Source organism: Amphibalanus amphitrite, unplaced genomic scaffold (assembly GCF_019059575.1).
Source record: "Amphibalanus amphitrite isolate SeventyFive unplaced genomic scaffold, NRLGWU_Aamphi_draft 001532F_arrow, whole genome shotgun sequence".
In the NCBI taxonomy this organism is placed as follows: domain Eukaryota; kingdom Metazoa; phylum Arthropoda; class Thecostraca; order Balanomorpha; family Balanidae; genus Amphibalanus; species Amphibalanus amphitrite.
Window position 1 is genome coordinate 1,102 of NW_024883025.1, and position 144,179 is coordinate 145,280.

Consider the following 144,179-nt stretch of genomic DNA (forward strand, 5'->3'; position numbering starts at 1 on the left):
GGATGGAAAATGACAAAATGGAGCGACAAAATCGGCCTTGTGAGCCACTGGCGGATCCAGGGGAGGTCCAATGGTAATCTCCCTCCCCTTCAGCGCCAGAAATCGTCGGAAATTTGCGTTTTTTTCGAGAACAAGGGAAAACTAAATAACTTATATTAGGAAAAGTTTGTTTTAATGTGCACAGCAGTGCGTAGGTAAGTAATCGAAATACGATGAGTTTTCGGACTTTGGAGAAACTTTTTGGAAGTGTGCCTCCCCAGCGTCAAAGACCGCCTGTCTGGATCCGCCAGTGGGTGGGCCATTAGCTATGCACCGTTCTACGAGACCTTGCCATGACTGTGCTCTGGCTGGACTATTCAATGCCTGAACAGAGTGATAATCTGGATCGTTCTCTGCCTGCGTTACCAGTCCATCTGATGAACGCCACCGCGCTAGAGGAGCTGCGGAACAAGCCGGACGAAGCGGGTCCCATCTGGCTGGGAATGGAGAGCACGGCTGCCGACCGGGCGACATCTATCGTCAGATTAAAGAGTTCTACTTCGGAGACCAAGAGCCAGGACTCACCAGCATCCACCAGTTCAACAAGGTGAGCAATGGGTGTCACAATCATATGTAGACCTCTGTGCGCCAGTGTACCAAGGTTTATGGTGTAGTCAGTAGTGTATGATCAGGTACCCAGAGTTCTGACAGCAGCTGACCTGATCTCTAAGTGGAAGATCTCTCCTCTGACGGCAGCCCACCCTCAGGTGGAGGGGGACCGCTACTTCGTGACGGGAGTGGACGCGGCCGTGAAGGCCCACACCGAGGTCGGCCTGGCGCCCGTTTATAAATACGTCATCGAGCAGCCTCCCAGCATCGCTACGCCAGCGATCGTGGCGGGAAAGATGGGCAACAAGGAGCTGCACACCTGACCTGGGGTAAGGGAGATAACCGGCAGTCACAGTCGCACTTGGTGCAGCGCAGAACGTCGTAAAACATGAGCACTGTCATAAATACGACCTCGTGCGAGTCGTGTTTATGAGACTAAGGTGGATGAAGCAGGAGGGTGATACGTTATGAAGATAGACGGTTTGTACCTTAACTCAAACACCAACAAGTCATCTATCACACATCACCATGCAATGGCAGATTTCATCATACGGGGACAGTCAGTTAAAGGGAAGCCGGCTCTTTTGGCCACGCATCATAAAATCATAAAAGTGTAGTTCTGAGTATCGTTTCCTTTAGATGTTTTATCGGACCATAGCCAACGTCATAATCTTATTGTTGGAAATACTGTACCGAACGGAACCACATGGGCATTGGGCAATTATGACATTTATGGCATGCTCAGTTTGGTCATAAAGATGGGGTTTATAAAGGTCAGCGTGCCTCACATCTACTTGGGTTGTGTGATGCGATGCGATGTCTATTCTATAGAAGTTTGTTTGTGATGGTCATTTGATCCATAAAACCACGGCCAGCTCGGTCATTTCGAGGTCAGGTAAAAACAATCGCATTTGAATGTGGTTATTTGGTACGTTTAAGAAGTTCGCTTAGACTACGACCGTTTCCACGATAATGTTATCGATGCTCTTATTTCATCTCAAAGTATTTAAACTCCCATAAATGCGAGTAGCGGCTCACAGTGACTCACTCCATGATCATCATTTCCAGGCACTTGTCACTTGACGACATCCGCTTCCTGTTCACTGGGGAGACGTTCCCCGTGGACCCGGTGGACCGCAGTTCGGGCGAGCGCTCACAACATCTGGGCCAACTTCGCGAAGACGGCCGGCCCACCACCGACCTGATCCCGATGCCCGAGTGGGAGCCCTACAGCGCCGCGCGCGACAACCACATGCGGCTCTCTCTGCGGCCGGCCCCGGCGCGCGCGCCTTCAGCGAGAGGATGCAGTTCTGGCACGGCCTGGCGCTCGAGGAGGGATGGAGGACGACTGGTACCCGCCGCGTGCGGCCTGCCCGGGCCGAGCGTGACGAGCTGTGAACACTGAATGGCATCGGGCGGATCTAGGTGGCGTTAGTTGCTGAGGCCAATCTGGGCAGCGCCGCTGACGGGATCCGTCCTAGCCACTCCACGAGCTGAATAATCCAGGCGGCGCCACTGCTCTCGAGGAGGACCGCAGAGCGAACGATGCAACTGTTCCTGCAACGCTAATGCTGGTCATGAGGCACCAACAACCAACTGTGCATTCTGCACAGTCTGACTGCGTGAGGTAATCCGATTAGCAGCATGCTAATCTGCAGCTGACTGGTGGTGTTGCGCTAAAGAAAGTGGTGGTGGTCCGTTCTAGCGGGTAGCGGTGCGCTATGAGCGGTTAGCATGAGCGAGGTGTGAAAAGCGCGGCGTTATTAGATGCATACTGGGGTGAAATCCCAGATGTTGGATGTCCATTTGTACCACCTGTAAATATTAGTCTAATATTCACTCGATGCAAAAATAAATGAATAAATAATAAGTAAATAAATATTCGCCGAGTTTAAAAGAACGTACTACATGAACGTCTAACAACCTTGTCGAGTCAGGGAAGTACACTCGCCAAACGACAATCCACAAAGTAAGGCATCGTTTATTGCCATAAAAACCTGCATGCCTCGTCAAATAGCACTGTTGTTTCACTCCGGGGTATATAGTGTTGTTTCACTCCGGGGTGTTCCACTGAGCACAGACGTCAGAACAACTTACACTCAACAACGGGGAATCATCAGATGAACAACAGGGACAGTTAATCGCAACCACAAAAACGGACAACAATGGGCAAACGGGACCGGCACGCAACAGACAACAGCGTTCAGACTCGGCACGTAACAGCGAACAAAAGTAAAGATGGGCGGCCGCCATTGACAGTGCTGAGCAATAACGTGACGGCCACTGCTAACTCGATGATCATTGACCAGTGTCTCTAACCACCAAGCGTTTACGCCTTTTAACAGTCGGAAGCACGCGAGCAACAAACGGACTCTGCGAAAACACCGCCAGTGGTGTATTAACCCGCGCGGGGCTGGGGGGTAAATTTTACCCCCCCTCGCGAATTTTTGCGATATCTCAAAAACGGCGGCGCGCAGCGCCGCCAAACTTTCAGTACCTTTTCTTACATCAATTTGACACCTTCCCTGAAAATTTGAGCGAAATCCGTCGGAAAATTTTTGAGATATTGACGTTTTAGTGACGTCATGTTCGCCATTTTCGCCTCAAAAACGGCAAAAGTTCAAACGCCGCTAACATCTTCATTTTAAAGGAATCAAGACGTAACAAAAAAGGTTATACGTTATTTTACATTGTCTATCAAATGGCTATCTCGGTTTTTTGAAAATTTTGGATTTTGGCCTAAATTTTTTTCAAAAACTGATTTTTTTGGGAAAATCATTATAAAATCCAAAATTTTGAGTCTATCGAAAAAACCGGAATATATGTCAGAGAAGTGGTCTATGTGCACCTACATACCAAGTTTTAGAAGAAGAATCGGTTCAAAAATGTGGGAGTTATTCAAAATTTTATGACGTCACGACACACAAAATTTTTGAAAAAAATGACTTTTTTGGAAGTTCTAGACCTCGTACGGAAACAAAAATAGCACCATTCGATTCGTCGTGAAAAACTGCATCAGATAGACACCTTTTTAGGCCTTAACAACCAACTTCAAAATTTGACCTCACTTGACCTGACCTTGACCTGACCTCGACCTGAAATTCATCCAGAGGTGGTCCATATCACTTATTGAGTGTGCCTATTGAATTCTATGAGTAAAATGACCCATAAAACATGTGTCGCACATGCCCTTTTCTATATTTTGTTTTTTGGTGACCTGACCTGACCTGACCTGACCTTGACCTTGACCTCTGAATGATATTGTATGCAACTAATATTGTCTTGGTTGCCTAAGAACACGTTTTGGGCGATCAGTCTCAGTCCATGACTCCATTCTTCGGCAACTACGGTGCAAGGCCGATACTGTAGAAACTTGCAATTTGTACCCTTGACCTGACCTTGACCTTGACCTCAAACTTTAAATTAAGTACATGTTTTTAGTAGTTCGTGATGAGAGCTTTCGATTGGCGTTTGAATTTTCCAAATCGGACCATTAGTTCGGGAGATAACAGGGGGGGGGGGTAAAATTTACCCCCCCCCCCCCCAGCCCCGCGCGTTCGGCTGGAGACCCCAGCCCCGCGCGGGTTAATACCCATTTATCATACGAATACGGAGCAATATAACTATTTTATTGCTCGTCGGCTGAGGTCAGAAATTACAGCAATAAAGTCAATATAAAAACGTCAGATGTAAACAGCGTCGCTAAGTCAACAAGTCAGTCACGTAGCGGATATTACCTCATGCAGCGTACAATCAATAACTGAAGAAACAGATCGTTTCACCAGGCAGGAAGACGAATGCATAATCTTCAACTATGACTTTTACGTAAGAATGCAGCATACTGCGGCCTGCGGGTCTCGGAGTCAGAAAATGATGGTGGTGTAGCTAGAGCATATACTATAGCATACGTTTGCAGGCACGCCATACGCTTCAGAATGTAGCGGAAACATCAACCCATTGGATGGGTATCATGTCCACATTAGTGGCCTGTGAGTAAACAATATTTCGAAAATGTAATACCTAATAATAAGATAATGAATAATAATAAAGGCAATGTAACAGAGTTACAGAGTGTATGGTTCACTTTCCCCGTGGGTTACCTACCATTAGGCATGACGGGAGCGTAGCAATGGCAGTTAAGTTCTTACAATGGGAAAATGACCTGCCATCCACATTAGGCAATGGCATAACTGCTTATGATCGCATGTGCATTAAAAATGGACATAATCAAGTTACATAGTTGACTTAAAGCCACTGAATAGTCAGATGATGCGAGACCCTTCGGTAGGTTGTAATACTCTGGACATCACAGTTGTTTTACCCTGGTCATACAGCTATTGCTATGGGGTACTATTGAGCAGACTCCAAGCACGTAACATTGCTTTATCATAACCTGCGTCTGGCTGAGGTACACACCTTACGTACCAGGCTATAAAACAGATTATGGGGGGGGGGGAAATGATGAAAAAAGCTCGATGAGCTGGCCAGTCCCCAAGAACCCCAAAAAGTGTCGAATGCATTTTGTGCAATGGTCAGTAATTAACCATGTCAAATCGTTCATGCAGTATTTAAAGAGCTACCAAAGCTGTACAACAACCCCATCGCATGACTCCTTTCACATCTCATGTGTTCCATGTGCTTTGTTTTCAACACTAACAAACTAGGGTAAAGCAATAAACCAAAGGAACTATCTAAATCTTCATCTACATGATTCCAAAATCACCAACTCTATCAGCATCGATCGCAGAAGGAACCTAATAACATATCTACGCTATCGCCCCGCCGGACGGCGCGGCCGGGCCGTCAGTGTCCCCGGCTGCGCTCGTCGGGCTCCACGTGGGCCACCTTGCGGTAGGTGCGGTCAAGCGTGGCGTCCACCAGGACGTCGATGGGCCGCACGATCAGCGGTATCACCGCCAGGCCGGCGGCCGTGGTGAGCCGCTTGCGGGCGGCCAGCGGCAGCCGCGAGCCGCGCCCCAGAGCCCAGAAGGTGGCCGCGCACACCCGGTTGATGGTGAAGCCGGGCACGATGACGGAGGCCAGCGCCTGCCAGAGCAGCGTGTCCACCGACACGTGCAGCACGTGTGTGCGCCGGTCCGCCTCCGACGCCAGAGGACGCTGCCGGAGCGGGCGGCGGGCGACTGTTAGGTGGCACTGGTAGCAGCCAACATAGCAATCTAGGACATCTCAACACCGCACACCGCGCACAAAGCACCACAGAATTGACTGAGAGATCCAAATACCGTATTTATAAAAAGGTAGGATGAAAACCATTCACAATATCTTGGCGGTGTAAATTGTGACAAGCAAACACACAATTCCAAACATCACTTACCTTGGCTGCTTTAATTCCTTTATCAAAGGTGTCTGCCAAGACATAGGCACTGGACAATCCATAGGATGCTCTCACCCAGAATGGTGATACCCACACTCTGAATGCTTCGCCAACTTCATTGGCATAGCCTGCAGATGAACATTGAACATGTGCCATATTAGGAACATCCGTCGCATTGAGTAACAGTAAACACCACTCTAAACATTGATTTCTATAACTAAGAGGTATATATATTCAGGAAGGAGTAGCGGAATTATATGCGTGCTGAAAAAGCTTTACGTTACGTTAAATGACTGTTTTGGCCATCAGCCACAACCACCTGTACGTACCTATAGGGGACAGGCATTCTATAAACTATTTTCAAACGCTTATTTCGACCCGATCCCGAATATCCAATTAGATCCGGGACAGTACCCGAGTCTCGAGCCCCAAACCCACTACAACTGCATAAATAATTTACTTTTATTAAGACACGTGGAATCAGCTCTTGGCACGCATGAGCCATCATGAATTAAACATCAATTCAACTTGGCATGGTATCGGGGACATCAAAAAGGAAAAATAAGGAGGACGCAAAACAAAGACAATATCCCCTAAGGAGCGAAACCTAGTAGCTCAAGGTCTCCTTCACCGCGAATTTTAATAAAACTGCCAGCAGGACCTATCTAACTGGTCATCAGCGGACTGGCTGGAGCTGTGCCCCTCGAGACCAGAGCCTGCCGATTGGAAATTGCACCTGCTTAATAGGCAATAATTAATGTTACATCATGGAGTCAGTCATCCTTTAAAAAAAATATCAGAAATGAATTGGCATGATTTCGTTTAGATTTCATGACAATGTGACTTTTTAACGATTCCTTGGCTACATGACCCTTATACTAGGAGAAGGAAGTCGCCAGCAATGGCAAAACGGGCTATTCCAGTCCGATGAGTATCTCCGCTACAACCATGCGGGCCGAATCCTGGGTCTATACTTGCCTGATCAGTTAGACGACCCGCAGACATGCCTGGAGCTCTCACAGGCTGTCTTGGCCAGCTCTCAGCCGTCACCACTGCCGAGAGTAATGCTAGCAAAGGGCGGGCGGCGGACGCCGCGCAGGACGTCACGCTGCTGACCGCGGTAGCGCCAGAGGAGATAGCGGAGGACGCCTGTGGGAAGGTGGTGGCGCACGCTGCCAACTGCCGTCTACGGATGTAGGAATACAGCGCAGCCAGGGCGGTATGCGCAACACACAGGACGAGGAATAATACGCCGACAGAATATTAGTGACCATGTCCGCACAAAAATATAACTACATTGATAGCCCGGGCCAGGCCCCCGGCATCACTATATGGACATTAAGCTTGTAATCCATTTTCTAATTAACTATAAAGGGTGCTTTTCCTGGGATTGGGAACATTGGCTCATAGACCGATGAGCCACGGAACACGAATATATCCACACCAGTAAAACGCCTTTTGGGGGGATCAACGGAGCGAGCGAGAGGGTGGGCCTTGCACGTGCGAAGTTGCGAGGGGCTACCTCCAACTAACTTGTGCACTGCTGACTGCATCCTACTAACCGGTTTCTAGCGATGTGCCAAATTTGAGCGTAATCGGCCCAGCCGTTCTCAAAATCTGGAAGCGGCACCCTGCACGTGCGCACGTGCAAGAATGGCTCCCAACTGACTTTTGCACGGAACCCTACTAACCGGTAACTAGCCCCGTACCAAATTTCAGCGCAATCGGTCCAGCCGTTCTCGAGATCTGGAATCGACCCCTGCACGTGCGCACGTGCAGCAGCACCCCAACTGTGGCACATGGATACGTATTGCCTAGTGGGTGCCTACCTACATGCCAAGTTTCAGCGCAATCGGCCCAGTAGTTACCGAGATATTGCAATTGTCACAAAACTGACACCTCTTCGTTTTGCACGTGGCACGTGCATAAAGGGTCACCCACATGCATTGGAAATAGTCCAATACTTGGTAGAAGGAATGAAGCTACCCTACAAAAAGTACCGCATCTAAATCGGTCAAGTGGTCGCTGAGATACAAGCCTCGCAAAAGCGTCCGCGCGGCCGGCCGCTCATAGTTACTCAGAAATTCCGTTACGAGTAATCTACGAGAAACATAAGAAAGACTACGCTCGCTTCGCTCGCTCCGTAACAAATAAATCCAGATCTACGAGAAAAACCATATTGTATGAAATTGATTAGCATTGTATAGGCAAGCTTGTACTTTGGATCAGACTTGAGTTTTTTACACAAGTCAAATGTGTATGTTTATTTTATTATCTAATATTCTAGCGTTATTATTTTTCAACCTTCCCTGCAATATGCATTGTCTCTTAAAAACATTCAATACGGAGCGAGCGAAGCGAGCGTAGTCTTTCCTTAGCCGCGTTCCCACTACGACCGTTCAACATCGTAAAGTAAAATAACGGGAGAAAACTGGCAAGATCGGCAAAACCACAGCATGCATTTTTACGATCTCTGCCGGTGGTGGTGGGAACCGGGTATTTGACACGTGTTTTCGGGTGGAGGCATTTGTAAGGTTTTGAAAGTTTGCTCCCCATGTTGGTCGGTTGGTGAGGTCGCCAAAAAGTTGAACAGTGTTGAACTTTTTGAACGTTCTTAAAGGTTTGTGCAGATGTTAAATGACACTAATAAGCATTTTTAGGCAGTGCATAGAACAGGAAGCCCTTTTTGGGAAGTTTCTTGATATTCAAAGTGAGAAGACAAGCAGCAAGGCATGAAAGGTGGTGCATTTTTTTGCGGATAAAAGCTACATAGCTCTAATTATATACATAGATGTAGTCGAGCGCTAAGTGGCGATGAATAACGTAACTTTTCGGCAGGTTTAACGTAGGTCTAGTGCAATTTATTCATTTACCTACCATCAGCGCGCTCTTCTGAAACTAAAGGCCTCTTCTGAAACTTCCGACAATCATGGCCACCGGCGTCGTCGCTCATTTATGATCTCAAGCGGCCGGCGACTCCTCGTTCAACACACACAGCTTCCGCCGTCGGATCTTCACCGAGGGCCTCATCCGAGGCTCAAACAATCACAGTGTCTGCTGGATTAACCCTCGCACCGACGGGGGGGGGGGGCGGATATCCGCCCCCCTGAGGTTTTTCGCGAATAGCGGGAAAACCGCGTCGCGTAGCGCCGCGAAATTTGGTATGACTATAACCTCATCAATTTTACACATGGTGTGCAAGTTTGAACCTCCTTACTTTTAAGGTCAGGTCACCAGGTCACTTTGAATGACCCAACCTCAAGTCACTTTTTTGCAACTTTGTCACCGTGCCAGAGCTATAGTAGATGTCGGAGGCCTTTGAAAGTCGCAGGATATTATTAGGTCATTAGTAGCTACAATTTGTATATCTCGGAATTTTGATATCGGTGACCTAAGGTCAGGTCAATTTCGCGACCTCCCCATTATAAGTCAATGGGGGAAAAATCAACTCCCTGTTTTTACCACTAAAACGGGTCGGAATGGCCCCATATACCATACATGACTTCATATACGATCAACCTTCACTACCTTGAGGTCTGTTTTGCTGTTGGGCAGCTGTGAGGTCATGTGACGTCATCAAAGGTCACCAAAGGTTTTTGGCCAATGACTCCGTACAGGAACAAGATACAGACGCGTGGATGGTCTCATTGTGTTCAGCTCGTCAAGACGCATCGAATGATATACATGATGACCTCGAGGTCACGTGACCTGAGGTCAACCTTTGACCTTGACCTTTCGAGGTCAACATATATATCATTCGATGCGGATTGACGAGAGGATCACGATGATGTCCTTAGTTTGTTCCTATCTTGACTAATTCGAAAGTTATTCGAGAAAAACTCTCTCCATATCTAGCGCCGCCATTTTGACTTTTTCGACCCCTGTGACGTCATCTTTGATCTGACCTGAAAATGACCTTAGTAAAAATTGTAGATCTTGGCCGTGCGTATCCGATGCCGTTTACCGCTTGTCGCTATCTTGCTTCGTTCTCGAGATCTCAGGGGGGGGGGGCGGTTCCGCCCCCCCCCCCCCGTCGGTGCGAAGTTGGCGCAGACCCCCGTCGGTGCGCGGGTTAAGGCCATGTGGACCGCGCCATGTGATTGGGACGACCACATGCGAAACATGTGATTGTTATTGGGCTGTCTGGACTCTGGTCCTTGTTATATGCACATGGTATTATTACGAGCGAGCGAGCGCAGCGAGCGAAGCGAAGTCTTTTCAATATAACGGGAAAATCTCAGTATGAGCGGCCCGGCCCGGCCCGGCCTGTAACGCTTTTGAGAGGCTTATATCTCAGCAACCGCTGGACCGAATGGCCTGCGGTCTTTTTTGTTGGGTAGCCCCATCCCTTCTACCCCGTAATTGACTACTTTTGATACATCTCAGTGACCGCCGTGGCACGTGCCACGTGAAAAGTCAAGGGTGTTTAAGCAGTTTTGCAAACGTAATGATTTTGAGAGGCCCATATCTCAGCAGCGGCTTGAGCGATTGTCTTGCGGTCATTTTTATAGGGTAGCTGCATCCCTTCTACCAAAGGTCGGATACTCTTCATCTATGTGAGTGACCCCCACTGCACGTGCAAAATACAACAATAAGAGGTGCCAAATTTGTTGCCATTTCAGTAACTCGTTAATTACTGGGGCGATTTCGCTGAAACTTGGCATACAGGTAGGCACCTACCAGGCAATGCATTCCCATGTGTTGCGGTTAGGGTGCTACTGCACGTGCGCACGTGCAGGGGGCGTTTCCAGATCTCGAGAACGGCTGGGCCGATTGCGCTCAAATTTGGTACACGGTTGGGGACCGTTTAGTAGGGTGCCGTGCAAAAGTCATTTTGGACCCCGTTTGCACGTGCGCACGTGCAGAGTGCCGCTTCCAGATCTCAGGAACGGCTGGGCCGATTGCGTTCAAATTTGGTACACCGCTAGCGACCGGTTAGAAGGGTGCTTTGCACAAGCCCGTTGGAAGTACCCTCTCGCCCTTCTGCACGTGCAGGGCTCACTCTCTCGCTCGCTCGTTCTTCGCCCAAAAGGCGTTTTACTGGTAATTGTATTTATACAATTCTAGCATCGCCTGACGGGATGGTGTAGTCACATGACGATGGTGACATGAGGTGACACTGCTGTAAGCTGAATGCCGGCTTCGTATACTTGTAGGTACTCGTATACCTAAATCGCTGAACCTGTGTTGGCAAATTCAGCTGCATTGCAGCCTGCTTCAAATTGCTAAATGTTTTATCGAGGATTGCGATAATAAACTAGCTGTTAAGAAATCATCGAAACTTGCAATTTATCGGTTACAGCTTCCATTCACAGCAAAACCACAATGAGTTATATCAACTGCACACATTTTCTCTTCAAAAGTCAATAGATTGTCGTTATCACAGCTGGGAATGCTTTTCGCTGGCATTGTTGAAATATTTTTCAATGCTCGCGTACCTAATAAAACACGCAAATAAATTTAAAAGGTTTTCTAATTTTATCATTAATTCAGTTGCATGGGATCTTTTAACACGTCAAATACTTATATTCTGATTTTTTTACAATAGCTTACTGTGCCGATCCCTCCTTCATCATCGCTCCTCTCAACTGGCTTTGTCCAAGCCGTTTGCCGTTGTCTCACGATGTTTCCCCATCTTGCCCCGTATACCAGATCTAGGGAAGTGTTCAACTTTTTTAGAAAAGTCTCTAGATCAACGATCTCGTCCGTTTCCTCCCGTTGTTGCAATTTACGATGTTGAACGGTCGTAGTGGGAACGCGGCTAAGGAAAGACTACGCTCGCTTCGCTCGCTCCGTATTGAATGTTTTTAAGAGACAATGCATATTGCAGGGAAGGTTGAAAAATAATAACGCTAGAATATTAGATAATAAAATAAACATACACATTTGACTTGTGTAAAAAACTCAAGTCTGATCCAAAGTACAAGCTTGCCTATACAATGCTAATCAATTTCATACAATATGGTTTTTCTCGTAGATCTGGATTTATTTGTCACGGAGCGAGCGAAGCGAGCGTAGTCTTTCTTATGTCATGCGGTAATTTTTGTAGGGTAGCTTCATTCCTTCTACCAAGTATTGGACTATTGCCGATGCATGTGGGTGACCCCTTATGCACGTGCCACGTGCAAAACGAAGAGGTGTCACTTTTGCAATTGTTGCAATATCTCGGTAACTACTTGGCCGATTGCGCTGAAAGTTGGCATGTAGGTAGGCACCCACTATGCAATGCATATCCATGTGCCAGAGTTGAGGTGCTGCTGCACGTGCGCACGTGCAGGGGTCGATTCCAGATCTCGAGAACGGCTGGACCGATGCACAGTGGGGATTTTTCCGATCTAGCGCCTATTAATTCAAAAAATATTTTTTGGATTTTTGTTTATTTTTTGTGTCAGTAGGGCTAAGAAATGTCTGAATTTTTCATATATGGCATTGTTTTATCTGTATGTCCACAGCAAAACTAGGAAAAATGCGCCCAAAGTTCACACTCATGCGTGATTACTCAATGGGCTCAGCAAGGCCCGAAAGTATAGCTCAATTTCATTGTCCTGTCCTGTTGGTTTTAATCTTGCGAGGTCTTAAAGTTGCATATCGTCTGAAAGGCACTTTTATTAGGAATGGAATGGCAAACAGAAAGTATGCCACAACCTTACTAAGGTCACAAAAATGCCCTTTACAAAAAACCCTTACAGACACCATATTTAAGGAATGGTATTCTAAATAAATGTAGGAAATCAACAATGTTCTCCACACTTTTCCACTCCGAAATATATCCTATCGAATTCGCCACTTTCTTCTGCACAAGACAACGCCTAGTTTGGCTGCCGAAACTTGCCTGAACACGGAATATTCACATTAGAGTATCTTAACACCCCACTCGAGGAGCGCTAGGGCAAACAGCACGATATAGGTATGTTCCGGACATAGGCGAATAATTTTACTTCGTGATTTATATGATGCATATTTTCTGAGACACATTCATTAGGAATAGGATGACAAGCGTAAATTATACATACCGTAACCTTATTAACCATCGCACTTGTGGGGAGGGGGAGGGGGAAGGGGTCGGATAAAACCCCATGGTTTTCCGCAAATTACTCGCGCAAAAAGCGGCCGATCGCGCCGAAACTTTCGGTACCCTCGAGATCATCAATTTTACATCTAACCTAAAAATTTCATGACTCTGACCCAACTGACCTTTGACCTGTGGCATATTTCTCGAGACCATGTTTGGCCGGAATCGCGATTCGGCGTATGCCAGCTCACATTATCCGCGGTTTCCAGTCTTTTTGTGGTTTTAAACGTTCAAATATGTGAAATGATGTTGGTGCCATGCATAATGGTGGGAGTCAAGGTCACGTGAAGGTCAAGTCAAGGTCATTGACCTTTTGATGACCTTGGTTCACTTTTTCGAGTTTTACTTGTTTCTAGGGTAGTTTTTGGTGCTGATTTCGATTTTAGCAGCCATTTGAATATTTACGAAGTAGTTCTAGTGCCTTCGTTCCATGTTACGAAGCTATCAGTAGTAGGTGACACTTCTATGGATGGCCGGCAGGACGCCTACTAATTGATCTAACGTGACCTGACCCGACCTGGCCTAAATGCATAAAGACATCGTCTGTGATCAAAACTAACATGAAATTCGTGATCAGCACCCCAAAATACCCCGTAACACCCTAACTTTGCGAAGTTTCAAGAGGTCTCGATTTCCCAACTTTAGTTGGGTCATTAAACTGACTTGGAAAGTCAGCTTATGACCTTGGACTTTGAAATTAGATATATTCGGCCTAATTTCGTCATAGGCAGCACGCTTGACTTTTCCGCGAAGCTCTAGCTTGATCAGGGGCCAAACGGCTGAGCGGGGGGTCCAATTGAACCCCCTATACTATGTTGATTATACACATTTACAGGTAAAATTCTCACCAGGACACACCAGCCAACATCTGTGCACAATCTCGCTACAATTCTACCTATGGTTTGCCCTCTACGAATAAATAGGTGCTAGATCGGAAAAATCCCCACTGTGCGATGGCGCTCAAATTTGGTACATGGTTAGGGACCGGTTAGTAGGGTGCCGTGCAAAAGTCAGTTGGGACCCATTTTGCACGTGCGCACGTGCAGGGTGCCGCCTCCAGATCTCGAGAACGGCTGGGCCGATTGTGCTCAAATTTGGCACATCGCTAGAGACCGGTTAGTAGGGTGCCGTGCACAACTCAGTTGGAGGTACCCCCTCGCAATTTCGCACGTGCAAGGCTCACCCTCTCGCTCGCTCCGTTAGTCGCCCCAAAAGGCGTTATACTGGTGGTAATGCTCGCTTTAGTATTCATCCACAGGAGAAAGTCATTATCTTAATTGTGATATATCCCATAAAGAGTGATTCTCGTTCAAGCTATAAACAAGGTATCTTGGTAAAATCTTAATTGAGATAGGAACAGCGAGATAATAATGTTCTCAAAGCATGAAAAGCGTCTGCCGTTCTCGTAGAAAATGCGCTAATTAGGGCCGTCTTTGTAAGTGCACCGCAGGAGTCACTTAGAATCCACCTTTGCACACATATACGCACGGGTGGAACTTTGTGCGGAGCTCAAGCTGGTAGGGCCCGGGCGCAGCAAATCCGCCGCCGCCCATAGCGGTGACCTTGACCTCCGCGGTGTAGTGCCCTCCCATCCCGTATTGTTGATGGGGAGGGGAAGTGTAGTGCCCTCCCGTCCCGCTGAACTTGGTCCGCCTATTCTGGTTGTGTGACGTCAGCCGCGACCCGATGTTGACCGGCCACAGGGCGGCTGGCGCGGAAAGTGCCGAATACACGCGTCCTGCCGTGGTCTGGCTCTCCAAGTACTGGAAGCGGATCATGGCCAGACGGACGTCCCGACCCTGCTGCAGAAAACGTTTGGCGACAAGCGACCGGAGACCGCAGCTGCGCAGCTAAGTACCGCCCGAAAGGGTAGTATGCCAGTACTTGACTACTCTGTACTGATTCAGCAACTCGTCCGTGCGGCATGGCCCGAGTTTTTCGACGAGTCGGGAATGGTGAAGAAGATTTGCGTCCCATCCCATCAGGCTGCCCTTTACCGGCATTTCCTGGTGGGTTTGTCATCAGAGGAGAGAGTTTTGCTGTCACGACAGTGTGCTAAATCGTTCGAAACAGCGGTCGACGAGCTGAAGAGAGAGGAGTCTATCTCTTCTCTGACCGATGACGAATGCTGTCGTTCGCGTGGTGTGCACTGGGCAGAGAACTTGACGGTTCAGGGTGCCTAAGGCGGTGATTTGACCTCGTCTCGGTGTGACCTGGGCCCCGGCGCGCCACCTGCCTGAGGCGAGCGCCGCGGCTCGGCCTCCCGTTTGCCGCGCGGTGGCCGGTCGCTTAGCTCAGAGAAAGTGGACTATCTTCGAATTAGAGGTGTTCAGTTTTATCATTGGTTTAACAAAGTTTTTTTTTCAAATATTTGGCTGATTCTGAGTTCACGTGGGTCTGTGACTGTAAAAGTGCTCTTCAAATATTGCGTAATCAGGATGACACAAATTCGCGTTTGGCGCGATGGAGGATTTTCGTGAGTCAGTTCCGCTATATATCAGCACACAGACGAGCGGAACACATGCAGCATGCGATATGTGAAGCCTGTTTCTGAGCGTGCCGTGTAATGTGTGATTTGAAGTAATCTTGTTTTGCTTGGCCGATGCATGTTGCGAGCCAACTTGTTTCGTTGATAAGGAGGGGAAGTGTAGTGTCCTCCCATCCCGTATTGTTGATGGGGAGGGGAAGTGTAGTGCCCTCCCGTCCCGCTGAACTTGGTCCGCCTCAGCCGCGACCCGATGTTAACCGGCCACAGGGCGGCTGGCGCGGAGAGTGCCGAATACACGCGTCTCCGCGGTGATTGCGTTTGGTGCGGTCCGCCCCAACGTGCGGCGAAGGAGTGGGAACTAAGAGCCACGACACGCGGTCTGTGGCGGCTCCAAAGCCAAGCCGGCGTCGAATTTGGAGAGCTCGGGCCCTCCCAGCTCGGCACAAAATTCCGCCTATGCATATAACTACCTACATAGGTACCTATAGCCAGAGGTGGGCATCGCTACCGAAATTTGGAAACCGCTACCGCTACCTTCCGCAACCAGAGGTACCCAAAGCGCAATCGCAACTCCGAAACTATTTTTCAGATCTTGAAACCGCAACTCGCAACTCCGCAACTCCGCAACTCCGCTACCCATCTCTATTAGGTACCTATGTTTTATCAGTTTTCGTCCTGAAGTGCAGTGCTATGTCTGATAGGAGTGATAGGACATAGCATTGCATCCTTTTGAAGGTCACCAGAGGTCATCAAAGTGAAAATGTTCCCAATTTTCCCGAATTTTGATGAATTTCAGCTTCAGACGCTCTAACTCGTGAAAACGGCTTTTATCGGCCATAACTTCTAACATAATTTAGCTAGGTCAATAATCTAATCCCCATAGCATTTCTCCACCAAGGCGCGTCGTTTCGATGCCATCAATGATATACAAGATGACCTCGAAAGGTCAAATTTAAAATTTGACTTCAGTTCAAGGTCACGACCTGACCCAAATAGGTCATGTTGCATATCAATTGATTAGTCTTGACGAGATAAACACAATGAACTTGTCCTGGAACCTGTATCTCGCTTCAATCCCGTATCTCGGTGGTGGCCCCGGTAGCGGTTGCGCTTTAGAATTTTTCGCTTCCGCAACTCGCAACTCCGCAACTTTTTGGGGCTCGGTAGCCGATCCGTAACTCCGCTCTCATGAGGGTAGTCCGCTAGTTGCGGAGTTGCGGAGTTGCGGACCTAAGTTGCGCAATGCCCAGCTCTGCCTATAGCATACGTTATGCGTTTCTTACAGGTATCTTCGTGCGCACCACCAAGCCCGCTAATTTAAACAATGGTCAATCGATTGCGTTTAAGGTTATATGCTGCTATCAGCCAGTTAGACAAGTGAGCTATGAGACAGCTGGGGTCAAAGTTTGCACATGCACACTGCAGGTCCCAGTTCCAGGGTCCGATATTGTGCTCGGATCCCTGGATGGGCTGGAATACCCAGGCTTGTTTTGTAATGTGACATTTTAGCTGTGCTTCCACTACCAGGATCAGGGACTCAGGAGTATAAGTATGGACTGGGCTAGTCAAGATGGACAAAAATAGCTGACAATTTCATTTCCTTGGTGATATTTTAGGTGATTTTGTGTAAAAGCCATTATGTCAGCTAGGTCTAAATAAAACATCCATGAATATCAATTATTGACCATGACAACTGCTTTTGATCACACTTTCAAGGAGGCACCAACATGACTTAGCAGATGGCCAATCCTCATTTTTGCTTATGATGTTATCTCAAAACTTTGGAACAATAATGTTCCTCAGATTGTCACGGCCCAAAGTCAAGCTAAGGGTGGGGCAATAGAGCTGGGGTCGGGTTGGGCATTACAAGCCCAGCCCAGCCTCTTTTTGGTTCTACTAGATCACCACATGGTTAAGAGATACAAAGTTATCACAGCAAAACAGTATTTATCACCTTGCACTCACCTAATAGTCTAATTGGTGTGTCCCTGTACAAATCAACTTCTGGTGCACTTTCTTTTGGTGCTGATTCTTTGTCTTGGGCATCCACCATGGTTCTGGATTCTGAAACAGCATGAAAATACCCCATCAAAACATGTGTAAATGTTACTATAAGTCAAATATTTCAAGCCTAGGTATTGACATCATTTGCAGCACATTCGCAGAATATAAAATGGCCGTTCACTTCATATTGTGACTTCTCACTTCCATGGTACAAAGTCTGAACACAAATAAAACAAAGATACTGGCTACACACAGCAAATATGACACTAAATCATCAAGAAAATGAAATGTCTTGAGTCAAATCCCTCTTTGCACCCTGGGCTTGGAAAAAAATCACAAAAGAAAAAGAACCAATCTTCATTTCAGGGTCACCGCCCACCGGTCATGGGAAAAAATAACCATTTTCCAGATAATTTAAGAGTTATTTGACGCAGAAAGCTCTAGGGTCGACCTAGCAATAGGGCTAAAAATGGAAAAATTCAACACATTACCCGCCTGATAATCCAAATCCCAAACAAATAACAAATTGAAATCCCAAAGCTTTTGCAGCGAAACTCGCAAGCGCTGAAATTGAAACTCCTGCGCCATTTCTGTCAGAGGCACTAATCAATGTCCGTGAAGTTAGCGTCAGCAACAGCAACGAATACAGCGTCGGATTCAGAATCGCTTCAAAAACTGCCATCAGGTCAATTGGGGGACGGGGAACACGAATATGACATTTATTTTGCCCTAGCTCCCTTCCTTCAACCCTTAATCGTCCCTTAAAGGACGGGGCGCGTCAAAAGTACCCCAAGGCTTCGTCTGATCGCCAAAATAATGGTCGCAATCGATTCCTCGGGTCAATATCTAACCTCAGTCGAAGGTTCCAGACATGTGGCTCCTATCCCTCATCCCTTAATCGTCCCTTAAAGGACGGGGCGCGTCAAAAGTGCCCCAAGGCTTCGTCTGATCGCCAAAATAATGGTCGCAATCGATTCCTCGGGTCAATATCTAACCTCTATCTAACCTCTCTATCTAACTATATCAATATCCATAGGTGTAGCAACGTATCTCTTTGGTGAAGGATACCTTTCACCAAAGTTTCAGATTGGTGAAGGATCCTTCACCAATCTTGGACAATGCAAGGGAGGGTCTTCACCTCACGTGCATAAAGTTGCATTATATTCACATTCAGATTCGCGTGCACATTCGCGGACCCCTCAGATTTGGCTCAAAATTGCACAGCTTATAGATTTTGAGCTCCTGATTGCGAAAATCATGTTTTTATTTCACGTCGTCAAGTGGTTCTCAAATTATTCACATTTGTATTACTGCTAACATATTCTGGACCGTAACCCTTATTGGAAAAACCGGACCCCTCCAAATTTTTCAAAAACTCCTGAGTTGATGTAAACATAAGCGCTGATCCCAAAAAACTAATTTGTACTTAACGCCGTCGCACAGTTTTCTCAGGATGAGCATCTTAAGTTCAAGGTCGTTCAAGGTCATGTACCTTTTCTCACCTTTTGGCGCTATTTAACACGTGACAGCTTTATATTTATGATGGACATTCGCACTACCTCCTACAAAAACAATATACTGAAATCCAAGGGGCGTTGCTGTACCAAAATGTAAAAAAAGCGTCAAAACCTCTTTCATACAGCTAACAGTTAAATACAAGGGATATTCGAATTTGCAACACATAAAGCAAATTTGTCGGACATGGTCGGACCCCTCCGATATCGTTCAAAATCTCAGGAATGATGCTCCTTGACGTCCTGAACATGAAAATGGTACTCCCTTTGAACGCCGTCAAGAACTTTTCCAGATATACGCATCCATGCACATTCAAATTACATAGGTGTTGCATACGGACGTTCGGCGGACCCCTCCGATTTCGTTCAAAATCTCAGGAATGATGCTCCTTGACCTCCTGAACATGAAAATCGTACTCCCTTTGAACGCCGTCAAGAACTTTTCCAGATATACGCATCTATGCACATTCAAATTGCATAGGTGTTGCATACGGACGTTCGGCGGACCCCTCCGATTTTGTTCAAAATCTCAGGAATGATGCTCCTTGACCTCCTGAACATGAAAATGGCACTCCCTTTGAACGCCGTCAAGAACTTTTCCAGATATACGCATCCATGCACATTCAAATTGCATAGGTGTTGCATATGCACGTTCGGCGGACCCCTCCGATTCCGTTCAAAATCTCAGGAATGATGCTCCTTGACCTCCTGAACATGAAAATAGTACTCCCTTTGAACGCCGTCAAGAACTTTTCCAGATATACGCATCCATGCACATTCAAATTGCATAGGTGATGCATATGCACGTTCGGCGGACCCCTCCGATTTCGTTCAAAATCTCAGGAATGATGCTCCTTGATCTCCTGAACATGAAAATGGTACTCCCTTTGAACGCCGTCAAGAACTTTTCGTGATATACGCATCCATGCACATTCAAATTGCATAGGTGATGCATATGCACGTTCAGCGGACCCCTCCGATTTCGTTCAAAATCTCAGGAATGATGCTCCTTGATCTCCTGAACATGAAAATGGTACTCCCTTTGAACGCAGTCAAGAACTTTTCCAGATATACGCATCCATGCACATTCAAATTGCATATGTGATGCATATGCACGTTCGGCGGACCCCTCCGATTTCGTTCAAAATCTCAGGAATGATGCTCCTTGATCTCCTGAACATGAAAATGGTACTCCCTTTGAACGCCGTCAAGAACTTTTCCAGATATGCGCATCAATGCACATTCAAATTGCATAGGTGTTGTATATGCACGTTCGGCGGACCCCTCCGATTTCGTTCAAAATCTCAGGAATGATGCTCCTTGACCTCCTGAACATTAAAATGGTACTCCCTTTGAACGCAGTCAAGAACTTTTCCAGATATACGCATCTATGCACATTCAAATTGCATAGGTGTTGCATATGCACGTTCGGCGGACCCCTCCGATTTCGTTCAAAATCTCAGGAATGATGCTCCTTGACCTCCTGAACATGAAAATGGTACTCCCTTTGAACGCCGTCAAGAACTTTTCCAGATATACGCATCTATGCACATTCAAATTGCATAGGTGTTGCATATGCACGTTCGGTGGACCCCTCCGATTTCGTTCAAAATCTCAGGAATGATGCTCCTTGACCTCCTGAACATGAAAATGGTACTCCCTTTCAACGCCGTCAAGAACTTTTCCAGATATACGCATTCATGCACATTCAAATTGCTTAGGTGTTGCATATGCACGTTCGGCGGACCCCTCCGATTTCGTTCAAAATCTCAGGAATGATGCTCCTTGACCTCCTGAACATGAAAATAGTACTCCCTTTGAACGCCGTCAAGAACTTTTCGTGATATACGCATCCATGCACATTCAAATTGCATAGGTGATGCATATGCACGTTCGGCGGACACCTCCGATTTCGTTCAAAATCTCAGGAATGATGCTCCTTGATCTCCTGAACATGAAAATGGTACTCCCTTTGAAAGCCGTCCAAGAACTTTTCCAGATATGCGCATCAATGCACATTCAAATTGCATAGGTGTTGCATATGCACGTTCGGTGGACCCCTCCGATTTCGTTCAAAATCTCAGGAATGATGCTCCTTGACCTCCTGAACATGAAAATGGTACTCTCTTTGAACGCCGTCAAGAACTTTTCCAGATATACGCATCCATGCACATTCAAATTACATAGGTGTTGCATACGGACGTTCGGCGGACCCCTCCGATTTCGTTTAAAATCTCAGGAATGATGCTCCTTGACCTCCTGAACATGAAAATGGTACTCCCTTTGAACGCCGTCAAGTACTTTTCCAGATATACGCATCCATGCACATTCAAATTACATAGGTGTTGCATACGGACGTTCGGCGGACCCCTCCAATTTTGTTCAAAATCTCAGGAATTATGCTCCTTGACCTCCTGAACATGAAAATGGCACTCCCTTTGAACGCCGTCAAGAACTTTTCCAGATATACGCATCCATGCACATTCAAATTGCATAGGTGTTGCATATGCACGTTCGGCGGACCCCTCCGATTCCGTTCAAAATCTCAGGAATGATGCTCCTTGACCTCCTGAACATGAAAATAGTACTCCCTTTGAACGCCGTCAAGAACTTTTCCAGATATACGCATCCATGCACATTCAAATTGCATAGGTGATGCATATGCACGTTCGGCGGACCCCTCCGATTTCGTTCAAAATCTCAGGAATGATGCTCCTTGATCTCCTGAACATGAAAATGGTACTCCCTTTGAACGCCGTCAAGAACTTTTCCAGATATACGCATCGATGCACATTCAAATTGCATAGGTGATGCATATGCACGTTCGGCGGACCCCTCTGATTTCGTTCAAAATCTCAGGAATGATGCTCCTTGATCTCCTGAACATGAAAATGGTACTCCCTTTGAACGCCGTCAAGAACTTTTCCAGATATGCGCATCAATGCACATTCAAATTGCATAGGTGTTGCATATGCACGTTCGGCGGACCCCTCCGATTTCGTTCAAAATCTCAGGAATGATGCTCCTTGACCTCCTGAACATGAAAATGGTACTCCCTTTGAACGCCGTCAAGAACTTTTCCAGATATACGCATCCATGCACATTCAAATTGGCATAGGTGTTGCATATGCACGTTCGGCGGACCCCTCCGATTTCGTTCAAAATCTCAGGAATGATGCTCCTTGACCTCCTGAACATGAAAATGGTACTCCCTTTGAACGCCGTCAAGAACTTTTCCAGATATACGCATCTATGCACATTCAAATTGCATAGGTTTTGCATATGCACGTTCGGTGGACCCCTCCGATTTCGTTCAAAATCTCAGGAATGATGCTCCTTGACCTCCTGAACATGAAAATGGTACTCCCTTTGAACGCCGTCAAGAACTTTTCCAGATATACGCATCCATGCACATTCAAATTGCATATGTGATGCATATGCACGTTCGGCGGACCCCTCCGATTTCGTTCAAAATCTCAGGAATGATGCTCCTTGATCTCCTGAACATGAAAATGGTACTCCCTTTGAACGCCGTCAAGAACTTTTCCAGATATGCGCATCAATGCACATTCAAATTGCATAGGTGTTGCATATGCACGTTCGGCGGACCCCTCCGATTTCGTTCAAAATCTCAGGAATGATGCTCCTTGACCTCCTGAACATGAAAATGGTACTCCCTTTGAACGCCGTCAAGAACTTTTCCAGATATACGCATCCATGCACATTCAAATTGCATAGGTGATGCATATGCACGTTCGGCGGACCCCTCCGATTTCGTTCAAAATCTCAGGAATGATGCTCCTTGACCTCCTGAACATGAAAATGGTACTTCCTTTGAACGCCGTCAAGAACTTTTCCAGATATGCGCATCAATGCACATTCAAATTGCATAGGTGTTGCATATGCACGTTCGGCGGACCCCTCCGATTTCGTTCAAAATCTCAGGAATGATGCTCCTTGACCTCCTGAACATGAAAATGGTACTCCCTTTCAACGCCGTCAAGAACTTTTCCAGATATACGCATTCATGCACATTCAAATTGCAATTTGAATGTGCTTGGATGCGTATACCTAGAAAAGTTCTTGACGGCGTTCAAAGGGAGTACTATTTTCATGTTCAGGAGGTCAAGGAGCATCATTCCTGAGATTTTGAACGAAATCGGAGGGGTCCGCCGAACGTGCATATGCATCACCTATGCAATTTGAATGTGCATGGATGCGTATATCTGGAAAAGTTCTTGACGGCGTTCAAAGGGAGTACCATTTTCATGTTTAGGAGGTCAAGGAGCATGATTCCTGAGATTTTGAACGAAATCGGAGGGGTCCGCCGAACGTGCATATGCAACACCTATGCAATTTGAATGTGCATTGATGCGCATATCTGGAAAAGTTCTTGACGGCGTTCAAAGGGAGTATCATTTTCATGTTCAGGAGATCAAGGAGCATCATTCCTGAGATTTTGAACGAAATCGGAGGGGTCCGCCGAACGTGCATATGCATCACCTATGCAATTTGAATGTGCATGGATGCGCATATCTGGAAAAGTTCTTGACGGCGTTCAAAGGGAGTACTATTCTCATGTTCAGGAGGTCAAGGAGCATCATTCCTGAGATTTTGAACGAAATCGGAGGGGTCCGCCGAACGTGCATATGCAACACCTATGCAATTTGAATGTGCATGGATGCGTATATCTGGAAAAGTTCTTGACGGCGTTCAAAGGGAGTGCCATTTTCGTGTTCAGGAGGTCAAGGAGCATCATTCCTGAGATTTTGAACGGAATCGGAGGGGTCCGCCGAACGTGCATATGCAACACCTATGCCAATTTGAATGTGCATGGATGCGTATATCTGGAAAAGTTATTGACGGCGTTCAAAGGGAGTACCATTTTCATGTTCAGGAGGTCAAGGAGCATCATTCCTGAGATTTTGAACGAAATCGGAGGGGTCCGCCGAACGTGCATATGCATCACCTATGCAATTTGAATGTGCATGGAGAAAAGTTCTTGACGGCGTTCAAAGGGAGTACTATTTTCATGTTCAGGAGGTCAAGGAGCATCATTCCTGAGATTTTGAACGAAATCGGAGGGGTCCGCCGAACGTGCATATGCAACACCTATGCAATTTGAATGTGCGTGGATGCGTATATCTGGAAAAGTTCTTGACGGCGTTCAAAGGGAGTGCCATTTTCATGTTCAGGAGGTCAAGGAGCATCATTCCTGAGATTTTGAACGGAATCGGAGGGGTCCGCCGAACGTCCATATGCAACACCTATGTAATTTGAATGTGCATGGATGCGTATATCTGGAAAAGTTCTTGACGGCGTTCAAAGGAAGTACCATTTTCATGTTCAGGAGGTCAAGGAGCTTCATTCCTGAGATTTTGAACGATATCGGAGGGGTCCGACCATGTCCGACAAATTTGCTTTATGTGTGGCAAATTCGAATATCCCTTGTATTTAACTGTTAGCTGTATGAAAGAGGTTTTGACGCTTTTTTACATTTTGGTACAGCAACGCCCCTTGGATTTCAGTATATTGTCTTTGTAGGAGGAAGTGCGAATGTCCATCATAAATATAAAGCTGTCACGTGTCAAATAGCGTCAAAAGGTGAGAAAAGGTACATGACCTTGAACGACCTTGAACTTTAGATGCTCATCCTGAGAAAACTATTGGACGGCGTTAAGTACAAATTAGTTTTTTGAGATCAGCGCTTTTGTTTACATCAACTCAGGAGTTTTTGAAAAATTTGGAGGGGTCCGATTTTTCCAATAAGGGTTACGGTCCAGAATATGTTAGCAGTAATACAAATGTGAATATTTTGAGAACCACTTGACGGCGTGAAATAAAAACATGATTTTCGCAATCAGGAGCTCAAAATCTATAAGCTGTGAAATTTTGAGCCAAATCTGAGGGGTCCGCGAATGTGCACGCGAATCTGAATGTGAATATAATGCAACTTTATGCACGTCTTCACCTGAGTAAAGTAATCTTGCTTCACCTACCTATGCTTAGAACTACTGGATTCGACGGTTGATCAAATGTCTGTTTTTTAACCCGCGCCCGGCTGGGGGTCCTGGATTTCCACGCCCTGCTGGGGGGGGGGGGGGTGTTTGAACACCCCCCTTCTAACTCGGCTCCTGGACCACGTAGCGATACGCGGAAGGCGGCGTTCGAAAGAGCGCCAAAAATAATGAGGACATCACTTCGGTCGCTTTTTTGGTCAGGTAAAAGGTCAGGTCACCAGAGGTCATTGAAGGCAAAATTTCGCCGATTTCCAGGTCGAATGTCGACAATTTCCAAGAAGCCACTGCCAACGCATAGCTCGGGAACCAATAGAGCTACAGCGCCACGGAAAAGCGTATTCGATAGCCCTATTAACGCCCTTTCTGAGTAATTCTCTCAGATTTGACCTAACGTCAACGGTTTTGCCTGCAGGGGGCAAAAACTGCCAAAATAGACGATTTTTCGGGAACAGTTTTTCTGCAATAACTTTTGACTCAAGCCTTGCACGAGCATTCTTTTACCGACATCGTGTTCCTCTTGTCAAGACGCATCGAATGAACTATAATTTGACATTGAAAGTTCAACTTAAAAATTTGACCTCTGGTCAAGGTCATGATTTGACCGGACATTGTCATGTTGCATATTAGTGGATCTGTATCGTCGAGCTGAACATATATATAAGGCGTTTTCATCGCTCTAGCATGCCTCTTTCAAAAGTTAGTCGCAAAAAACTGTTAGATACCATTCGTGACCTGAGATGACCTTAGGGGCATAAACAGGGGTCACGGGTGCCGTTTTCATGTTCAGTGTGTCAAAGTTACTTGTAATTTAGTGTTTGAGAGTGTTTAGAATGACTTTTGTCCGAAAAAGACGGTTTTGAATTTTCTCCCATTGACTTATAATACCTAGAGAGGTCGCAAAATTGACCCGACCTTAGGTCACCGATATGAAAATTCCGAATTTTGTACATACTGTTGCAATTATCAATTGCTGAAAGCTTCAAAGCGATCCGTCACTTGGTGTAGCTGTGTAGCTATGGCATACATTGAAACATTTTATGATGTGTTTATGAGGTGAGGTCACATGTAGCGACCTGGTGACCTGACCTTGAAGGACCCTGGTCTGAAATTTTCACAAAATGTATAAAATTGATAGATGATAAGGTGCCGCCGTTTTTCAGATATCCACGAAAAACCGCAGGGGGTGTTCAAAAACCTCCCCCCCCCCCTCCCAGCAGGGCGCGGGTTAACACACTTTGACCATTTGCCCCAGTAGTCAAAATTCCTTAGCCGAGGCCCTGATTTACCTACATCTTGCTGTCATGGCAAGATGCACAATTCAGTTTTAGGCAGGCATTGAAAATTTGACGTTAATGGGATGACAAGGGCGTAAGATATCTGCGAAAAACAAGGGGTTGGCGAAATTCGCCCCCCCCCCCCCGCTTGCACTGTGCGTGTTGGTTGGCACGGTCCTGTCCCTTTTCATAAGGTTCAGGTGGCATCCTTCACCAATATTTTTGGCGCTCCTACACCCATGAATTGATAACCTAACAAGCGGGATATTGGGAGCGGGCTGTTGTAATTGCTATTGGCCAGTATCGAAATTCGCAATTGTGGGACGCAGTGGTCCAAATTTCGCGAGGACTACGTCCCAAAGGCAGGGGGCTGCAGTCAGTGTGTTAACATACAGTGGCGCGGGAACCGGGGGGGGGGGGGCTAGCGGGGGCTGAGCCCCTCCAACTTTTCGGCTGGGGCCTGGGGGGCTCGTAATGTATTTGAGCCCCCCCCCCCCCCCAGCTGGAGGAATCAAAATCGGAAATCTACCAACATAATTTCATAGATTCATACATAGGTGCGGGAACCGGGGAAGGGGACAGTGGGGGAAACTTGCCCCCACAATTCTACGGCCGTGGGGGCGGCGCCCCACAACAACTTTTCATGAGGCTAGGAACCGTTGGGCAGCTTGTCCTCCCCAAATTAGGGGTTGTGGGTCACAAAGGGAAGAAAGCATGTAAGTGAAAAATCCACCTCTTTCACTGGCTCGGCAACTCATTTGGCAGATTAAAAACCTTTATTCCAGGTTGCCAAAACGGTAGTTTCTTCACTCAGCTGAGACGGAATACCTCACTTTTTTGCAAATATTTTCTCTTTTTTTTCGTTGAAAAGGCCAAGGTCTGAAAAATAAGTGGCCTAAAACCGGTGAGAAAACTAGATTTGGGGGTACCCTAGGTTGATCTCTATTATGGTTCAGCCCCCCCCCCCCCCCAGTCTGGAAGAAGTTCCCGCGCCACTGTTAAAATATGCCCTGGTGGCGACGCGACGGCGGCGACTGAGGCCATCGCCATGTAAATCGTGGCACTAGCGACATCTTGCAACGCAGCCACTACCGTGACGTTCGAAAAAAAAAATCCTCCAGCCGACTCGCCTATACAATTTTCGAACATTATCGAACATGGTGATCTCGAGTGAACTTGGTGGTCTCAAGGGGTCGCGCTCGCGAAGCTCTAGACCAAATTTGCTGGCTGGGCTGGGTCGTATCTGGCTTTACTCTGGCTAGCTCTGGCACTTACTCCGGCCAGTGTTTTTATATACCTTTCTCCGGCCGAAGTACGGGCAAGGTCTGGAGGCTGGAGCTCTACTGGAGCTGACACACGATCCCAGATCTCGCCCGCACCACAGCCGGACTTATTTGGATCAGCCGTACCGTGCCTCAACCGTACTTCAGTCACAGTAAGCTCTGAGCTATACGAGGCAGCCGGACCCGGCCGTATAGCACGCCGTGGCAGGGGGCCGGACTTCAGCCGGACTTGGCGGTCCGAAACTATATTTCTAACGTTTCGAATATGGTGAACTTAAGTGACCACAGTGACTTTGGAAGGTCAACTTTGGAATGGAAGGCACCTTGGCCTTGGATCTGTAGGATAGCTGGCATAGGTCAAAACGCTAAGTCCCAAGTCGACCCATCGACGTCGAAATAAAGGCCTTCGTAAAGAGTATGCCTGCTACCTAGCATTGTCGCTTTGGTTTCTTCAAGCTCTTTATTTACAGGCTAAACGTGAGGTCAGACGTACGACATAACCCCAGCCTTTTGTCTTCGAGGATGGCACAATGATAATGGTTACGCAGTGGTTATCAGTCAGCAGGATTTTCCATTTCCCCTTATACGAGTACGAAGAGCAAGTGACTGCGACATCCTGGTGCGGTGACCTCTCCGCTCGTGGCTGTCCACCTCCCCCTTCCTCCCTCCGTTCAACGCGTGCGACGTGCCGAGCCGACGTGCCGTCCCGGATGACCCTTCAGCTGCTCGAGCCGGACCTCTTGAACGGCTGGCCGCTCGGGCTGCGGGCGACGCGGACAGAGGCGACTGGCTGGCCCTGCAGCTGACTGAGACTCTGTAGCTGAGTCCTTTGGAGCGATATTCGGAATAATGCTGACTAGTGTATGAGATACTGAAAAACTAACAGCACGAGTACCTATCGTGGTACTAACACTAACGATAGAGGAGGGAAGGAAGGCCTCCAGGCTCCAATCAGGCCAAAAGACTGTCGTTTACTCTCTGGCCCGAGTCATAGTAATTAGTTGGCCTTCCTATCTGTAACCATAATAAACAGGACGGTTCTATTGAAAGTTTTCTAGATTTTCGCGAGGTTTGGGTTACGAAGCTTGTGGCGCAACATTAGGTACGTTTCATTCAGCATCGTGTTTCTTTTGCCGATGCCACGTCAGTCGTAAAATAAACTCTAGGTTTAGATACCTATGTAAATTTAGCTTTCAAGATCACCTTGAAAATTTGACCTATCGAGGCCATTGCCTGACCGGAAAAGGTCACTTTGCATATCAGCTGATCCGTATCGCTGAGCTGAACCCGCCACAGGTTCCATCTCTCTGGTACCTTTTAAATTACTAATGAAGAGCATTTAAACGTAGGTATAGTTGTTCGCGAGCTCAAGTTAAAACGAATGATGCAGTACCTATAACGACCGTCCTTCGTGATCGCAGCTGTAGACGTTAAAAAAGATACTTGAATTGAAAACAATAATGTAAGCCGCTCCATTGAACTCAGATATCCATGCAATGCATCAAAAACACAATGTCTTTGGATTTGTTTATTTTGATAGAGAAAATGTACACATAAGACAGTAAGCATAAGTAACGCCGTGCAGCGCAATGCGAGACCTGTCGCGTGCATCCGAGAGATGTCTCAGCTGAACGCGACGGGGACGGTCGGACTCCAGGACCACTCGGAGGGGCGACAACTCAGCATCCCTCCCCTTCCCTCCCCTACACCGGCAGCCTGGGCAGCTACGAAACGAAGGGAATCGAATGGGAAAAACAGTGACATGAAATAGTAAAAGTTTTGAATGCAGCTTGATCAAAACGTCTAGGGTTGACATTTGTTCTTTGCGCCCGAGCCGTATGACGTAGGTACTTGATTGGAGACTAGAGCCCATGGCGTTAATGTAGGTTTTCGTGGTTCTACATATGGTTCACCTGCATTCGAGGGATGTTTTATTTTAACCTTGGAACGGGACAATAACAGAAATGGGCGCCACAATCGATCTGGCATGTCGATTTAAGTTGATGGGTTCGTGCCAACCTCCTCGGACGTACAAGGGTTGAGAGCATTCCGTCGGAGTATCTCGAGGGAACAGTGCGGGTCGGATGGCTGAGAGGTTTCCATCCACGGGCCTCCGAGGATGGTACTGGCGCAGATCACCGCAAGGACTCCTAAAGGAAAATGTTGGTAAATAGAGAAAGATACGAATCGGCATAAAGTACACCGTCTTGGGAAAAATGCCAGCTTCACTGTTTTCTATTGTCTCGAACAAGTCAGAGGCGATCAGCATGTCGCGAAATGATTTGTGACCTAATCAGTACAAGCCAATCGTCAAAATTCGTACTACATAACATAATATATAGACGTCACAAAAAGAAGTCATTTCCTTCGACACATGTGGGGCGCCTCCATACATTTCACTATACGGGTCCGCGATAGTCCAAAGGACAGCAATAGGGAAGAGATGAGGAGAGACAAGGAGGTGTGGGCCGTCCTGTAGCGGTGAGCACTCGTCGCTCGTTTGGCCGTAGGGCCCGGCCGCCCACTAGATCAGTGTCCCAGGGGCGTCGTGCGGAGCCCTTTCACCCCGACCGCGCGCCATCCCATTAAGTTTATCGGTGGAGCGACAAGCTGCAATAGCGGACGGTTCCATTCGGTGGGTCGTTTGGCGCGTCCTGGCACGGGCCGGGTGCGACGACGGACGGCCGATCGTCCTGCTTCGAGCGACGGTGGTCGTGCGAGGACGTTCGACGGCCCTTCGCAGAGGAATAGCGGTTCGGCGCCACTTCCAGACCGTATTATACCTTATCGGCCGCTGAACGTAGCAGCGCATTACAGAGTGGGACCAAATATTGACAAGTGACTGCATGAAGTTTTATTCCCACGGCAGCCTGGGCTGAACGAAACTGAAAGTCACCTTCCACCGCTAAAATCGTATGTAGTTTGTAATAATTGTGTATGCTGCTATGGTTTGGTTACGTCGTCAGTCTGAACTAGTAATGTCAATTACGGAAAATCGGAATACCGATACCAAACCAAATACCAACCAAAACCACGGGAAAATACCGAAACCAAACCAACTTGGGAAACTGAGGGAAAACCAACTTTTTACCGATTTCTTAGCCTCTTATACATTAGTGAGGGCTTATGATACCAACAAAATACCAAACACATTACGATTGAAATACCAAATACCAAGTTGGTATCGGTTTGGTATCGGTATACCAAAAAGTTGGTATCCGATTGACGTCTCTAGTCTGAACCGTTGCAGCGTTTACGCTGCTCATCATAAGTGCTGAAGGTCATTGGAGCTGACGGGAAACAGCATGCTTCAAGTACCAAAGCTGCCCTTTATGTGGCTGGAGCAACCCAATTAGTGGCTCAGAAGGAGCCTGTCACCGGCCAACTCTCGGGATTTAACTACTGACACCGGGACACTCGGCAGCGCGGCAAACTGGCAGACAGACTGCTACCGAACTGCCACAAACCATAGGGGAGTTTCCTGCTGCAGCTCGGCCGTCAAACGAACTGCTGCAGAGCAATTAACGGCCGAACCGCCGCCACCCGGCTGATAGGCAAACTGCTGCAGTGCAGACGGGTGGTACGATTGAGATGAGTATCCGTATTTCTTATCGCCGGACGCGCAGTGCCGCCTGCGGTCTCACCGTGCACGTGCCACCCGAGCCTCGGTCAGGTCAGGGAGGGACACGCGGATAACAATGGAATGACTTACACAGCTCCACAGAGCGAGACGCACGCAAATCCTGAGGTGTGGGCGAGCCGCTGCCGGCCGGTATCAAAAGGGAGCGCCCTGCGAGCCGAGCTCGAGGGTCCCGGCGGGCCGGACGGACACGCCCGAACACCCTGGCTGGCCGCGGCGCCGGCTGGTATAGGAAAACGTGCACACGGTGGCCCGGGGTGCGGTCGCAGCGGCCAGCTCGCACCCTCGGATGTATGTATGTACACATGCGAGAGTTCTCAGCCAGGGACGCCGCGCTCGGCGGGTTGGGGCCGATACTAACAACAACCTATAACCGCTAGGACCTATCCACCACCGTAAACATATAAAATAACTCGTTCTTCATGCACGCGCGGGATCACCGGAGTGTTGGCTATGGTGTACACCAGGGCAACATGAGGAGACCATTCTCACAGCGGACACCGGCGTGCCGCCACTCAGACTGGCTGGCCAGGAACAACGGGAAAGAAGGCCAACGGCGCCACCACACTACACTATACTCTGGAAACAGTCGTCAAAGAGACACGCTTGAGAAATATAGAATCACAGCTCGAGCCGGTAATCTCAGCGGCGGCATGCCCCCGGGGTGTAGCGTATCGGTCGTCGGGCCCCTGGAAGACGCCCGGTGTCTCGATCGCTTCCCGAACAGCTTAGGGCATATGCAGGGAGCCTCTCTGCCGGCCTCGCCTCCCTCCCTCCCTTACTCCGCCATGGCACCAGGATTCCGTTCCAGCCCGTTCCAGCTCTCACAGAGGGCCTGTAACTCACTCGCAGGTCACTCACAGGATCAGGACCATCATCCCATTCCATAATACCGTAGGACCTGCCACTCACACCCGACCGAGGCAGTGGATGACGGCAGGCGCCCATCGCACTGAACGTTCTGGCCGTATCCACTACTTCGTCCTCATCCTGTCTTCATTGGGCTCCGATCTTACGGCGGCTATACGGTCGCAGACTTTCGATCGGACTCGTCTGCTCCGGCCCTAAGCGGGAACGGTTTGAGCACACAGTGCTCGTACCGCCTCACCAAAATACGGCGACCCTCAGCTTCCGCACGTCCGCCCTCACGCTCTAGGTTCTCTCTTGGCACTGAGGCGTCGCGCCTCGGCCTGGCTCCAGCTGTCGGCTACGTGGTGCCTCTGCCCTCCTACAGTGTCGAGATGCGCATGCAGGTGGCGGCTGGTGCGGTGGTGTCCCCGGAGTCGGCCCCGTCCCGCTCGGAGCCCGCAGACTGGGAGATGGTGGCCAGCGGCGCGGCCGGAGACGGAGGCGCGTTCAGCTGCACCCGCTGCTGGCCGGTGGGCGTGTTCTTCTCCAGGTGACCGATCTGGATCTCCCGCAGCTCCTCCTCGTGGCCGTTCTCCACGTTGTGGTACAAGTTCTGAAAGGAAGAGATGACATTCAGTATCTGTGGCTGATGCTGCTGGAGACTAGGCAGGGAGGGAGACGAGAGCAAGAGACACAAAGAAAGAGAGATATAAGAAAAGAGCAGAGCAGAGAAGAAAAGAGGAACGAAGAAAATGAAGAAGAAAAGAGGGGAGGAGAGGATACGAAAAAAAAGAAAGGGAAGTAATTGCCAGTGAGTTGAAGTTATGCTCGTCTGGATAATACAAGTGGTTCGCTTGAGATAAAACAAAAGAAAATATAGCCTGTGATGTCTCAATGGACGGACTAAGCGGGATACTAAGCTCTAAAAGTTCCTTACGGGAGGACCGGCCAACGAAATTAGCGGCTAGACGAATGGACAGACCCCTGTTAGCTGACCAAGCAAATCAATAAACGGAGGACGGGCGAATCCTGAAATGCTGACTGAAGCAAAACAGAACTTCCGAGACTTGAACGCTGGGAAAGCAGGAAGATGCTCCGAAAATCATTACAGGACAGAAAATCGGACATCACGAGACAGCGCAGACAAAGTAGTAAATTTTACACACCATCTGGAGACAATAAATTAGCGGGACGTATGACAATAAATAAGCGGGACGCACATAGCGATGCTTTGAGCTGATGTTCAAAGCCTCGCCCGTGTTTTGGCTGTACGGTGACTGGAGCTTGGGTGTCATCTCACCTGTTTGGCGTCTTTCTTGGCTCGCCGGTTGCGCTGTGGCCGGCAGCAGGAGGGCAGCAGGTGGTGGCTGGGCGAGGGCGACCGAGACCGGTCAGCGCTGGCGCCGGCCGGCCGCTGAGGCTGTCCGTTGAACGGCACGTCCGTGACGAACTTGCGGTCCTGCCGAAGAAGTGCGCGATGGTCAAACAGCGCCGCCACTTCTCATACGGCTCAGTGGCGCCACATGTTGCAGAAGCTGCATTTAGTTAATTCTCTTAGTCACCGGCAGGTCTGTTATTTGGAGGATTTTGAAACTGAGGTTCCTTAATTAAACAGCGTTCTCAATGGTTCTAACTCTCTACTTATAATTCTCTTACGAAAATAATCCATGCATGAAACTGCCACCAATGAATATTTTACGAATTAAAACTGCAGTTCGGGTTCACCTTCGCGAGGGCGGGCACCGGCACCTGTCACTGGCAGGGCTCGTTTCAAAGTGGTCAGACACTTTGACTCAGGATTGATTTAATTCAGCTATTTAATTGAGCCAGCCGGTTTAATTGAGCCAACGTGCTGTCCTGTTCACTTCTCTTCCTGTCTGCCTTAATATCACTTCCTTGGAAATGTTCGTGGCACGGACACGATTCCCTGTTCGGATTTCTGCGAAAAGGCCGGTCTCTGATCTCTGGATTGTCCCGTCCTCCCCTGTCCCTGCTGCAGCTCGGTGTCCAGCGAGCCGCACTGCCGGCCTCCGGTCACCGGTCCCGCATTGTGTCGGCTGCCGGTGCCGACGCGGCACGGCCCCGATAGGACCGGCCGGCTCGGTGGCACGCACGGGCCGCTCTCCAGCGGCGCCAGCTGCTACCCGGGGCCTTGGCTGCCGAAATTTAATAAGCCGTCGCGGCGGCAGCTGCGAGTCCGACCGCCGCGCGCCGGGTCGGCCCGGCCCACTCCAGAGAAAACTGTGAGTTGCGAGCCTCGAGCAGGCGCGCCAGCCTCTGCATCGATCGCTCTGTGGCTGCCCCGCAGCACTCGGCGACCCTGGCTCACAGACTACAGGAGCGGCCCACGACCCCAACGCGCAAACAGACACCTTGAGAGAGACGAGACCCTGGCTAACAGACAGACCACGGGAGTGGTTCGAAACCCTGACTCACGTCCGAGCCGAGACCCCGGCTCACCGACAGACCCCGAGAGTGGTCTGAGATCCTGGCTCATAGACAGCTACTAGGGGCGGCCCGCGACCCCAGGTCACAGACAGATGCTATAAGGAGCGGGACGGAACCCTGGCTAACAGACGGACAGGCCGGGTGATCGTGGCTCACCGACGTCGGAGCGTTCCGCAAACCTGGCTTACCGATATACACTCCAACAGCCCATGTATTTGTAATACGAGCATGGGCATGCTTACGAGCTAATTCTTAATGTTTTAATGTTAATTAGCTTAACTAACGTTTAACATCCCTCGCCCCGTTGGGAGAGGGAGGCAATATGGCCCCCTGTGTTTTTCTTAAATAGCAAGAAAACGGCGGCGCGCAGCGACACCAAATTTTCAGCACCCTTTAAGACATCAATTTGACACCTTCATACACAATTTCAAGTCATAGATCACCCTAAGTCAGGAGTTATTGAGGTCAAACTGAGGTCATGTTCGAGCAAAAATGAGTAAAAAACATGAAATCTTGAAACGCTCACAAAAGCTACAGTTAACAAGCAATTTCAAAGTTCTTTATGTGGTCGTGTAGAAAAGGGACGGCGCTACGCAGCTGCTATCTCAGATTTTCAAAGTTTTGTGATTTTGGCCCAAAAAAAAATGATTTTCAAAATAAAATAGTGAAAATATCCCAATTTTTTTTGGGGGGGGGGAATTTCGAAAAACGGAATACATATGGTATTCCTTCACCTATTCTATCTACATACCAAATTCTATATCGATATACCTCCTTTTTAACCAAGTTATAGCAAAAAAGCTGTTCAAAATTAATGACGTCAAATTTTTGAACTCAATTCTTAGCAATTCTGACCACGTAGCACAAAAAAAAAGATCACCATTACACTCCACATAACGAGCAAAACGATATTCATTTTATGCAAAAATATTAGGTTTGAAATTTGACCTAATTTGACCCAGGCACGTATCCAGGATTTCGCTCAGGGGGGGGGGGCAAGATTACTTTACTACGGGGGGGCGACAGCTGAGAAGGGCCCGGAGGTCAGCTAAAAGGGGCCCCACAGCGACTGCCTATCCTGGTGTGAAAAAAAATCAAGAATGCCGAAAAACAGTAAATTTACGATAGAATTCGACCTGTTGTAAATGAAAATGCATTGTCTTGCGTTTTTTTTTTTTTACCTTGATAAAATGTTTGCAGTTAACTTCCGTAGAAGTTCGTTTTTGCAGCTCACTTCCGTTGAAGTTCGACGTTCTGAACATTATGAACAGTTAGTTATTAATCGTGACTCGTGCTAATATTACCTCTTTACACCCCACTGACTTTTTCACCGGTTGCGTTTATTCATGACATTGGAAGCAGCATCAGCCTTCAGCAAGCATGATAATGTACAGGGGTGTAATTTTACATCTCCTTGTGGGGGCAGATGCACCCACAATCCTGAAATATGCCCCCACAATGATGAAAATGCACCCACAAGTCTTATGTCACAAGCGCCCTTTCGAGAGCACGGCGCCCTTCGCATGCTCTAACGGCGTCCTCCTGACCGCCTCGCGTTCCTGGATAGTATAGCGTTTTTAATCACTCGGCGCCCTTCTGGGAGAATGGCGCCCTTTTGACAGCACTGCACCCTTCTCATGGTCTAACGGCGCCCTCCTGACCGTCTCGCGCCCTTATGTCTCTGTCCACCGTGCATCCCTCGACTGTTCGGCGCCCTTCTGGCCTCTCAGCGCCCCTGGACCACATAGCGTTTTCAATCACTCGGCGCCTTTCTATGAGAATGGCGCCCCTTTTCATGGTCTCACGGCGCCCTCGTAACCGTCTGGCGCCCCTATGTCCCCGCCAACTTAGCACTACTGACTGTTCGACACCCTTCTGGCCTCTCAGCGCCCCTGGACCACATAGCGTTTTCAATCACTCGGCGCCTTTCTATGAGAATGGCGCCCCTTTTCATGGTCTCACGGCGCCCTCGTAACCGTCTGGCGCCCCTATGTCCCCGCCAACTTAGCACTACTGACTGTTCGACACCCTTCTGGCCTCTCAGCGCCCATGGACCACATAGCGTTTTCAATCACTCGGCGCCCTTCTAGGAGAATTTTATGAGAGACCATGCCCTATTTTATGAGAGACCGTGAGACCTTGCCCTTTGCATGGTCTCACGGCGCCCTCGTAACCGTCTGGCGCCCCTACGTCCCCACCAACTTAGCATTACTGACGGTGCGGCGCCCTTCTGACCTCTCTGCGCCCCTGGGTAATATAGCATTTTTAATCACTTGACGCCCTTCTGGGAGAATGGCGCCCTTGTCATGATCTCTCGGCGCCCTTGTAACCTTCTGGCGCCCCTACGTCCCCTAAGCGTCCTGGCGCCCCTACAGCTGGGCACCCACAATCTTTTTGGGAAAATTACACCCCTGATAATGTACGTACACTTGTGATCGATCCTAATTGACACCTCTATGCCTCCTATCAGTCTCATCTCACATTTTGCCACCAATGGCATTTCCGGTTGAACAAAAGGCACATACATGCTCGGTAAATAACAGCGTCACAGACCAAGCAACAAGCGACCAAGCAACCACACGTTACCAAACCAACAGTCACACCACTTGCCGTGGACGATGCACGGACTCGGACTCACCGGACGGAGTCGCTGGCCCCCGCCCGCGCCGCCTCGCACCTCAGTGCGGCTATCTACGCGAAGCGGCGCCCCCTGACCACCGGCCAGTCCCGCGGGCCACCGCACACTGGTCGGAAACGCCCTCACGAGAGGCCACGGGCGATTCCGGAGTTTCGGATTATTTTTTATATAGATAGATTTGAAATTGATCAAATTATTATACTTAGGCCAAAAAAACTAATCCGGGTGACCAAAAATAGCTGTAATCAGCCCCCGAAGATGGGGTATCCCAGAACTCGGAAACTGACGCGGAGCAAGAGGTTTCTTGAGCCGGATATTCAGAGTCTTATTGCTGATAGACACCAAATTGAAATCCCACATATTATGCATCAAAATGTTCGTTATGAAGTTGCCGACTGGTCAGTGCAAAATTTTTGGTATACTTTTTCCCTAACTAAGATGTACTATAGCTTTTTTATGAAGGCTCTCCTACAGTGATTCTGGAATATAACTGCAAAGTTTAGGTAAGGAAACAACAGGTAGTCCCATCTAGTTCCACTCTGATTTTTTGTGAGATGAAGTAGGATTTAAATTTACACCAGGGCAACATAAAAGCTAACTGCGCATATTTGCGCAAAATTTGCAGGAGCCGCTCTTCCTACCCAACTACAGCCCGCCCCGCCCCAGTTTCGGCTCGGCCGCCGCGCCCGGCTTACGCTGACCTGTGTGGCCTGCACGCATCCATGCGTAGTTGACTGGTCATTAAAAACAGATGCGCTTGAGTTTATGAATTTTGTGAAAAGCGCGTTTTATGTATGCATTTATGTATGTATTGACATCAAAAGCCTTCCACATATTGCGTGGCGATTACGGCTTGCATTTAGAGAGCCTTGCTATTGACAACCATCACTCGGCTGAAGAAAGTGGAAATTGAAACCTTCGTGAATATAAGACGCTGCAAATATAGGACACCTGTCACTGACGCCGGGTTACCTTGGGCCGTCTTTTTACATTAGATCACAATTCCGGTATTTAACCCTGGACGGACCCGCCATTGGTTTTCTACATTGACCGGGGAGGGTCGGTACAACTCCCTTCCCGTTTCGCCTCTAATTGAGCTAGAGCCTCGCGGAAAAAAACAAACTGGTGTGCCGTTATAAGACGCAAAAATTAGGTACTACCCGATTTTAAGGTCTTAGGTCAGCCAGTGACCTCTTAGGTCAGGTAAGTGCCACAAGGCACGGGCTCGGTTTTAGGTTAATTACTTTGCCAAAAATGGTCGCACTGCCGCGATTTTGGCATAATCGTGTTTGTCTAGCTCAGGCGCGTTGAATGCTATACTTGGTGTTCGGGTGAAGTCAACTTAACTCTCGCCGGCACAGGCCATTTTGCGTCCTTCGACGGCACAAGGGGGGGGGGATTGGTACGACCCCCCTCGCGTTTGGCCCCTGATCGAGCTAGAGCCTCGCGAAAAAAAACGAGCGTGTTGCCCGTCACGAGAGGAGGCCGATGATACCCAATTTTAAGGTCCTAGGTCATCGGGTGACCTTCCAGGTCAGGTCAATGACCCGAAAACCGGGAAAATCGGGACCTGTTAGAAAGTCGTAAATTGTGGCTGCTATGTGGTTTTCCGGGGTGCTGATCACGAATATCGTATCAGTTTTGATCACAGATGATGTCTTTAAGCATCTAGACCAGGTCGGGTCAGGTAGGTCAGGTCAACCGGTAGGGGTTGTGACGGGTATTCGTAATACGTGTCAACCGTCTCTGACAGCTTCGTAACATGTTACGAAGGCGCCAAAACTACTTCGTAAATGTTCAAATGGTTGCTAAAAATGCTAAATTAGAATTCAGCTCTAAAAACTAGCCTAGAAACATGTAAAACTCGAAAAAGTGAACCGAGGTCACCCGAGGTCACCAAAGGTCAATGACCTGATCTTGCCTTTAGGTGACCTTGACACCCATCCTAATGTATGGGAGCACCATCAAATCACATGTTTGAACGTTTGAAACCACGAAAAGCTTGCAAACGCGCGGCTAATGCGAGCCGACATACGCCGAATCGCGATTTCGGCCAAACATGGTCACGGAAAAGAGGTCACAGGTCAAAGGTCATTGGGGTCAGGGTCATGAAATTTTGAAGGTAGGTGTAAAATTGATCAATGCGAGGGTACTTAAAGTTTCGTCGCGATCGGCCGCTTTTTACACGAGTTATTCGCGAAAAACCTTAGGGGGGGGGGTTGCATCAACCCCCCTGTGCCGGCGAGGGTTAAGGTGTTAACCTCGGGTCAAGGTCAGGTCGGAGCCCCTCAGGTCACGAAAATGGTTGAAGGAGGTCACATCGCATATCATTCGATTCGGCAGGTCTTCCTGAGTCCAATGGTGGCTTTCCCGACTCTCTAGCTTCATCTGATCAGGAGTTATTGACGAAAAACTTACATGGCCTTAGTGACGTCATAAATGACGTCACGCAAAGTCAACAATGCTAAAGTCAAGCACTGGACCTTGCAAGGAGTGCATGAAACCATTCCCGGTGCCCGAAGAGCAGCTCCCAATTTCCCTTGTTGACTTAAAGTGGTGCTAGATCCTGTATTATACTCAATTATGACGTCATAACTTAACAGATTCACGTCATATATTTAGTGCTTGACATCCAAATGATAGCTTACATATGACAGAGAAGGTATGCAAAGTTTTATGAAGTTTGCTTCACTACTTGTGGAATAACAAGCAAAAAACTTTTGCGGAAAGGCCGCTGGCCTCTCGCTGGAGCGTTTCCGACCAGTGTGCACCGGCGCGCGGCGGTTCGCGGGACGGTCCGGCGGCCCCCATATGGCGGCCCGGCCCACCCACTGCACAGCAGATGCTGGGGGGCCGGGCACGGGTTAGCCCGGATGGGGTAGGGCGGGGGCCACAAATCGCACGTAACGACCCCGCTCACGACACACACAGCCCAAGAGGGGCGAGACAGGCAGACGTGCGGGTGGGGGGGGGGGGGGGGGGGGATTACAACCAGGCACTGAAGGTAAGGCCATTTGCCGTTCACAAACGTTCCGGATGTTTGTTAAGTTTTCGTCACATTCGTCTGCACGTTGCAGAAGCATGCATTAAAAAGCTGCCAATTGCGCTTCAAATGAAGGAAGAAACAAGGTTAAAAAAACATGCGAATTGGAAATGATACCTTCTGTACAGAATGCTTGCTTATAATAAATAGTAGTTTAGCTTAGTTTAGTTATGTATTGTTGGAGCTCATTTTCTTTGGAGAACTGTAAACCGGAGCATCCCCACGAGGTCAGTCGACAGGGGCCCATCATCGGCTGTTGCCTGTTCCTCGGGCCCGATGGCCTGAGCAAGGCCTTCTCAGCGGGCCCTTCCGTTTCTGGGGCCCGGCCAGGAAAAGCTGTTCCTGAGACTGAGCCGGAAGCGAATATCTGGGCCCGCTTTCTTGATACATTGTCGAGGCCGAGGACCCATTACTCAAGCTCAAAAGCCTGGTCCAAGGCCTTCTAAGCGGGCCCTTCCGCTTTCGGAGACCTCCCGGGCCCCGGATTGTCATTGGCTTGACCCGATCCGCTTTTGGGGCCCGGCCAGGGAGCACCGGCAAGGCCTCATGGGGCCCTTTTTGGACCCGAAAGCCTGGGCAAGACTTTCCCAGCGGGCCCTTCCACTTCTAGGGCCCGGACAGTCCCTGTGACTGGGCCTGGAAGAGGAGTTTTCGGATCCGCTTTTCATAACCTCTCCAGGGCCAATTAGCTCAAAAGCGGGACCTTCGCGCCCGGTAAGGGACCCGTTTGGGGCCCGGCAGGCGGCAGGGCCATAGGGGCCCTTCCTCAAGCCTGAAGGCTCGAACAAATTCTTCTGAACAGGCCCTTCCACTGTTTGGCCCTGCCGGCCCAAAACTGTCCCTGGTTTGGCCCAAAAGCGGGCCCTTCGGGCCCGCTCACGGGCTGCCTAGCGGGCCCTACCGGGCCCGCTTTTGGGGCCCGGCAGGGCCCAGGGGGGGAAGGGCGACCGCCCCCGTCGCCCCCCCCCTTGGATACGTCCCTGATTTGACCTGACTTTTATCAGAAGATAACCTAAGCTGCCTGACCCACATAATTGCATTTGCTATGTAAAATGGACCATAAAACATGCATCACATAAAATTTTCATATTGTGACCCTCAGTGACCTGACCTCTGTGACCTGACCTGGTATCAGTGACCTCAAGTAGCAAAATATGTGTTTGACGAACAATTAATTCCCCATCGATGATTTTCAATGACATGCATTCTACTCGATTTTACAAACATTTCTTGGAATGACTGTAAACGGTGAGAATTCGGCCTTTGACCTGACCTGTGACGTCATCGGTTTGACAGCTCGGTCAATGAAATTGGGTCACAAGGTAGTTTCCCGTAGGCATGGCTTCGTATGTACGCAGCGTTATCTAATATACAGGGTGGGGCGGAAAGATTTGCCGTATGTAAGCATATTTATAGCATTTATCTTCAGTAATATGCATTTTTAGTTCATAAATTTCAACATTTCAACTAAGAAATAATGTAAGATTGCGATTAGCCCTGTGTTCCCTATGTTCATCAATGCTCACATTTTCGTGCGATCAAATGATGACTAAAATGTCATTTAACCCTATTAGTGGCAGGCTCCTGGCTACCCCATATTAGTGGCAGGGGGGGCTGTTTACGACCCCCCCTTGATATCTCGAGATCTAACCGGCCGATTTTCAAAATTCAAACGGCATTCGATTTGGCTCAACGAGATCTACATTTCTAAAAAAAAAATTAAAAATGTCAATAGGGGGGTAGAGGGGGGTAAAAACGGGCAAATTGCAGATACATTTTAGACTGTTTATCACGGCCATGTTTCTGAACCAATCTTAACGCAACTTTTGCCGATCGATAGAGAATGAACCAGGAATTCACATGGATTCTAAAAATATGCATTTTCAAAAATCATAGGCGGATACAGATCATTGAGATTGGGGGTACACAAAAAGTATAGTAAATAAGGTTTTTGTTGGTACTGTTTCTAAAAAGGGTGGCAATGGTCTTGTTATGTTACAATTTTCTTATGAGAGAACGACTAAAATTGTATTGGTCATGCATAGGCGGTGTCAGGGCACCTATGTTGGGAGGTAAAAAATAACCCCCCTTTTTGGACGCCTGGATCCGCCTATTATAGCAAAAACGTTTCAATAGAGGATGCACAATAACTTTGTATATGTTATCACATGATACCTTTCATTCACTGTTCGTAAAACTGGTGCAGCATCGTGATCTTCGCCCAAATGACTCGCTTCACGAATAGGACCCCCAATTCCCAGTGCTCTGGAGCCGCCCCTGGTAAAGTTATGAACTTGAAATTTTCAGGGAATGTGCCCAATTTAGTTTTAGGAAAAGTCAGAAAATTTCAGCATCGTAGCTTCAGCGGTTTCGGAGATATTCCCGAAAAACCTGAGGGGTGGATAAAAACAACCCCCCCCCCCCTGCCACTAATAGGGTTAACGTTGCGAGAGATATTCAACCATTTCCTACAATTGTAAATTAAAAGAATTCGGCTGACAAATGGTGTATTTAGCATAAAAATGGGATAGTTATCATTTTACTTCGATCCAGTACTTATGTACTTACAGTATGATTGCTGGTGTTTCGTGGATGGTTACGTTACGTTATGTGTATCTGACTCTGATCCGTTTCCGAAGCCCCTGAACCATGCATAAAACCATACATAAATATTTTAAATATTTTAGATTCAGCTCACTGCATTCGTTTGGCGTCGCTTCGTATGTTTTTGCTCAACAGCTCAATATTTCATAGAAATCGTTGATGTTTGTTCTTTTCTATCTGGAGCTTTTGTTTGTTTTCTTGCTCGCTGAATGACAATGACATCGTTTGGGAGAAGAGAGGAAAGGAGTAGTAAAAGTTATGACCTTTTGCTTAACATGTAGACCAAACATAGCCTGCGCATATCCGGTGGACCATTCAGAGTGGCGCGAACAGCATCAACTTCCGTGAACACAGGTCTTCCGGCTTTTTCCGTGTTCTATGTCCGAAAGCGTGGTGGGTGGCGGCTATAAATAGACACTGCTCGGGACGGTCATCGATCTGTGCGGGCACCAGTCTCGTCGGCGCCAGTACCGCGGCCGACGCGACGGCATCGACGGCTTAGACCACCGCTCGCGCTGGTCAGGGAAACGGTCCGGTCAGACCAATGCAGGTCGGGTCAGCGGTAGGATCAGACCGGTGGCTAGGTCAGTGGTCTAATAATATCGCTGATTATCAGGCTGGGAACGATCATATAAAACAAGCTCAGGGAAGGACGCCACGGTAATGTAACTGACGGCGTATTATTTTGCAAATTTATGGTATTAGTCTGGAGCTACTTCCCACACTTACGTAAAACAACACGCAGTTAAGGTCAGTGCTCCACCAGCACACTTGTTTGAACGTTTTTACCTCGAATATCATATCAATGATGGTCAGGTTTCAGAAAAGGGTACAGATTCATAAGATTAACGACAACTCCCGTCCGCTTGGAAAACAGAGGACGAAGAGAGTGAACGGCTTTTGATGTTCTTCAGAGCGTGATGGAGGTGGACGCAAAATTATAACCCGCGCCCTGCTGGGGGGGGTGTTTGAACACCCCCCCTTGTGGTTTTTCGCGAATATCTCAAAAACGGCGTCGCGGAGCGCCGCCGTTTTTGGTACACCTTATCATACATCGATTCTACACATGTTGTGAAAATTTCAGACTAAGGTCATTCAAGGTCAGGTCACCAGGTCACTTGAAGTGACCTCACCTCATAAAAAGTTTCAATGTCTGTCATAGCTACACCGAGTAACCGATCGCTTTGAAACTTTCAGCGATTGCTAAGAGCAATAGCATGTACAAAATGTATATCTCAGAATTTTGATATCGATGACCTAAGGTCAGGTCAATTTTGCGACCTCCCCATTATTACGGAGCGAGCGAAGCGAGCGTAGTCTTTCCTTAGATTAACGGAAATTTCTGAGTATGAGCGGCCGGCCGGCCGGCCGGCCGGCCGGCCGGCCGGCCGTGCGGACGCTTTTGCGAGGCTTATATCTCAGCAACCACTTGACCGATTTACATGCGGTAATTTTTGTAGGGTAGCTTCATTCCTTCTACCAAGTATTGGACTATTCCCGATGCATTTGGGTGACCCCTTATGCACGTGCCACGTGCAAAACGAAGAGGTGTCAGTTTTGTAATTGTTGCAATATCTCGGTAACTACTTGGCCGATTGCGCTGAAAGTTGGCATGTAGGTAGGCACCCACTAGGCACTGCATATCCATGTGCCAGAGTTGGGGTGCTGCTGCACGTGCGCACGTGCAGGGGTCGTTTCCAGATCTCGAGAACGGCTGGACCGATGGCGCTCAAATTTGGTACACGGTTAGGGACCAGTTAGTAGGGTGCCGTGCACAAGTCAGTTGGGACCCATTTTGCACGTGCGCACGTGCAGGGTGCCGCTCCCAGATCTCGAGAACGGCTGGGCCGATTGTGCTCAAATTTGGCACATCGCTAGAAACCGGTCAGTAGGGTGCCGTGCACAAGTCAGTTGGAGGTACCCCCTCGAAATTTCGCACGTGCAAGACTCACCCCCTCGCTCGCTCCGTTAGTCGCCCCAAAGGCGCTATACTGGTAAGTCAATGGGAGAAAATTGAAATACGCCTCTTTTGGACGAAAGACATTATAAACACTCCCAAACACCGAATTACAAGTGGTTTAGACACACTGAACATGAAAATGGTGTCCTCGACCCTTGTTTGTGCCCTGAGGTCATCTTAGGTCACGAATGGTATCTAACAGTTTTTCGCTAATAACTTTTGATAGAGGCATGCTGGAGCGATGAAAATGCCTTAGATGTGTTCAGCTCGACGATACGGATCGACTGATATGCAACATGACCCTTTCCGGTCAGGTCATGACCTTGACCTGAGGTCAAATTTTCAAGTTGACCTTTCAAGGTCAAGTTATAGTTCATTCGATGCGCCTTGACGAGAGGAACACGATGCCGGTAAAAGTAAGCTCGTACAAGGCTTGGGTCAAAAGTTATTGCTGAAAAACTGTTTCCGAAAAAATCTGCTATTTTTGCAGTTTTTGCCCCCTGCAGGCAAAACCGTTGACGTTAGGTCAAATCTGAGAGAATTATTCAGAAAGGGCGTTTATAGGGCTATCGAATGCACTTTTCCGCGGCGCTGTAGCTCTATTGGTTCCCGAGTTATGCGTTGGCTTCTTGGAAATTTTCGACATTCGACCTGGAAATCGGCGAAATTTTGCCTTCAATGACCTCTGGTGACCTGACCTTTGACCTGACCAAAAAATTGACCGAAGTGATTTCGTCATTATTTTTTACGCTCTTTCGAACGCCGCCTTCCGCGTATCGCTACGTGGCCCAGGAGCCGAGTTACGAGGGGGGGTGTTCAAACACCCCCCCGCCAGCAGGGCGTGGAAATCCAGGACCCCCAGCCGGGCGCGGGATAATAGTGTTTTTTTCATCATCAATGGATTTCTTATCGAGATTCGGTAAAATGACACTTGAAATGGTTTGGCCACTGCATTAGGTGTATGAGCTCGAAAAGATGAATGATAAAAATGTTCCATGTTTTGTTCTTTGTCACGAAATTCTAATGGAAAATCTTTAAGTTGCAGATAAACTATGTTAAATTAAATCAACGAAACGGACTAGCACATCATATCTCCCACAACTTCAAATTCTGTACGACATCTTATCTCTTATCTCGCCACGTCGAAAGTTTATACCTCGTACATTCCCATCGATCACCGTAACAGGACAACGAAAAAAACGCTGTACGTACACCAATCACAATTAACTTGACACAGCACAGCTGTTGGGGACCGACTCTCACAATGTCTATAGGGAGATAATTGAGCGTAATCACGCGAACACGCTAGCCTGATTGCCATTGGCCGGCAAGTACCGAGAATAGTCGTGGGGCCGTGGTATGGTGGACGGTTGCCATGCCCTGCACGTGTGCAGCGGAGGGGCACTGATCCGGTCAGCGCGCTGACCCCGGGCTGACGGCCGGTCAGTACGTGCTCAGTACGTGCTCAGCGCACCGTCTCCTGAGGTGAGCGGCCGACCTGGAGGGGGGGGGGGGCACCACGCACGCCTCAAGTGCGCCGCGGATAGAGATAGACCGCGGCCGGACATTGACCGGCCGACGGCGCTGCACGCTGCAGCCTCTCTGGTTTGCCGAGAAGGTCGGAGTTCGAACTGACGCCTGACGGGTCCTAGACTCTCAGTTGGGGAGGTCTGGCCGATCTTTGTGGGTTGAGATGATTGAAAAGGCAATAGAGGCAGGCGGCAGCTACCAAAGGCCGAGCGCGGGCGGTAGCCAGTAGCCACCATAGGTCCGGGATGGTGTCCATTAACTATCAGCCACCATAGGTCCGGGATCGAGTCCATTAACTATCAGTCGCCATGGGGGAGGACGGGGTCCATTAACTATCACCCACCATAGGTCCGGGATGGACTCTCTCTGAAGCGGGGCTCGATGCCACAGGTGGTGGGCGGCTAAAGCGCCTATCCCCAGCTCGGCGGGAGCATCATCACAGATTACCGGCGGGCTTCTAAACAACCTGTGGAGCCTGCAACGCAGCACTTCAAAGCCGGCCCAATGACAACATAGGACAAAGTTCAAAGCGTCGATCTATACCGCTCACGCTGCCCTGAGTTTGGTAATGCTCGTTGGAACTGAACGGTTCGTAGGCAGATCACCTCTTAAGAAACTATGGAATTGTTTGGCACAAGAGCGGTATTTTTGGACTAAGTTTTACGACTTTTCTAAGATCTAAGCCCCAGTCAACTGCGCTTCGGTGCAGGGTGACGGTTCGTCCTGTGCTGTGTGCTGAGCCTGAGAAACGCCCGTCTCAGAGATCATCCCACGGAATGCCATACCGAAGCAAATATGAAAGCTCCGCCAGAGGCGCAAGATGGCTTCAATGCAACCGCATGGGGGCTTGATGTCCGTTTTGCTTAGTGTACCGTATATAAGAGCCTCAAGCCTGGCGGGCTGAAAATAGAACCCACACCGTGGAATCCATAACGGTGTTGGTCTTTTGATGAGTTGAAAATAGTTCTGAAAGCACCGTGCTCGGGGGCGATCGATGCGTGCACCCGAACAGTGGGCAAACAGCCGTAAATTGTCATCACGGCGGACGAATCTGACCGCTTCCCGTTGAACCACACATGCGAGCACCTCAGGCAGCAAACAGTGCTTATGATATTCAAAGTGCCCCCAATGGGCGGCCATGTTTAGACCCGTCCAGCCCGCTATCAAACCGAGTGAAGACATGCACGCCATAACTAAATACAGCCGTTCTGCACGTTATCAGCACATGTTCAGCATATGTGAGGCCAGTTGGAAGCGAGTCAGGCTTTAATGACGCACCATTTAACCGTTACAGTGACAGTGCATATGTGCATGCTAGTTTTATGGATATGAGAGTTTCACCATTGCAACACGGCAAAGCACTGTTGTAATACATGGCTAATTTGAAAACGCCAAATTAATTACTGGAAAGTGGAAGCCTAAGGACTAAACTGTTCGCTATGAATATCACGTATATGTAGTTAGCATCGAGTTAACCGTTGCAGCCTCTAACCATTGGGGGTATGTTGCGTCGGTTGGCACTGCAGCGTCAGATTAACTTACCGTGGTCTTCTCGAGGCAGCGTAACAAGTGGTGGTGCTGCATCTCGAAGATGTCGTCCTCCTTGTGCCCCTCGATCTCGAGGCCGGCCTCTTGCGCCGCCAGCCGAGCCTCCGAGGCCTTCTTCTTGTTGGCGAACGCCACGCCAGAAGAAGCCTTGGCCAGCTTGATCCTTGCCAATCGTGCTTTCTGTAACACAAACAACGCCCTTGCATGTGGTGACCTGTCTCCTATGATATACGGTCCTAACATGTGGTCAGATAGCCTGAGGGCACACCCAAACAGTCACCCGAGCTCCCGCAGTTACCGCGGCCAAATGACCTTTCAAAATGGACGTGGCTATGCATAAACTCTTTCCAATGGGCCTGGTGTCAGTGTTGCCTCGGAAATAGCCCAAGTTGTAACCGTGACGTCATAGTTAGATGACATTTATTCCTCCGTCGGGACAAAGAATTGTGATTTCGGGTCAAAGCGGGACACATCAGTACAACACTGCAGTGTAGGAAGACAAACAGGAGTCAGTAGCTGGTTAGATGGCCACTGAAACCTTCTCGACAGGACCACCGGCGTGCTCTTAGCTCTGCACCGGTCCTCCGGCGCCCTCCCGCTCGGGATGGACCTACTTAGCGCCGGTCGGGACTGGTTCAAGTCTACAAGACACACAACATCAAAGCAAACGCTAGGCACGCAGCCGTCTGTTGACGTGATCCTACCGCACCCTACCGATTTGTGAGCCACCGGGCCTCTCTCGTCTCGGGTGGACCCACTATAGTGAGTAGTGACTAGTGATGGACCTGCATAAAAGCGCTTCACGACAAATATTGTCTGTCGTAGTGGACTAAGTCGGACTGCAATTTACAGACCAATGGTCATTTGTACATACGATCATAACACAGTTAAGGGTGGCTTGGCTTCTCCGCATGCATAACTATAGTTATATCGTTAGCTTTTTCAGATAATGGCCTTGCTGACTGAAGCTGAACAATGTTATATTTTTATAGAACATGCTCGTTATTTATCTGGATGACACCGCTTAGACTCTGTCGTTTTATTCCAACATTTTAAATTACTATATTTTGCACTGGCGCTGACCAAACTAATGTGCCACCGATAATGTTGGCTCTACAGCGTAAGAACTCGCGGAGCTCAGCGGGGATCGATTCGTCGGCTCCGGGCGACGGTGTGTATTCTCCTTCTAATCGAATTACACCCGACAAACAAGGTTGATTAATTTTCAGCTGCCTAAGCGGTAGCGGTGGCGATGGCGGTCGTAGTGGAGGCTAAGGTGGCGGCGGTGTGGCAGCGGTTGCGGTGGAGGTGTGGCAGCGATTGCGGTGGCGGTGATGACGGCGGCTGCGGTGCTGATGATGACGGCGGTTGCGGTGCCGGTGGCAGTTGCGGTATGCGGTCTTGAATGGTAAAACCAGCGAAACTATAGCGAGCACAAATGACATTGCAGATATGAAGCTGAGACCACAGATTTACATACCTACCTCACGATATGGGACTGGGGCGCGGATTGCAGTCACAGATATCAGAAATAACAGCAACGTTTGTACATCATGGTACTACTCTCTGGAAGCCAATACAGCCAAGACCAACACGGGTTCAAGTCTACAAGACACAGAACATTAACTCAGGCGGTAAGCAGCACTAACCTTTTGCGCCTTGCGTTTGTCGGCGCGCTGGCTCTGGTGGTAGATCCGGCTGAAGTTGGAGACGATGACGGGCACGGGCAGAGCGATGACGAGCACGCCGCTGAGGGAGCACACGCCGCCCACCAGCTTCCCCATGGCCGTGCTGGGCACCATGTCACCGTACCTGCCGACACAGAGGTGGACTGATGAGAACACTCATCAGATTCCTACGGAGTCCAGTCAGAAGTCAAGACAACATGCAATTTGCAATTCTATTGATGTTGAGAAAATGTGCAAGTCACTTCTGAACAAAACATACCGTTCTTTCGAGAAATTTTATGGACTCGTGAGCAGCTCGACGATAAAAGCTAGCTTATGGGGTCAGCTGTAATGGTACGGGCATTGTTCAACACGGAAGTAGGAGAGACTGTGAGGATAACAGACCTGACACGGCCTCGTCGCCCATTACTACGGACTGCGATTTCGGCCGACATCCGTGACTGTCACAACAACACATAAAGCCAGACACTTCAATAAACCTCGCTGACGTGCATTGTCTCCGAGGAGGAGGGACGGACGACTGTTTACAACCGAGGGCTATTTGGCCTGTCAGCCCCGCGCCAAAACAGCGCGCCATGGATGCGGCCCCGCCCCGAGAAATGTTCGCACAGACGATTACCTATTTTTACATGTTCCGCACACAGCCTGATGTGTTGCGATTGAAAACTTTGTGGTGGTTTTGTAAAGCAGTGCTATGGCAGAATACTGCTAAATGCCCATTGTTGAATCAACTAACTTCAAATGCCAATTCTGATTTTCACCATTGTATCATCATACGAGACGGGCAGTCCGCTTTCTTTTTAGCCACACCAAAAATGTGCGCCAAAAAGCGCACTTTTTAGCACCAAAAATGTGTTTCACCTCAATCACAATTTCCAAGTTGAGCGCTCATTTTTGCATAAAACATTATTATGACTTTTCATGATGTTTCAGACGAGGATACGTTATGTCATTGCATCTCTTTTTAGCATCAATAAGTTTCACAATGAAATAATACAAGTTATATAAATGGCATTTATATGTAACACATGCTCACATCAGCATGATAACAACCGCGTCTGAGTATACCCTATCCAATCTTTTACCCGTATCCTGACGGGCCGTTGGCGTGTGTTTTCGGCTCCTCAGCACTGAAGGTAATCACGATGGTGGGCCACGGCCGATTACTCAAGCGGACCATCCATCTGAACACTCGTTACTGCGGCGCGGCGTGGCGCTACGGCGGCCGCGGCTACGGCCGGCACGGCCGCCCGCCCTGGCGCTCCTCCAAAGCGGCGTGTCATGGGACCGGCGGTTTTATGCGCGCGCGACGGACGCAGTTGGAGTAGCGTGTCCTATACGCCATCAGCAGCGGGATAGGTGTGTGTCGGTGGGACCAAAGCAGTGGTTAGAGCTTGAAGGATGAATAGGCGCCGCAGTCTCGCAGATTTCATTGACAGAATGGAGCACCAGGACCCGCCTCACCAGCGCATGCACGGGTGGAGCACATAATCCACACAAGAGAAACCACGGAACTAACAGCATGTGAAACAAGGGAACCACAGATACGGTGCAATAAAACCCACACTAAAGTTGCAGTGGAGCTGAGCTGCTGGCCGCATGCCGCGCGTCAAGATCCATGTCGATATGTGTTTTGCTGTCTCATGTCCGATGTCTTTGAGCCCCTGTGGTCGCTGCTGATCACCGTTTATGTCAGCCTGATGTGTTGCTGTCCCACCGCGGCGTCCGGTCCCGCTGCGTGCTCAGGTGTATTCTGTCGGCGCGCGACCGGCCCGCCGTCAGCGCCGCTCTCGGTCAGCGCCGCCCGCCACGCTCTCATACACTCAGCCCCGGGCCACGGCAGCCCCACACGAGGATCGAGCTCGACCCCCGCCGTTCCTTTCGCTGTCGACCAATTTACGTCCAGAGTTGACACTTATCGCTCACATTTTGTCAGATTCCTGCCTTCCCCGCGAAAATATTACGCTGCTTCCTGGCTGGCTGGAAAGAAATAACTGGTCTCGTATCGACCTGGCCGCAGGAGAGCGCCAGACGGCGCTACCAATCTAACTAAACCAACTAATGTAACACTGGAGGAGATGAGGTTACGACAGGTCAGGACCAAAACAGGGAGTTACGGGACGTCACCAAATCGCAGTCATTAAAGCCATTAGTGGCCATTGACGTCACAGACGGACATTTAATAGGTCATTGAGTAAAGAACATACGCAAAAGGCCTGTAAGCTAACAAAGGTGTCATAAAATGAAGTTAATGATTGCACAACATGGCGATTTTTTCCAAATCCTTTCAATCCCTGGGTATTTTTGAAGGAAGTTGCACAAAACGCATGAAATTGGCTATACCTACCATTTGCGAAGAAAACTTTAAAAAGAAGTTTGATGATGGTCAGGCTTGGCAATTGGCAAAACTATCGGTAACATAACTGCATCATGCAACTCAAGTGCAAATTGTTGCGAGCGGTTTATTGATGTTTTTGTTTTTAAGTCACGTCTGACCGGTCTCGAAAACAAAGTACATATAATTGCTTTTTCCCTTTGCCCACTGCGCTTATTTGACAGGTAAAATAAACAAAAGGAATGGGCATGTTAAAAGGTTTGTTAAGTGTGTTTGCTCGCGCCGCTCCGTATCTAAACATCCCTGGATCCTGCGACTACCTGCAGCAGGGACGAAAACGCCCAGGCCTGCAGCGGGCGAACCCAGGAGCACGTCAATGTCACTTTATCTTCCGTGACGTAATCAGCGAGCCTAGCCGTAATTAGCGCCGAGCATTATTTGCCACTGATGACGTCATTCATAAGTGCAATCTGACTGATCGTTTGGAGAGCAGATTTTCAGTGCTCACTGCATCTTATAATGACGAACCTGGGGAGGGCGGTGGGGAGGGGGGGGGGGTACCCGAGTGGCTGCTACGGTGAGCAGATCGTCCACCGAAATGCTCAGAGACGGCGCGTGACGGCCAAATTAAAGCGTCCGACTCGGGGCTGTTTGTCAGGCGGAACATCACGTAACTGACGCTGCCGAGAGTCCGAGACCGCTGCGTTGGCAGTGCGTTTGATTCGGAGCGGGCCGCGTGGCTGCTGCACCACCGCGCCAAGCTTCAAAGGCCGCGACACTTATTGGCGAATCCGGAAAGGTGGTTTGGGACATCTGTTCTTCGGGGCTTGCTCTTTAAAGCGTGTACTTTTCCAAAAATCGGGCCTTGCTTCCTCATAATACGTTTGGTAGACTGAATTGAATTTTTCCTAAAAGTTGTTACAGGTAAGCAATGGGCAATGATTGGTCACTTGTTCAGCATCAAGTTATTTTACTTGCACTTTGAACTCTAAAAACTGTCCAGTTTTCTCCCTAAGTGAAGAAAACGACCAATTTTGTTATTTTCAGACATTGGGGGAGGATAATGCCCCAAATGTCTCCTTCACAGATTTACCAGTGACTGCACGGCGGGTTCGGCGGTTCGCTAATGCTGAGAAGTCTCTCGGCCGGCCGATCTCCCAACGTCCGTCCCCGACGAGACCTCTCCGGCACATGAGAGAGCCGACTTCCCAGTCAGCCGGCCCCGCCCCCGACCTGCCCCTGACGGGACCGGTCACGCACGTGCTCGCCGTGTGCGTGACGTCACGGCCGCTGTCTGCTGACGTCACTGCTGGCACCAGCTGTGGATAGGCGAGCCCGGCCGGTGACGCCTCCTAATTGAAGAGGGCCTGTCCGTGTAAAAAAACACACGCGATCGCCAGCTGGTATCCTGAGAAGGTGGCCAATCGGAGCGCGGGACCAGGTTGCGCTTACCTGAGGACTTAGCATTCATCAAAGGCATAGGCGGCGGAACGGGAAGGGCACTGCAGTCTGCAGGGCACCGTGCACCCCTTTGATTTTGGCATTTTAACACTAGCCCTATGGGCGTTGCATGGAAAGAATGGGACCAAAAGTCGGCAGTGCCCCCCCTCCCCTTTAATTGAATGTGTTCCGCCGCTACTGATCAAAGGTCACTGTCCTCCAGGTCAAAGTGGCGACTGGCGGCAACAGTACTGTTATGTGGATTTGCATTGCTTGGGCCTGTGACGTCATTTGGCTTCCACCAATAGGCGCTCGGTTTACTTTTGTATGACCCATACGAGGTCACGCCAGGGCGGTGACCGGGACGGTCGGTCAGTTGGAGGATAGCTCTCGCCACGTAAGTACCTCGGGTCGGTGTTAGGGTCGTCCACGCCAGGGGTTCTGGCGGGACGTCTCCCCTTCCCCCGCGAACAGTGTCATTCCGATATTCCCGGCTTGAAATCGTCTGCGCCAGGGGTTCTGGCGGGACGTACGTATCTCAACTGTGCAATATACCAAAGTCAAACGTAACACTGGTGTCAGAAGTGGGATAAATATTTTGTAATCAGTTCTAAGCCTTGCATTGCATAAATCTTATTTGTGACTTTGCTAATAGGCACTGACTCTTTGAGTATTTAATCCCGGGGAAAGAATGAATGACAGGGAGGAAAGGAGGAACAAAAGGGAGAGTAGGAATCAGGAGCGTGCTGAGCTCATGGCTGCTAGACACGACAATCCGGTAAGCGAGGAAGAAGAGGACGGTGGGATAGACAAGAACACCAAGGTGCTGCAAGAACAAATAAATATGTTTGGGGCTCAAATGGAGTTGATGCAAAACAACATGCTGTCGGTTATCAAGGCAGTTTCAGATCTGAAGGAGCATGTGTCTGCGGCACCTCCTCCTGGCGCCAGCGGCCCCATCACATCGGAAGTGACTGCAGTGAGCGCACCAGCTCCGCAACACACGGTTTCGGAAACTGTGGTGCCACACACGGTGTCGGAGGCAGCAACGTCGAGAACACATCAAATGAAGCCCCAAGAATTTGACGGTACGGTGTCCTGGCCGGCATACAGAGCCCAGTTCGAGCTGATAGCGACAAACAACGGCTGGGAAGACGCTGAAAAGGCAGCGTATTTGGCGGGCAGCTTGAAGGGCACCGCCCTCGAACTTCTGGGACACCTCTCGCCCGAAACGCAGAGGAACTACACAACGCTAGTACTGGCATTAGAACAGCGGTTTGGAACGGCGAACCAAGACCAGCTGTTTCGTGCCCAGCTCCGCTCTAGAATCCGAGGTGCCGGCGAATCACTGGCAACGCTAGCGCAGGACGTGGAACGACTTGCGCATTGTGCATATCCCAGAGCACCGGAGGGTTTCCGGGCTACCATCATATGCGACCAGTTTATCGATGCGTTGCAGGATGTCGACATGCAAGTAGCAGTACGACAGGGACGGCCCGGAAACATTCAGCAGGCACTGGCATCCGCACTGGAGTACGAGTCCATCAGGCGGGCAGCATCTGTTGGGTCCGCATTTGCAGCCCGGAAAACCCACGTTCAGAATGCTGAACGTCCTTTACAGGAGAATGTGATGGAGCAAATATTGCGGAGGATTGAAGAACTGGAGGCCCAGCAAGCTCGCACATCATCCAGAAGGCCAACCAACAACGACAGAGGCAGTCGAGCATCTGCAGCGACGGGCCCCTGCTGGAATTGCGATCAGATGGGGCATCTACGACGTGACTGTCGTAAGCCAAAACGAGCTCATCCGGCTGGTGAATCGAGGAATTCGGCTGCAGCTCCACCTTATACCCCCAGGGTAAGAGGTCTCAATGTCATGGACAGTGTTCAGGTGGACGGAGCAATAAACGGCAAACCCTGTCCGGTGATTGTCGATTCTGGCGCGAACCAGACTATTATCCGCAGGGACGTCCTGGAAGTGGAGGATTTGCCTCCAGCGAAAGAGAGACTGAACGACGTCACGGGGCGCTGCTCAGCACTGTGGGGGCCGCTGGAGGTACAGCTAAAAATAGGACATTTTCAGTCGACTCACAGTGTCTATGTATCGGAACAGCTAACCGAGCGCTGCATCTTGGGGTTGGACTACCTCAGGAAACACCGATGTGTGCTGGACGTGGGTAACATGATCTTGAACGTGGATGGGACAGATATTCCTGCATTTTCCGGCTCAGGATCAGGAAATCAAGAGTACAGAGCTTTCAGGGTTCAAGTGAGGAAGTCAGTCTCTACCCGTCACGGCGTCAGGCAACCGATACATCTTGGTGGCAATGGATTATTTCACGAAATGGCCGGAAGAGTACGCGATCCCAAACCAAGAGGCTACGACCGTGGCAAGGAAACTGGTCGATGAGTTCTTCGCGCGCTTCGGGATGCCGAATGAGCTTCACTCCGACCAAGGACGAAATTTCGAGAGTGCCGTCTTCAAGGAATGCTGCAGCCTGATGGGTGTCCGAAAAACGAGGACGACGGCCCTACATCCAGAATCGGACGGAATGGTTGAACGGTTTAACGCAACACTTGGACAGCAACTGGCTAAATTCTGCAGGGACAATCAAGCCAGTTGGGATGAAAAGCTCCCTTTGATGCTGATGGCCTATCGCTCAGCGGAGCATGAATCGACTGGATATACGCCAGCCAGACTGATGAGTGGCCGAGAACTCCGCCTTCCTATCGATGTGACCACCGGAGTACCTCCAGCCGACGCTGTAACCGATAACCTGCCTCAGTATGTAGAAGAGACGAGAAAAAGTCTTATCAACATACATCAGCATGTGCGAGAGAACTTGAAGATCGCGTCAGGATCCATGAAACTACAGCATGATGCCAAGGCCACACAGAAAGTTTTGGAGCCAGGGGACAAAGTGTGGCTCTACAACCCAAAGAGGAGGAAAGGCATGTGCCCGAAACTAGCCTCTGATTGGGAAGGACCTTTCATTATTGCCAACAGGCTGTCCGACGTCATTTATCGAATCAGAGGAGAAGGGCGATCTAAGCCAAAAATCGTGCACATCAACAGGCTCTGGAAAAGGCATGAGGACGCAAAGTTCACTTGGTCACGAGACCCCACCAGGGTAACGGAAGAGGCCCTCACAACGGAACACTCGACCGAAGACTCCACCTCCGGCACAGAAGCAGCGGCACAAACAGGATCCGGTGGCGATCCTGACCTGATGGGAATCACGGGTGGCCCCGAGAGTCCCTCTGTCCCTGTCAATGGACCTCCCCTGGTTGACACGATCACTCACGCGACAGGGCACCTCTTGGACAGACCAGCAGCCGGGGGAACCGGGGTAGGTGACGATTCGATTGCGACAATGGGCGACATCAGGACGAGAACGCAGACTGATAGGGCTACCAGAGTCCGCAGAGCACCGGCATGGCTTGCTGACTTTGTGCTCGACGTCTAAAGACGTTAAGATCTTGCTGACAGACATGCTGTGCCCTCGGCAATGATGACAGAACTCTCGAAATTGACATCTTGACCGGTTGTCGCCAGGCTCTCGGGGGATCCGAGACTGGAAGCCGCAAGATGGACGACGAAGCAGTGTTGTGGGACTCGGACTTGGAGGAGTTCCTCAGTCAAGCAGTGCAGCAGCTATCTTCACAAGCAGCACCTGAGGGGAGAACCCATCTGCTTCTAGGCGATTCGATCGCCAGAGATGCACCGGTGGGCGTCTCGCCTCCAGACCTTCTTCTTCGTCTCGAGAAGGGCGGACACAGCTGGGCACGACTGGCGATGGAAATTGACGGGGACATCGACTTGTGGTGCCGCGCGGCCAAAGGCTACGGTCGGCCATTGGGCCGAGCTGTAGTCTGGATGACGGGGAATGACATTTACCCACGGCACGGTACCCGCATCTCCGGAATGAACCTCGACGACCTCAAGAGGAACGCGACCGAAGTAGTTCGATCCCTGCGGAAAGTGACTGAGGAGGTGGTGATCTTGGGGCCGTTACCCAGATGGAAATTCGACACTAACAAGACCTGGACCCAGACGCCGGCGTTTCACGCTGAACGAAGCCTAAAGCACACTTTCTGTGACAGTGCCGGCGTAGGCTTCGAGAATTTGGGACGGACTCTGACTGTCACTCGTGGCAAATGCAAAGCGTTAGTGCCGTCGGTCAGCATCTACTTCGCATCCGACGGCATTCATCTATCCCACCGCGGATACGAGAAGGTGCTCGACAAACTGCCAAGCTGGCTTACGTGGGCATCACGTGAAGACGAGTGATAGGTGTAGTTATCTGCCTGTAGGTTGCAGTGGGAAGTGCTTGCCTTTTTTGTTAATTGTTGATTTATTTTGCCCTTGTGGCTTTCGGTAAATGTTTTTTTTTTCAAGCGGAAAAAAAATATTGGAGGGGGGCAGTGTTATGTGGATTTGCATTGCTTGGGCCTGTGACGTCATTTGGCTTCCACCAATAGGCGCTCGGTTTACTTTTGTATGACCCATACGAGGTCACGCCAGGGCGGTGACCGGGACGGTCGGTCAGTTGGAGGATAGCTCTCGCCACGTAAGTACCTCGGGTCGGTGTTAGGGTCGTCCACGCCAGGGGTTCTGGCGGGACGTCTCCCCTTCCCCCGCGAACAGTGTCATTCCGATATTCCCGGCTTGAAATCGTCTGCGCCAGGGGTTCTGGCGGGACGTACGTATCTCAACTGTGCAATATACCAAAGTCAAACGTAACAGTACATATAGGCGCTAAATGAGACACATCCCTCGCCAGGCGAGGGCCCTTTCCATAACACGGACGGTGAGGGGGGTTGTTCGACCCCCCCCCCTGGCAATTGGCTCCTATGGCACTTAGAAGCACCAAATTTACAGGGTAGGTGGGTCCATAGGAGATCTCGCCCCTGTGAAAGTTTGGTGACTCTAAGTCAATATTTAGGTGGGTTTTGGGGGGTATGAGTGCAAAAATTTTGCTGAAACATGTCAAACGTGTTTCGCTTACAACTTTTTACCCAGTAAAGATAGAACGAAAATAAAAGCACCAGTGAACTCACGACGCCTGTGCGCATCGAATGATATACTTTATTGTCAATTTATGTGAATTCTGGAATTCAGTTGCGGTTGCCGCTAAGCTAGTCCAATTTTACCCTGACCTTGTACCGGTTTTTGTGACCTGGTGACCTGACCTGAAAAGACTGGGACTTCAAATTTTCAGGATATGTGCGAAAAAGCTGCCCCAGAGAGTATGCCAAATTTGGCGGCGCTACGCGCCGCCGTTTTTACGTTATTTGCGAAAAACCTTAGGGGGGTTGCATCAACCCCCCCTCGCCGGGCGAGGGATACCCCACTGCGCCGCGCCGGTTGCTGTAAATAAGATAGCGAAAGGCATCACATCTGATATAACTAATAGGTAACTAGAATCGAACTGTTCGAAAATCTACGCAGCATCTTTGGCAACCGTTATAGACATAAAAAGAAAGAACAACGCGATAGTGTGTTTCCCAGTATGGTCTTGCAATCAAAGCTTTAGGTTTTATAGTGCATTTTTATAGGTACTTGAGAAATATGCTTAATATTTCTCAAATCTAAAACCATAAATCTATGCTTTTAGGCATCCCAAGGTCCACATCTCTTGCACAAACAAAATTAACCCTTGAAGCTTATGTCCTAACGTCAAGACTCTGGGGAAGCTGTTAAATATATTATCATTCTTACGGTAAAGTCAAAACATGCAGTGAAGGGCATGAACGATACATAATCGCGACAGAAGTGTCAAAGTGATGTAGGATTTTTGGGTTTCAGCGCAGGACCGTATACGAAGGTCTTGACGTTATCTTTGCTCAGCCGGCGAGCGGCGAAGTTTTATGTGCTAAGCTTCGCCGCGGGAATTATTGACTGGCTATGACACTGCTCCAAATAACGTTTGTTTGCAGGGACTTCAAATTTTATATGCCCTTGGCTATGCCCATGGAACATTATGCCTTACTGTCATGATTTGTCTGCAATTAGTTATGGTCAAAGCTGTTTAATAAGGTGCCTTGATGATACGAGCGAATGGTATTCCAGGCGACATTTTGCTGATCTGCGAAGACTAAAAAAGACGAAATCGCGAGATGAGGGCCCATGCAATGAAGATGATGGCAGTTTAGCTTAGCTCCACTAATTCATTCCGATAGCACATAAAAAAGCATAAAAATGCCAGCTAAACCATTGTGCTTTATGGCGGCAAACGATGTTTGTATTATAAAATCAGTTCCTCCACAAGTCCATAGCCCGTGTGTCACCGTTATGATATGTTGCATAGAACTATAAGGAGGCACTCTGCTCAGTAGCGGTGGTCCTTGCATCAGTCTCACATGTAGAATATCCATTCTGATTCGATGTTTGTCGTGCTCCCCGCCCGTATAATGCCAATGTGCCTGCCCCGGCGAGTTCCAGGTAACACGTACCGTGGGAGAGCCCAGGTGGCCACCATCTGGACGCGCCGACCCGGCCGACAGAACGGACCAGCGAGCATACCGTCTGAGGCCCGCCGCCGCGCGCCGCTCTCAGACCGCAGAATGGGGCGATGACATTTGCCGTGCGACCATCAATACAGGCCCACCGGGGTCTACACCTGACCATGCGTTAGCCAATAGTTATTCATTCTATAACTATATCAAATAAGTAAAAAATAAGTAAAAAATGAAATGGTCAGTAGATCTACCTACTTGCATATGATTTGTCAAACGACGGAAACAAGTTCGCACGAAGGTCTTTTCCCCACCGTCGGCGACTGGTGGGGACCGGTGGGTCAGAGGAGCCCACCAGTGCCTCGTCGCCCCACCGCCACCGTGAAGCCCGCCCGCTTTATAGTTTCCCAGCCACCGGCGAAATGAACCTCATCTACTAACGGTATGCCGCAGTTCACAGCAGTGACATTATCGCACACTGCCCGGGAAACACTCAATTTATCTCCCGGTCCAATAGACCATTATTGGTAATCTATGGGCGCCGCCTCAGAGAGCTGCTCTCTAGGCAGAGCGGTAGAGGATAGGGAGGGTGCTCCGCTGCTCTAATGAAGCTTGGTAGATCATTTTATTGATTGCTTGATAATGTTCTTATAAGTTATATTATTGAAAATAATTATCCTTTGTCAACGTATAACAGCTGTATACCAGACAAAAATAAATGTTATGCTACTAGCAGTAGCCAATTCATGTCAGTCCTAAGAGTACGAGAGTTGCCTATCGATCATGCTGCAGTGCAGGATGTCCTTGGCAAACGACAGTTTTATAGCGCACCCCGGCAATGCATTACCAAGTGACGTCATCGATTTACGTCACACGGCCACCAGAAGCGCTGACGTCATCCGCGCGCTGGGACAGTCGGCGAAAAACGCCTCTTGCGACACCGGCAGTGACCTGACAGCGACACCGACACCGGCTCTGACATCATCGATACTGAAACCGACACTGAGGACGTGCCACAGCCGATTGAAAAGTCAGACAAGAAAGAGCTGTCACTGGTCAGGGGAGGTCTCAATTCATAACTCTACATACGTGCTCGTTGATGTTTCGCAGATACACTTCACTACAGGACGTCAAACCCCTTGAGACCCCACTTTTTTGCGATAATTTTTAAATGCGTCAATTCTCGTTGACAATATTCTGGCAATATGTGTTTCAGAACCTGCCGAAACTTTTATTACTAAGGTATTTTGACGCCAAACGATTATGAAAGGTACTTCTCATTCACTCGTAATGTTAAATTTCACGGAACGAATCTGCTGTTTGGGTAGAGGCTACGCGCTCATGGGGCGGAGCCACGTAATGACGTCAGCGCTAAGCTCCGCCCTACCCCTCCGGCGCTCCTTGCCCGGCGACCGGTCACTCGCTCCATTCAGGCTTGATGGTAGGCGGTGGCTGGTAGCGGTAGCGGGCGCTGATAGATGGCATTTAGAGCAGATGGCGCTGGTGGCGGGGCTCGAGTGTGGCCGAGCGCAAGCCTCTGCCCGGGCCTGAATTGACCTTAACATTACGAGTGAATGAGAAGTACCTTCCATAATCGTTTGGCGTCAAAATACCTTTGTAATAAAAGTTTCGGCAGGTTCTGAAACATGCATTGCCAGAATATTGTCAACGAAAGTTGACGCATTTAAAAATTATCGCAAAAAAGTGGGGTCTCAAGGGGTTTGACGTTCATAGTAATCACTAGTCGCTCTTATCTGTTCCTCTCCTTTCTCTTCTCCCGTCTCCATACTTGTCTGCTGTGCTCTCCCGAAGATTCAGTCTGTCTACCCGTCGCACATGGTGTCATCGCCACCGTCTCTCCATCTCTCCGCATTCGCCTCTGTCACCCCTTTCTCGTCTCTCTTATCCGTTCTCGTCTTCTCTGAGTTCTCCTCACCGTTTCCATCTCTCCATCTCTCCATCTCTCTGTCTATCAGTCTCTCCGTCTCTTCGCCTCCCCGTCTCTCTCCGGACCCCGGTGCGGGTCTCGGCCTCGCCGTCTCCCTGTTTCCGTCTCTCCATCTCTCCGTCTCTTCGTCTCTCAACCTCTCTGTTTTCGTCTCCGTCTCTCCGTCCCCGGTGTGAGTCTCTGTCTCTACATATGTATCCGTCTCTCTCCGTGCCCTGTATGAATCTCACTCTCTCCGTCTCTCCGTCTCTTTCCGGTCCAAGCGCGGGTCTCGGTCTCTGGGTATCTTCATCTCTCCGTTCCCGTCTAAGTCTCTCTCCACGCCCGGTGCGGGTCTCGGTCTCGCAGTCATCTGCAGCAGGCGGCGGTAATTTGGCGACGTGGCCGGTGGCCGGCGGGCGGCCGCTGCCGGTGCCAAATCACCCGCGCCACCAGCTCTCCTCGGCACCCTTTGTACCGGGCTAATTGGGTAGCGCAACTGCACTGTGCGCGCGCCATTCTGTGCGTGAGGCAGGTCGGCGCGTCGACGGGCTCGGCGAGACAGACAGACAGACTGACAGACAGGCTCGGCTAGACAGACAGACAGACAGACAGACAGACAGACAGACAGACAGACAGACAGACAGACAGACAGACAGACAGACAGACAGACAGACAGACAGACAGACAGACAGACAGACAGACAGACAGACAGACAGACAGACAGACAGACAGACAGACAGACAGACAGACAGACAGACAGACAGACAGACAGACAGACAGACAGACAGACAGACAGACAGACAGACAGACAGACAGACAGACAGACAGACAGACAGACAGACAGACAGACAGACAGACAGACAGACAGACAGACAGACAGACAGACAGACAGACAGACAGACAGACAGACAGACAGACAGACAGACAGACAGACAGACAGACAGACAGACAGACAGACAGACAGACAGACAGACAGACAGACAGACAGACAGACAGACAGACAGACAGACAGACAGACAGACAGACAGACAGACAGACAGACAGACAGACAGACAGACAGACAGACAGACAGACAGACAGACAGACAGACAGACAGACAGACAGACAGACAGACAGACAGACAGACAGACAGACAGACAGACAGACAGACAGACAGACAGACAGACAGACAGACAGACAGACAGACAGACAGACAGACAGACAGACAGACAGACAGACAGACAGACAGACAGACAGACAGACAGACAGACAGACAGACAGACAGACAGACAGACAGACAGACAGACAGACAGACAGACAGACAGACAGACAGACAGACAGACAGACAGACAGACAGACAGACAGACAGACAGACAGACAGACAGACAGACAGACAGACAGACAGACAGACAGACAGACAGACAGACAGACAGACAGACAGACAGACAGACAGACAGACAGACAGACAGACAGACAGACAGACAGACAGACAGACAGACAGACAGACAGACAGACAGACAGACAGACAGACAGACAGACAGACAGACAGACAGACAGACAGACAGACAGACAGACAGACAGACAGACAGACAGACAGACAGACAGACAGACAGACAGACAGACAGACAGACAGACAGACAGACAGACAGACAGACAGACAGACAGACAGACAGACAGACAGACAGACAGACAGACAGACAGACAGACAGACAGACAGACAGACAGACAGACAGACAGACAGACAGACAGACAGACAGACAGACAGACAGACAGACAGACAGACAGACAGACAGACAGACAGACAGACAGACAGACAGACAGACAGACAGACAGACAGACAGACAGACAGACAGACAGACAGACAGACAGACAGACAGACAGACAGACAGACAGACAGACAGACAGACAGACAGACAGACAGACAGACAGACAGACAGACAGACAGACAGACAGACAGACAGACAGACAGACAGACAGACAGACAGACAGACAGACAGACAGACAGACAGACAGACAGACAGACAGACAGACAGACAGACAGACAGACAGACAGACAGACAGACAGACAGACAGACAGACAGACAGACAGACAGACAGACAGACAGACAGACAGACAGACAGACAGACAGACAGACAGACAGACAGACAGACAGACAGACAGACAGACAGACAGACAGACAGACAGACAGACAGACAGACAGACAGACAGACAGACAGACAGACAGACAGACAGACAGACAGACAGACAGACAGACAGACAGACAGACAGACAGACAGACAGACAGACAGACAGACAGACAGACAGACAGACAGACAGACAGACAGACAGACAGACAGACAGACAGACAGACAGACAGACAGACAGACAGACAGACAGACAGACAGACAGACAGACAGACAGACAGACAGACAGACAGACAGACAGACAGACAGACAGACAGACAGACAGACAGACAGACAGACAGACAGACAGACAGACAGACAGACAGACAGACAGACAGACAGACAGACAGACAGACAGACAGACAGACAGACAGACAGACAGACAGACAGACAGACAGACAGACAGACAGACAGACAGACAGACAGACAGACAGACAGACAGACAGACAGACAGACAGACAGACAGACAGACAGACAGACAGACAGACAGACAGACAGACAGACAGACAGACAGACAGACAGACAGACAGACAGACAGACAGACAGACAGACAGACAGACAGACAGACAGACAGACAGACAGACAGACAGACAGACAGACAGACAGACAGACAGACAGACAGACAGACAGACAGACAGACAGACAGACAGACAGACAGACAGACAGACAGACAGACAGACAGACAGACAGACAGATGGCCATACATACACGACACACAGTCAGAAAGACATCCCTACCTAACCGTGCATTAATACATTACATAACCTGGCCTTTTTTGCCTTATCGTTGGCCGTTGGCTACGGTAAGCACTGAGCGTGCTATGAATTTTATTTTTACCTGAGCTACCTCTCTACTTGTGCAAACAAAATGGTTTGCTGCATCATTAACCCTCGCCCGCACATGGGGGGGGTGGTTGCCACCCCCCCCCCAGGCAGTCTTTCTGCTCTGCACTCAACATTTTTAGAGCTAGACGGCTGATTTTTCGTATAGCTGCTCGTCTATCCTTTCTTGATGTCCACTGAAAATTTCAAGTTTCTGTGATTTTTGGTTTCGGAGATATGACCTTGTTTTTCAGGTCATGTCATGACCCAAATGGCCAATTCTCAGCATCTTGCGTTTGCCATGGGCCTTGTGAGCTTTTGACACCCTGATTTCGGCCTTTTTTGCCAGTCTTACCTCCCACCTATCATGGAACATGTTGTTCGACGATGTACAGGGGTCAAGGTCAGGGTCAAGGTCAACCTAGGTCATCTAAGATAATTGCGTTTTAGGCAAGCTGAATTTACTTTTTGTGAAGTTTTTTGACTGCATTTTTGGTAAAAGCTTCTCAGATCATGATTTCATGTGATATGGACCCAAAAACAATCGGTGCACACATCAGTATACACACAGACACACACAGACATACAAACACATATAATTGACCTTGACCTAACTTGACCTGAAATGACCTCAGCAGCAAAATTCTGGTCGGATAGTGTGACAAAGAGGTTCTAGCTGGCTTGGCACCAGAAAACAGCATCGTCATCGGTATTTGATAAGCAGCGCACTTGATATCCAACGGTGACCCAAAACAGCAACATTTTTTAGTTTGACCTGACCTGGAAGGTCAATGACTGACCTGAGAAGGTAAAACTGGGTATCATTGGATTCGTCTCTTCCCAAAGAATCTTTTTGGTCTTTACTGCTAAGCTCTATCTCCAACAGGAACGAAATGGCGCGGGGGGGGTGGCAACCACCCCCCCCCCCCCATGTGCGTTCTAGGATGGGAAAATGGCATGTGCGGGCGAGGGTTAATGGTGATTGATGAATATCTTCTGTGTTATATTTTCAATTATACCGATGAAATTATCACGTTATACTTAGAACAGCGCATAGGAGAGGGAGGGATAGACGGGGAAAGAGATAGAGATAGAGACTAAAGAGAGAGAGAGAGAGAGAGAGAGAGAGAGAGAGAGAGAGAGAGAGAGAGGGAGAGGGAGATAGAGAGAGAGAGAGAGAGAGAGATAGAGAGAGAGAGAGAAAGAGATAGAGATAAAGAGAGAGAGAGAGAGAGAGAGAGAGAGAGAGAGAGAGAGAGAAAGAGAGAGAAAGAGGGAGAGATTTTCATGTTTGTATTGTCGTCCTCCCAATATCTACCCGAAAACCAGCTACAGCCGATGAAACGTGAGAAGTATACCTATATGTTTGAAAGTAATTGCAGTTTCGTTCGCATAAACGCAGGCCACGTCCATTTTTGTGGAAGGTATTCATTTTGAGCCTGCTAGTCAAAGGCTCTCACAATGTAGTTCTGCTTCAAAAACGGCTTTTACCGAGGAAAACACATCGATGACGGGAAGTTTAATGCAGTTGACTACTAAATCAGTGATTGATGGCCTAACTGGTGGGAGGACGGTGGGGTGGCCCAGTCAAACACAGCGATAACAACCGACATCTGAGCCACTCAACGTCCTCCGGCCACGACACGGTGGTAGGTTAGGGGGTCCGCTGACCTACAACACAGCTGGAGACAGCCGTGGGCTGAACATGTCGACTACTGGAAGGTGTTTTGTAAACGTAAAGTTGTAAACTGAGCTGTGCTTTGTGGGCTGCATTGTGGGCTTTGTGGGCTGTATAAGTTGAAAGCAGAGCTGCACTTTGTGATACTGGCTAATGGGCAGGGTCAGGTGCTGGATCGTGTCGGCTGCTGGACAGTGTCGGCTATTGGGTCATGTCAGCTGCTGGGCTGAGACGTGTACTGAGTCTGTGGAAGATGTTGGGCTGAGTTGCGTCGACTACTAGGTCAACACCAGCATGGCTGAGACGAACGGCTGCTGAGTTGATATATATCGTCTGGTGAGCTAAGATATGTCGTCTGCAACTGGTCAACAGGTGGCTGCTGGCGTCAGATGTCAGCGCCAAAGTACAAGGCCGCGGCCTCGCGTGTCGGCACCGACCGCAGCGCCGGTCAGCAGATCGCGTGCTGACCACCACCCCGCTCAGAAGCCTCGTTAGACGCGCTTGTGGCCGCCTCTAACCAATGGCAGACATCGAGACGGTCTGCGGCAAAAACCGGTGCACGCTTTGGCAGGAGTGGCTGCACTGTTTTTCGGTGATTGAATAATTGAATCCTCTTTATGGAGGGGGATGGGAAGTTATCTGCGAGTTCATATTTCAATTGAAAGCCCGATGCTCCAACAACCCAATTGCGTTATGTATTAACGGATGGGGTTAGCAATGTTTTATTTTTTTTTATTATTTTTTTTTGTGAGCTATTTTTGTACAGATATAGTTATGAAACTATCTCCGCTTGGTTTGACCAGCTTCGCATGCTACTGTTGCTGCATCCGTAAGCAGCTATACCTCTGATTTAGTCTGACATGAGACATCACTGCAAATGTAAGTTCGACATTACGTCACTTGGGACCATTTTGGCACTGAAAGCAACTACATAAACACTCTGTATCACTGAGTTCAGAAGTTATATGCACGATAGCAGCATATCATCGGCAGACCCCTAATAACGGTAAAGCTCACTAGTCCACTAAGGAAATGCACGTAACCGTCTGAAACTGCATTTTGCAGGAGACGAGTGCTGACTAGCAGGCTTAAGTACACCGTTCAACATGCACGGTCCACTCTCTGTATTCGGTGATGTCAGCCTTGTCAGGTCTGGGCTGATTGTGCCGCACCGCGGCGGTCAGGGTTCCGAACTCCCTGCCGACGCGCCGGCCGCATGCATCCGACCGAGTTCTTGCACCGTTGCTATGACAACAAATCAATAGTGGCTGAGCACGCTAAGAGCGCCGGGGTGGCCGGGTGCAGCTCTGCGGGCGGGCCGTCCGGGCGGCGCGTGCAACAGGCCGGCCGGGCGCGCACGTGCCGCCTATTCATCCTCATGAGGCGGGCAGGCTGCTGCCGATTGCGGCTGCGGCTCCAGCAGCTGTGACCGTAATGACGGCTCCGGCACCATTACCGTCCGAGCCCGCCCCCTTATACGGACGCATCGGAGGTGGGCCGGCCTGGGCCGTATCTCTTCTAACGGATTGGTGCAAACGTAGCAAAACAGTTGTGGAATAGGTACTTACGATTAGCCATTCAATTCCTCTCCTTTCTAAACCTCACTCCCTCTTCCTTTTATCCGCGCGCTTCCTCTGTTTTCGCTTTCTTTTGACGTGCCTGCCTTCCTCGTTCACATTACGAACTCACATTTCTTCCGGTCTTGGTCAAACCGCGTCGCTTCTCTGGCCTGGTTGGTATCATTATAGCACTGCCTGTCCCGACGGTGTCATTCTAGCACCGACTGTCCCGACGCGTCGGGACTGTCATTCTAGCACGGACTGTTCCGTCGCCTCGCCACGGAGTCACTACCATCTCACGAACTGTCCTGTCTGTGCCTCCCTGCGCTAAGTCTACTTGTGAAGTCACTAATGCGCTGATTGTCCCGTCTCTCTGTGAAGTCACTGCTGCAGTGCTTGTCCGTACTGAAGTCACTGCACCTCACTGACGCTGTCCTGTCGGTGTGTCACTGCGCTGATTGTTCCGTCGTCGGTATGGTGTTGTCACTGGTGACAGAGGCACCTTCATTTCGCCACGCGACACAAAGGGCCGCATGACTACAGGGACACCGATCTGCCTGCCCGTCACTCTACTGTCAACCGATTCTGTCACCTCATGCATCGAGCAAGAATCGCACGTTCGCACGCCGTCAGATCTGCATACCGAGTTTTTGTCTTTTTGCTTCACTGCTAATTTGCCATGTTGTAATATATGCCAGCTGTCTACACATCTCGTTTGAAATGTTTACAAAAAGTGACACAAACATGAATGTCTACAAGAAAATAGATTTTGATGTTTTCATGAAACATCAAACAAACTCAGATTAATCTATGCATAGTCACCAGACTTGAGTGGCGATAAGGCAGCCTCGCTACCCAGGAAAGGATTCATAGGAAGTTGCACTGTTGGTGGCAGGACAAACGTGGCATCATATGCAAAGCAGCAAGGATTGGCTACCGAGTGCTACGGTGAGATACGAGATATCGAGCTTTCTGATGTGTCTGTTCTAGTCTGTAAGCAATCCGTGTTGACAGAAACGGATTTATGGTATCAGCAGGTCAGTTGTAGTGTCAGTTGTAGCGCCGGGTTCGGGGCCGGGCTCGTTTACGGTTTAGTGACTGCTATTGGGCCAATATCCTCTGGGCGGTTTGGACAAGCCGTTCGCTGACACCACTATCCGGTGAGCGGGCTGACAGTCTGTTGGATCGGCCATAGCCTTTATCGCCGCTCCGATAAGCAGTTCAGGTGTGTGCCCCGATCAGTTGGTGGCCGCGGGGCGGGCTCACAGGTGCGACTCACAGGCCCTGGCCCCAGGTGTGCTGGGGGTGGCCGCCGCGCGTGTGTAGCCGCGGCCGGCGCCGACAGCACAGTGGCAGCGGCTGGCCACAGGTGGACGACTGCCCTCCCCCGCTCCGACCACAGCTGTCCAGCATAGAGGCCACGGCGAGCACAGCTTCCCAAATCCCAGCACAGAGACCGACCATTATAGCTGCCCTGCACAGAGACAACCGACCACAGCTGCCAACCACGGAGGTAACGGCCGACCACAGAAGCCGCGGGCGCCAGAGGCAGACGCCGACCCCTTCTGACCACCACGGAGGCAACGCCGTCTCATCTGCTCACCGCAGCTGCCTTTCATAGAAACAGTACCCGACTACACTCAGATCTGCCCACCAGAGGCAACGCCGACCAGTAGATGCCTGCACTAGAGACTGCATCGACCACAGCGACACCTTTTTTTTAAACCCCACATTTGTTCTCCGGTGAATTTCAGACAAGTTGGTTAGAGACCTTCAAAAAAGGTACAATCACTCGATTTTTCTCAAGTTTGTCTGTCTTGGCAGATAAAGCAATACCAGAACAGGCCTACGAACACACATATTTGATCAGGATCGGACGATTGGACACTTTTAAAAGGAGATCTTTCGTGCCTCCCGGAAATTCACGGGAGAGCAGATGTGGGGTTTAAAAAAAGGTGTGGACAGCTGCCCACCACAGAGGCAACGCCGACCACTCCTCCCCGGTACCGACTGCCCACCAGAGACAGCGCCGACCGACCAGCACAGAGGCAACGCCGACCCTGACCGTCCACCACAGAGGCAACGGCGACCACAGCTGCCTACCAGAGGCAACGCCGATACCCACCACAGAGCACATGGTGGCTAAATCTGCCCACCACAGAGAAAGCACCAGCCGGCGACCACAGCTGCCCAGTACAGAGGCAGTGGTAGCCACAGCTGTTCGACACAGAGCCAGCCTCAAAGCCCACGTGTGCGGAGTCGGTGCCATGCCCTTTTTTCGGGGGATTGGGTATTTTATATTTCTCGCGCTGTTTTTATTTTATGATTTTAGTGAGGATTAACGATTTCTCAAAACGAAGCAAATCCCTCGGCTGATGTTGAGAGAAATAACAAATTTGGTTCGTGTGAGATTGGCTGCAGGAGCTGAGCCCGGAAGGCGATTATTGAAGCGTTACCCACAGCAGCACATTTACTAGGCCCACTCACAAAACCAAAAAGGTTATTAGAGTAGGTAGTTGTAATGTTTAGGTGTAGATAGCATCTGGCGGCATTGGAATTGATTAGAACTCCAGATAAGCATTAGGTATACTTGAAAGAAGCTAATACCAGTGAGGTGCGTTAGTAGAGGAAACCGTGAGCAAAAGGGTTGCATAATGCAAAGAGAAGTGCAAAGGAGCATTTAAGCATCTATGTACATTAGGGGAGACCGGGGCAAAGCGGCCACGCGGGGCAGAGCGGCCACCCTTCGTTTTAGCCCAGCACAACTGGTCTCAGCTCCAGTTTATGGTTGCCAATTATACTTCTCTTCACGGTCGTTCGAATGAGCCAGACCGGAGTTTCCGACCCGTCGCCTTTTGTCCGTGACAGACGAAGAGGCAGATTTTCCCATGCACAGTTTATTCTTTTTATCCCAAAACTTCTACGCTATTCAAATGCTTTTTATGCCATGATAACTGTTTGGAACTTAATTTCAGTGTTCTCATTCCTGCAATGAGTGGTTATCGCATGTATCCTCTGCCAATTTTGATGCGTTTTGCCCCATTAATAACAGAGCTGGAAGATGTTTTGTCTCGTAATGTTAGGAGCGGCGCAAAGGGGACTGGGCATAGTGAACAGCTCCTGATTGATAATTCCATAAATTGCTTCCACTTGGACAACAAACGTTTTTGATATTGAAATGCATCGTCTTGCGTTCATCTCGGTCATTTTTCGGTTACATAAGTTACCCAAATAATGCAATTCAGTGGTTTTTGCATGAATGTTCTTTCATAGTTTACCTAAAGGTGAACGATGGCAAATTAAACATCCATTATCTTTAAAACCTTTTACCATCAAAAACTTCATTCTGCATGTGGCAACTATCCTGTATCTCATATTGGGGCAAGAAAATCGCCGCTGGCCGCTTTGCCCCGAGGTCTGGGGCAAAGTGACCAATATCCATAGTTTTAAAGTTTGTTAATATCTTCTATATGTGAACGCCCTTAGAAATGAAACAAAGTTGAAATAAAGGCTAATTTAATAGGGATCACATTGACATAGAAAGAATCTCTCTAAATTTATAAATCAAGCGTAGGCATCGTGAGAAACGTTAGGGTGGCCGATTTGCCCCGGTCTCCCCTACAATTTTTTACATCTTCATAACCGTTTGACAGCCCCTTTGGCATGCAATCAGAAACCTGTACTAAGAATGAAACAATTAAATGCATAATTTAAATATTATGTCCGAAAAATAGCTGTTGAGTGTTAGGTACATATTTTGTCCGACGCTCAGAATTTGAGCGATAACCACTAATCATGATGATGTGGAAAAAATATGAATGCAAAAATGTTTTGGTAGGCAGTTCAGAGTGACTTCGATCGAACCACGCCAGGCGCCATGGGTAAAATGAGCATTTCCCTCCGCATTTTAGCCCATCCGTTATAGGTCATTTGTGTTAATATGCCGTGGCCGGAGCGAGGCGGGGTCGGGATGAGACCTACAATCGAGTGAGGCGGGTGAGGCTGGATTGAAGTGAAATGTGGCTGGAGTGAGGCGTAGTGTGGCTGGAATGAGGCGGAGTGTGGCTGGAGGGAGAGTGAGCCCGATCGAGTGTGGGCATGGTAGGGCTGGAGGCGGAGTGTGGATGGAGGCAGAATGAGGAGGAGTGTGATCTGATCGAATGAGGCAGTGTGCAGTGACAGAATCGGGTGGAGTGCTCTAGGAGTGTCGAGTGTAGCTCGAGTGGGGCGGAGTGGGACCGGAGGCGGAGTGTGACCCTGGTGGGGTCGAGTGTCACCAGAGGCGGAGTGTGGCCGGCGAGTGGGGCGGAGTGTGACCGGAGGCGGAGTGTGACCCTGGTGGGCGGAGTGTGACCCTGGTGGGGAGGAGTGTGGCCCGAGTGGGGCGGAGTGAGACCGGAGGCGGAGTGTAGCCCGAGTGGGGCGGAGTGGGGCGGCCACCCGGCTGACCGGTGCGGGGCTCCACCGTGTAATCAGTGCGGCAGACGACACCCGCGGCCGACGGTGGACGACACCCGCCGACGACACCCCGATCGATGACACGACGCCGCTGCAGGTGCGCCGCCGCCCCAGCGGCATCTATCGGCCGCGACACCAACCACGCACAGCACTCCTCGCAGGGGAGGGTCGGTACCCCTACAGACCCTGCCAGTACCCCTGGTACAGCCGCTATAACCCCACAGTCGTGTCAGGTCATCTCCATGCTGCCGCAGTCCCGTCCTTTGCACGACCGGCTCTGATTTTGTCACCAGACGGGCGCCTGTCGGCTGTCACTGTGCACGTGGTGCGGTCCCCGAAACTCGCTCCGGGGGGAGGGGGGATGGGTAACGGCATAGTTTGGGAGCCTGCCATACTGGTCTGGCACCTATGAAGCCACGACGTCACCTGTCTCGTGGTCGCCGAGTCTCTATGCAAGTGTCTCACCAGGTCGTCACGCACTGTATGCATATTTCGTAGAAAGCGCGTCCTTTGGGACATGTCAGTAGCAAATCAAATTGGACCGGAAGTATAATAACGAACACATTTTGAGTCTTCAATTAATTAAAACTAATAAAGTCTGCATTGATATGCTGATGTGTTTGAATATATGTTAACGCTTCTGATGGTTGCAATGTAAACGAAATCCCGCGCCTGTAGGTAAAATGGCGTGCCAAATACCTACTAAACATGCCATTCGGGTTCTAATAGTGGGGATAATGGTGGTTAGAAGTATCCTCCTTTGTTCCTCATTGATATGTCATGCAGCTGTTTTCGTACACCAATGTTTTCCCAGTGACCAGAGCTCCAGTTAGGTATGCGCAGCTCCATGAGGGGTTTGTTTGGGTTCATGCATTATACAGCATGCACGAGCCCGGGTGCTGGGTATGCTGAATAATATAACGTTTCATTGTGCCTGGACAGTACAGGAAGGTGGATACCCAAATGAGTTATCCAATGACGTCATATGGCCGCTCTGTGACATGCTTTCGTCAAAAGATAACTCGAGCTTGATGTTTTTGTCCCACTGCTTTTTTAATGCGCACTTTAACAATATTTTATCATCCCAATAAAATGCTTACTCTGTTGTGCATTTTCTGCAATATGTAGTCAGTTTGCTTCTTTGGAAGCGAGTTTGATGCACAATTCACAAATGATATCATTTCTTTTCACTTACTAGCGTGTTCGTAAATCGTAGTCTGTCCACGGGAGCCAGGTCGGGATGCTGCCAGTCGTGAGGTCGCGGCTCGTTGGTGGAATCGAGTCGGTGGCGTGTGCGCTTTGCATGCTGCCTGTTGGCGATCGACCTTATCTGGCGAACCAAATAATGCATGCCAGCTGCCACCACTCAGCCCAGACGAGCGGTGATGGCCTCTAACGTCCAGCCTTGCCATCCAACCCATCTTGACCCATCGCAGCGCCACCGTTCGGCCTATTCCAACCCTTCTTAGCCTCGCCGTTCGATTCACTTTTATTCCTCCAAGACCACATTTGACAAATTTTCACCTCCCTCATCCAAGCCGTAAGATCCATTTTGACCCTCCTAGCCCCGCCACCCGGTTCGCTTTGCCATCCCCCTCCCCTCCCCCGCAGTCCTACCTTGCAGTCTGTGTTGACTCAACGCAGTCCCGCCCTCCAGTCTGTGCTGACCCCCTCCCCGCAGTCCCGCCCACCAGTCTGTGCTGCCCCCCTCCCCGCAGTCTCGCCCGCCAGACTGTGCACTGACCCCCTCCCGCAGCCCCGCCCTCCAGACTGTGCTGACCCCTTACTGCAGTGCCGCCCACCAGACTGTGCTGGCCCCCTCCCGCAGTCCCACCTGACAGTCTCTCTGGCTGCCCTCCCCGCAGCTTCACCCACCAGTCTGCCCTGACTGACGGCCCCACAGTTCCCTCTCAGTCTGCTCTGACTGCTGACCCCGCGCTGTCACGCCCTCCAGCCTGTGCTGACCTTTCCCGGTAACGGCACAGCTGGCCGATTCGTTATCGATTTTACAGACTGAAATGTGGTTGTGGCTGTTGCTGAGGTGAAAATCTTTTTCAAGCTATGCGTGCGACATTGAAAAAGTAATACGCTTGAACAGTTTGTCATTACCGTCAAATAATTTGAATAATTATTTATCATATCATATACATAGCGAAATATTTTCGTAGGATATAATGTCGTACAGCAGTAAAGAGTTACTTCACTATATGTGTTATAGAGCAGAAATTTCAATAGCTGTTTATACATAAGATTTATGTAGCGCGAGTATACTCACGTGTAGATATTCGCCAGTAAGCTTTCGTGCTCCTAATCATATTGCATAAAGGGCCTGACCCCGGCCGTGTTTCTAAGCCATGACAAGCTAAGAATATCTCCGGCTTATGGTAAATTAGTTTAACGGTGTACTAGCCTCGCGTGTTTCATTTGCAGCCGGCGTCGTTTTCCCATGTCTAATGTCTCCCCTGTTCTGTGGTGCTCGTTTCCTCGGCAGCACAGTGCCGAGTCGCTGGCCGGACGACCTCCAAACAGCCAGCTGACGACAGGATACGAGGAACGGAGCATTCTGCCGGCTAGCAATTACCCTAACGTGTATTTCACTGTCATTCTATTAAGGCCTTCATTAAACACGGAACTTCAGGGAAGTGGATTGTAATAGATTTGAGAACTCCAGGGTACGGTCGGTTCGTGTCGAAATGTTTGCGGCCAGGTGCTTGCTACAAAAACAGAGGATATTTATCGCCTATCAAACCCAATACACCATTAACAAATGCGAGTGGAGGTATTTTCGCACGTTTAATCACTCAAAAAGCAGCAATTTTAATCCTACGTGTGCACAACAATCACTAATTTCGTTCACCAATTAAAAAAAAAAATATCTAAGCCTTCTTTAAAGACCCGTGAAATGCATAGAAGTCAATGGCACATTATGAAAGATTCCGAGGCGGCCGGCGGGGCGGGTAGCCGGGACCTGCAAAAAAACGGCACACAACCATAATAATGCGTGGCGGGGCTCGCGCGCGACTCGTGTTGCCGTTATCTGTCCGACAGCGGGCTGACAATGCCCAGACAGGCGCGCGTCGTCGGTGTCGGCAGACACATGCACGACATGCGACCATCTGATAGCGCCGCGCCGCATCAGTCGACCACACGGGAACGACAGAGCGGCGCTCATATGGCACAGGAAATGACGTGTGATATTTCCAGGTAGTGTTGTGTTTTGCGCGAGGTATGGCGATTTTTTATCTTAAGTCCTGTTCATCTCTTCTCATCTGTAACAGTTGTTTCTGGGTGTCTACTTCTTTGTGGCCACTAATTCGTTCATGTCTGCAATGTCAGATAAGAAATGAAAATGTTCATAACAGGTAAGGTAAATAAAGGTGTTGTTTTTTAGTCACTTTTTCCCAGGAAATTAGCTATGTATGGTTGCTTTTCGGATTATTCTCTGAGATAATAATATCTAACTCTAAGTTCATATACTTCGGATGATGTTGCTCACCCTTGGTCACTGGACAAAACAAAAACAATTACATATTATATGTTATTGTTTTTATTTTGTCCAGTGACCAGTGGTGAGCAGCAGCATCCGAAATATATGAACTTCTGAGTTAGATTATTATCCCAGAGAATAATCCGAAAAGTAACCATGCATAGTAAATAAATGTGTCAAGAAGTGCACAAATTGTGTGATGAGGTTGATAAGACTGATTTTCTTTTCACTGCGATAGCGTAGCGAACGCATACCATGTGGTCCACTTATGCATGCCCTCCGCAGCTGCAGCCACCGCCGAAGCCGATGAGAGAGGAACGATCAGTGGCGCTCAGTAACGTTCAATAACGGTCAGTGACAGCCAGTAACGGTCAATAATCGGTCAGTAACGGTCAGTCTGACCCGGTCAGTGACTGTCAGAAAAGGTTAGTGATGGTCAGTGACGGTCAGTGACGGTCAGTGACGGTCAGTGACGGTCAGTGACTGCCGGTAACCGGGCTGAAGACTGCTAGCCGTTTTCGTCAGGAACGGTCGATGCCGAAGCCGGCTGAAGGAGATAATCCTGAAGAAGCCCGCCCAGCCCACCGAAGAGCTGTCTGCGAATACGTACTTCGGTCTTCGACACAAGAATTTGGTGTCGATGCACGGCTAAAGTGATCGGAGAGGCCATGTTATTCATGCGGTAGTTAGTGTCAGTGGCCTTGTTCATTGTTAGGTATTTTTAGTCACGTTTATGGATGTCGTCGTTTTTCACTTACTAAGCCATTAGCCTGGCATCCCTTTGATAAGATATATGCCAGAGACGAGCAGAATGTATAAGACTTTAAAACTTCGCTATGACAAACAGCTTGCATCATGGATCCTACAAGAAACTACATCAGAGTAAGATTTCACAGCTCTGGTTGACTCGTGTGTCAGCGTGGAATGAAAATGGATGGATCCTCAGAGGAGTTCATTAGAGCTATTAGTAAGTCAGCTCAGAGGCTTTGAAAATCTGCATAGTATATTAATCGTTTCGGTCGGATGCAAGTTAGAACGAAAATCTCATTAATGCCAATACAGTTTAAAGTTATAACCAATAAAGGCATTAGCCGAGTTTGGGACGCTGCTGGTCTGCCAATAACGAGACGAGCTGTCAGCAGAAAATGTTCCAATTCGACCCACCGCAGGACGCTTATCATTTGTGACAGAGGATGGGTAGCGTATCTGAGCCCATATCCGGCGATTCCTCACGGCCTGCAGTGTGCCGTGTGCGGCAGGGCGGAGAGAGAATGACGTGGTATGGAAGGATCAGCGCTCCAGCTGGCCGGTCGACTTGTGACCCTGACGACTCAGAGCCGTGGCTGGCCGCCAGCCAGCCGAGTGACGTCACAGTCACATTCGGCTGGCCGGCGTGAGCCGGGACCAGCTGCAGCCGGCCAGTCTTATATCGAGAACTTCAGCTATCCTGCTATCAATCGCTGCAGCCAGCCAGTCTTATAACAGGGCTACAGCTGACCTTGAAGGCACCAACTAGAGGCCTGATCAAAAGCTGATATCAAGGTCGTGTGTCAGAAGCTGCTGCCCGCAGGCCTGGATCAGATGATGCAGTTATTTGGTCTGCATCAACAGCTGCAGTCTGTCGTACATACATCGGAAACTGTTGCCAGCCTGTATCAAAAGTCGTAGCTGGCCATGTATCAGGAGTTACATCAGGAGACGCAGCTGGCCTGTGTCAGGAGCTGCAGCCAGCCTTCATCAGGAGAAGCAGCCAGCCTGCACCAGAAGCTGTGGCCGCAGCCGTGTATCACTGGCTGCAGCCAGCCGGCCGATCGGCTGTACTATCAGCGCTCCCCAGCCGTGCCGACGGACGCGTCCCCCGACCACCGGTCTTGCTGTCTGCCCGGTCGGTGCAGAGAGCGCCGAGCGCTGCTGACTGCTGCTGCAGGCACTGCCGACGCGCGGGAGACTGCCAAAAGACAGCCACGCTTCGATGGTCAACGAATCTTGACCAATGTTCTGCCCGATGTAGTCACACTTGACATGCGGGTATATATTCAGCCTGGTACTGGCTATATTTAGGGTTCCTATGCGTAATCTTATGCACTTTCAGTCAGAGTGTATTTCATTATTTCGAGCCCAGGTATACGTTTTTATGAGTCTGTTGTGCATGTAGACTTGTTCCATCAAGTCTTTCTTAAATCTCCGAACATACGACCTTATTTGGAGAAAAGTGTTTAACGTGACACGGTCCATCCAGCGTATGACCTCATCTGATGACATTGCGGCGCGACCCCTGTGACCGACCGATTCCTTCCAGTTCATTGAGATGAACTCAATCGGGTGGATCTGGACGTTATTCCATCTGTCAAGTTTTACTTCAGGTCATCTGGTTCGGTCCCTATTTCATTTCGTATATCTCCCTCTTCCTCCTCTTCTTCCTCTATCTCTCTCCCTCCCTCTCTCTCTCTCTCTCTCTTTCTCCCCTCTCTCTCTATCTCTCTCTCTCTCTATCTCTCTCTCTCTCTCTCTCTCTCTCTCTCTCTCTCTCTCTCTCTCTCTCTCTCTCTCTCTCTCTCTCTCTCTCTCTCTCTCTCTCTCTCTCTCTCTCTCTCTCTCTCTCTCTCTCTCTCTCTCTCTCTCTCTCTCTCTCTCGCTCTCGTTCCCTCTACGCTTCTCGTTACGCTGTTCCTCTATCTTACATCATTTTCTGAGGATTCCCTCTCTATTCAGCCGTCACACCAGTTCCCCACTCTCGCTCTGCGCCATTTCCGTCCCGACCCCTCGACCTTCCCGGCCGAATCTGCCCCTCTCCCCGCGGCGGGTGCGCATGTATCCTGTCTCCCCGCCGTGCCGCAGCGGTACGCAGCCAGTCCGCCTCTCCTATCAGAAGAGGCGTCACGCGGCCCATCTCTTCGTCAGAGTGGTAGACTCTATTGGTCTATTGGTATCCGTGTCAGAATAAGACAATGCTCACACCAGCTCGACGAACGAACCATTTGCAGGGAGTATTTACAACAGTCTCCCGTTCAATGTAAGTTTCATCGGCATTTGCAGCAGCTCTCTGCCAATAGATGGCTGTCAGTTAGTATTCTAGCCGGTAGGAGGCCTCCTTGCCGGTTCGGTATAGCTTCCAGGACCGACAGGACAGTTGTCTGGGAGAGTGCGGCAGTCAGTTTGTATACGGGCCCGAGAAGCACATTGCTTGGCCAGCACGGCAGCTCTCTGAGCAGTACGGTTGTCAGTTTGTCTCTGGACCGTTACGGTAGCCCTCTGGTCTGTCTTTGAGCCAGTGTGGCAGCTCACCGGGTGACGGTCCGCGGGTGCAGCAGCCTCCTTAGCCAGCTCTGCAGCCGGTCTGCCTCCCCGCCAGTGGCAGCTCGCCGTGGCCGCCGGTGTAGCAGTCTCTCCTTAGCCAGCTCGGCAGCCGGTCTGCCTCCCCGCCAGTGGCAGCTCGCAGGGTGCCGGTGCGGCAGTCTCTCCTTAGCCAGGTCTGTCTTCCTGCCGATGCAGTAGCTCGCCGCGGCCGCCGGTGCGGCCGGTGCAGCCATCCATCCGTCTCCCTCTGGTCGTGGTCGTGTCACATCTGGTCGATAGCCCGCGGCCGTCATTAGCTGTAATTAAGGCGCCAGCCCGGCGGCCGCTGTGGTCGACGACGTCGGCGTCGCCCGGTGAACAGGGGTCAACGCGAGGAGGTCACCCACTGACCCGTCAGAGATGCGGGCGAGGGGTACGTGCGGACAGACTCCCACCAGCCGTCTGTGGGTGTCCCACCGTGTCCCGCCAGCTGTCTGTGGACAGTGTCCCACCAGCCGTCTGCGGACAGTGTCCCGCTAGCCGTCTGTGGCTAGTGCCCCACCAGCTGTCTGTGGGTGTCCCACCGTCCCCCACCAGCCGTCTGTGGCTAGTGTCCCAGCGGCTGTCTGTGGGTGTCCCACCGTGTCCCACCAGCCGTCTGTGGACAGTGTCCCACCAGCCGTCTGTGGCTGCCCCACCAGCCGTCTGTGGGCGTCCCACCAGACGTCTGAGGCTAGTGCCCCACCAGCCGTCTGTGGGCGTCCCACCAGACGTCTGAGGCTAGTGTCCCACCAGCCGTCTGTGGGTGTCCCACCGTGTCCCACCAGCCGTCTATGGACAGTGTCCCACCAGCCGTCTGTGGCTAGTGCCCTATCAGCTGTCTGTGGAGTGTGGGTATCCCACCGTGTCCCGCCAGCCGTCTGTGGGTGTCCCACCGTGTCCCACCAGCCGTCTATGGACAGTGTCCCCCCAGCCGTCTGGGGACCGCGTCCCACAAGCCGCGCTATAGTGGCCCGCCGTCTGAATGCCGTGATCGGCGGCCCGGCTGGCCGCGGTCGTGCCGACTTTGCAGCACGATATATCAGCTGGGAGGAGGCGGCCGGCCGGTGTCGCGGCCAGCGGGCGTGTCATCGTCATGCTGCGGGCCGCAGTCGCTGCCAAACGGACCCGACCCGGCCGCGGGAGGGAGAGGTCACCACTGCTCTGCCACCCGAGTCGCCGCGCCCGAACGGCGGCGGCTAGATCCCGGGAGATTGGCGAGGAAATGTAGCAACAGTGAGGCAAAGTGGTCCGGGGATTTGAGGATTCAGGAACGAACAGACGATTTATGTGCTAGTTCTTGCCAGGCTTGGTGCTGTTTGGTTGTGTAGGAAAAACAGATGAAGGTGCCGCTATTGCAGCTAATTAACGACTTTTCGGGTGAGTACCTGAAGGGGAGCCAGCCTGTTCGCTAATGAAAATGAAGACGCCAGGCCAGCTTCAAACGTTCTTAATTTAATAGCATTCTCAAGAGTATTGGGGGAGTGCATGCTTATCAAGTAATATAGTGCGAGCGCCGCGCAAAGTCCCACGTCGGCAATCAACATGACAAAATTTCCTTCCCAAATATTGCTGAGTAAGATTACCTTCTGCTGCTGAGATAGTACTACCTTTGAGTAAGATACCTAGTGTCAGCCGATGCGATATGTGGCTTCTGTGTGGACTGGGCCGATATGGTGACCTGTATGCTGTAAAGCCGATACTGTGACCTGTAAAGTGTAATTCTCTATGTAGTATAGTGTCGACCGATACCGTGACCTCTGTGCGGTGCCGCCTAATACCGTGGCCTCTGTGTAGTGTAGTGCCGATATACGATGACCTCTGTGTAGTGTGGATACCGTGGCCTCTGTGTAGTGTAGTGCCGATATACGATGACCTGTGTGTAGTGGATACGGTGACCTCTGTGTAGTGAAGTGCTGATACGGTGACCTCTGTGTAGTGAAGTGCTGATACGCGGTGACCTCTGTGTAGTATGGTGCCGATACGGTGACTTCTGTGTAGTATGGTGCCGATACGGTGACCTCTTTGTACTCCTAGTGCCGATACAGTGACCTCTGTGTGGTGCCGCCCGATACCGCGGCCTCAGTGTGGACGGACCGGCCGCGGCGCGGCGGATCGATGACCCGTCGGCGGCGTCCGATGAGGCCGAGCCGGTGAGCCCGTGGCGTGCCGATCGCTCGTCAACATCCCGCCGGGCAGCTCAACACGGCCCCGCTGCCCCCACCCGAGACGCTCCGCGCAGAGCTGCCCCCCACCGCCGACCGGCGCACAGCGAGGTCAGCCGCGGCGACAGACAACCTCAACTCGGCGCGGCCGACGCTATCGACCGGTTTCCGCCCACATAATGCAGGGCTCCGTCCACCGCCCAACAACAGTCCGCGGTCCATGGCTCAACCACAGTCCAGCGCCTGGGTCTACATACCAACTGTCCAGCCCACAGCTCGCCCTAATATCCGCACGGCCGGCGCCAACAGTCCCGGTTAGCGCCTCGCCCCACATTTCTGACGGATGGCGCAGATAACGTTGAATTCGAAGTCAGTTTCCCAAAGACGGCCACACCGATCTGACTCATCTTCCGGAACGGAGAGCGGTGCAAAAGACTTCCCAGCCTGGCACTGGTGCCGCCCTGAGGAAAGGAACCGGCCGACCGGTCGACCATTCCCTCATTATGTATTCAACAAATTAAATATTGATAATCGAGCAGGGACTCCATAAGGTCCAAGGCATGCATTGCATGCATCGCGGTCCATACGCATCCTAATGAATTAGGACCATGATACGAGTAATACCAGGCCACTGCAGAATAAAAATTAGAAGGGTTTATAAATTATGTTCAGCCGACATATTTTCGTCGTACTTAAATTATAATAACACTAACACCATTGCTAACACCTGCTTTCGTTCTGCTTCTCGAACCTTTTTGAGGCAAGTATTCCAAGTGCCGCAAGTGCTATTATAGCCAAATTTGCGCGTTTTTCATCCTCTTGTGCCCCAATGAAAAGACCACCGATACCTAATATCTAATGCGTGACGCTAACCCCCCCCCCCCCTCTAGCATCCCCCATTTCCGCATTACTGAGCGCGCGCTACGTGGTCAGTAATGAACCTGGAATTAGCCCAATGGTAAACAAGACTGATTTGGCCCAAATCACGCGGGCCTATTTGTTTTTCACTTAGCCCGGGGAGCAGCCCGGTCGGCCCCCTGGTGACGGTAGGGGAGGAGGAGGGGGAGACCTGGCAGCAGCGTGCCCTGAGACAGCGAGGTGCGGGGAACTGCCCAGGCTCGAGTGACACTGCGCGGTTGGTGGTCCCTGGTCTGAGGTGACGCTGTCGGTTGGTGGTCCCTGGTCTGAGGTGACGCTGTCGGTAGGCGGTCCGAAGTTCCCGGTGACACAGAGACGGTTGGTGGTCCGTAACTCATGGTGTCGGGCGTCGGTGTTCTCAGTCCGTAAAGTCGGTGATGTAATAAAAGCTTTGGAGATATAGATGTGGAAATATGATGAAGAGGCTGCGTTAAAATGAGACTTTATGCTTCATCATTATGTAAATGTATGCCAGATAATCAAACCATTACTGAAAGTAACCCGCAACGAACATCACTCATCAGATCTCCCTACTGAATCACTCAATAGAAGGCATTGTTTTACAAAATTGACAACACGTCAAAAATATTTTTGGTCGGTGCTTCTGCCCAGTGCCCACATATCAGAGCGCCTCATCAGTCAATTCATCTGACGCCAAATATCAACTAGTGATTATAAGCAAAATTTCAAACATGAAACATCAAAAGCACCTGCACGCAAATACTAAACCAATCCTATTTCAATAAGCATACCTATTCGAGAGAACCTGTTCGGTGAATGCGTCAAAAATTAGCATTAAACAATTTCATTGCGATTAGTAGGTACGTTGAGTTTCCCGTCGTCTATTGCTCTACAAATGTTGTCTTTCTGTTTCACATCACATGGCGAATCTAGTATCAACTAAGTTCTGATTAAATATACAGTCCTTGGAGCGGCCGTGGCGGCTCTGCTGGGCCCCGGAGGCCGTCCTGCGCCAGCGGAGGGCCGCGCTCCGCCGGCTGCCAGTGTTTGCTGCCTGACTACACTGTTTATCCTGTGCTGACAGAGCACGTCTCCGAGAGCAGAGCTCTTCCCCCTGCCTCAACCATCCCTTCCTCCTCATCTCCTCTCTCTCTCTCTCTCTCGCTCTCTCTCCCCCTCTCTCTCTCTCTCTCTCTCTTTCCATCTCTCTCTTTCTCTCTCTCTCTCTTTCTTTCTCTTTCCATCTCTCTCTCTCTCTCTCTCTCTCTCTCTCTCTCTCTCTCTCTCTCTCTCTCTCTCTCTCTCTCTCTCTCTCTCTCTCTCTCTCTCTCTCTATCTCTCTCTCTTTCTCTCTCTCTCTCTTCCTCCATCCCTCTTCTTTTCTTGATGTCCATTGTTTCCTTAAAAAATTTTAAGCTTGTCTAGTATTTAATTATATAGTAAATCAATTAGAATATTTGCCTTAGCAATGGTTTGAGAGGTTGAAAAATGGCGTGTAAGCCTGGCTTGTAAGCTTGCAATGCCTAAATTGACGGGTGAATACCACTTCTGCACGGACGGAATAAGAAATGTTATGTAACCTACGTAAACAGGCATTGCCAGCAGACTGCGATCAGCAATGGATTAATTACAGAAGAGCTGCTGCTTTCGGATGTGCCTCCACTTAGCGAAGTGGGAGCCGCGGAAAAGCGCCAGCGCCCACAGCATTGTACTCACCCGAGAGTGGTCATTGTGACGATCGTGTACCAGAAGGACGCCGGAATGGACGTGAACGTCGAGCCCTTCACCTTCTTCTCGGCGTAGAACATGACGGTGGCGAAAATGATGATGGCCATGGCGAGCGAGAACACCAGGAAACCCAGCTCCTTGGCGCACGACTTGAGCGTGTAGCCGAGGATGCGTAGCCCCTGGGAATGACGCGAGAATTTGAAGATCCGACAGACGCGGAACACCCGGAGCGTGACGAACGCGCCCGACACGTCGTCGTTATCGGTGATGCCCAGTCCGATGTAGTAGGGCAGGATGGCCACCACGTCAATGATGCTCATCACGCTGCGCACGAACTTGCAGCGGTCGGGCGCGGCGAACAGTCGCAGCAGGTACTCGGCCGTGAAGATCATCACGCACGCCGTGTCCAGGCAGAAGAAAATCACCTCGTACCGCTCACCGCACGGCAGCACCTCGTTCTTACCCGGCAGTTTGCCGCACTCGACTGTCTCCACTACGTTGGCCAACACAGATACGGCGATAAAGAATCCGGTCACATAATAAAACACGAGCGCCGCAGTAGACGTGTGAGGGTTCTCGAACGCCCGCCACATCTTTTCGCGCAAATTGGTGAGTTTGATGAGGTTACCGTCCCCGTTCTCCGACATTTTGTCGTCTAGGAGACGCTCAGCATTCTCGCGCTTCCTGTCACGGTAGTCCTCGTAACAGCAGTCGCCGATGACGTCTGGAATAATGCCAAAGAACGAGAGCTCCTCGTCGTAGCTCGTGAGACACTCGTGTTTCGGGTAGTGTAGCTTCCCGGTGCGGTAATAGTTGAGGATGTGCCGGAAGATGTCCGGATCCCGGTCGAAAAAGTACTCCTTCGTGTCTTCATCGTAGAAGAAGTCTCGCTCGTTTGATCCGAGCAGCGTGTCGGGGTATTTCTCGACCGTGTTGCGCCACGTCTCGAACTTTCTGCCAGACACGTTGATGACCAGCTTCTCGTCGTCCGCGCGCCGCTTGTCTTTGGGGATGGGCGGCGCTGGCAGCGGGTTGTTGGCAATCGGCACCCATCCGATGGCCGCTGCCCGAGCGAACGGTAGCCACGCTGCCACGGACGCCATCGCGCTGCGTCGTCACCGGTCACCGACGTGTCACTACGCACTCGACCTACATGCTCGTCGGACGGCCGGGACCACACGCCACCCGCAGCGCACTCCGCCGCCCTGACGCGCCCGTCGGCTACTGAGCACCACCGACGTCACGGCGCCGTCGGCTGCGCCGCGCCGCGTCGGCGTCGACGTCGGCGGCCGGCCGTGGCGGCGCACCAGCTCGCCGGCCGCGATTGATTGGCGCCACTGCAGTGCCGTATTTGCCCATGTCTCGAGCGGCTATGGCGCCTGGCGGCGGCCGCCGATCCCGCGGCTGCAGGTGGCGCTCTCGGCTGCCTCTGTGCGTGCTCTGACCGGACGCGGTCCGGTGACGAATCTGGCGGCCGGCCCGCACATCCGTACCGCAGCGCGCGCAGGTGCCACGAGCGGCACCGCGGCAACTAAAAATAGCCGGCCGGCCGCCCATCACGGACACCGGCCACGGCCACCCGCGGCACGTCGGCACTGGCAACGCCAAACATTTGCGCCTTCTAGGCACCTGCCTGTATTTGTTTATGGTGCAGGTGGCGACTGCGGCGGCGGCGACGGCTCAGCCTCGGCGCATTTTCGGCTGCCGGAGAGGCGGTCTCAAACAGGTGGCCAGTCCCACGCGGGTGGCTGGACAGGGACGGCACTCGCTGCTCGGCGCTCGGTGTCCGGCCGCCGCGGCACCACCGGCACAGGGTCAGCCTTGATGGCCGCGCGCTCCGCGTGCCGGTCACGCTCCGGACCGTCACTGAGCCGGCCAGCTCACAGCCAGGGACCGCCGCCGGAGCCGGGCCGCGTGACCGCGGTACGCCGGGTGAAGCCAGGGCTGTGGCAGGGGAGCAGTTCCGGCGGTCCCGCACTACTGGCTGGTGCAGCGCTGTGCCAGGTATGCTGTCGGATGGCGCGGCGGGTCGGTTCTCCTTCACCGAGCGACTGACGTTATGGAACGGTGAATATATGACCTACCATAACGTCATAAAGACGTCATTTGTGGCCGACGTCATGCCAGCAGTTTGGTTTTGCCATAGATAGCTAACTGCACGTCGATGCTGACAGCATCTTGACATCAGGTAATATTTACATTTTTACTTCAGAGGGAGTGTGTATCGGATGGTTCAGCTTTCTCTCATGCTTCTAGCAGATACTTGGCCTGCTTTTCTTTCCCTTTTCATCCTCTATTTTTTATGCTTTGTGCACCAAGTCGAATCAATAAGTTGCGCCGCTGTCTACATATAAGGCAGGGCCCCGACAGCACCAAACAGCCGTGAATACAATAGCCGTTTTCACGACGGCCATCTGGTACACATTTGGTACACATCTGGTGCAGATCAGGTGCAGATTTGGTCAAATCAGGTTCAGTGCGTCTCTTAGTAGCTATCAGCTAGAATTGCACTAACTGCTTATATGCCTGCTTTGTCATATTATCAGAGAGCATCATCGATTAAAACACTGGAATAAATTCATAAAATAAAGATATTTGCTGTAAAAGAGATTAGGTGCAGATTTGGTCAAATCAGGTGCCCTCGCCGGAAAGCCCGTCGTGAAAACGGCTAATATAGGTCTTATGGAGCGAGCGTTTCGTATCCGTTCATGGGATGGCGCAGCGTTAGTAGGAGTCCAGCCTTTCGTCAAACGTTCTGAGCGTCCTTCGATAGCTGTGTGACCCGGTCATACGTCCGTAGCTCAAATGTTTTTTGCGAAGTGAACTTACTACCCAGGAGGCTTTGCCACGCTCCTTTGAGGTAATCGTGTGCTGATAGTGCCCCTCGGTAGCTCAGGAACCTCTTGGTAACTCTAGAGGCCTCTCTGTAACCCAAAGAAACCTGCCACGCGCTCAAGAATCCTTCGATGATCCAGGTTGAGGTGACCTCAGTCCTCACGGTGACTTAGGGGGCCTCGCACTTAAGCAGCTTTGGGGCTCCGTAGCAAGGTCAATGGCTTCTTGGAAGCTTTGGTGCTCCCTGTCATGCGCCCAGAAGCCGCATGACAGGGAGCTCGCCATGTGTTAGCTATGAGTTAGGTTTGAGCGAATTATGGACTTGTACTAACTTTGACTTAGCCAAAACAAGGAGATATTTGGTGAACACTTTACCCAGTGCCTGCTTTCACGTAAGGTGACACCTGAAGTTCCGCAGGTAACAGAGGCGCAGTTATGATGATGTGTGTATTGTTCGTGAAAGCACTTTGCTGACCACCAGGCACTGACAGAGACATCTACCGGCCTAGCGAACGGTACACTACACAGACAGCGGCGTGCCAACGCCCGGTGGCAGCCCGCCTGGGAGCGGCGCCGGCCGCCCGCGCACCGCGCAGTGCCCAGCCACCTCTGCACGGAAGCCAACTGTAGAAAACAGACCGCTAAATAATCGATAAAGACGCCCGCAGTCGAAACAACCAACAACACTGCTTCATGACGTGTGAACGGATATAACATACGGCACAGACCTGTAAGACGTCAGCACGCGACAGGTAATTAATTAACACGAAAATCGGTGCCGTTTGTTACGGCACACAGCGTGTCATGCAGCACGAGACGTTACACCACTCGCTACATGGAGCTGGGATAGCCGAAGGGAAATGGCTCTCCCGCCACAGACGCTCGTAATCCACCATGGTTATGTACATTGTATGACACATTTTCGCGCGACGATATGATTAAAATCACATTGGCCGTACTGCACGATCAACCTTAACCAGAAGTGAGCCGCCGAACATACATATCACTAAAATACGTGAACACTTCACCTTCGACATGACTAAATGCACCAATTCCACCGTCATCTAATGACAGTACATGATTAAGCACTATTTGTGCAACACAAAAACGTAAAATGTCAAAAACATTTCTTGGTAAAACGTGTTTGATTTTATAGACATTGAGAAGTGAAGATCGGATATCAGAAGACGTCTATCTAATAGCAGCAGCACAAACGGCTGGTTAATGCGTATACATTCACACTGTACGTGTACGTACATGACGGGACAAGAGATAATAAGAGGAGTTATCGTAAACCGATCAGCTGACTTCGGTCAGCTGAATGCTAGCTACACTGAGACATCGGCTACAAACGGGTTAGGAGTGGCAGTATGGACACATCTTGCAGCTATCTTCATCACAATTTGTTGTTGGAACTTACGTTTCTCGTGGCTGGTGAAACTGTCACTGGTTATTACTGTGAAACTGTGAAACTGGTTATTAATACGCTTCTTTTTAACGCTGAAGGTTTGCTAAATATTCATTTGTATGCTGGATATATTGTTAATGTTATTTTAGGCCAATCTCAAATGAAATTTTGACATGTTAATTGCTTGTTTTTGTATATTTACCAATACCTTTTTTATTACATACCTATCTATCGTAGCTTTTGGACAAGGTATGAACTTCGATGTTGCATTCCAAAACTATTCAGTGATAGCGGGCAGCGGCAAGTTATGGAAATTACTTGGCTGCAATGTGTTATCAAACATTGCTGATACCCATATAATTATCCTTACATCATGCTTCCTTAACCTCGGAACGTAGTAACTGGGCGGGCTTGCCCGCCCATTTACTACATACCCATAAAATTTGTTTTTCGTGAATGTGGAACGGCACTTCCCCAATCAAGGAACTCTGATACGGACTCATCCAAGTCTTCCTCTGTCAGGTATTCTCTGGAACACTATATCGCGGTAGTTACGAGGAACACGGCTTACACCGCGACAGACTGAGTCAGCTGAGCTGAGCTCGACTCACTGAGTCAGAGTGAACTGAGCCAGCTGAGTCGAGTTTAACGAGACCGAGCTGACCTGAGCGAGGTGAGCCTTCAGCTTCCTGAGCCAGCTAAGCTGGACTGATAGCTGTTGGCTTATTTGCACGATCCTGCCACTGTCGGGCATGCATCACAAGAGGTGATATGACTGTTCCGCTCTGGTTATATGACTGCAGAGCTGTGGTTCCATGATCGTACTGAACGAATTGACCTAGCGAGCTGTTGACCCGGGGCCCGGAGCCCATGGAGCTCCGTTCAGCCATGGTGCGGGTGTAGCAGAGCCGCGGTCCGCCGATTGTCGCTGACGGGACCGGGTCAGACGATGGAGCACATGTTGTCATGACACCGTCCCGGCAGCATAGAGGTGGCAGACAGACCCGAGGTGGCAAAGATGTACTTGGTCTGTCGTTGTGTCGCTGAAAGTTGAAACAGAGAAGAAAATCAGTCTTAGACGCGTACTCAACTGGTCTGATATTCGGAACCAATTCTTAGAACCAAAAGTAGATTAATCAGTATTTTTACAACCAGCATGTTTACATTTAAGCGTCACTATCTCACCTCCTTGCTCAGTGTCCATAGGCAGGACATCAGGACGCTTCGCCCGCGACTTTCTGGGTAGGAAATGTCGGTCCGAGCGGCGGCGCTCCGACTTTCGACCTCCACTGCCATCTATTGGCTGCAGCTGGTACCAGTGAGCCTGCTCGTCCACACTGTGCGGATCTGCAATCAATGCCAACGTGAAAGCTGGGCTGACGGATGACAGTGTGAGGCTCGCCTCCAGCATTCAGTGGTGTCATCTTAGGTATTGCAAGGCAAGTGCATCCTATTTGCAAGCATCCGTCTCCGGCGGCGCCATAGCGTACCTGCCAGATCGATGGACACCTGTCCCAGGTGCTCGTTGCCCTTGTAGGCGTCGTGGTTCCACACGCAGACCTGCAGACTGGAGAGACGCAGCGTGTCCAGCTGCACCTTGGGGTACACCATCGTCTGGTTCCACTCCGGCACCGACTCGTACGAAAAGTGACGCGTCGTCCGCACATTCTCCGATGTTGTGCTGTTGGCATAGGGCCTTAGGTGAGTTTGCTGAAGCTAAAAACACGTCATTTCACAATATGATACAAGACACGCTTGAGATAGAATTACGCTTAAATTAAACGAGAAGTAACGCAAAGATGCCATCGGCATCAACTAACTTTAGAGCTCGCTGCTTGCGAGTTCGATTTTGTCTATGAAATTCGGTTTAACGTAGAACCACGGAGGAGTTCATAGCATATACTGTGCCAGTGTGCAAGTTGCACTGTATAGTGTATAGAGATGTTCTGGCCTGGTGTCGTCGAGCTTTACAAGCGAAGCCGGCTGCGGCTCCCTCCGCCTCCACTCCTGGCGCGGCGCGGCTGCGCTCCGGGCCTGCACTGGTAGACTGTACCGCACTACCGATCGGCGCTGCGGGCCTGCGCTGGTATACTGCGCCGCACTACCGATTGGCGCTGCGGCACAGCATACCCCGCCAGGCGCGCTCGCTCGCAAAGCAGCCCAGGCGGCCCACAGCACAAATCCAGCGATAAATAACTTGAAGAAATGAAGAGCCATGCAGAAAGATATGCATACTTTTGGAGGATCTTAATAAATAATGGACAGATGGTGATTATACTACTGGAATAAACCCACCCATGTATCCAACATAAATTGGAGCGCTACTTTTGCCAGCCAAGTTTTTCGAGCAGCACCTATCTTCCCATTTCCCGGGCTGACCTGTTATCTGGCAGAAGGATAACTTCAACGAACGGGTCCGGTCGTGTGTCTCCGTTCGGCCTTCGGGTCTTCAGGTTCTTGGCCCGTAACACGCTCACGTAGAGAATGTGAGCCGCCACGTCGTGACACATCTGGAGCTGGATCTGACCAAGTGATATGTTTGGTGGCAGGTGCTGAAAAGAAACAATGTCTTTTTTATGCAGGCCGACAGATTTTACAAGAAAATGGATCGCATACGAATGAAATAGCCTTTATTCGTGCCCGTGACGCAAAGTCAAGGCGCCCGTAACTTAGGATACATACATATTTACCACCCTCTACGACACCTTTGGTTGCCGTCACCCGGCCTACAAACGGTCTGTCTCACCCGTCTACCAGTAGATCTCACTCACTGGGTGAGACGCGGCTCCTCTCACCCGTATGATGCTGGGCCGTTTGGCGGCGGCTGTGCCGGACCCAGGCCGGCCGGAGTCGGGTGCTGGGTGTCGCTGGATGGATTCGCCCACCGCCGGCCGACCGCAGTTGCTCACACTGTCCATCGGATCGATGCTGGAGTTGTTCTCGCGCCGATCTGTCGAGCATATCTCCGCTGATCACAGCAATAGCAATTAAAGGAAACACCGATGGGTATGAACTGGTTGCGTTTTTGGCATTGAATCCATGGTTATAGGTTTCTTACATCGCGCTTTTTTCACCTTTCATAACCAAGCAAGAACGTGTCGTCCTATTGACGGTCAGATCCCCCGATTCAGCTATTCGGGCAATCATGACATGGTCATACTTCTCTGTAAGCACTAAATTTAGACAACACAGGTGAATTCATAAATGATATAAAAAACTGCGATGTTGACCACCCGCTTCGGGAATCATTCTATAAGTAGGTAACAACTCTTTAATCGGCGAGCAGCGAGTCTCGCGGGCCACCCACTCACCCTCCTCGTCTGCCACGTTGCCGTTGCCGGTCCGGTGGTGCGTCAGCGGACCGTTGTGCTCGCCGGAGTGGGTGGTGTTGGCGCGGCTGGCCGGGGGGCGGCGGCGCCGGCTGCTGCCGTCCGCCGACCGCCGGCTGCGCTGCTGGCGGCCGGAGTCGGCCCATGAGCCGGTCGGCGGACTGCCGTTGACCGGCGCCCGGTCGCCGCTCCTCCCGGCCCCGCCGCCAGACCGCGCCGGCGGCGAGCGCTCCGTCTGACGCCGCGGGTTACAGTCGGCTAGGATCTCGATCTCTTCAGTCGATTCGCTGAGAATTTTTTGAACTTCTTCATATGTTTTACCACGCAGGCAAGTGCCGTTCCATTCAACAATTTCATCACCTGCATACAAATTCACGTGTTGTAACCAAGAATTTCTGGAAAAGTCATGTGAGAAAACATGGTTAATTGTTTTCAAACGTCTCCATGTCTTCGTGGTGATGCGGTGCTAAGAATTAGCTGATGCGCTGCTCTTAAGCTGGTGCATTGAAAGAACATGCTTATGTTTTCGATGAATTTCGCTTTCGGTGATACGGGTTACGGGATACGGGCTCAAGTTAGTAACATTCTACCCTAGCTCATCCTGTAAGACAGGTCGCCCTTTCAGAGAGAACTGTTGGGTATAGTACTAAATGAATTTCTTTCAATGCTGCAAGAATGCGAAGCGCATGTGTACTTAAGTGCAAATTGTTGGGGACATTGAGTTATTATAATATTCATTGAAATAAACAGTTTTGTATAAGCTCGGGGTGCAAAATAGATCGTTTAGACAGTTTCAAAAGCTGTGCTATTTTCACTCCTTCAGTGGCCTTTGCAGTGGTAATTTGCAGTGGCAATCAGCTGAATGTCAGTCAGAACTATCAATGCTCCATCTTCTATAATTTCGGCAGTTTTTAGCCTGTCTTGCGGTCACCTACCAAGACTACTTTGAACACTACTTTGAACACAGAAATTATAAAACTAAAATATTAACACACTGTAAGACGATGCTACGAAAACACAGCACATGCTATCATTTGAGCGTGGTATAAACGTTTAAATAATGACGAACAATTGCATTTAAACCAAGCCACTGTAGTATAGCGTACTTAATTTACATCATATACAGGACATTACAGCAGTGTCCTAAAGGCAGCGTCGACTTCAGGGAGGCCCAGTGTGCCACCTAAACGGCAATAACTTCAACATCCAGGGCCTGCCGTTAGACGTTAGGAGGTGCCGAAATACTACCTCTTTTTTCATCACTACCATCCAAAGAATGTGAGCGACTGTGTGGAGCTTTGGATCTTTTTGGATCTAGCATAAGATTTTTGCACTTTTAGATTTCAACGTTAATGAAACTATTATTGATACGGAGATTGATTCGGGAGTCTCTTTTACAGTGATAGACTGTCCTTCCTATCGTTGAGGAAATCCAAAGATTACCAAGTTAACGAGGGAGATTGACGGTAAGATCTAAGAGTTCTGTAAAAACGCTCTTCCAAAACGTTTACCAGAAGTTGTCAACGCATTGTTTTAAAGCATTTTCCAAGGATATTATTTAATGAAAATACAGAAGGCTTTAAACAGACTTTATTCATAACGTGTCTCAGCTCTTAAATGCTCACCTTCTTTTAGCTGTCCAAGATTGTCCATCACTCCCCCTTTAAATATTTTCCCAACAAATGCTCCAGTTTCGCCACTTGGAGTTAATTTTCCACCAACAAGCTTCATGCCAATACCGCCCTCACCTGCCGGTTAGAAAATGTCAGATACCGTCCCATTAAGTGTTCTAACATTACACATCTGTTCTGTCTATGACACGTGTTGTGGCTTAGCTTTAGTGTGCTTTGGTGCTGAACTTAAAATCTTCTCGCGGAAGCGGACAGCCGTGCCAGCGGGTACTCAATTGTGGAACTTTGTGCAAGTGCATGGCCGTTTTGCATGTGTTTCATGCTTTGATGAACGACTGGCGGCTGTTGTTGTTGAACGCGCTATTTGAAACGAGTGTTGCACTGTGTTTTTCCATTTTCTTATTGCTCCGTTGGCCTTGTATTTGACGCTACATTCCAAAGGATGAAAGGGCTTAGCTATACGAGTGATAATAAAACAATTATATAAAACAAACGGTGAAAATTGGTCGCAAGGCCTAAACATTGCTTGGTATGATTGAAGAAAATGGGGACGAAAGATCTTAAAGGGTAGCTGCTGACCCAATATGTACGAGTATAATTCCTGAAGCGCTAAACATAAAAAGCAGCATTAAAAAATAGTATCATCCCTTAATACGAACTATATGCTTACACTAGAAATATGTATATTTCAAAGTAATGCCTTAGACATACATACTATATGGCATTACTACATTTTTTATTCAACACGTATTCATGCCCGACCTAAGGTGATTTTGATTAACAACTATTTCGTTCATCGTCGACCAAACGTAATTATATAAGAAATGTTAATCTTGTTCATTAATGATAGAAACGGAATAGTTAAACTGAAAGTAATTGGTTGTGTTACTACCCAAAATATCTATTTGAGCGATTGATGAAAATGAATCCTCATAGCTGTGGCTCTGAACAGTGCTCATTACTAATCCTACTGACTATCAATTCGCCAAAAACAAGACTAAATATTGCAGCCCATTTCACCTCTTCCAATTCTTGCATAGATTTATCAGCATTTTATTTACTAAATCGCTTTCTGATCAATTGAACTCATAAAAATAATGACTTAAAAATGCTGCAACAGTATTTACTTCAAGAAGGCTGTTGAATTTAGAACGTAAGCATTTTAGAAGTCAATTTACATATAAATATCAGCTCATTCAATATATATATCATACATGCAATATCATCATAGTTCGGTTTGTTAGTGTCTACCTAAATATTGTGGGTGCTGTGTCAGCCAGGCTAGTATTTTTCAGCATGCACTTTATTATCTGAACTGCGGGGAACACTCAAAATCAAATCAAAAATCACCCAGCAAGTTACCAAAGCGAAAATAGTGACAACTTCTAAGCATATGGAAAAGTGTGTTTCACTCATAGCTTCACAGAGCCCCAGTATCGTACCTGACCGATGTTTTTCTCTTGTGACAAATAAACGTTTCATAGCAGACTGGTCGCTCTGGATTTCCTTGTGGTACTGATGATCGGATGTCTGAGGAGACAACGGTTACTGAACAGATATCAAAGCCCACGGACAGAGAGCAGCGACAGACACGCTGAGAAACATATAATCTGGAGGCCATCTGAAGGCCAAAACACTTGGTCAAACACAGATGTTACAGGCTCTACACCACAAAATGATAGGAAACTGAAAATACATTCATCGGTACTTATTCGCGGAAACATTTCGCTGACCAGCGTCCACCAAACATCGATCCAGCATTATTTGAATTGATCTTGAAAAGGGTATTGGTACGCTGTGAGGGATCAGCCGCTGCACCGTATGTTCCCCATTAGATAAGGCTAAAGGCATGTTTTTAATATACTTTGTGATTGCCTAGCTGATGGCCGTTCATATATAATGCAAATCAAGTTTACGTTGCCAGGAAAAGGTGAATTTAGTACCGTTATGAACGCAATAAATGAGGCATTTAAATTCGGGAATTAACAATATGCACACCTAAACATATTACTACATTTCACACTATTAGCAATTCAGCAATATCTAAACAGACAGCAACATATACGAGATCATTGACTCACTCTAATTTCTTTACTATCACAAAAGTGTCAGCTATCTTTACGTATAATGGACTAGGTACGGTTTTTACCCGAGTTACAGTACCTACCTACTACCTACTATGTTACAAGCTATGGAAAACGCTAAAACATGCAACACTCTCCACATGCTAAGGCTGAATGCTAATAACACATAAATTTGGCGGCTATTTTTCGCATCCAAGCCACATTTACAACTATTTGCTCAAAAGTATTTGGAAATACATTTTCGTTGACACAGCCGTTGTTTCAAGTGCAGCCAGATGGTCCAGCTGGCTCTTCGCGGTTAGATCTTGGTACAAAAAAAAAACAGCGGACCCAATATCCACTACGAGATAACGTATTTCAGCGGTGCTAACACAGTGGCCCGGTCAATAATCCGGCATTTCATAGGTAGGGACGACAAACTAACTTTGGAATTGCCGTTTCAACAACCATTACAATTTCTGAAGATGACTTCTTCTTGGCATACACGCCCCAATTCTCACGCAATCGAAATGAGCTTTACTTCGAGTGGCATATTCATCTGGTGTGCAGAATCTGTTACAAAACGATCAAATCTCAGTCATAGTGCTGTATCATAAGAAGGTCTCTGTCACGATCTAAGCTAATGTCGGGCCCTGACTGCATCATGTTGCCCCTCTGGCGCCATGCATGCCGATGTTTGGGCTGATGTAATTTCACTAATAATGGTGGTGTTGATCGCTTAGACGTCCTTAGAATATTTCGTCGTACTTTTGCGAGAAGTCATGCAGAAGTGTTGATGAAGTTCATAACTATTGCGATATCCTCTTCAGCTGACAATTATCACTATCGCGCACTCAGTTGGGGAGTAGAAGCATGTTATTTACTATGAAACATTGGTAGAAATTTGACATGAATTCCATTTGAACAGAGTACATATATGTGGACGCAGACATAAACACCAAGCGGGACTGGTCATGAGTGCGACAATCTGGGACTGCGGGACAGGACCATATTACATCCCACGGATTTCGTGGACACATTGTAACACATACACCCAACTGGAACTGGAACCGTTTACATACCGAGCAGCTCAGGGGCTGGCCACAAACAAGTCAGGACTGGGAGCCGAACAGGTAACAAGGCATGAAGGGGGACTTCCTACAAATACCAGCCGGGACCACACCAAACGCATTTGCATATACCTTTACAGTATTCATCACTTTGGACTGGGACCGCATACACAGACGAGGAAGCAACGACTCCATGTGCCGTGCAAACCTAGATTTTTAAGTGCTGCGAGGTGACGATGAAGTCATTGACACTTTATAGCAGACGTTCCATCCAAAGCAACACGCCATATCCCTGGAACAGAGATCCCATCCCAACCCGTCCCATCCTCACAGTGCCCCAAACCAGGCCCTGGCGATTTTAATCAAGCATCATCATTCTATTGTTAAGTTGAGATTATCAGTACCTGAGTAGCGAGCAGATGAATGAAGATTAGAGCAATCAGTTGTTTAGTCTCTATCCATCGAGCGGAGAACAGAGCCCACTGGCGTTTCCGGGGGCTGAACTGAGCTAGCATGCGGCACGACCACAACATCGATAATATGAAAAATAGCTTACGTTCTTACTTGTGTTTTCTTGTTCCGAGCCAGGTCGGCGGCGGAGGCGGCCGGCTGGCCGGGCCGCGAGCGCCGCGTGTGCCCGCCCATGACGCCATAGTCGTCCGGCACGGAGACGGCCGCCGCCGGCTGGCTATGGTAACTAGAGTCTAGCTGGTGAGCACGGGGCTCTACCGGGCCGCAGGGGGGTGAGAGCAGCTGTCAGTATACGGGGCAGGGGGCCCGCCGCCGCGCACCGCGCCGCCAACGGCAGCTACGGACGGACACTACATACAGGGGCCCGGCGCGACCGCACGGCCGGCCGGGCACAGCCACGCAGCTACGACCACACCGGAGGGAGCGACGGTACACTATCAGGTAAGGGCACAACATATTGGAAACAACGCAGGTATCTCCGCTTAACACAAACACTGCCGGTCTAGTCTCTACGTAATCTACAATAAACGGTCGAATATGCGGTTGTTCTGTTGCTCACAAGAAGTCTTAAGTACATAGGTACATGTGATTGGATTAAGGTAACTACCCCACCCTCACACATGGTTTTGATTTGACATAGCCAAATTGAGGCCACTGGCTCTCAATTACCGATCTGGGTAGGTACTGGCAACATCGAGAAATACCTTTTTCGAAAATGTTTAATTTTAAAGTCTACAGCACTCGAATTCTAAGGGGCTAATCCATTTGGATGACTAGTTATGACTAGTTATGATTTGAAAGCCAGCACAGATTTAGTGATTTTCAAAGATATTAGTAAAACTTTGGTCAAAGCTATATATGGATATACCGGGTGGCCCAGAAAAAACGTTCCCAACTTTAAATCATTATTTCTCGGAAAGTGATAAATATACAACATTGAAGCTTCGAATAGTCAATGCGGCACACATTTTCAGTAAATGGTGTGATTTTCATGGTGTTCGGTAAACTACGTTTTAAACAGTTCGTGTTTCAAGCATGCCATGTAAAAATTACTTTTTTGCTCCGATGTTTACTCAAAAATATGAGTGAACGGGTCACTTTCACCCCACGGCACCACGGCCTAGAGCCATGACTGCTACTGGCAGCTAGTCTCATTGATGGTTCGGGTCCAGGATGACACATTTCCTCAGGCAACCACGCTGGCTCTGTGCCAGCGGCATCGGAAGAAGTTTCCAGTTTTCTAACCATCTTGTGGCTCAAATGCTTTCCTGGCTGACATTCCTGGGGAAAGGTAACTTTTCAACCAGGTTTTTGGTCATATGCTGGCAATGTTGTTTTTCATAAGCTATTCTGTGGTCTTCTGGCACAGGAACCAGTCTGCTTTAGTTTGTTTTCCTTATCCGGTCGAAGTTACTGTTTGATCTACTGAAAGGATCCATGCATCATCAGCAGTAATCCATGCACCGTGCCACTCCTGCTCGAAACATGATTTGGTGTTGAAACGAATGACATCCATGAGCACCATTTCGGCTCAGTATTTGAATATTTGGCACATAAGTGAGACAAAAATACTTAAAATAAGAACATACGTGTTGGTGTCATTCACGTGCTCTATTTTTTATTCTTTTTTGTAACATGGGACGTCTAACCCAATAATCACTCTCTTTTGACATCGGCAAAAAAAGCAAAAACGTCTTGCTTAATTCAACTCAAGATTGCCAGCTTGTAAATGATGGTATAGTGTTGTAATTTGGCATACCAATGCGCAAAGAAATGACGCAAACTTGATGAAAATTTTGGCTGGTTATTTGCACTCGAATTTGATATATAAACCTCCAAAGTTCGGAACGTTTTTTCTGGGCCACCCGGTATACTGGCACCTTACTGGATCGGATGAGACTGTAAGATTCATTAGAACGGCGAGGCCCACAGCCATACACACATCGACGCCGCAAACGCCCGTACGTATACTCGGCGGCGGCATCGTGTGAACCCATGACTCATATGAAACACCCAGTGACACCTAGCGGTCGGCCAGACATTGCACTGACGTGGAAGTGACTACAGGCGGCGGCGCCCCACGAACTGCACCCTTCCCTTTGCTGACAAACCATCACAGAGGGAACATCTTTGTGCTGCCTGCCGACGATTGCAGATTGCCACTAAGCGCAAATAAGGTGGGTCGTATCCTGCATTTCCGCTGCCGCCCTACTGGCCGCCACGACCGACTGGCCCTAGACCCCGGCCGGGTACCTGCGTGGTGTCCCGGCGATCGCGACCTCTACGGCCTAATTTTCCCATACATTTGGCAATTTCTTTGGCGTCTTTCAGCGGGAAATCACGGTACTGACCCTATGCAGGACGCTGATCGACAGAGGGCGTGAAAGGAGTCGAGACCGAGTCGCGCCAAAAGAAAATTGGTATATGAAGGTTACTCGTACCACCGATCGCCGAGCACGTGCTAATGGCACCTTACTGGATCGGATGAGACTGTAAGATTCATTAGAACGGCGAGGCCCACAGCCATACACACATCGACGCCGCAAACGCCCGTACGTATACTCGGCGGCGGCATCGTGTGAACCCATGACTCATATGAAACACCCAGTGACACCTAGCGGTCGGCCAGACATTGCACTGACGTGGAAGTGACTACAGGCGGCGGCGCCCCACGAACTGCACCCTTCCCTTTGCTGACAAACCATCACAGAGGGAACATCTTTCCCCACCTCCTCCCCACTCCCCCACTATTACATTATCTTCCCTCCCAACCCATTGTCTCCTCCTTTCATCAGTCCGTCTCGTCTTTCAGCGGGAAATCACGGTACTGACCCTATGCAGGACGCTGATCGACAGAGGGCGTGAAAGGAGTCGAGACCGAGTCGCGCCAAAAGAAAATTGGTATATGAAGGTTACTCGTACCACCGATCGCCGAGCACGTGCTAATGAAACTTAACACAATATCTGTCGCACTCCACGGGATTCCAAGCTATTGTTTCCAAGTCTACGTAACGCAAAGTGCTTATGACTGGTGGCGCATTGAGAACTGTGAATTTTGTTTTGAAAATTTATCAGTAATATTTTTATCAGTGAATTTTGGCTAGCACTCGTTTAAGCTCTTTTTGAACAATGGATTTAAGATAAACTTTAACTCTAAACCCTAACCGGCCGAGGAGGGTCGGTGCTGCCTTCTGACGTTTTTTTTTTTTCGCGATTACTCGGAAACACGCTCGTGATAGAGAGCTGAACGTTGGCACACCTTACCTTTGATTCGAGCCAGGTCTTGTGGCATCAATCGAATTTTCAGGTCAGGTCAGTTCACTGCCCTTATATTACATCATAAGTAAACATTTGCGCAGTCCTAAAATTATGTAACTTCGTAACGCTCCGAGTGGCAGAGGAGCTTTCCAGGGAGATGACACATACATAACTTAGTATCCTTTCAAGGCTTTACAGCTGGTATATCTCTGATTTTTCAAGGGTCACCCAAATCTAGGTCGCTCGTGCGTGAACTTGCCATTATAGGTCAATGGGGGAGGGTGAAAATGAAAGCTGCTATTTTGGAGCCGAGAATGATCTAAAACTACCTTGAGCCAATGGAATAATGATTTTATGCACCCCTTGCAAAATTTTGTGTCTTAATTTTTCATCATTGACCTTAAGTGACGTCTAGTGATGTCAATTACGGAAAATCGGAATACCGATACCAAACCAAACATCAACCAAAACCACGGGAAAATACCGAAACCAAACCAACTTGGGAAAATGAGGGAAATACCAACTTTTTACCGATTTCTTACTTCTTAGTCTCTTATACATTAGTGAGGGTTTATGATACCAACAAAATACAAAAAAAAAAAACATTACGATTCAAATACCAAATACCAAGTTGGTATCGGTTTGGTATCGGTATACCAAAAAGTTGGTAACCAATTGACATCTCTAGTGACGTCATTTATGACGTCGCTGTCATAGGAAATTTTTCGTTAATAACTCCTGATCAAATTAAGCTAGCGAGTCGGAAAAGCCACTAATGGACTTAGCAAGAATTGCCAAATCGAATGATATGCGTTTTGATCTCCTCCGACCAGCTTCTGACCTGACCTTGACCCGAGGTCAACAGCTTAAGTTGACCGTACCTAAACAAGAAGTAAAAAAAAAATGATGTGCCTGCGCATGGAAAGCACGATGGTGCCAAAATCGCGACTCTGAAACCATTTTCGAGAGGTTATTTACCGTAACCCGAACCCGTACCTTGGGTCATTTGATCTGACCTCAGAGGTTACCGGTTGACCTGAGATTTTAACCCGCGCACCGACGGGGGGGGGCGGATATCCGCCCCCCCCTGAGGTTTTTCGCGAATAGCGGGAAAACCGCGGCGCGTAGCGCCGCGAAATTTGGTATGACTATTCCCTTATCAATTTTACACATGGTGTGCAAGTTTGAACCTCCTACCTTTCAAGGTCAGGTCACCAGGTCACTTTGAATGACCCAACCTCAAGTCACTTTTTTGCAACTTTGTCACCGTGCCAGAGCTACAGTAGATGTCGGAGGCCTTTGAAAGTCGCAGGATGTTATTAGGTCATTAGTAGCTACAATTTGTATATCTCGGAATTTTGATATCGGTGACCTAAGGTCAGGTCAATTTCGGGACCTCCCCATTATAAGTCAATGGGGGAAAAATCAACTCCCTGTTTTTACCACTAAAACGGGTCGGAAAGGCCCATATACCATACATGACTTCATATACGGTCAACCTTCACTACCTTGAGGTCTGTTTTGCTGTTGGGCAGCTGTGAGGTCATGTGACGTCATCAAAGGTCACCAAAGGTTTTTGGCCAATAACTCCGTACAGGAGCAAGATACAGACGCGTGGATGGTCTCATTGTGTTCAGCTCGTCAAGACGCATCGAATGATATACATGATGACCTCGGGGTCACGTGACCTGAGGTCAACCTTTGACCTTGACCTTTCGAGGTCAACATATATATCATTCGATGCGGATTGACGAGAGGATCACGATGATGCCCTTAGTTTGTTCCTGTCTTGACTAATTCGAAAGTTATTCGAGAAAAACTCTCTCCATATTTAGCGCCGCCATTTTGACTTTTTCGACCCCTGTGACGTCATCTTTGACCTGACCTGAAAATGACCTTAGTAAAAATTGTAGATCTTGACCGTGCGTATCCGATGCCGTTTACCGCTTGTCGCTATCTTGCTTCGTTCTCGAGATCTCGGGGGGGGGCGGTCATCCGCCCCCCCCCGTCGGTACTAAGTTGGCGCAGACCCCCGTCGGTGCGCGGGTTAAAATCGAGGACCAGTCTCTGCGTCTCGTAATAACGCATACGATCTTTTTTATTTTAATCCGCGACGAAGCTCTAGCTCAACTGAGGGCGAAAGAGCAAAAGGGTAGAACTCCGTCCATCGGGACGCATGTAGAAAACTAATAGGTCCGGCGAGGGTCAAGTGTTAGTTTGACGATGTTCCGGTTTCACTTTTTTTCTGTCAGGTCTGATCTTAGCTTTAGGTCACATTATAAAGTTGACTTGTTAAGGTTAAACTTAAGTTTATTCGCAACATCTTGACAAAAAAAACCAGGATCCTGGTTAAAATTTATCTCCTGAAATCTTCATGTGAAAAGACATTGCATAACACGTTTTTTAAGAGAAATGCCAATCTTGACATGTACCATTGAGGAGTCCACTTGTTGACCTGAGCTCAAATATGAGGTCTCATTTACAAACCAGCTATGAACGTTTTGCGGCAATAGTCCCCGAGCGCTTAGAGATAGCAGTGCGAGACTTTAAGTACCTTACCCAATCCATTTTGACATATTCTTGAGTAAAAAGAGCCTGCTTAATGACATCATAGGGTCGTTTTTTCTACATCCTTGCACAATAAATTTAAACGTCACCGTCATACATCATTCGGTATCTCGTCCGAGGGGAGGGAGAGGGCTCCCGGCTCATAGTTTTTTTTTTTTTCGCGGTAGCTCAAAACACTCGGGCGATAGAGAGCTGACCTTTAATTCAAGCCGTATCTTTTGACACCAACCGCATTTTCAGGTCAGATCAGGTTACTGACCTTTGATGTCATAAGTGAGCCTCTGCACGGTCCTTAGATGTCGCAACTTGACAACGCCCTCACCTCAGTGCCAGAGGAATTTTCACAGGGATGAGGGAGATGACACTTACAGGACGTAGTGTCCTCCAGGGGTCTCACAACTTGTAGGCCTCGGATTTTCCTAAAGGTCCCATGAGGTCAGGTCGGTCACGTGACCTCACCATTATAAGCCAATGGGGGAAGTATGGAAATTATTGTTTTTGCGCCTGGTATGATCTAAAATATCTCAATTCTCAAGAACATGGAATCGTGATTTCATGTACTCCTTGGAAGGTCCGATGCTTCACCTTTGCGCTGTTGACCTTGCGTGGCGTCATTTATAGCGTCACTAAGGTCGTAAGAGTTTTTCGTCATGAACTCACGATCAAATTAAGCTAAAGAGTCGAAAAACCACCAATGGACTCAGGAAGATCTGCCTAATCGAATGACATGTGAACTGACCTCATTCGACCAGGTTCGTGACCTGAGGGACTCTGACCTGACCTTGACCCAAGTTCAACACCCAAAGTTAACCTCACAACAAAAAGTAAACCATTCGATGCGTCTGAGCAAGGCGAACACGATGATACCAAAATCGCATATCTGTGGCCATTTTTGCAAAGTTATTTCCCAAAAACCGAACCCGTGACATGAGCCACTTGACCTGACCTCAAAGGTTAGCGGTTGACCTGAGACCTTAAAATCGGTTGGCAATCGCTGCGCCTCGTAACGGCGCACACGCTCGTTTTTTCCGCGAGGCTCTAGCTCCATTACGGCGAAACGGCGGGGGGGGGCTGCACCAACCCTCCCCTAGGCCGGGGCGTATACCTACAGAAAACCAATAGGTCCGGCAAGGGTTAAATGCCGTTTGTTCCAGTAGTGGCGGAACACCTTCAATTAACCCGCGCCCCGCTGGGGGGGGCAGAATCTGCCCCCCCCCCTCCGTTTTTCGCCAATAACTTCTAAACGCGTTACGCCAGCGACGTCAAACTTTTCGTACCTTATCATACATCAATTTGACACGTTCCCTGAAAACTTGAGCGAACTCTGTCAGAATTTTTTTTGAGAAATTGACGTTTTAGTGACGTCATGTTCGCCATTTTCTCCTCAAAAACGGCAAAATTTCCAACGCCGCTAACATCTTCATTTTTTAAGGAATCAAGACGTAACAAAAAAGGTGATATGTGATTCTACTTTGTCTATCAAATGGCTATCTCGGTTTTTTGAAAATGTTGGATTTTTGCCCAATTTTTTTTTCTTCAAAAAACTGATTTTTTTTGGGAAAATAATTATAAAATCCAAAATTTTGAGTGTATCGAAAAAACCGGAACATATGTCAGAGAAGTGGTCTATGTGCACCTACATACCAATATTTAGAAGAATCTGTTCAAAAATGTGGGAGTTATTCAAAATTTTATGACATCACGACACAAAAAAAAATTGAAAGATGACTTTTTTTGAAGTTTTAGACCTTGTACGGAAACCAAAATAGCACCATTCGATTCGCCGTGAAAAACTGCATCAGATAGACACCTTTTTAGGCCTTAACAACCAATTTCAAAATTTGACCTCACTTGACCTGACCTTGACCTGGCCTCAACCTGAAATTCATCCAGAGGTGGTCCATATCACTTATTGAGTGTGCCTATTGAATTCTATGAGTAAAATGACCCATAAAACATGTGTCGCACATGCCCTTTTCTATATTTTGTTTTTGGTGACCTGACCTGACCTGACCTTGACCTTGACCTTTGAATGACATTTTATGCAACGGATATTGTCTTGGTAGTCTAAGAACACGTTTTGGGCAATCAGTCTCAGTCCATTCTTTGGCAACTACGGTGCAAGGCCGATACTGTAGAAACTTGCATCTTGTACCCTTGACCTGACCTTGACCTGACCTCTGACCTTCTTAAGCAAAAAATGGGCTCTTAAGATCCACCTCGTTGAGAGCATTCGATTGCCGTTTTCCCCGTCTTTCTACGACCATCGGTTCGGAAGTTAGACAGGGGGGGGGGCAGAATCTGCCCCCCCCCCCCAGCAGGGCGCGTATGGCTGAATAGCCCAGCGGGGCGCGGGTTAAGGGGGGGGGGGCACTGCCGACTTTTGGTCCCATTCTTTCCATGCAACGCCTATAGGGCTGATGTTAAAATGCCAAAATCAAAGGGGGCACGGTGCCCCGGTGCCCTCCCCGTTCCGCCGCCTATGGTTTGTTCAATGAATCCGTGATGAAAACGGTCAAGTAAAGCGGCTCTGATGGAATCGACAAAATACCTACATACATACAAGGTGACTATTTAAAAAGTATCGACTCAAGTAATGATTTCATTGTGCTTTGAAGTCTCTTAAAAGTCATTTTAAAATATGGCACGGAATGTCTCGTTTTAAACTATTGCATCATGCTCCAACTTATATGGCTGAAATGCTTTTCTTCAGATTGCCAGGATGCAACATGGATGAGCTTTTAGGCACAGTGACATCAAATACATACATGCGTTTAGTTTGAGCACATAAAACATAGTTTTGTCTACACAGTGCGTCATGATGCAGTGTCAACAAAGTCGTAACTATTTTCGGGCCCAATAATTCCCACAGCCAAATAGGATATAATTCGGCCACTGGAATGTGTTGAAGTATGCAGTGCTGCTGCTTCAGAGCCATGCAATCCGTTTTATGTAGTGATAGTTGCGTAATATTTGCAGGTGCATAAGAAAATATAAACGTTCTGTGGCTGTTTTGCTAACAGTCGTGAGTCACGAATAATAGGTATAGATAAGACAGCACACAAACTTTCTTATAGGTATATCATCTAGAAACATATTTGTATGCCTACTAATTCCAGAGCTATGCTTAATTGCAGTACGGACAATCGTTTTGAGCTCAGTGTCGACATTTCGATTTGATCCTGACCAGCTAGCGGATGATGAGTACGAATAATATGTAATTTTGTTAAGGTTGAATTTAACCTCAAATCGTGTAGCAGGCCCTGTACCTGTTCTTATATGTAGCAGGCTGTTTCCCACCCGGGAGTCCCTGTGTTAACAGTCGAGGTATTCGGCGGTCGCTGTTCTTCGGCGTTGATTGCGTACGTGCGATTATCGTGAGTAATTTTGATTCAAAGAAGAAAAACTTTACAGGACATTTTACAATTCATTTATTTAGCGCAAGCCACTAGCTAAAATTCATGTGTGGAAGTTGCAACATGGGCGCAGTTACCAACGATTCTATTGCAAAAGGCGAAACAGTTTCTGTCAAAATAAACGACCAGCCATTGAGTGTGTTCCCGTCAATACAAATCATAAATACATATACGGGCAAATATATGTACGCAAGAATCTCAGATATCTGAGATCATATACACGTGAATTGCTGACGCGAATCCTTAACATGTCGATCAAATCAAGCAGTTAAAAAGGGGCACAGACGAACCCTATATCATTCTACAAAGGTACGTTGTCATCGTCCGTCACTATAACACATATGGCAGCAATAACTTACAGTGATAACCGCAGGTTGTTTGAAAAGACAAACACTATTCGTTAGAATTGTGTTTTTCTATTGAAAAACAACCGGAGCGGTCCTTCTCCGGGCTATGTTTTGCATGTCTGGCCGCGAATTGGGGCAACTTGGGTCAGGCCTAAACTTGTGGCTCGATTTTCTTAAAAATTTCAGTGTATGGGCTCCCGGAGGCGATCTACCTGATGGCACCGGTCGCTACTCGCTTAAAACCTCGTGGCACGTGGCACGTGCGATTCCATTTTCCCCATGTTAAGTCAATGGGGTTTTGAACACTTTTTGCGCGATCGCGAATAGCGGGAAAACGAGCCAAGAAGGAGGTGGTTTTCTTCCCAGCATTTTATGGCAAACACGTTCAGGTACACGCTAGTGTGCTCCGTATACCCCTCAGAACTTCGTAACGTGTCTTTGCACGAGGTCAAAGTTGAACTTTTTTCGCTCCCCATGTTAAGTCAATGGGCGTTTTTGCAGAGACTTTTTCATTCGCTCATTGTACAAAATTATATGATACGATTTTGTTTAAACTTTCAGGACTTGTTGAGAAAAGACCATAGAACATGTTGTTATGCTTCTTTAAGCTGTGCAAATTCGTTTGTTGTCTTTAGGCTTCTTTAAAAATGAAAAATTTTAACATGGAAAGTCAATGGGAGCGTCTTTGGTGCTTAATAACTTTGTACCTTGAAGACATATTCAAGTGAAAAGTTGATATTTTATACAACTTTTGATGCTCTTTCCAATGATATATACAACTTTATTGCACGTGGTGCCGTTTTTGAGAAATATAGTAAAAAAGCACGACATTACCGAGATTTGAGCTCAGACCTATATCGTTACGGTGTCAGGCGGACACGAGGACAGGTGGCGCCGCCGCCGCCCGCATAGCGGCGGGAATGTGAACTAACCTGTTTACCATCTATGGTATGGTACCATCGGGGGACCGGCCGCCGTCGGCACCATTTCGGGACTTTGCATCGCAATAAAAGGCTTATTTACAATTGAAAATGGACTAGCGAGAGTCGTTATGGAATCAGAATTTGATGCTGTACAAAACTAGGCGCCTATTTTCATTGTGATGGCATCACAGACTACACCGCTAACCCCAATAAAGCAGATTTATGTCGCGTCATCGATGATTACATATAATGTTTCTTTGATATATATGTAGTCGGGTCTTTCAGCTGCGTTCCTCCCCTCCCTCGCCGCGCCGGCGGGTCGGCCATCCGCGCCCTGCCGCCCGCCGGCTGCTGGCCGGTCAGCTGGCCGGTCAGCTGGTCGCCCGCGGCTGTCGGTGCAGTGCGGGATGCCTACTTGCGGGGGGCCGTCGTGGCGGCGGCCCGGGTGGACTGGGCGAGCAGTGAGTTGGGGAGCGCTGCGCTGTCGGTGCTCTAGTTTGCATTGCGTTCGCATGATACGGCTTGAGCCAATACAGAGTGAACTGATTGAGCTGAGCAAGTCTTTATATACATTGAAAAGTAAAGCACTTTTTACTGCATCTACGGTGAGATGCTAGATAAAATTTATGGTCTACCTAATGGTATCCATTACTTAACAATTAAGTGAATCATTTCGTCGCTAAACTCTCGTAAATTCGTATGTCCGCCTCACTATGGAGTTTGGACCGTAACGTATGGTCTTTGCTCAGACAGTATACGAACAGGTGACGGGGATACCTCCCATAGAAGGATGCGACACGATTTTACTGCTAAATAGCGGCCGGCCGCCGTGGGGACGTTTTTGTACGACTTATATCTCGGCAACCACTGGGCTGATACACGTGCGGTTTTTTGTGTTGGGTAGCTTTTTTCCTTCTTTCACATAGTGTGCTACTCTCGATGCATATGGGTGACCCCTAACGCACGTTCCACGTGCAAAGCCAAGAGGTGCCTGTTTTGTAATAAGTGCAATAGCTCGCGGTAATTACTGGGCCGATTGCGCTAAAACTTGGCATGGAGGTAGACACATTCCAGGCGATGCATTTCCACGTGTCTTGGTAGGGGTGCAACTGCACGTGCGCACGGGCAGGGTGACGCTTCCAGATGTCGAGAACGGCTGGGCCGATTGTGATCAAACTTGGCACACCGCTAGAGGCTGGTAAGTAGGGTGCCGTGCACAAGTCAGATGGGACCCGCTATGCACGTGCGCACGTGCAGGCTGACGCTTCCAGATCTCAAGAACGGCTGGGCCGACTCTGCTGAAATTTGGCATACCGCTAGAGACTGGTTAGTAGGGTGCCGTGCACAAGTCAGTTAGTATGTATTTTCATGTGCCACGGTTGGGGTGCAGTTGCACCAGCGCACGTGTAGGGGTCGCTTCCAGATCTTGAAATTGACGGGGCTGATTGAGCTCCAATTTGGTACACCGCTAGAAACCGGCGAATAGAGTGCCGTGCACAAGTCAATTGGGGCCTAGGCTGCACGTGCGCACGTGCAGGGTGTCGCTTCCAGATCTCGAAAACGGCCGGGTCGATTGCACTCAAATTTGGCACACCGCTATAGACCGACGAATAGGGTGCCGTGCACGTCAGTCCGTAGCACACCGACTGCGGTCTGCACGTGCAAGGCTCATCCTCTCGTTTGGTGGCGGGCGTTTTTGCTGCGTTTACAAAGGTGCTTGCTCAAACAACCTGCGGTCTAGCACACCGACTGCGGTCTGCACGTGCAAGGCTCATCCTCTCGTTTGGTGGCGGGCGTTTTTGCTGCGTTTACAAAGGTGCTTGCTCAAACAACCTGCGGTCCCGCGATGCGGAGCCCGGCATCGCAGATGCCGGGCTAACCGCAGGTTGTTTGAAAAGACAAACACTATTCGTTAGAATTGTGTTTTTCTATTGAAAAACAACCGGAGCGGTCCTTCTCCGGGCTATGTTTTGCATGTCTGGCCGCGAATTGGGGCAACTTGGGTCAGGCCTAAACTTGTGGCTCGATTTTCTTAAAAATTTCAGTGTATGGGCTCCCGCAGGCGATCTACCTGTTGGCACCGGTCGCTACTCGCTTAAAACCTCGTGGCACGTGGCACGTGCGATTCCATTTTCCCCATGTTAAGTCAACGGGGTTTTGGACACTTTTTGCGCGATCGGGAATAGCGGAAAAACGAGCCAAGGAAGAGGTGGTTTTCTTCCCAGCATTTTATGGCAAACACGTTTGGGTACACGCTGGTGTGCGCCGTATACCCCTCAGAACTTCGTAACGTGTCTTTGCACGAGGTCAAAGTTGAATTTTTTTCGCTCCCCATGTTAAGTCAATGGGCGTTTTTGCAGAGACTTTTTCATTCGCTCATTGTACAAAATTATATGATACGATTTTGTTTAAACTTTCAGGACTTGTTGAGAAAAGACCATAGAACATGTTGTTATGCTTCTTTAAGCTGTGCAAATTCGTTTGTTGTCTTTAGGCTTCTTTAAAAATGAAAAATTTTAACATGGAAAGTCAATGGGAGCGTCTTTGGTGCTTAATAACTTTGTACCTTGAAGACATATTCAAGTGAAAAGTTGATATTTTATACAACTTTTGATGCTCTTTCCAATGATATATACAACTTTATTGCACGTGGTGCCGTTTTTGAGAAATATAGTAAAAAAGCACGACATTACCGAGATTTGAGCTCAGACCTATATCGTTACGGTGTCAGGCGGACACGAGGACAGGTGGCGCCGCCGCCGCCCGCATAGCGGCGGGAATGTGAACTAACCTGTTTACCATCTATGGTATGGTACCATCGGGGGACCGGCCGCCGTCGGCACCATTTCGGGACTTTGCATCGCAATAAAAGGCTTATTTACAATTGAAAATGGACTAGCGAGAGTCGTTATGGAATCAGAATTTGATGCTGTACAAAACTAGGCGCCTATTTTCATTGTGATGGCATCACAGACTACACCGCTAACCCCAATAAAGCAGATTTATGTCGCGTCATCGATGATTACATATAATGTTTCTTTGATATATATGTAGTCGGGTCTTTCAGCTGCGTTCCTCCCCTCCCTCGCCGCGCCGGCGGGTCGGCCATCCGCGCCCTGCCGCCCGCCGGCTGCTGGCCGGTCAGCTGGCCGGTCAGCTGGTCGCCCGCGGCTGTCGGTGCAGTGCGGGATGCCTACTTGCGGGGGGCCGTCGTGGCGGCGGCCCGGGTGGACTGGGCGAGCAGTGAGATGGGGAGCGCTGCGCTGTCGGTGCTCTAGTTTGCATTGCGTTCGCATGATACGGCTTGAGCCAATACAGAGTGAACTGATTGAGCTGAGCAAGTCTTTATATACATTGAAAAGTAAAGCACTTTTTACTGCATCTACGGTGAGATGCTAGATAAAATTTATGGTCTACCTAATGGTACCCATTACTTAACAATTAAGTGAATCATTTCGTCGCTAAACTCTCGTAAATTCGTATGTCCGCCTCACTATGGAGTTTGGACCGTAACGTATGGTCTTTGCTCAGACAGTATACGAACAGGTGACGGGGATACCTCCCATAGAAGGATGCGACACGATTTTACTGCTAAATAGCGGCCGGCCGCCGTGGGGACGTTTTTGTACGACTTATATCTCGGCAACCACTGGGCTGATACACGTGCGGTTTTTTGTGTTGGGTAGCTTTTTTCCTTCTTTCACATAGTGTGCTACTCTCGATGCATATGGGTGACCCCTAACGCACGTTCCACGTGCAAAGCCAAGAGGTGCCTGTTTTGTAATAAGTGCAATAGCTCGCGGTAATTACTGGGCCGATTGCGCTAAAACTTGGCATGGAGGTAGACACATTCCAGGCGATGCATTTCCACGTGTCTTGGTAGGGGTGCAACTGCACGTGCGCACGGGCAGGGTGACGCTTCCAGATGTCGAGAACGGCTGGGCCGATTGTGATCAAACTTGGCACACCGCTAGAGGCTGGTAAGTAGGGTGCCGTGCACAAGTCAGATGGGACCCGCTATGCACGTGTGCACGTGCAGGCTGACGCTTCCAGATCTCAAGAACGGCTGGGCCGACTCTGCTGAAATTTGGCATACCGCTAGAGACTGGTTAGTAGGGTGCCGTGCACAAGTCAGTTAGTATGTATTTTCATGTGCCACGGTTGGGGTGCAGTTGCACCAGCGCACGTGTAGGGGTCGCTTCCAGATCTTGAAATTGACGGGGCTGATTGAGCTCCAATTTGGTACACCGCTAGAAACCGGCGAATAGTGCCGTGCACAAGTCAATTGGGGCCTAGGCTGCACGTGCGCACGTGCAGGGTGTCGCTTCCAGATCTCGAAAACGGCCGGGTCGATTGCACTCAAATTTGGCACACCGCTATAGACCGACGAATAGGGTGCCGTGCACGTCAGTCCGTAGCACACCGACTGCGGTCTGCACGTGCAAGGCTCATCCTCTCGTTTGGTGGCGGGCGTTTTTGCTGCGTTTACAAAGGTGCTTGCTCAAACAACCTGCGGTCCCGCGATGCGGAGCCCGGCATCGCAGATGCCGGTACCTGTACAACACAAGCAAAAGCGTGCGGCTCAGTGGCAGCGATTTGTGCTTCCTTGCTTTTCGTTCATGATATGACAGGAATGCCACAAAACCAATCACCATACAATACTGTACAAATCTGGAGCCCTTGTAAGGCACAAACCAAACCGACGTGTGGGTATAGGGTCACATTCGGCCGAGTCGAGTCCCATCCGCTCGCGGGCCGGGTGCTGCAGAGTGAAGCCAGCCATTCACAGAGCAGTTGCACGCTGCGGTTACGGCGTGTGACAAAGAAGCAGGCGCGGGTGACGGACAGGCCGCGAGCAGTGTGGCCGCCCTCAAAAAGGTATGGCACGACAACAAATGAAGCCAAAAAACACCTGAAGCGTTGGATACACAGGCCAGGCCACTAGACAAGCTAAGCGGTGAGAGAGAAACCATATCACACCGAACTCCAATGCTCAAGACTGACGAGGATAGAGAGGGTGGAGGTCCAACAACCATTCCAAACAGCGTTGCTCGCACAACACTAGATACATCAATGCCACCTCCGGTCATACTTGCCTTTGTATAATTTGCGCGCGCTGGGATCATCGGCTCTTTGTGTGTGACGCGACCGGGCCGCAGAGTCCATGCCAAGTGCGCCCGTCGCGTCCACTCTCTGTTTGCTGTAAGACGAATACTCGGGCATGGGGTCATAGTACAGTTCGTTTGCGTTGAAGGTAGCTGCCAGACGGTTCATGCTGCGCTCCTCGTCGGAGCTGGAGAACTTGCGGCCCACGCGGCCGTCCAGGTCGGGCCGGCGCGCCGGCGGTGAGCTGTAGTAGCTCAGGCCCGGGTCGGGCACACGCCGACCGTAGCCCTCGTCGCGCATGATCTCGTCAATGGATTTGAGCACCGAGTGTCCGCCGGAGGGTCGTCCCGGCGCGCCGGCCGGCTCGGAGCGGTCGCTCAGGCTCAGCTCGGCGCTCTCCCGCAGCCGCGCCAGCCGCAGCAGCTCGTCGTGCAGGCTCGAGTTCTCCTCGATGTGGTGACGGCGCCGCGAGATCTCCTGTTTGATCTTGTGGCGCCGCTCGTCGCGGCCAATCAGCTCGTCCTCGTCATCGCTGCCGTACGGCGACGGGTGCCACGAGCGGGGCTTGCGCGCGCGCCGCGACAGCCGGTGGCGCGGACTGGAGTCGCCGCCGGGGTAGCCGCGCGACAGATCGGACGGCTGCAGGCCGCCGTCACTGAGCCGACGCTGCAGCGACCTACCGGACCAAAGATACGGACAGCGTCACCGTACCGAGCGACCCAGCAGGTCTGACACACGCGCAGCCGGCGCAGCGGCCGACCAGCAGCAGACCACCGCCACAACCATGGTCGCCATTAGAAACAGGTAACAGCTTCCCGGTGGAGCTGGTTTCCTCCTCAAATCGGTTAGGTGAAACCCCTCTACACTATGATTGAGATATTCTGCGCCACATTCATATGGAAATAACTTTCTCCTAAAATATAATCAACCGATGTGGTGAAGTATTTCCAAAATTGCTCAAACAAAGCGCTATAGCTTCAGTAACCATAACGAGCGATGCACACTAGAAATGGGGAACAGCGGTATACAGTTTCAATGGCTTTCACTTCACCAAAAATAAAATAATCGAAAATTTAGGACGACACACTTCCATTCGGCAAGAGATTCACATAATTAAATGCTTATAGATAAACTTAATGATAAATCAAATGCAGAATATACATGACAGCAATGCATATGTTAAAGTATATCATGAATAGTTCATTTTCAAAAATCGCTTGATTGTACATTAGCTCATAATATACAGCCTAAACGGTCGTAGAACTTGAAACGTACGACGCAGACACTGTCCAAATGCACAATACAAGCGATAATCAAAACGTACATATTTTTGGAATCATCGCATGACAGTTTACGATTTACATAGTTAATAATGAAATTCCAAACTACAAAAAATCGGACAGGCGGAAAAAGTAGACAAAGGAGCTGCATCAGCCTGGCGATGGATGCAGCTTCCAGGCGAACCTTTCTAGTCAATCCCCTGAGCGTCTTCGCGCGGTCAATGACCTCAGTAAGCGCAGACAAACCATACACATACTCCACGAGCACGGCAGAGGGGCCGCCGACGCGAGCAGGGGCGGCAGGCAGGCAGGCAAGCACCACGACAGCGGGGGTTGGGTGGGGGGCGGCCGACCGACCCGGCGCCCGGGACAGCGCCAAGCCGGGGGATGCAGCTAGCAGGCAAAACCGGTCAAACACCGCCGAGAGAGTACCTTAACAGAAGACAGTCTTTACATGGTGAACTCGTCATCCCAAACCCCTCTGCCCTCATTGGACCTGTGCGAGAGACAGAAAAACAAACTGCTACCGAGGGCACAGCTGCTGAGTGGGTATAGGAGAGCGGCTGATCTGACACAGGCGCCGCCTCTCGGCTAGGCAGTTATTGCGGTCAGGGCAGGCTCAGTTGGGATGTAGACTATAGAGGCTCCTCCTATAGTTGCAGTTGTCCGACAGCAAAGGTGGGACAATATGAGCCAGAGATATGGAATCAGCTCGGATAACTTCAGCTCAGGGAAAGGTGAATATGATACCTAAAACTCAAACATGATACAATCATGAACTAAGTCGTCGTTCACGTCACGTCACAAGATTTCAATTGTTATCTTCCTTCTAGGCATGAGAAAATCCGCAAACAGAAGAGCTGCAAATGAGGCATAACAAAGCATCTAAAAAAGCTTTAAAAAATAATCAGATAAGACTCACGAATATGCAGCTATCAAAACAACTCAGCAAGAAATGAAGAGGAGATGATTAGGCTTGCTACGTTCGATATCTTCTGCGACAAATCCTGACGATCCAGAATATGTGGCTTATAGAAAATAGGAAACATGGGTGAATGAAAACAGTCACTACAAAACACACACGCTCCTCAACGCACCTAATTGATCTCGTCCCACGTCACACCCGACGCATCCTCACACACCTAAACTTCTCGAAAAAAAAAATACACGAGCTAAAGGGAGCGGAGAGCGCGAACCGGCGAGTAAGGGCAGTCGGCAGGGAGTGCTACACGAAACACGCACACACACTCCTCTACAGACTAGGGCCGGCGACCGGGCTCCATCGCCGGCCGCTGCAACACGTGACATTCAGGACTACGTGGGGAGAGATAGACAGAGCCAGAGAGCGAGAGCGAGAGACAGAGAAGCGGTGACGGCGGTCTGGGCGCGCTGAGACGCTCTCACCTGGCGCCGGCGCCGGCCAGCCGCCGCTCCAGACCGTCCTCGCCGCCCAGGTAGGCGCTGATAGCCGTATCGCGCAGACCGCCGCCGTACGGGTACGAGCCGATGTACGGCTGGGACGGGTCACCCCAGCCGCCGGCGCCGCTCCGGTCCAGACGACCGCCGTCCAGACTCTCGTACTCGAGCGACTTGAGCCGTGAGCCCAGCACACCGCCGTAGCTCTGCGGTGGGACGGCGGGGACACAGGTCACACGCAGTCGACAGGTGATGGACAGATGCGATGGAAGGCCGAGGAGGAGAAGCGAGTATGAATGTTAAACGGATCCTGTCCTAAGCCATTGGATGTGTGCTGATCCAGCAATGGAACTATTGAATGAAGTTCACTATGATGTAGCTAGTCGGCTGTGAATAACCTCAAATTACACAGTCTCGCAAAACAGTTATCTTTGAGCTATTATATCCAACGAAAGACACTGCAGTTATCCCTAACTATTTCTAGCCATGTTCAGAGACGATTTTTCGCTCCTTACCATGAGCATATCCTCGTCGTCCCTGATTGGAGAGACGTTGGCGCTGAACAGCTTTGGATCGCTGAGGTGACGGCGACCGACGGGGAACCGGCGCCGGCGCAGCGTCGGGCTGAAGGACGTCAGACCCATCCGCTGCTCAATCCTGGAAGGACAGCAGCTCGGTTCGTCTCACAACCTCCGCGACAACCGACATCACATAACTGTCTGGTTGTTACCATCAGAAGTTTGGAATTCGGTTGAGTTTGTTTGATTGCTTGACTGCATTCGTTGACGAACAAACAATAAAATCGAGTCGCTCACCTCTGGCGGGTGGCCGGCGACAGGTTGGTCTGGCGCAGTGTGCGCCGACGCTCCTCATTCAGCGCCGACAGCTCGGCCTCCAGGAGGCGGCGCTTGTCGTCGGAGGCGGTCCGCAGTTCGTTCTTCAGGCTGTTTGCGTACGTCAGCTGAGACAGAGTGGAGCGGGGTGGGTGGTCACCTCTCTGGCAGAGACCGACGCGAGTCGGTGTCGCCTTCAGATCACCAGCCTTGTCTCATCCACCCACTACGTCCGGTCTACCAAGGTGCGGTCTCTGCCGCCCACTGCCACCGTCGCCGCCACCCACTGCGCCAAGGACGCCGTCAACCACCGCCCACCGCCCACTGCCCCTCCCCTCCCTTCCCCGTCGCCGCCGCCCACCGCCCCCCCACCCCCCCACCCTTCCCCTCCCAGCCGGGCGTCGCCATTCCTGCGCCCCATCGTTCAGCAGTCGATACGAGGGTCGGCGGGCGGCGGCGGCGGCCGATATACCGGTGCTAGCCGACGCCTGTAGCGACGGCGATAAAATGCGGCACCGGCACCGAATGGGTGCTGGTACGGATGGGTCACAGCGGACCGAGCTGTGGCGGTAGGATAGAGACGGACAGAACGCGACGGGAATACCCGCGGGAGCGACTGCAGTGAACGAACGGGTACAGATGTCGAACAGACGAGGAAAGGACGAGAAATGTCAGAGTGCACACGGGGACGAGTCTGAGTGCAGTCGAAATGAAGTCGGAATTATCTTCAGGGCTCATAAAGGTTATTTGAAGGTGAATTGGAATACAAACGAGCACCCATACGATGCCCGTGCGCTTGACATTGGACGGTGTCCATAAATGAGTCCGTGGATGTTTGGTCAATAAGCTAAGCTTATCCAATTGTCCCACCTGGTTGGCGAACGTCTCGGAGAAGGAGGACGAGACTCCGGGCCGACTGTAGACCAGGTGCTGCAGGTCGGGCGGCAGCACGGACGCGATGCTGGCGTTCAGGTTCTCCCGGGCCGCCTCTGCTCCAGGCGGGAGGACACACATTCCAATGAAGGCACAATAGGGGAACAGGGCACCTCAAGGCAAGGCGAACTGCATAACATAATTATTTTTAATAAAATCACTTTGATTGTTAGCCTACGTTTTATGGAATGGCTAGCAAAAATGTCATAACCTATAGGCACAGATAAATGGTCGACTGCTTTTCTTCTTCTTCTTTTTTACAGCCAAAGATATCAGAGATCGTTTTGACTCTTCTCTGGTAGCTGGGAACGGTGACCCCAGGCTGCAGTAAGGGCCACCACAGCTGTTCCCTGTTCAGTCTAACTACACTCACCCAGCGACGCCAGCCGACTGGTCTCGCTCATGATGCCCAGCGCCGAGCCGGGTCGGGCCGGCAGCTCCGGCAGCGGCGTCTTGGCGGCGGCGGCCAGGTTCGTCATGCTGGTGCTCGGCCGCGCCATGGCCAGGCTGTTGAGCGAGGTGGGCTCCCGCAGGTCCGCGCTGTCCAGCGACGTCTGGCGGTACAGGCCGCCGTGGCCCCTGGCCGAGCAGAGGAGGGCGTCATTCCGCGGCGGTAACTTTGCAGGCCAGACATTCTTCCCACGATACCGATTAAGAAAAGTTAGCCGGTCGGCAAGAGGAGCGCCAAGCTGCATGCTCAACTTCTCAGGGTTGTTAACTCGCCTCAGGTCGAGCACAGCTGAGTCTCCTCTATAGATAGCGTTAAAGAAGGGGAGCCGTGCCAAGTTGAACAAAGTATAAGCACTTATCATGGACACTTATGAAAAAAAATGTTCGCTATCGAAAGACTGACGAGCTGCAAGAAATTGATACATCTTGTGCTGAGCAGTAGGCATCAATGACCCTTTTCACTACATCTATAGATAGAAAAGTGTCACGCTGCTGCAATAGAATAGAATCTTATGCACCTTTTCTCTGAAGACAGAAACATGCCTAATTTTAGCATGAAAGCGCAGTAGCTAATTATACTAGACTATAAAGACTCGGTCGACTGTAAGTAATCGTTGACGTGAACGTTTCTGGGCAGCGGCACGGAGCAGATACAGGAGACCTGAGTCGCTCTCGACCACAGGAGAAGCGATCACACTCACCTTTTGCCGAGCAGTTTGTGTTTGTCGCGTTTTCTGGCGACGGGGAGCGGCGCAGCCTCCTGATCCATGGGCAGGTATGGCAGCTTTCGACGGATTCGCAGGGACTTTTGGCTGTCCGTTTCGCTCATCGTGTCGGACGAGTCATCGCGCAGGCCTCGGGGAGTGCCGGCAGGAGTGACCGGAGTGCCAACGGGAGTGCCTAGAGGGTGAGACAGGAGTCAGAGAGGTCAAGAAGTGTAGGAGGAGGTAAATGAAGAGTTAGAAGAGGCGATGAGGTAGCTAAGAAGTGCTTACATAGAGTGCTCAGAGAGGATGCGAGGAACGGTATGACATTCCGATACCTAATGCTAAGACGAAGCATCACCGTCATATTATTTGCTCAGCCATGTTTAGAAAGAAAGGCACCAGCTAAGACGTCATAACATGCAATCAAAGGAGTCATTTTTGAGACAGGTACGCAAGCTATCACAGTAGATAATTAGAAACACTGCGTGTAAGTTACCACGCCTAAAAAACGTTGTGATGCTGATTGCTCGGCTCGGGCGCATACCTTGTATAAATACCGGACTGGTATAAATTAGGTCTCCGGTGATTGGATGTCGCCTGGAACAAATAACACGACTCTGTCACTATAGATGTCGTCAGACTTCAACTTTGTCACGGTACACTCCTCAACTCACTGAATCTCAGCAAAGCACAATGTGTTATCAGTGTATCATTAGCCTCACAAATACGATGACACATACGGTATCCACATAAAGTGAGCATAATTAATTTGTATAATTGGCGGGTAGATGAAAAACTGAAAAGTCGCCAGCACTTACAAACCCTGAATTTTTATGGGCACAAGGCATCAGCCGCGCCCCATATCACCAACACATCTCTCGGCTGACGTCATCAACACTGACCGCTGCGCCGCCCGTCACGCGGGTGGGGGAGGAGGGAAGGCGCCCCGCCGGCCGCCGGCCTCATTACCTCACAATCGGCTCCACGTGAGACGTCATCTGCGTTGCCATGACAGCAGGCGTTTGATTGGCCACCAGCACGATGGGCGTGGTCGTCTTCATTTGAGCGCTCGCTGAGAACAAATGATGCGGTTTATTAAAGGCCCAGCCACGGTAAATTAAGCCCGAGCGGATGACGGCCGGGCTGTATTTATAGAACTGTAGCGACGTCACGAAAGATTACGTGGGGGATCGGCTGAACTATTTGCAGAGCTCTAAATGTGCTGGAAAGTTTTTGTTGTGGCAGCGGAATACTTTGAGAATAAAAGCAAACAAAAGTTAGCTCATTGAATGCCCCTGAAAACGTTGCAAACACCAAACAAAAACGTTCACTGTTATACTATTTTCCTACCATAAGAGGCTCCAAGACCGTAAAATAATTGTTAAGACAAAAAGCTCAAGCTGGTTCCTGTGAGTCCTCCTGACGGGCAAATGTAAGATAACCTACGCGTCTGTAGCCCTAATAGTGTCTCTTGCTAGTCCATTACGAGAAAACGTAATATGGTCTAGGGATCGGGCGAGCTTAGGTATCGGCGCATTGTGCTTTAACGACCGGAGATATGGACCCTTATCTTGAGACAGACCAATATACCAATATACAGACCTGAGACCAATGTATTTAGTAATGTCTGTAATGAGAGTATGTATGCCGCCAGTATTGACCGGTTCGGTTAGCAGACTGTCGATAAACGGCGCTGGCTTTCGAGCTGTTACCCTCGCTGTCCTTTTCGGGGTGTCTGTCTCAGACGGTCTGTCTCAGATTGCCTGTCTCAGACTGTGTGTCTCAGGCTGTCTGTCTTAGACTGTATGTACCAGAATATCTGTTGGTAACACTCAACACTTCAACAGTCTATTCGAAGTGTCTGTCCGGGGCACCGCTCACCTGTAACTGTGGAGCCCGGAAGCAGCGAGGCGGTCGGCACAGTACTTATCTCGGGAGGTTTGTCCCAGACTGTCTCAGACTGTCTCACACTGTCACCGACTCACCCGTGACCGTCGACCCCGGCAGCAGCGAGGCGGTCGACACTGTCTGTCTCGGGCGGTTTATCTCTGTCTCAGATTGTCTCGGACTCACCTGTGACCGTCGACCCCGGCAATAGCGAGGCGGTCGGCCCTGTCTGTCTCGGGACGTTTGTCTCTGTCTCAGACTGTCTCGGACTGTCTCGGACTCACCTGTAACCGTCGACCCCGGCAGCAGCGAGGCGGTCGGCACTGTCTGTCTCGGGACGTTTGTCTCTGTCACACAGTGTCTCCGACTCACCTGTGACGGTCGATCCCGGCAGCAGTGAGGCGGTCGGCACTGTCTGTCTCGGGCGGTTTATCTCTGTCTCACACTGTCTCCGACTCACCTGTGACGGTCGACCCCGGCAGCAGCGAGGCGGTCGGCACGGCCTGGTAGAGTCGCGCCGCGCCGGCCGTGTTGGGCTGCTGGTGCTGCAGCAGGCGCTGTTTGCGCTGGTGCTGCGCCTGGTGGTGCGCCGCCATCTGCTGGTGGTACATGACCTGCTCGGCGGTCAGACCGGACGGGTAGCCGTAGGCCGGGTCCAGGGCGGCCGCCGGGTCCGCCGGCGCCGCCATCGGTGCCGCCATCGACACCGGCGGCCGGCCATAGCTCGCCTGGGGCCTCATGTAGCCGGCGGCCGAGACCGGAGCCGTCGAGCGAGGCACCGACTTGTCCGTCTGACCGCCCAGACCTGCAGGAAGTGTCCGGTGATATAGCGTCAGAGGTGATAATGAGACGGTCAGAGGTGAGACATACATCAGCTCAGGCCGTAAGATCGTCATTGGCCGACAGACGACAATAATACAGCCGAAACGCCGTCAAGTGACCCATAGTCTACGTTTGGTGTGGGGGCAGACCCATTGACTCATAGACCCATTGAATTTGTCAAACATTTAATTAGTTCATGGTGTTCTTAATTATTCGAAAACTAGCACGCAATGCTTTAAAAGATATAGCGTTAACATTTACATATCGAAGGGGTGGTGCTGGGTGCCTACGGGCGTAATTTGGCTCAATCAGCCGCGCGTATTGATGCAGCCCGCGGAGGGCCGGATCGTGTTGCGCTCCCAGTGACCCTAACAAGGTTGCTCGTTACCGCCTGTCGACTCGTCAGACAGACAGACAGACAGACAGACAGACAGACAAACAGGCGCCGACGGACCGGACAGAGTCGCACAGACACCACGCTGCCGTCGCTGCCTATCGAGAACATGCATAAAGAAAAAAGGGTCCTATGGATGAAATTAATGAGTATTTTAGGTAAATATGAAGCGGAAATGATTATAAACGAGCGCTAGAGGACGTACACAAGTCGTTCGATTAGGCGAAGCAGCGGAATTTCTACGGGGGCCATTTAACCAACGATGTTTTACAAATATTAATTAAAGGGACCCTCCCACCTTCAAAAAAGTTAATGAATTGGCATGAAAGTGATGTCGCTCAGTTCAGAAAGAGCAAAAACGAATATCTACCAAATTTCATCGAAAAATATTCACCGGTTTTCAAGATATTAGACTTTTACTTTTGTTTACTTTTTGGGATCTCCGCTGTTCCTAGCGACTTTATTTGAAAGTGCGGCATTTGTTGCGCGCAAAGCAGCATATACCACCGCGTGCTACAAAACGTTTTAGTCAAACATTTAACGGACGTTCGAAAGCCTGATGACGTCATCAGATTCCCGTAATGGTTAAGAGATAGGGACCACGCTGGTCCCACCCTGCAAGTAAAGGGAAGAAATTTCTTGAACACCATAAAGCTGCGGGGGTTGCGACCTGGATGAAATTAAAATAATACAAGAAAAAAAAATAAATGGTGGTTTCTGAGCCTGGCCGCAAACTTGGCTATCTCAACTCAAAACTAATGTTAAGGTGGAAGGGTTCCTTTAACCCCAAATAATTGACAAAAAAGGCGGCATAGCGTAGCTATGATGTCCTTTCGAAGCGCATATCGGCGTGAGTTTCTGTTTTGGTATGGTCGATGGCTATTCCCCTGCTGAGCGTGTACTCACCCAGCGCCCTGCTGAAGTCGGCCAGCATGCCGCTGATGGAGGAGCCCTGGCCGCCGGTCGGCCGCACGCTGCCTGCCATGCTGGTCGGGTGCTGCTGCTGCGGCTGCTGGTACAGCTGGTGTGGACCCGTCACCGGCGGGTAGGTCGGGACGCTCTGCTGGCCCGGGCCCAGCTGGCCGGGCAGCGGCTGGGCCGACAGCATGTGGCCAGGCATGGTCTGCGCAGCGGCCATCTGAGCGGAGACCATCAGGCCGGAGAGGACCTGGTCGGCCGGCAGCTGGCCCGGGTACGAGCTGTTTGGTACGGCACCAGTGGCGTTGGACAGGCCCAGAGACGCCGCCTGCTGCTGCTGGAATGTGCCCATCGCCTGGGGCTGCTGCGGCTGCTGCTGCTGTTGGAGGTGCTGCTGTTGCTGCTGCTGCAGCTGGTGCTGCTGCTGCTGCTGAAGGTACTGCTGCTGCTGCTGCTGCTGTTGCTGTTGTTGTTGCTGTTGTTGCTGGAGCTGTTGCTGTTGCTGGAGGTGCTGCTGCTGCTGCGATTGTAGCTGTTGTTGCTGCTGAAGTTGCTGCTGGTATTGCTGCTGCGGTTGTGAGAATGAAGCTCCGATTGCTGACGGCATTGTCTGGTCGATCATTGACGACGGCTGAAGGCCCTGTAAAATGGCGGCCGAATTCAATAATCGCTGCTCATATTCTGATTTGATTAGAATTACACTTTGTTTGTAGTCTAATTCTCTTACATTTGTACCCATATAGTGTAACTTGAACACCAGATATAAATGCCGGCTCATATTTATAGGCATTTGAAACTAATTAAATATTTTGGTTTTAGAATGTGTCAGTAATGAAGTCATGATGAAGTGAAAATGGCTGGTCAAAAAACAACACTTTCATTGTCAAAATGTGTATAAGCGCTCAACCTAAAATAGAATCCCGTATATCACTGGCTGAAATGCCGTGAAATCAACCAACATTGTTGTGAAGATTAAAATACTCAATCTTAATGCATACAGTTAAATATCATCATTAAAAATGTAGTGTAACGGGTCTCCGGTCTATAAAGTATAACTATTCTATTTATTTTAGATAAGCAGGACCAGACAAGCGGTCACAAAATTATCAGCCAAAGGTACTCATCCCAGTTTTGTTTCAGTTTGTATGACTTCCCGGAGGCTAACTTGACATGATTTCATCGCTGTAACGCTCTTATGTTTCGGTGGTGTTATATGTTATCGGAAGTACATATTCTCCATCGCTGCTACCGCCCTTGCCTTTTCGTCATAAAATCATACTCAAATATCTATCATTAAATGTGCATTAATTCTTCCTCATTTCGAGCCTCTACATAGCCTGGGACGTATACGTGCGAAGTCACCGACCGGGCCAAGTCCTACAGAGGCCCGAGTCGGGCCCAGTCTCCCGGCCCGGCTCCGACGGGGCGCGCTGATTTGCTGGAGTCCGCTCACCTGGCCAGCGCTGACGAGCGACACGTCGGCGCTCGACGGCGCCAGGACGGGGCCGTTCATAGCCGGCACGCTGTCGACTCCGGCCTGGCCCGGCCACTGGCTACCGTCCGTCGGAGGGTAGCCGGCCCCCTGCTGAGAACCCGGGTAGCCCTGGTGGTTGGCCGTCGAGTAGCCGTCAGAGGTGCTCGGGTAGCCACTCTGGCTGCCCGGGTAACCCTGAGCGGCTGGGGGCTGGCTGGCCGGCGGGTAACCCTGGCCGGGGCCCGCCGGACGGACGCCCGGCTGTCTCGGGGGTTCGCCGGGGTAGCCTCGCAGACCTGCCCCTGGTCCCAGAGAGCCGTTGTGACCAGTAGCGAGCGCCGGCCGGTTGGGTACGCCAGCGGCGCCTCGCATCAACCCGCCGCCGACCGTCGCCGGCGCCGGAACGGAGGCAAACGCGGAGGGCTGCTGGCCCGACAGCGCCAGCCGCGGCTGCTGCTGCTGGTTCTGCTGGTGCTGCTGGTGCTGCTGGTGCTGCTGGTGCTGCTGGACGGGCGGTACCGGGCTGGCCATCCGAGCAGTGAATGGGCTCGGCTGCGGACCGCCGCCGCCACCAAACTGGCCGCCGCCGACCGGCATGCCGAACTGAAAGGGGCGATACACGGCGTCAGGCAGGGGAGCGGCGCGACTGGTCGACTGGCCCGTCCCACCGACTGCTGGCTGCTCGGAGATCTCCAGAGCAGCAGTCGTCACCCGACCGGTCCTGAGGCCACAGCGAGCGGAAGCAGACCACACTGCGAGGCATGCAACTATCGCTACGACCAGGGACAGTGGTCACAACTAGTTGAACATCGATCTTCGGCGGTGCTTCTGGAGGCAATCGGAGAGGAACAGACCATGCGACATCGATATAGAATAGTGCAGTAGCAACACATACATGCTGCGACGGAAGTACCAGGGTGTCACCGAGCGTGTGCCTCTATAAGTACGGCATAGTTTTGTCCGATCTCATCAGCAGATAGGGCCACATTAAGTGAAAGTATCGAGTGAGGAAGGACATACCTAAATAAGCGTTGAAACCACACCAACACGTAACATGCAATGGAGAAGCTACTGAGCCTGGACGGGAGTCTAGACGCTAAGAGCGATACAGAAAAGAGCAGAGACAACACGTACTAAATCCAACACGTGATTAGCTAACTAAATATGCTGTTTATTTCATTTTTATGAATGAAATTCTAAGGATTAAGTAGCGTTTCGAAATTCGACATACGTTAAAAGTAACTATGGCGGTCTGCTAAAGCCATTTATTGGTGAGAGTTTTATCAATCATGGAGAGGAACAAATTAAATATCTACTCCAATACCATTCATTCCCCCAGGCTGGCTATGCCGCTGTGCTGACTGCGAATCCCTCTCACTTGTCCAGTGTCCAGCGCACCACGACCGTGCGACTACAGAGTGTTTACTCTGCCCACTGATAGTGCCATCGTGGTAACTGCTGACCCTGCCCAGTGCCCAGTGCCCAGTCTATTGTTGACCAAGCACATTCTCCCCTCCCCTCCCCGTACAAGTCCCATCGAACGTCACTGACTCACTACCGCACCGACTCGCCCCGCCCAGACTGCACTGACCCCGTTCACCGGCTGTTCGTCGGCATGTACTCGCCCCTCCCCGGGCGCGGTCACACGTTCCCGGTAGTGTGTAGTAGCCGTGTGGGACACGACAGCCGGTGCTGGCTGTCACGCCAGGCCGGCCGGGTCGCGTCGCCAAGGCAGCGGCGTGACAACACGGCAGATGGAGCGCCGCCGCCGCCGCCGCCGCCGCCGCCGCCGGGCACGGCCGTCCGCCGCGCCGTCCGCCGAGTCGGACCCGGCACCGCACCCGGATCAATACGCGGCGGCGGCCACGGAGGGCGTCCCAGGGACCGGTGGTGGGTGGCGAAAGGGACCGGTGGTGGGTGGTGAAAGGGACAGGTAGAGGGCGTCCCAGGGACCGGTGGTGGGTGGTGAAATGGACCGTTGGTGGTTGACGAAAGGGGCCGGTGGTGGGTGGTGAAAGGGACCGGTGGTGGGTGTTTTAAGGGACGGATGGTGGGTGGTCAAAAGGACCGATGGTGGGTGGTGAAAAGGACCGATGGTGGGTGTTTAAGGGTTAGGTAGAGGGCGTCCCAGGGACCGGTGGTGGCTTGCGAAAGGGACCGGTGGTGGGTGGTGAAAGGGACCGGTGGTGGGTGGTCAAAGGTACGGGTAGACGGAGTCCTATAGGGACCGATCATGGGTGGTCAAAGGGATGGGTTAGGGGAATTCCAGGGACTGGAAGTGGGCGGTCCGGTCGAAGGACCCGATGGGGTTCCACATACCGATGACGTAAGGGACCGGCGGTAGGTGACCAAAAGAGACCGTGGTGGGTGGCCAAAAGGTTCGATGGTGGATCTCCAAAGGGATCGGCGGAGGGGTACCGGGACCGATGGCGGCGGGTGGCCAAAAGGAAGGGTAGAGACTAGAGAGAGCCCTGGGGACGGGCGCAGTGGTTAGTGATCAAAACGACCGGCGCAGTGGTGGGTGGGCAAAGGAACCCGTGGTGGGTGAACAAAGGGACCAGTGGTAAGTGGCTCCAAGGATCAATGGTTGGTAACTTCGGGAACCAGTGGATCCATCAACCGATGACTCAAGGGAGCGATGAGAAGCTCAGGGACCAGTGGTTTCATTGACCAATTGGTCTGAGGAATCGGTGGCTTTATGCACCGATATAAGATTAAGGTATCGGTGGCTTCGCCGCTTCAAAGACCGATGCAGAGAGGAGCTGTGGGACCGTTCGGAAGGGCATGAGAGACCAATAACTCGAGGGACCGACTGGAGGCTGAGGGACCAGTAGTTGCAGGAGCCGATGGAGGGTTGAGGCCGAGGGACCGATGGGTTCACCGCTTCAGGGACGAATGGGATGGTGATTGGGCTGAGGGCCCTATGCATAAGAGGATTAATAGCGGGTGATACCAGAAACCACTGATGATATGCATGACTACACAGGCCGATGAAGGCTTCTGGGACCGATAAAGGGTGTCAGGGACAGGTGCGTGGGTAGCTTCAGGGACCGGTGCGTGTGGGCAGCTCCAGGGACGGAGAAGCCAACTGCAAGGAGTTGAAGGACTTCACACCACATTAAGAAACTGAAAAGAGGAAATGGGAAACATAGGTGGTATAGGAGTCTGAGAGAAACGTGCACTTTTAAAAAGACGGAGTAAAATGGCGGAGAGCTGGCAGTAGTCAATCTCAAGAGAAGATAGGAACTACCTGGGGTCAGGAGGAAAGTCAGTGCATCCTGGACGACTCGGGGGCTGCGAGTTGGCTCGATGTGAAGTACGTGTGAGAGAGTGGGTTGGTGAGAGGAGGAGAGCAGAGTCGGCGGGCCCACGCAGCGCCGCCGGCCGCCGCTCACTGGGCAGAGCCGGGCGGCGCGCTCCGCCGCGGTCCGCTCTCCACGTCGGTCGATAGCTGGCAGTCGAACGGTGCCCCGCCGGCCGGAGGCCGCCCCTCAGACCGCAGGGCCGGCCTCTCCACCGGCCGGAGCTGCTCTCCACGGAGCCGAGCTCTTCACCGAGCCGAGCTTCTCTGAGTCGAGCTCTCCACCGCGCCATCAGATCGCAGTTCACGTAGCAACGGGCTCCCAGACAGAGCTCTCCCTCGAGCCGCCGGACCCGTCCTCATCAGACCATAGTGACGGAGTCTCCAATGGACAGAGCTCTTCGTACTTCTCGGAACGAGATCACCCACAAACCACGGTGCCGATTATTCCATCGGGCCTAGTCCAATCCATCCATCCATCCATCCAACTGTTTATTGGTAATACAAATTAAACGCATAATATATAGTAAAATAAGAGGAGGCACAAAAGTCAAAGGGCTTAAGTCTCGGTGCCAACTCTCGTGATGCAGTGCACCGGAAATATGTAGGTATAATACAATATATAATAGTCCTCCACCTCTCACCACGGACCAACAGCTCCGCCAGACCGCGGGGCCGGACCACAGCTCATTCAGATCACCAGACCGAATTCTCGCAGAGGGCCGGGCGGAGGTGTTCCTCAGACCACCGAATAGAGATCTCCACAGACTGCACAGACCTCGCCACAGTTCGCTCAAATCAACAGCTGGCAAGCCCTCCAGGCTCCACTTGACCGCCGCGCTGAGATTTCCACGGCTCTCAATTGAGCTGAGTCTCATCGGTTCCCGCAGGCCTCACATCACCCCTACCCAGCTCTATATATGGTTCCCAGATCGAGCTCTCCACGGCCCAAAGATTGACCAGTAGGTGAGATGAAATGTCAAGTCAAGATCAGTTTTAGGTAACTTTAAACGTATTCTATTAGTCGGAAAATATCTTACTTGACATATCTGGCAAATCCAATCTCTTACCTATGAATTGGATACCGACATAAATTTACCAGTTGATTGGACCCCGGTGGCCTCCGTTAGGTTGGTACCGCATTATTTGAATGCTCGTATATATAAACCTCGTTTGTATGACAAATAGCTACTGCTAAGTGCTAACACCCATACAATCAATCGTGCATTACTATGAAGCAGGGTGATACAATCATGCTTGGCCTTGTCTATAACTAATGCATAAACATCGCTGTTGTCATAAGTAGTGAACAGATGGAACGATATACACGTATGCATATCATTAAGTACATAAAGCATATGTAGTTAGGTATGCCGCAATTTTTTTTTAACCAGACCATGTGAATCTACCAGTATATACATAAAAAAATTATCATGAATCATACCGCGTTATAATTTGTTACACCATTATCATGTAAAATGCTTCTGGAAAAGCAGTTCAACAGTTGATGCACTTACATCAACAGGGTGTTTCACTAAAAGTGTCAAAAAGTAAAAGGTCCTAATGCACATAATAACAATGTTTTCTAAGGACATTTGCACATCATTTCATTCGCGATTGTTGGACATTTGAATATATAAAAATGATATCACCGTCACTCAAACCTATTCCACATATCCGCCCCTTCTTTTGATGCACCGTTTCGGCACGTATCCGGAGGTGCCTCACAGCCCGTTTCATCTTCAGCGTCCAGACTGTCGGCAAAGCCTTGCATTGTGCTCTTCAGCTCCCGAAGTGATGCGACTTGAGTCTTCCTCAGCTCTGCGAGAGCTACTAACCAAAACCAGAAGTAAAGCGGTGACAGATCGGGTCTTCGCGCTGGCCAGGGGCGAGTGGTGAGGCAGCTGATTATTCGGCCCGAGAACTTCTGTTCCAGCCAGTTCTTGGTGGCTACAGCCGTTACAGTGGTTGTTTTTGATAACTTGTAAGGGCTTGGCTATTTATGATGCTGAAATAAGCTTCTTGTTATCTTAAAAGGTCCTAAAAAAGACCCTGACCTTTTCAACGATTTCTGCCGAGACGTGGGGGCGACCCGCCTTTTTTGGACTGGTACCGGCATCAAAGGAACCCTTTTAAACCTCTCAGGGAGCCATTTGAAACTTGTATAATCTGGATCGTAGCAAGGTGAGAGAGTGAAACGTTTCCTGAAAAGTCGGCGTACGGTTTCAATGTTTCTGATAGCACCAAACGTAAGTGTAATCCACCGCTCCTGTTGCGGTGTTAACAGAACCTGTTCTTGTTCTGTATAAGGATAAAAAACGACTAGTAACTTTGGCCTCCTGCCCTCGCTCCGTATGAGTGTAAAATATAACTTAAATGGCTTAAGCATAAATGTCCAAAAATTTGCAACAAAGCCACGTGCGCAACCACGTACTTTGCATTATATCTTTAATAGGCATTTACTTTTTGACACTTTTAGTGAAACACCCTGTAAAATAGGTAATCTTGTGCAAGTCACCATGAATTCAACTTACAGTTATGGATCTAAAGAAAAAGGCATTTGCCACTCAACGCAGCAAGGAGGTAGGTACTCCCCGAAAGTTTTTTTCAGTGCCCATATCATCAACTTTAGCATCGCTATGAGCTGTTTCGGGATTTTCACTGAACCTTTTCTGGACAACTCTGGCCAGTTTAGTACGTGCAAGGTAAACCATATCTTTGCATCAACTTCGGCAGTGGTGTTAGGCGCGTGCCTCATATTATCCCCTTGAATCCGCCAGTGAAAGATCATACATATACTACAAACTAACATGGCATGTCACCAGGGGCGGCGCCACGGGTTTTCGATAGGGGGGGACGGGGACCGAAAATCGAAAATCCCAAAAGTAGATACTGATCGTGTATGCAAAAAAAAAACGAGGCACGTAACGCCGCGAAACTTGGCAAGGCCCAAAACACATCGAATAGTGCATCCCGTTTCCAAACTTATCCTAGGACACCTAAGATCGATCACCTTTTCAAGCATCCTTGCCTCTAAATTAAAATTTGCAGTCTTGCCAACTCAAAGCTGGTTTCCTACAAGCTGCGAATTGCTTAGGTATGAGTAGCAGTGCCAGCTACTCTTACGTTTCGTACTTTCAAATTTTCGATCTTACGTCTGGTCAGCTTCAGGGCTTCACCATCATATAGTCATGGAGGAAAAGTGGGAATGTCTTCTGCTCTGACAAGTGCGCCAAAATTGCAATATAATTTCAGAATCATGACATCACCACCTGATCCATATGCAACGGGCAGGGTGCAGCTAATGGCTAGCCGTCAGTGGTCATGTCATCGGTGGTCACTCAAAAGGCCATGCTAGGTCATGGAAGGTCACCAGCCGTTATTTGATCACACTTTCTGATTGATTTTACTTGCCAAGAGCTTTGCGGGAAAAACGAGCGCATGCACCGTTGAAAAAAATGAGTGAAAGGGTCTCAGGTCCGGCGACCTCTGCAGGTGAAATGCCCCAGGGTAGGATTCCGGTGCTTGTTGATTAACTTCGTCAAAAATGGCAGTAGAGCTGTGATGTCGGCACCATTGTGTTCGTCATGATCGAGCTGGCGCGACCTGCATCGTTCTCATATTCACCCTCCAATCGTAACAACTACAGCAGGGATTGGCAAATGGCGGGGCACTCCCTTTGGGAGGTAATGAAGGTCTCTGGAAACATCATCCCACATCCCTTTAGCATTAGTGGCTCTCCTTATGGAACAGGTTTCTTGACTGGTCTGTTTCACCCCAGAATTCAAAGACTAGTCAAGGTAAAGCCGAGCGCACCACAGTGAGCACAATTTGATAAGCTGGTGTATCTCAATTTTCATGTAGAACCTTTCACGTATCACGTACCTAAAACCCTTTCGTGCACTCATGCAAAAGCAACTGCCATGTTTCAACAGCTGGTAATGGCATTTTCACAGCCGCTGACGTAAGAAGAGGAGGGATGGGGGGCTCGATTAGACCCCCAGCCGTTCGGCCGCCGACCGAACTTAGTTTTGCAGAAAAAAACGAGTGCTATCGAACCCCTTGACGAGAGGGAGCCGATGCTATATCCAATTATAAGGTCTTGGGCTACTGCGTGCTTTTTTGGTCCTGCCTGTGATCTATCCGAACACTTCTCCCCACAAGTGCTGGGGTTAAATGGCATAGATTTCAAATGGTTCCTGTGGTAGAACTGCCATGCTTGAATTTGACTAATTAGGAATGGAAAATTTTCATATAGTAACGGAAATCTATGGAATTTCAGTGAACTTGGTTTTATCGGCAATGGGGTCTGGCAGTGGGGTGGGGAGGTAATAAGTAATAACCCTGCCTGGCGCCCCAAAAAGGGGGCACGATCCCCGAGGCCCTGCCGATCACCTTATAACTACAGGCATCACAGCTCCACACCTTTTGCAGATGGCCAGGACCCCCTGCGATGCATCCCAACAGCAATATTTATTCAGAACCTGCCTTGATTAACCAACGATGCATTAAATGCGACGGATAGCTCTATAATGCATTATTATCAACTATTGAACGGGCCTCGCCGATAGGGGGGTACTGTACCCCCCTAACTTTCGATAGCGGGGGACCTGTCCCCCCCGTCCCCCCCGGTGGCGCCGCCCATGCATGTCACTTCCCAGCCTTTCTACATGAACACTGCATCAACTGTCGGTTTGTTCCATAAAGGCTAGCAAACGAGCCTGGCTGGCCAGCAGTGGTCACTTACCCTTGGGTTGTTACGCTGCATCCCCTGAGCGCCACCCAGTGGGGATGATCCCATGCCATCATTGGGGCCACCGGGATTCGGCCTGAAAAAGAGAAGAGCGACAAAACGTGTCAGCAGGCCAGACGATCGTTTGTCGGTGTCCGTTCCCACGTCAGTGTTCTCATCCCCCACTGTCGGCGCCCGTGTCTGTGCAGATATTACCAATAATCGATCGGACATCTACGGCTAGGGTGACGCCGCGAATCCCGTGTTTCGTTCTCATTGAAAATCCCCAATAAAGAAAACTTCACCTTTTCCGGCTCAACTTATTGTCAGCCCGCAGGTACGGAGGGAGAGGGAAACGGCCCCTGTCTCCTTTCCTCGGTATCTCCGAAAGTGCTGGCGATATCGTCAGCAAATCTTCTATGCCCATCAATTTTACATATGGCATTGGTGACTGAAATCAAGTCAAAGACTGTGATAGGATAGGCCTCTGCCGGAAATGACCCAACAGTCACGCCATGTTCGGGATTTTTTTGCTCACAGAACAGAATCTGCGCGAATAACTCTCACGCCGACAGCTTTGAGCATAGTGAAAAATTTTATCGTCCAAAAAACTGATGACACCATATTTTAAAGCTAGTTATGTAGCCGTTCTCGACATTTAAGCACGCACCAAAGGCCAATATCGCATTCTTCGTGACGAACCACATCAATTAGATACTGGAGATGTCAATCGGATACCAACTTTTTGGTATACCGATACCAAACCGATACCATCTTGGTATTTGGTATTTCAATCTAAATGTTTTTGGTATTTTATTGGCATTATGAACCCTTACTAATGTATAAGATGTTTAGAAATCGGTAAAAAGTTGGTATTTCCCTCACGTTCCCAAGTTGGTTCGGTTTCGGTATATCCTCACGGTTTTGGTTGGTATTTGGTTTGGTATCGGTATTCCAATTTTCTGTAATTGACATCACTATTAGATACCCTTTTTATGCCAAAAGATCAATTTTAGAAAAGAGTAAATCTTGCTATATGCAAATCCTGCAACTAAAGTCTCAACCGTCCCTAACGATCAAAGAAGCATTGATTATAAATTCGGAATACACAATTGGCCATAAAACATGTGTTAGTGTTACACATCCCCAGCATGCTTTTGTAGCAATGTGTTCTTTTGTAGCCTACCCTGTGTGACTTATCCTTGTAGCAATGACGTCAAATAGCAATGCGTGGCTTTCTATGATTTTTATCGATAGATCATTATATTCATTGGCTTTTCAGTGCACCGACATACAAATTTGAGGACTCTCAAAAGGTAAAAAAGCATTTGACCTGACGTGTGACGTCATGCCTAGGACCAATGTCAATGAAACTGAGTCACCATGGTAGATAATTGACTACCTCGAGGTTCCTCGAGGTCAAGGTTAAGCAAGGCTACCCCTGCTTGGGGTTATTTTACGGATTCAAGTATCTAAGTTATCGTGGCGCAATTATTTCACTCACCGTGCGCCTCTCGGTGTAATTTTTAAGAACGAAACGGATGCCAAATTCGTGATCAGTGTCCTCTATTAAATCATATTTGACCCATTCTGAGTCAAACATATCCAAGGTCATCTCAGGTCCAAAGAGATCAGTATAAAACACGACCGTTTCTAAACAAAGCTTCATGTACTCGTAAATTGATCGACGCATTTCACCACTGTTACCACTATTCAAAGACCATGTTTGCCGAAACTCAGAAAAGAAAGCTTAACCTGTCTTACAGGATCATCGACCTAACCTTTGAGGTCACTGTTGATCTTAGACCTTAACCCGCGCCCCCTTGAGGTCTGGCATGTTCCACGTACTGTTGAGGGGGGCCCAAAGAAAGGGCCACGTCGTATCTCCGGAACCAAATAGCCGGATCGGAAAAATCCAAACGGCATTCGAAAGAGCTTATCAAGATGCGTAAGATAGGATATCGATGACCTCGATATTTGACCTGTGCCGTCACAGGAAGCCGAGGGAGGTCAAACAAGGTCAAATCAGTCCAATTTACAATGACGAGAAGTTGGTCATAAACAAGAAATCTAGGTTTCTAAAATGAGTCCGGATATGATGTATTATTTCAATCACCTCTCGCAATTTCTATTAACTGGATAGAGGTCAATGCAGCGATTAGGAGAAACTTGGATTTCTCAACTGGATTGGTTATTTTGTTCGTCACAGCTTTTGCAGCTGATGCAGCACTTTGATATAGCACAAAATGCGCCGTTTATGAGTGACCACGCTGCTTTGATCGCCACGCTCGAGTGTCCAGCACTGCCCGTAGACTATATTTCAGAAAGAGCTAAGCTACTGGGAAGGTACCAGAGCAGTACGGAACAAAGTATCGCAAATAGGCCCATGCATGTTTATTCCTTAAGCTCAGAGGATGTAAAAGCAGCCCTACCGGACCCGGTTTCCTGGTGGAACCAGAACGGAGCGGGGCTGGCTGGCGGGGACAACCCAGCTAGCGAACTGAGTAATAGACTCAGCGAGGTACTGTACAACGCTTGTAAACGTGCGGGGCAGACTAATCATGTGGACAATCGTGCTCCAGCAACAGCCATTAGCAATGCACATGCGCGGTGGCAGGTATTAGTCGCTAAGAATGATCCAAAGTTAATTTGGTCCTCAATTAACTGGAAAGGAGATTTCGAGTATAAAGGAGACCAAAGGAACAAACCAAGCGATGAAGATTTTCGGCAACATTTCGAGAAGCTACTGAACCCACCCATCGGGTATACTGACATGGAAATTCCAAATTCAGATATGTACGTGCCCGTTCTGGACGACCCAATCACACCGGCCGAGGTCAATGCAGCGATTAGAAAATTGCATAGAAATAAAGCAGCAGGAATCGATGGTGTACCTCCGGGGATTTTCAAACTCCTATCAAGCGAATGGTTGGATATTTTAACGGTTTTGTTCAATTTAGTTTTCTCAGGTGAATACCCCGATCAATGGTCATATGCAAAGATTTTTACGATTTTTAAAAAAGGCAGCCCGAGTGATACAAATAATTACCGTGGTATTAGCATACAAGGGGCTCTAGTAAAAATCTATGAAAGTGTACTTAACAGCCGATTCAATAGCTGGTTCAGACCTGATGATGAACAAGCGGGAGGCTGTGTAGGCAAGGGCTGTGCTGAACAGTTGTTTACACTACGGCTACTTATTGAATATGCAAGAAAAACAAAGCAAGTGCTGTATATAGCCTACATAGACTATGTAAAAGCCTACGACAAGGTAAATCGAAAGACCCTTCTTCAGAAACTAGTAGATCACGGCTGTGGCAAAAGGTATCTCCGAGCTATTGCGATTAGTTTAACAGACACCAAGAACGTGTTAGGAAACGTTTGCTTCAAATCAACTACGGGAGTAAAACAGGGAGCGGCAAACAGCTGCTCTATGTTTACTTTTTACATTAACAGCACCATCAGGGCTTTGAAAGAATTTGGTAACGACACGTATTTAAAAAACCTGCATTGTCTATTATTCATGGACGACACAGTCGTCCTAGCAACGTCCAGAAAAGCTTTAGACAAAAAACTATCGCTTTTGATTCGGGCAGCGAAGGATATCGATATGGAGATTCATCCCGAAAAATCAAAGTTTATGACAGTAAATAGCAACGATGATGTTCCGTTTTATTACGATCACATTGTTATAGGACATGTGGAAAAGTACGTGTATTTAGGCTCTCAAATAATGAATGCCCGATTGTCTGATCAAGTGAAAACAAACATAGACATGAAACGGAGTCACTTGATCAAGTTCGGTTCCTTTTTAAAGAAAAACAGTGAAGCTCCGTTTTCAGTAAAAAGATTAGTTTTTGAGAGTGCTTTGAGCAGCACAGTTTTGTATGGCTGCGAGAGCTGGTTGTGCAACAACCTCCAAGCAGTGATCTCCCCAATATTAACGGCTCAAAAGCAATTATTATCTGTAAGAAGCCAAACCTGCAACGATTTAGTACATGCAGAGTTAGCTTCCCCAGACGGCAAAGCAGTGGTCCAAGAAATTCCAATTTCCTTTCTGAGGAAGCTCACAAGCCGATCTGATTTTGTATAGGCAGCCCAGCTCACTTTGCCATGCAACTGAACAGGCAGGCAAACACAGCCGCGAGCTCATATATCGGTAATATTATGAAAGAAACACCAGGGTCCATTCGCGAGCGGAGCCTTCAAAACATACACATGAAAATAACAGGGTCTGAATCTTCCAGGAGAAAAACATACATCGATTTTAATGCTGATTTTACGGTTCACCCGATATATACTAACAATGTTTCAGAACGGGCTCGTACAGCACTTACACGACTAAGGCTATGCTCACACCGCCTTAGAATAGAGACAGGGAGGTGGGCTAGAATCCCAACAGAAGAGAGGCTATGCTCCTGTCGGCTCGGTGTGCAAACAGAGGCGCATGTACTTTTAGACTGCCCAATCACTGAGCCACTTAGGATAAATTTTACAATGCTGAGCTTTGATAGTTTGGCAAGCTTGATGAAAAGTAGTCCAAAGGATTTGGCCATATACTCTCAGAGAGTTTTGCTGGCATGTGAGAACGTATGACGCGACGGATTTTAACGTGGTGTTTAGGTATAGTTTTAACCCGCGCCCCGTAGGGGGGGGGGCCGAAACGGCCCCTCCCTGTCCTTTTCGGTCGATATCTCCTAAACGGCTAGAGATATCGCCACCAAACTTTCAGGACCCCTCCGGGCATCAATTTTACACATTGTGACCAAAAATTTTCTCCAGAGGCTATGATAGGTTGGCCACAAATGACGTCAGAGTGACGTCATGTTCTGTCATTTTCGACCGAAAAAAGACCTTCGCGAGAAGACCTGTCAGGACTACAGCTTTGAAGATACAGAAAAATGATCAAGACATAAAAGGTGTAGAATTGACAGGGCTACAAAGCTGCTATCTCGAATTTTTGAAATTTTTGAGTTTTGACCCCCAAAAATCAAAAAAGCATTTTTTTGGATATATTCGCCAAAAAATCCAAAAAGTTTTTTGAGTTTCGAAAAAACCGGAATATATGTGATAGTGCCTACCGTCTTCTATCTACATACCAAATTTCAGATCGATACCTCGTTTTTTGGCCAAGTTATAGCGAAAAAACTGTTCAAAAATGATGACGTCAAATTTTCAAACTCAATTTTTGGCAATTCTAGAACTCGTAGAGCAAAACGAAGACCACCATTAGACTCCCCGTGACGAGCTGCATCGAATCGATACCCATTTTATGCAAAAATATCAACTTTGAAATTTGACCTAATTTGACCTGACCTTGACCTGACCTTCACAAAAACGTGACCTAGGCTGGCCCCAAAGGCTGCCTAACCCACATAATCGCATTTGTCATGTAAAATGGACCATAAAACATGTATCACACGACACATTCATATTGTGACCCCCGGTGACCTGACCTCGCTGTGACCTGACCTGGTATCAGTGACCTCAGATAGCAAAGTATGTGTTTGACGAACAATGTACCATCGATGGTTTTCAATAAATTACCAATTTACTCGCTTTCACAGCACATTTCTTGAATTGCCTGTGAACGGTGAAAATCTGACCTTTGACCTGACCTGTGACGTCATCGGTTTGACCTAGGTCAATGAAATTTGGTCACAAGGTAGTTCCCGGGTGGGGCTATCGAACGCCGTTTGAATTTTGAAAATCGGCCGGTAACTTTCCGAGATCTTAGGGGGGGGCCGAAACGGCCCCCCCCCCCTACGGGTGGTAGGGTCCGCCGGTAGCCCTACGGGGCGCGGGTTAATGGACGCTGGTTCTCTGTATGAAATGTTTGACGGTTTTAATATGTTTTGTATATGATCTGTTTTAATGGACACTTGTCTTCTGGGTTTTATCCATCTAGTACCTAAGACTGTGTCAATAAACTACTACTACTACTACTACTATGTGATAGACCTTACATGTAGATAGTCACCTAGAAGCATGGTGACCTGTGACGTCACAAGAGCAATCATCCTCGACCAATCAGAAAACACTGCATGAATCGTAGGGAATGGCATGCTGAATTGTGAATAATCGAGTCTTTACGAAGGCATGTCATATACATATATGCAGCCACAGAAACCTCCTTGACCACTTAGCTTGGGGACGTATGACGTCACAAGAAGGTCAACAAAGGTCAAATTGTACCGGTTTACAAAGAAAAAAGTTATTACGTAAAAGTGACTTTTAGCGCGTAAAAGATCATTTTCGGTCAAGAAGAGGTGGATAAGTAATTAAGTATCATACATATTACGCTAAGCTGAATATAAGCACAAATACTAAAATAATGTGACGTCATAAGAACAGGCACTATGTTTTTGGTCATTCAAATGGCTATATCTCTGGCAGTTTTAGAGATATTTTGTTGCTTTTGGCAGGTGTAAGGCCAGTAACGGCTTCTATGATATTCCGGTTTTTGAGACTTCTCCAAATTAAAAAAAGAATCTCAAGAAATTCAAATTTGAGTTAGAAAATATCTAGGTCTTGAAATATTTCTGTTTTTGAAAATTTTGAGAATGTTACTTTGTTTGCCATGCTTTTTGTATCTACGGTGCAACTTTTGAATCTCTAGGTTGAAAGTCTTGTTTTCTGCGATTTATAGGTATATGAACACCGTTGACAGACAGAACGTGAAAAGGGGTATCGAACACGCTTTTCCGCGGCGCTGTAGCATTATTTATTTTCGTGTTACGTGCCGATTTATTCAAAAAGCTAAAAAGAAAGGTTTTACCTTCGATGACCTCTAGTGACATGTTCTAAAAATTGACCGAAATAACTTCTTCATGATTTTGACGCTCTTTCGAATGCCGCTTAATCCGTGTCGCTACGTAGTCCAGGAGCCGAGCTATGTAGACGTGTTTTTTTTTTTCAAACAGCCTTACGGCTCAGCGCGGTTGGCGCTGAGCACCAGCTCGGCGCGGGCTTAACTACTTGGAAGCAATTAAGAGCTATTCGCACATAATCTGACCAAAGCAGATCAAGCCTTCACCATGGTAAACAGATAACCCGTCTTAAAAGCACTGAATACTTTTAGAACACCTCGTATAAATATTTGTGGAATAAGTTTAATTGGTCATCACGGCCCGAGGGGGACGTTTTTCGCCCACCTCCCACCTTGACTGATATTAGCTCCCGAACGCTTGAGACGTAAACTAGAGTGCGAAAAATTTAAATTAGTTTTGGCCCATCAGCTTGACATCTTTTGAAATATAGAAATTTTGAACCTACCCCTCCTGATGGTGTCACATGGGCTTATTTTGCTAAGCGCTTGCACGGCAAAGTTCGTTGTCACAGACGTAAATTTTAAACAGCAGCAAATGATAGGTTGCTAGGGATCAAGACAAATTACGAGGAACGTTGTATAGCATGTGAACTATAAAACCAGTAGAGCGCCTTTTGGGGCGACCAACGGAGCGAGCAGGAGGGTGGGCCTTGCACGTGCGAAATTACGAGGGAGTACCTCCAAATAACTTGTGCACTGCACCTTACTAACCGGTCTCTAGCGATGTGCCAAATTTGAGCGCAATCGGCCCAGCCGTTCTCGAGATCTGGAAGCGGCACTCTGCACGTGCGCACGTGCAAAATGGGTCCCAACTGACTTTTGCACGGCACCCTACTAACCGGTCCCTAGCCATGTACCCAATGTCAGCGCAATCGGTTCAGCCGTTCTCGAGATCTGGAATCGACACCTGCACGTGTGCACGTACACCAGCACCCCAACTGTGGCACCTGGATATGCATTGCCTAGTATGTAGGTGCCTACCTACATGCCAGCTTTCAGCGTAATCGGCCCATTAGTTACCGACGGATATTGCAATTGTTACAGAACGGACACCTCTTTGTTTTGCACGTGGCACGTGCATAAGGAGTCACCCATATGCATCGTGAATAGTCTAATACTTGGTAGAAGGAATGAAGCTACCCTACAAAAATTACCGCATGTAAATCGATCAAGTGGTTGCTGAGATATAAGCCTCGCAAAAGCGTCCGGCCGGCCGGTCGCTCATGCTTAGAAATTTCCGTTAATCTACGAAAGACTCCGCAGTCCGCTTGCTTCGCTCGCTACGTAGCCACAAAAAAAATTGAACCTGAGTTCAAGGATCCCGGGCTTTAGCTTTTCGCAAATAACTTTAACAAAAATGGTCTTAGATATATGACAGTGGTTGTAGCAACGGATTCGTCCCGTAAAGATGCGTCGAATGACGTGTATTTTGTTTGGAAACGGTCAATTTTATGTTGACCTCATGTGACCTCGAATGGTCTTTGGATGACCTTGCCACATAATAGGTCATTTAAGGTGTATTCGTAACCACTGATCACGAATCTGGCATCCATACTGCGCTAAGCATACATTTTGAGTCTCGTGATTTCAAGACTTGCTGAATTACAATAACTGGTTTGAATTCCTGAATTAGCCGCTTTTGTTTCCGTAGCCTCTGTATTCGTGGAGTTCGACATGGTCGAAATTCCTCCCCCCGACTGAGGTGGTTGGAATAACCCGCGGGTCCGGCCGGGTTAAGAAGTGAAATACACGGGTAGGCAGTCCGACAGGCCAGCAGACCGACAGGTCGACACACCGGGCTAGCGGGCCTTTAACGATGAGTAACTCTGGACTGGACTGGAAGCTGGCCGATGGTAAGTCCCGGGGTAGTTAATCTTGGGCCGATGTGTAACTATGGGCCAGTTGAACTTAGCCGATCGGTGAACTCCTTGCCGCTCCTCCCGCGATGGCCGCCGGAATCAAACGCACTGGATGGCTATAAAGTGAATCCACCACTTCTAATCACCCACGCAGCCTGCTGGATCACCGCTCACACTCTCCACACAGCACTCACAGCAGCTTGGAGAAGAGAGCCTTCATGTTGGCCGAGCGGGTGACGGCGTCGCCGTCTCTCGCACCACACGGCCGGCGTGCGCGCGCGTCGTGATCGACTGACCGACGGCACGGCGGTCGGCGCCGCCACCGACGGCTGCAATGCGCCCCCCCCCCCCTCCGCCCTGCCCCCCACCGCGGCCCACCACCGCCGGCGGCGCCGCGCAGCCGCCGAGTCCGACAGCTGAGCCGCCGCCATGTCACAGCAGGCGCCGGTGGGCGGCCGTCTGGGAACAGCTGCGACCGCGGGCCACACGCAGCCACGCTCCTAGACAGCCGGCCGGTCATCGGTCCGGGCTGACCGGAGCGCCGGGTCGGCCCGGTCCGACCGACACTCTGGGCTGGATCGATGGTGGGGAGCGCGCCGCCGCCGCCGCCCGGTCCGGCCTCCAGAGCCATGTGTCTGGACCGGCCGGCCGGCAGAGCGGCGGCGCTGCGGCCCAGCCTGCCAGTCGCCGCCGGATCCTGCAGCTGCCACCGCCGAATCGATATGGCCACACCCGTCCGGCGCCGACGAGCCTCATCCCACTCACGCATTCCGAGCAGCGCTGCCGCCGTCCCATCTCCCCCGACACATGACATATCCGGCGCGGATCGTCCAGGATACGACAGCCGGCTCTTTCATCGAATAGTTAAGTCGGGCAGCAAAGGGTACAGCTTAGAGATCGGGTTAACCCTATAACATACTGGTGAGCTTTCTACCCCTCCCCTTTTGAAATGTGGGCATCTCGGGAGTCAAAAACTGCAAGGCCGACTTTGATGGGACAAACGGCATGCGTTTGCTTTCAAAGTAAACTACAGTGTCAATTTTTGGATATTCATAAAATCCGTTAATTTGAAAATTGGAGGGAAGAAATGTCAAAAACAGCATTTTCTATTAATTGCATAGGACTAACATAACTTTGCTGTTTCTGTGAGTCGACTGAGTCCAGATCAAAGGATAGATCTTTAGGAACGCCTCTTTCACACATAGGTATTCCGATGGTTACGTTTTCAAAAATCAAAAGCGCTTTTAAGAAGGTGAGAATGAATTCCGTCAAATTTCCTCACCTACATCTGTCCTGGAACATGTTTCATACATGCGGAAAACGCATTATCTCATGTCAATATAGGTCATTGTGTAACATTGTAAAATCTGACAGTTTTATTCAAAACCTACCTTCAGAATTTACACTGAAATTACCGCTTATTTACCCCTAGTGTTAATTGTTATTACCCAAATTAAACTCGCAACCCTCCTTCTACTGACATCCGTCTACGCAAATTTTCCATCGAAAGTGAGGGCACACAGTTCAGCAAGCGTGAAGATGACGCCAGGCAAATATTTATACGGATGTAAAAAGCGTCGATATCGCTGAGAATCGAGGTCCACACGTTCCCGAGAAACTTATTCTGGAGATGCCTCTGAGCAAAAAAGAAACACCAAATCCTGGTACAACACCCCAAAGGATGTTCATTGTTTATGAAAATTCACAAAATTTCATGTCGCTAGCTCAAGCCGTTTTTGTTGTACGGAACAGAAAACACTAGCAGGGGCCGAATCGTTCAATCTCCAACCAGTAGCAAGGTTGCCTACAACATAGTTATATCTTTTAGGATGCTTGTAGCTTGGCTAGTCCCTTTTGGTCTAATTGTACTTGTCAGACTATTTGAGATGAGAGAAAGAGCAGAGTCATTGGCTCACTCGACTACCAATTGGTGTGTCGCCGCGCCACCATGGCACTAAGCTCATCTCGTGAAGCTGGCTTGTTCCGATGGGACAAATCACATGCAGCAGGTCAAAAGGTCAATCCTGGAAGGTTTGCCCTTTACCGAGCTGCTTGCGGATACCGTCCGTCCCTTATTATTATTGCACATGTGTCGATATTGGAAGATGCATGTGACGCGGTTGGCCGTGACCACCGTCTTTAAAGCTTTTGGCTGGGAGTTTTTAAGTTTAATTTTAAGGGAGAAGGGGTGAAATTTGAAATTTGAGACCATAGAAATTGGAAACAATTGAAAATTGTTTTGACGTGATGGCTTCATACGCATTCTTATACAATTGCAGCTTTTGTTGACGAATTTTGGCATTGCCGTTTATCACCCGACACACGTTACCCAGCATTGATCGCTACGAGGCGACCAACTGGCCACCTAGCGCTGAATTTCCGAACTACACGTTAGGTTCTCTGCCACCATGAGAATGCCGCGCGGAACATTACCGAAGGGTGATCTGTAGGTAATATTCGACTGTATATTTTCGAAGGATGTTCAAAACTCTGGATGGACGGGAATATTCGGGATATGCCAGCTTGACAAGTATTTCTAAATAAATAGGTACATATGTACATATGTATGTAGGCTATACTGCAATGTTATCCCGCTGAAAATTGCAAGGTAGCTGCACATTAAAGTAAACACTTTGATTGGTGACACATGTTGTATTAACCCGCGCATGACTGAGGTATTTTCCATAACACGAGCGACTGGGGGGGGGGGCTCTAGAGAGCCTCCTCCTATCTCCGAAACTACTGGGGCGATCGTCCAAATTCAAACGACGTCTGATAGCCCTGGAAAAACTGTCGCGTGAAACCTATTTTCATTGACCTCGATTTCATCAATGACTTCACAGGTCAGGTCAACGTAAAAATTATCAGCATTTCGGCTAGTTCACCATTTAGGCTCTGGCAGCCGGCTTACAAATCCGATCAGGTTCCTTTTTGGTTTACGCACTCCTTGATATGTGCCTTAACCCTCGCCGGCACAGGCCATTTTGAGTCCTTCGACGGCACAAGGGGGTTGGTACGACCCCCCCCCCCTCGCGTTTGGCCCCTGATTGAGCTAGAGCTTCGCGAAAAAACGAACGTGTTGCCCGTCACGAGAGGAAGCCGATGATACCCAATTTTAAGGTCCTAGGTCATCGGGTGACCTTCCAGGTCAGGTCAATGACCCGAAAACCGGGAAAATCGGGACCTGTTAGAAAGTCGTAAAGTGTGGCTGCTGTGTGGTTTTCCGGGGTGCTGATCACGAATATCGTGTTAGTTTTGATCAGAGATGATGTCTTTAAGCATTTAGACCAGGTCGGGTCAGGTCAGGTCAGGTCAACCGGTAGGGGCTGTGACGGGTATTCGTAATACGTGTCAACCGCCTCGGACAGCTTCATAACATGTTACGAAGGCACCAAAACTACTTCGTAAATGTTCAAATGGTTGCTAAATTCGAATTCAGCTCGAAAAAATAGCCTAAAAACATGTAAAACTCGAAAAAGTGAACCGAGGTCACCCCAGGTCACCAAAGGTCAATGACCTGACCTGACCTTCAGGTGACCTTGACACCCACCCTAATGCATGGGAGCAACATCAAATAACATGTTTGAACGTTTGAAACCACGAAAAGCTTGCAAACGCGCGGCTAATGCGAGCCGACATGCGCCGAACCGCGATTTCGGCCAAACATGGTCACAGAAAAGAGGTCACAGGTCAAAGGTCATTGGGGTCAGGATCATGAAATTTTCAGGGTAGGTGTAAAATTGATCAATGCGAGGGTACTGAAAGTTTCGTCGCGATCGGCCGCTTTTTACGCGAGTTATTCGCGAAAAACCTTAGGGGGGTTGCATCAACCCCCCCCCCCTGTGCCGGCGAGGGTTAAAATACACTGAGGGTACCGTTCTTTTGCTTCGATTTATTTTCAGGTCAAGGCCAGGTCATCCTAGGTCACGGAAATCGCATATCATGTATCGGTCACGTGACGCATGTTCTATGGTTCATTTCACTCATAGTTTTCGAA

At 49.5% G+C, this 144,179-nt stretch overlaps 5 protein-coding genes across 5 annotated transcripts; all 5 read right to left on the minus strand.

Annotated features, from left to right (window-relative positions):
• Nucleotides 1-4,561: 4,561 nt before the first annotated feature.
• Nucleotides 4,562-18,000, minus strand: LOC122373661 (mitochondrial fission process protein 1-like). Its single transcript, XM_043351952.1, has 4 exons — nt 17,979-18,000; nt 17,449-17,547; nt 5,924-6,051; nt 4,562-5,706 (listed from the first exon to the last, which is right to left on the minus strand). Exons 2-4 carry the CDS (start codon nt 17,534-17,536, stop codon nt 5,392-5,394), a joined length of 531 nt encoding a protein of 176 aa, XP_043207887.1. The 5' UTR covers nt 17,537-17,547; nt 17,979-18,000; the 3' UTR covers nt 4,562-5,391.
• Nucleotides 18,001-29,095: 11,095 nt separating this feature from the next.
• On the minus strand, nt 29,096-85,148 carry LOC122373666 (potassium voltage-gated channel protein Shal-like). Its single transcript, XM_043351956.1, has 5 exons — nt 83,911-85,148; nt 49,488-49,650; nt 47,833-48,018; nt 33,368-33,526; nt 29,096-32,680 (listed from the first exon to the last, which is right to left on the minus strand). Exons 1-5 carry the CDS (start codon nt 85,023-85,025, stop codon nt 32,447-32,449), a joined length of 1,857 nt encoding a protein of 618 aa, XP_043207891.1. The 5' UTR covers nt 85,026-85,148; the 3' UTR covers nt 29,096-32,446.
• A 2,048-nt stretch (nt 85,149-87,196) lies between these two features.
• Nucleotides 87,197-97,351, minus strand: LOC122373663 (protein piccolo-like). The gene is made up of 10 exons (XM_043351954.1): nt 97,342-97,351; nt 96,823-96,983; nt 94,568-94,655; nt 93,120-93,242; nt 91,477-91,854; nt 90,961-91,115; nt 90,545-90,717; nt 89,656-89,846; nt 89,351-89,512; nt 87,197-89,208 (listed from the first exon to the last, which is right to left on the minus strand). The coding sequence occupies exons 1-10, from the start codon at nt 97,349-97,351 to the stop codon at nt 89,108-89,110; spliced, it is 1,542 nt and encodes a 513-aa protein (XP_043207889.1). The 3' UTR covers nt 87,197-89,107.
• Nucleotides 97,352-111,800: 14,449 nt separating this feature from the next.
• On the minus strand, nt 111,801-118,072 carry LOC122373662. Its single transcript, XM_043351953.1, has 7 exons — nt 117,961-118,072; nt 117,183-117,388; nt 116,747-116,865; nt 115,859-116,004; nt 115,559-115,700; nt 115,032-115,249; nt 111,801-113,023 (listed from the first exon to the last, which is right to left on the minus strand). The coding sequence occupies exons 1-7, from the start codon at nt 118,026-118,028 to the stop codon at nt 112,312-112,314; spliced, it is 1,611 nt and encodes a 536-aa protein (XP_043207888.1). The 5' UTR covers nt 118,029-118,072; the 3' UTR covers nt 111,801-112,311.
• Nucleotides 118,073-118,084: 12 nt separating this feature from the next.
• On the minus strand, nt 118,085-124,064 carry LOC122373665 (collagen alpha-2(IV) chain-like; the record flags this gene model as incomplete). Its single annotated transcript, XM_043351955.1, has 7 exons — nt 118,085-118,159; nt 118,524-118,563; nt 118,936-119,038; nt 120,314-120,658; nt 121,976-122,366; nt 123,441-123,692; nt 123,981-124,064. Coding segments are annotated over 7 exons (1,290 nt in total), but the record flags the coding sequence as incomplete, so codon positions are not given.
• Nucleotides 124,065-144,179: the final 20,115 nt, after the last annotated feature.

Bases quoted from the DNA above. Each gene is read 5' to 3' on its own strand.
- LOC122373661 (XM_043351952.1), bottom strand. From the start codon at position 17,536: ATGGTGGATGCCCAAGACAAAGAATCAGCACCAAAAGAAAGTGCACCA. The intron at 6,052-17,448 runs GTGAGTGCAAGG...GTTCATCTGCAG, and splicing joins CACACCAATTAGACTATTAG to GCTATGCCAATGAAGTTGGC. The intron at 5,707-5,923 runs GTAAGTGATGTT...CCGCTCCGGCAG, and splicing joins AAGGAATTAAAGCAGCCAAG to CGTCCTCTGGCGTCGGAGGC.
- LOC122373662 (XM_043351953.1), bottom strand. From the start codon at position 118,028: ATGGATCAGGAGGCTGCGCCGCTCCCCGTCGCCAGAAAACGCGACAAA. The intron at 116,005-116,746 runs GTGGGACAATTG...ACTCTGTCTCAG, and splicing joins CCGAGACGTTCGCCAACCAG to CTGACGTACGCAAACAGCCT. The intron at 113,024-115,031 runs GTGAGAGCGTCT...TTGGTCCGGTAG, and splicing joins CTGGCCGGCGCCGGCGCCAG to GTCGCTGCAGCGTCGGCTCA.
- LOC122373666 (XM_043351956.1), bottom strand. From the start codon at position 85,025: ATGGCGTCCGTGGCAGCGTGGCTACCGTTCGCTCGGGCAGCGGCCATC. The intron at 49,651-83,910 runs GTGAGTACAATG...CTGTGTCGGCAG, and splicing joins GTCACAATGACCACTCTCGG to GTACGGTGACATGGTGCCCA. The intron at 32,681-33,367 runs GTGAGATGACAC...TCTTCCTTTCAG, and splicing joins CCAAGAAAGACGCCAAACAG to AACTTGTACCACAACGTGGA.
- LOC122373663 (XM_043351954.1), bottom strand. The intron at 93,243-94,567 runs GTACGATACTGG...TCTAACCGGCAG, and splicing joins AAGAGAAAAACATCGGTCAG to GTGAGGGCGGTATTGGCATG. The intron at 89,513-89,655 runs GTACGCTATGGC...CATTGATTGCAG, and splicing joins GGTGTCCATCGATCTGGCAG to ATCCGCACAGTGTGGACGAG.